The sequence below is a fragment of the Corvus hawaiiensis genome, chromosome 18 (assembly GCF_020740725.1).
Source record: "Corvus hawaiiensis isolate bCorHaw1 chromosome 18, bCorHaw1.pri.cur, whole genome shotgun sequence".
Classification (NCBI taxonomy): Eukaryota; Metazoa; Chordata; class Aves; order Passeriformes; family Corvidae; genus Corvus; species Corvus hawaiiensis.
In genome coordinates, this window is record NC_063230.1 from 610024 (window position 1) to 751675 (window position 141652).

At 51.4% G+C, this 141652-nt stretch overlaps 1 protein-coding gene and 1 long non-coding RNA gene across 4 annotated transcripts; one reads left to right on the forward strand and one right to left on the reverse strand.

Moving 5' to 3' along the window:
* Window positions 1-27135: 27135 nt before the first annotated feature.
* On the reverse strand, window positions 27136-71286 carry TBX5 (T-box transcription factor 5). 3 transcript variants are annotated; one of them, XM_048323192.1, is made up of 9 exons: window positions 71215-71286; window positions 63550-63725; window positions 61932-62026; window positions 59259-59378; window positions 58391-58538; window positions 56235-56387; window positions 47997-48088; window positions 37300-37526; window positions 27136-28881 (listed from the first exon to the last, which is right to left on the reverse strand). In XM_048323192.1, exons 2-9 carry the CDS (start codon window positions 63694-63696, stop codon window positions 28304-28306), a joined length of 1560 nt encoding a protein of 519 aa, XP_048179149.1. In that variant the 5' UTR covers window positions 63697-63725; window positions 71215-71286; the 3' UTR covers window positions 27136-28303. The 3 variants fall into 3 exon arrangements, with proteins under 3 accessions (XP_048179149.1, XP_048179147.1, XP_048179148.1); XM_048323190.1 differs by lacking the exon at window positions 71215-71286 and adding an exon at window positions 66107-66706; XM_048323191.1 differs by lacking the exon at window positions 71215-71286 and adding an exon at window positions 63871-63896.
* On the forward strand, window positions 67682-74697 carry LOC125335517. Its single transcript, XR_007207468.1, has 4 exons — window positions 67682-67837; window positions 69857-69948; window positions 70726-70847; window positions 72825-74697. It is a non-coding gene; the product is annotated as an uncharacterized LOC125335517 (long non-coding RNA).
* Window positions 74698-141652: the final 66955 nt, after the last annotated feature.

Sequence of the window (141652 nt, forward strand, 5' to 3'; positions counted from 1 at the left end):
AATTGACTTGTTTACAATCACTTTTTATAATGAACTTAATTGTCCTAATTAACATTGATTGTTTCTATTTAAGTGGTCATTATCTAAATTGTCATCTGAACTACAGGCAGGTTAGGCTGGGCTTAAAACGTCTGTGTCTTTGCAACTGATTTCTGCTTTTAAATATAGGAGTATTTATTAAAACTTCCATAAATCAGAGAAAAAAAAAAAGTTCAGTATTTCAAACATGCTGGTTTGCCTTCAGAAGTAATTTTTCTGCCTTTGATTTTTTTCCAGCTCCATAAAAATACCTTGTTGCTGGCTTCCCTCTGGAATAACGAATCAGTGCACGTGGCCCACAATTCCCAAAAAAACCCTGTTTATCATTAACCCAGGCTTTGCAAAGTGAAAGCCAAGCATGAAAACAAAGTGTGTTCATCACAGAAGGCAAGAAAATTCATGAGGAAGCAGATGGAAAATCAGGCTTTCTATACACTCCAGCAAATAATCAATGAAGGAATAATAACTTGAAAAATGCTGGGGCCAAGCTCCACCCTGGCACAGCTCCCCCAAAGCCAGTGGGGATGGGCCAGCAGCGGATGTTCCCTGGATCTGAGGAGTTTATTTTCCAAGCCACCCCTCCTCTCCCTCCAATTCCCTGTCAAGGATCCATGGGTGTCCCAAAGACGCTGAGCGGGGGAATCCGGTGCTCGCAGAGCCGGGGCTTCGCTGGGTGAAAGCAGAAGGGCTGGAAATGGCCAAGGGACTGCTGCAAGGGCTGCCAAAAGGAGGGGGAAAAGAGATAAAAGAAAAAAATATAAGCTGGAGGCTGTGCTTTCTGAGGCCACTGCCGATTTTTCCGAAGGATAATCCCAGCAGATAGAGCATTAGATGACAAAAGTCCCGTTGTGGAAACACTGCCAAGTTTTGGAACATTGGCATTCAATCTCTTGGTGATAATGCTGGTCCAGCTATGATTTATCTTTGTTTTTTTATATGCACCAACCACATATTTGCATAAATTTTAGCATCTTCAGGTCTGAAGAGGGTTCATTTGCTCTGCAATTCATGGTGGCATTAAAACTTGCACACGGACTGAACCAAGAGCCAGAAATCCACTGATGTTGGAGCTGGAATATGGAGAGGAAAGGAATATTTGCCAAGCACCTCACTCTGTTTCAACCTGATTTTCTTCCCAGAGCAGCACGAAGGCAGCAACAGGTTAAATCCAGCTCTGTCCAGGCAAAACTCCTCCTGGTCGTTTCACAGATGAAATTTTCTAGGCTTTGTGAAGAGGATTTAAGGAGCCGGCACCCAAAAAGGGCTTAGGGCAGGGCTTTCCAGGGAGCAGAGCACGAAGCCAAGATCCTCATGGCACCCAGCAGTGGGAGCAAGGATGAGCTGTAAAGAGGCTGAGTGGGAAGAAGCCAAGGTGGAATGGCAGTGGAACCACTGAGCTCTGAGCAAGGAAAGAAACCCCTTGGAATTATTATTTACATGCAAAACATCCAAATTTTGGCAATATAGAGAGAGATACAGCATTATTGCAGCACCATGACAGCACAGAGTGACTGTGTGTAGCTGTGGATGTTTTTATCTGCATTATATCTACAAAGGACATAAAACCAAGCCTAGGTTTAGCTCAGCTCAGCTGGCACTGCTGTCTCTCTCTTCCCAAGACAGGAATCCCGGCTGCTCATCCCTGAATCCCAGGCCCAGGCAGGAGCTGTTGCGTGACACTGTTGTCCTGTCACTTGATTTTGCTGCAAGTCCTTTTCGGAGCAGGTGGGGATGGGTTCAGAGAGCCGGGCCCCCTGTGGAGGGAGGGAGGGAGGGATCAAATCCTTCCCCTCCGCACATCAAAAAGCAGCAGGAGCCGGGGAGGAAACGAGCAGAAGGTCACTGAGTTTTGGAGAGGAGGATTCTGCTCTCAGAGGGAGGAGGAACATCTCTGCCCTGCCCAGCTGCAGCATCTCCTGGCTCTTTCAGAATCACGTGGTCAACCAGAATTATTCATCATTAACGAATCAGTTCATGTCTGGCTCACTGCTCATCTTGGAAAGCTGTGGAGCTGCCCCTGCCTCGCTGCCCTTGCTCTGGGGATGGGTCTTTTCCACCTTGGCTAAAGGGAAATGAGTTAGGTTGGGTTTGTACTGCCAGCCACTCTCCAGGTGAGGCAAGGGGGCCCCAAGGATGTCCATAAAGGCAAAGCTCAGTAGAATTTTGAAGAAAAGAAAGAAAGGCTCCTTCAGAGCCAGGCAGACCCTGGAAAAAAAAAAAACTAACCCCGTGCCTTTCCTGAACCTGGTGACAGCAAATTTGTTTGCATTTCCTCAAGCCCTAGCTCCTGGAGTTGTGTAATTACAGCACAACTCAACTTTAAATAGAAAAGAAATAGAAGAAAGGGGAAATGGCTCCCACAGCACTGTTTGGGGAGGCTGGAACAACGGGAACCTACAAAAATCAGCAAAAAGAACCCCAAACCTCCCACACTTTCTGATACTTTCCTGATGCATCCCAAGCTGTAAATTTTGAACGCTCAAATTCATGCTCTAGCACCGGCTGCCCAGTTTGGCTGCAGGGGAAGGACAGGCTGCTCCAGAGGGTTGGGAGCCCTGGGAATGACCTTCCAGAGTCCCTTCCACCCTAACTGTGCTGAGATTCCCTAATTCCCATGGGCTGGTGATGGCAGCAAAGCTCTGGATGGGAGCTCGGAGCTTGGTCAGGAACCCAGAGCTGAGCCTTACCTGAGCTGAGCCTTTCCAGGAGGGAACCAAAGCAGGATGATTCCCCCAAATGCAGCTTCCATCACTTTAAAGGATTCCCTGTGTGGATTCTCCGCAGCTTTGGAAGGGCCAGGGGGGATGGACAGCAGGAGCAGCACAATCTGCTGCCTTCTAGGGAGGGGAGCAGATCCCACAGGGAGCACATCCGCTGCAAACAGGAGTCTCCGTGGAGATGGCTCCTCTTCCATGCTCCTGTGTCTCTCTGAGGTGAAGGGGATGAGCAGCTCCCCTTCAGTCAGGCTGAATTCCGAGCACAGCGATTTGCTGGACGTTTGACACGAGGCAGAAGATGTGATATCTGATGAGAATTGCTTCGTTTCGTATCCTGGCCTGACAAGCACCGAGCTGTGCATCTCCTGGAGAATTCACCGGAGCAGCTGATTTCACTCAGCTGGAAGATTCAGATCCCCCCTTCCTCCCCCCCCCCCAAAAAAAAAAACCCTCACAGCAGAAATCACAGGAATCTGTGGGACTCTCCTCAGAGACATTCTGAGGAGCTGGTGGTGCCAAGGTGACCAGCACTGAGGAAAAACAGAAGGTTGGGGTTTTCCCAACCAGAAAACATTGCAGAATTATGTGGGGTTTGCCACTGTCAACCTCCCAAAAAATCAGTCTTGGGAAAAAGAGTAAAGATGTCAGGAGGAAGAACAGATCTAGCTCTCAGAGCTGGTTTTGGGCCATATTCCACTTCTGAATGAAAGTCAAACTTTGCTCTGATAGATGGGAAAACCTTCTGGGAGCCATCTACAGGATGGGAAAGCAGAGGAACATCTCAGTCTCCATGCCTTAGCTGAATAAATCTGGGATCATCCCAGCTTCCCCAGAATTTCCTCTTCCAGCAGCCCTTGTTAGTCCAGGTCTGCACAGCCACAAACGGACGGGGACTGAGCTTGTTCCTCCCAGCAGGTGCAAGCTCCCCCTTCCCTTGCAGGCAGGGCCTATCCAGGAATTAATTTCCCAGCAGAGCCAGGCTTTCCTGCATGGCCACGAGGAATAAGCCCGAAGTTTTCCCAAGGAAACTCTTCCAGGCTGAGCAGACCCTGGCAAGGCACAGGCCAGGAGGCAGCTGGGAGCTGAAGGCTCCTGAGTTACCAGGATCTCCAAGATCTTGCCATAAACTCATTTTATGTATTGGCCCTGCTGCAGGATGAGGCTCCCACTGCTGTGGATAAAACCCAGGGATGTGATTAAGGAACTTTACCCCTGCTGGCAATGTGATCCAAACCCAAGGCTTTGATTAGAACTGAGGGCTATTCTGATTTATGGTGCTGGGTTTAGTTCAGTGGTAGAAGTCGCTGTCAGAGGAGGCTGTGGGAGCCAAGAGCATAAATGGGTTCAAATAACAATTAAAAACATGGAGAGATCCATCCTGGGCCATCAATTCCACACAAGGATGTGGCTACGACCCCTGGCTCAGGAAGTCCTTCAGCTGCAAGCTGCCAGCAGGTGGAAGGCCCACAGGAAGCGTCACGAGGGACTTGCTGTGGGTTTGCCCTGAACATTTGCTGCTGGCACCGTCAGAGCCAGGATCTGGGGAGATGTGTGTCTTTGATCTGAGCCATCCCAAAGTCTCCAAAACATGGCCTTTAACAGGTTTGCTCTTTCCAAAAGAGTGTGGTTTAGGGCTGCAAGATACAGACCTGTCTCAAAAGCTGTGTCTTCTCCATCTGGAAGATTGAGCCAGAGCCTCAGGTCAGGAGTTTGGGATATCTTCCAAGCTTCAGCCTCAGCAGGTCCTTCACAAGTGAGTGTTCATTAAAGGAATTTTCTATGGTAGAAAACCTTGATAAACAAATGTTGCAATGTTTGGTAGGGATTTCTGATTGCTTAAGTTGGCAGTGCTTTAAAAAAAAATAAATATCTGGGGACAGCATGAACATTATCCCATACGGATGAATTTTCTTGCTGCCTCCTTGGCATGGCACAAACCCAGTGCTGAACACTGAACTGCAGAACACACCTGGAATTTCCCAGACCTCAGCTCAGGGACTTCTTCAGCTGCTCCAGGTCCTCTCTTAGTAATAAAAACAGGCTGAAGGGAAGCAAACCGTGTTTATGTTTATGCATCCAACTTCAAAATCTTTGACAGAATCTGCTCGTCCACCCAGAGGCTCTGTGGGAAAACTGAGCATATTTACAGGAATTTTTCCGAGCTGTAAATGATGGCAAAAAATAAAACACAAAGGAGAATCTGGCCCTATAATTCATGCTCAGACCTTTCAGTGGGAGGGTGTTTTGCAAGGACAGAGATGTCATAACCAGAGCTCGCTCTTTAACTTGTTTTTAAGTGGAAATCAAAGGGACCATCATCTGAGAAGTCTCAGCATTTCATCCCTGAAGTTCTCTCACCCACTGAATTTTTGGCCAGCCCAGGCCTAGAGAGGACATCCCTACAATGTCTTGGGCTGGCTCAAGAAATCCTCAGCAAATAATAAATGCCAGGCTTGAGGGCATGGGGGAGTGGGATTGCACAGCACCTCCCTGCCATGAGCCTGGGACAGTGAACAGCACACTGGGCAACACGAAGGGGAGGGAGGGGACAGTGCTGGAAAAGCCACAGCGGGGTCACAGGGGAGACTGGGCTGGAGGGTGGGCAACAGCCAAAGTGAAGCTTCTTGCCAGAGCTCAGGTGCCTCCTTCTGTCTGAGCCTTCTCCAGCAGATAAATCCCCCTTATTCATAAATCCAGGGGTAACCTGGGTGTCCCCAGGCACCACCACAATGACCCAGCTGCCCTGGAGCCACACACGAAATACAGGAAATTCTCATTTCCCTTTTGCCAGGGAAATTCCGAGCGTCCAGTTTTGTCAGCAGCTGCAAGACAGAAGCACAGACCAGAGAGCAAATACTTTGGCAAGTGACTAACGTGGCACACAGCTGGAAAATAAAGTATTCTAGGAAAAGCAGTATTTTAGGCAAAGAAGTATTTTAGGCTCCCAAGAAGGCAGGAATCCTTTCAACTTTCCAGACAGATTATAGTGGCCAGTTCACGTAGCATTTATCTCCTTGCCCAGCAATTTACAACCTGCAGGGTTTGCTCTTTTTGTTGCTCTTTTTAGCCCAACAAAACACTCTTGGCCTGGGAGAAGTCAGCGAGCTGGTACAGGTGACCCTGCTGAAGTCCTGGTGTAACAGAAAAACCTCATCACAACTAATTTGCTTAGGCAAACGAGCCAGCTAAGACTTCCTATGGCAGGGAACCTCAGTGCTTCTACAGTCCCAGCTTGAAAGCAGCTCCTGGATTTAAAACATCCCTGTTTGGAGAAGAAATGGGAGGGGATTTTGTTTGTATGGTTGATTTCCTCCTCTATTTCTGATTTAACACGGGAGTGTGCTCGGCTGGAGGAGGTGACTCTCTTAACAATCTTTTCTTGGGCTTTTCCAAAGGCACAGCCTTCCCTCCAGGCAGCCAAGCTGCGGATTTGCCCACTCCTCTCCAGAAATCCATGGCACAGCCAGATCCCTTCAGCCAGGAATGCAGCCCTGGCAAATCTCAGGCCCCGAGCAGGAGACGCCCGAGCTGCCCTGACCCTCTGCTCCCTCCCAGCTCGGCCGGGCTCTCCCTGATCCCTGACCCCGGTGCCAGACGGTGCCACTGCAGCTGGCCTGAGCACCCATTCCTGGTGCTGGGGGTGGTCGCAGTCCTGGGGAGCAGTTGGGAATCTGCACCCGCTGCTGGAGGGTGCCCAGGTGCTTCTCTGTCCCTCCAGCTTTTCCCTCCTTGCTGCCTGACCAAGCACAGCACTGCCTTCCATGTCAATGTTGGAGAAATCCGAGAGCGCTCTGCCTTTGAGCGCTTCCATCCTGGCCTGCACAGAGTATCCCAGAAGAATGCAGCTGTCTCAGGCCAGGATCATTTCTGTAAAGCAGGAGATAGACTCTTTTCTGATTTATTTATTCATTGCCTATGACGGCTTGTCCACAAACATCCCAGCTTGGTTAAATCTTTGACATGTAAAACATTTCCAGAAATACTTGCTGCCATCCCACAAGACAAATGGGAAGACTTGGCTTTATTTTTTTTTTAAAGACTCCTCACTTTTCTTCTGTTTTCTCCTTTCTAGTGTGACTTTGTCTCTGGCTTTCCCAAAGCAAGGCACTCATTTATCAGGCTTGCAAGTTCTTAGGGATTGGCAGACTCGGCGGCTTTTCCGCTTGGCTCGGGCCTTGCAGCCACCATATGGAACGAGTTGCACATTTTCATTCCTTATCGGAGTTTAAGATGGAAATATCTCCTTGGTTCTTCTCGGGGCATTTCTGCAATTGCACACACGCTGGGAGTGTTTAACCCTGCCATTGCTGATGAGTGGCTGTCCTGTTAAAATGCCATCCGAGACTGAACTGGGAATCTTTTACGGGGAGCTCCGCCAGCAGTTGGATTCTGTTGCTGGTTACAAATAGCTCCTTTAATAGCTCTGGAGTTCCGGGCACAGAGCAGAGGAGAAGCTGGCTCGCTGTCTATTTGTCTGGCTGCTTGTCTCTCTGAAGAGACAACTTTCTCTCCCCCTCTGCATGCTGAGCCAGCTTTGCTGTAGTGCTGCTGCAGCAGTGACGGTCTGTGAAGGTAAGGAAGCAATTCCCTCTCCATCCTGCCTTTGTTCAAGTGGATGACAGCTGCAGACAGACAATTTTTCAGGCACAGATCTTCCATGCCTGCGTCTCCCACTGCTCTGCATCTACTGAGGAATTTTCTCCCTGTTCCCTGTGAAGTCCCACATCACACTCAGGGTTTGTTCCAGCCCTTCTCTTCAGCACAGGCCACCAGCCAGCCCAGTCGTGGTGAGTGGCGGGTGAGCCCGTCCAAGCCAGGCTCTCTGGATCCATGGAGTCCTCCAGGTTCAGCACTGTCCTGGGAAGTCCAGAAGAAGGTGAGGCAGGGTTGAATTCCAGCTCCAGCTTCCCCAATCCTCTCACATCCACAAACCAGCAACAACATCAAAGGCAACTTCCTTCCACTGCCAGGATGGTGTTCCAAGACACTTCAGGAGACGCTGCAGCCAAACCCAGCCCTGGGGCAGAGACCAGGAATGGTTGCACCAAGTCCTGGTTCACAAACCCACAGCTCTGCTGAGGAGCCCCAGGGAACAGGAGCAAGGGCTCTCCTGATCTTGCCTGTGTCCTCTCTCCTTTTTCTGCAGCAGCTCCTTTTTCTGTTGAACTGTTGCTCCCAGCTCCACATCCAAGGCACAGATCTTTCCTCATTGGACATGCAAGCCTAGAAACCCTTGGATAATATCAGTGGTGATGGACGTGTGCACTTCCCTTCACAGGTTCAGCTGTACACCAACTTACACATTTAAAGCGAGCTGAAAATGAAGGATAAGTTCCCTAAATCCACAGAGAAGAATCACAGCAAGAATGAAAGACCAAATATGATGCAAGATCTTAAACCTCAGCATCTCTTCCTTCACGGAGGTGAGGAACTTCCACATCTTCCACAACAGAGGCCTGGAGCTGGATCAGTTCAGTCCTTGTTGCATTTGACAACTTGCTGCAGCTCAAATACCTCACTGGGCTCTGAAAACCCCGATTTTTATGCTTGTCAGTTCTGCTTTTCCCATCCTATGTGGCTCCTGGCCACGTCCAGCCCAGTCCCCTGCTATCCCAGAACAGCCCACAGGGGTGGAATACACAGGCCTTCAGCGGGAAGGGAACTGAGCACCGCTTTTAGGCTCAGGAATGCTGCCAGGAGGCTGTAAAGCAATATTCTAAACAGCAAGCAGGCTCTGGTGCCCATAGATCTGAGACTGGTTATTCTTGGCCAAGTTTCTTCATTATTATTATTATTATTATTATTATTATTATTATTATTATTTTACCTGATTTGCTTGTCTGGCCTGAGTATCTCACTGTGAGCCCCATGTTTTTCCAGCAGGCTCAACATTAGTCCCACGTTGATTTCTGTGTTCGATCCAGTGGTTTCAGCACCAGCTCAGCTGCCAGAACATCACCTTCAGTGAACATACATCACCATCAGTCTCCAGAGTTGTTAAAAACCCCAGGTTTCCATGGAAATCCCTGCTGATCCTTGTCTAGATGTCTGGTTTTCCTTTTTCTGTGCCCACAGTTAATGGAGTAGAAAAAACCCGACGTGAATCCCTGGGTTTTTTTAAAAATTTCTCTCTGTGCAATGGAAAAACAACGATGTCTGAAAAACTGAGAAGAGGGATGGAGTCTGATTTCCACATCCAGGGCCCACAGCAGCTGAAGCCACAGTGCTGAGGTGATCCTGCACCTCCTGTGTGAGATGGGACAGCAAGTGCAGAGTTTTCCTTTATCCATCTATATCGGCCAAGGAATTTTCCTTGCTTTTGCCCCCAGCTCCTGAACCTGGGAGAGCACTCAATCTCAGATCTCCTCGGACACTTGGGCAAAGCCATAGGGAAAAAACCACCAAAGCACAGGCAGCTTTAGGCTCCAGTAGAGGAAGGCCGAATATTTTAAAGCCTCATTCAACTTCCCACATGCTGTCCCCTCCCACTACAGCCTCTCACACAGAGGCAGCTGACCCCAGGGAGATTTTGGGTTGAGTTCCTTGCAGGCAAATGCCATTTCTCCACCTCTGGAAGCCTGGAAAGGCACTGGGAGCACTGTCCAAGACAATTTTTTCCTCAAGTTCAAAGGATTGTTTTCTAAATCACTTTCCAGCCCTTTCAGCAAGCAGGAGGCTCTGCAAACACTCAGAAAGATTCTCTTCATCTTGGTGCATCTGTTCTATTTCTCCTCCATCTGGACAGAGCACAGGTACGCAGCCCAGACCCTGGCCTTTGGCCGACGTGGTCTTTCCAAGGAATTTTTTGGACACTCAGTGAAAAATCCATCCAAAGCTCGCTCCACAAAGGGCTTTTATTTCCATTTGAGTCCACTTCAAGGGGCTGTGGCGGGCTTAGTGATGTTGTTTTTGTTCCCCTTTCCAGAAGAATAGCCGAGCGATCCAAAGCTTGGATTTAGGGAATTATTGGGCTGTTGCTGAAAAGGAAAACAGCAGGAGCTGCCTCTCTTCCCTTGTATCTCAGGAGCTGAGCCTTGACCACTGATTGTACACCAGATTAAGTTCTCTCTGTCATTCCCTAAGTCCAGATCAGACTCCTGGCCTGACTCCACACAGTTGGATGAGGCAGGAATGGGAGCTGGCGGAGCCAAGTGGTGCCGTTCTTCATCCAGCAGGAAGAGCAGAGCTCTGGGAGTGACACTGGGACGTCCTAGAAGCAAGATGGGAATGCTGGCTGGGAGCCAGGACAGAGGGCACAAACTGGCACATCTGAGATGGTTCCTGAAGCAGAGTGCCAGGTGCTGCAGGAGCGACAGGAGGAATCCTATCTACCTGCAACTTAAAAACAAAATCATCATTCCAGTGCAGGAAGGACATCTCTGCCAACTTTCCTCCAGGATCCAAGTTCACAGAGCAGGTGTTCTGGCTTCCCGCAAAGCACTTTGGAAACCCAGGGAAGGAGTGGATGAGCTGAAGTGTGGGAAACTGAAGAAGCCAAGGTTTTCCAGCAGGGAAGCTCCACAATGAGGTCGGGAAGAGGAAAGCAGCCTCCAGCTTCACCCTCCTGTGCCAGGAGCTTTGCTGCCGGCAGGGACAGAGTGACACCGTGCCCTGGGGTTGGGGACAGGGCCACCAGGAGAGCTGGCAGCACCCAGGCAGGAAAGGCACAAAGGAGGAGGAGAAGGAGGTGAAGCACGTCCATGTGCTGCAGATGAGGAACCTGGAGCTCGCTTTTCCAAAATAAACGCTTGGCCCTCCGAGGCTGACATCCTGCCTCCCCAAGAGCCACCCTTTCCATGCACACAAACACTCCTCTTTTTCTCCCTCTCTGGGGCCAGAGGGGAGGAAGTCTTTAGTTCTAGATTCAAAACTGCCAATGGCTTTTCCAGGCCTGGAAGATGCTCTCATCTCCCCAGGCAGAACACACAGCCTCTGCCACGACCTGGAATTAGACAAGAATTTCCTCTTTCAAGACCATTTCAACCACTTCCTTTTATTTCAATCGCCTGTCTTTGATCCTGGGAGGGGCACAAGAGGAAGAACAAGGCTTGGATTTTAGCAGAGATTCAGCAAGCTCAGCTCCAGGCTGAAGTCATTCTGATCAAACAGCAGCTGCCTCTCTGCTGCCCCATCCAACAGGGAGTTTTACCTACAGAACCCCTTCCACGTCCCACATTTTTATGTTTTGCAGAGGAGCTGATCGTGCCTGACTCTTGGTGACATCCAGGTTGTGAACCAGCAGCTCATCCAAGCACAGCAGGATTGGAGCCAGGTCCTAGAAAGCTTTTTTGTGGTTTCTACAGCAGCCATTCCCTTTTCCCTCATGAATTGCCTTTCCTGTTCATCTTTGAACACAAGAAAAACCAAAACCATTTCAGTTTTAACTCTGGAGCAATGTTTTTCTTTCTCTCAACTCACTTGGGCCAGCGAGAAAGTTTCCACAGATTTTCCCAGGTCTCTTCTTTGAAAACAGAGCAAAACAATTCATGGAAAGCAGTGCTTGTGTTGCCTGCTGCTGTTTGCTTTGGAGGGCAGGAGCACATGTGGGAGCAGGGTGGGAAAAGGGGATTAGATATCCTCATGCAGCTACTGAGCTCCTGGATCCACCTTTGGAAAACAGCTGAGCAGGTGCAGAACTAAATTCACTGCTGAAAAATGGAAAAGCACGGGGAGCACGAGCTACGGCCAGCACAGGAGCGGCTCTGGGGAAGGCATCTCTCAGAACACCAAGCTAAATGTGATGCTCAGCGCATGGCCAGCAGCAGAGATGGTTTGAAATTTGTTGCAGACAAACACCCTGCTCTCATCCTGTCTCATGGCCAAGGTCTGGATGTTCCTGTGAGGTCAAAGCAAATGTTTGATGTTCAGTATTACGGGGTTTTGCTGGGCAAAGGTTTTGGCTTCTCAGAGGCTTTTTCCCTCTCCTGAGTACCTCACCAAGTGCAGGGAGAGCAGTGTCTGGAAAGCCACCTCTGCTGGAAAAGGTCCCTGCTCCAACATCCAGCTGGCCCGCCAGTCTCTCTAGGTGCTGGCTTGGAAGGGGTTTATCATCTGAAATGAACAGTAAGAAAAAGCAACAGAGCCCAAGAAGGGCCACATGTGATGACCCCAAAGCCACCCAAAGCTCCTGCTTTACAAACAGAAAGAGGAGTTTGTCTTTATCCTCATACCTGGATAATCCATGGAATGGTTCGGGTTGGGAAGGACCTTAAATCTCATCCCATTCCACCCCCTGCCATGGGCAGGGACAGCTTCCACTGTCCCAGGCTGCTCCCAGCCCCAATGTCCAGCCTGGCCTTGGGCGCTGCCAGGGATCCAGGGGCAGCCCCAGCTGCTCTGGGCATCCTGTGCCAGGGCCTGCCCACCCTCCCAGGGAACAATTCTTTCTGTATATTCCGTATATAACCCACCATTTTTCTAACACTGCTAAGTCCAGCGCTTCCTTACCCCTAAAGTGAGAGGGAGGCCTGGCCCAAAGGGCTCCAAAGCCTGGCAGTGCCAAGGGTCCCTGAGCTGTTCACTCCCTGAGGCCTCACTCACAGCGAGCTGGGTGAAAGCAGAGCCGCTGTGGTTTGGAGGAGCAGATTGATCCCCATCCCTCCAAGAGAACAGAGAATTGGCTCTCAATTTGCTCCAGGGGCTCCCGGGTGCTGAACCCCCCAGCCAGGCCTGCTGGGGTTCCTTCTGTGCAGCTCTATCTCTGGTTCTATTTCCAGTGCACTCTCAAGTGCAGGAGCTCGTGTCTCCTTATCGCTTCCCAGCAGCGCTGGGAGCCGGCAGCACACAGCCCCTGCCAGAGCAGGCTTTAGGGAACAGGCCGAGCAGACACGCTTCTTATTGTTGCTGTGATTATTATTGTCTTGTTGTTGACTTGCTCTGTGCTTTGAAGGAATGCAACCAGCCCCAAGAGCAAATATCAGAGGAGAAGCTGCATTTGTGTCGCTCCAGCCACTGTTTCCCATTGCTGTTTATCTTTCTGTCTCGGCCTGCGAGAGGCTCTGAGCAGAAATCTGAGTCTGTGCCAGCTCCCTGTCCTCACCCAGAGCCAGAGCATTGTTTTGCACTGCTGGGGCATCCCTACAGCCGCCACATGCTCCCTCGGTATTTTCTGCTGACCTGTGGAGCCTCCAGGAGCTGAAGGACGTGTGTTTGTTAAAAAAGCCTGCATGAGGAGCTTAAATTTGAGGTCTAAATTTTAAGTAGCTGAAATTAGATGCCAAGGACTCCCACAGCCCTGAGTGCAAGAACACCAGATCTCTCAGAGGCAGAGTTCTCCCCCTGGGCTCTTTTTGGCTTGGATAAAGTTAATTTTCAAGGAGAGCATCTGTGGGGGCGGGGTCACACTGCAGCCATCCCGTTCTGTCCTGGGAGAGCACTGCACATCCTGGGACACGCCAGGTAAAGGCTCCCAGGGGTATTTTGTGGGTTTAGAATCTTCTTTTTTCAGGTTAATTACTATGAGGCTTGTAGGAAAATACAAAAGCTGGATGCAAGCACAGGATGCAGCTCCCAGGGACATTCCCCAGAACCGCTTTTGGCCTCTGCTCCATTTGGGCCTGCTCTTCCCAGGAACTGATTCAAGGCAGCTTCATATGGACCAAGCCAGGGTGGGAATTTGCTGGAAAAGCCCCTTTCAGGCTGGAATTAAGAAGGTCATGACACAGATCACAGACAATAGCCCTAAAGACAGTTCTCAAAAAGAGCTGTGAGCTCCAAACCACATCCCTGTTCCCACTCACTGCACCTCATTCCCCTCCCCACTCACTTCCACGCCTTTCCCTCAAAGTTTTCCACACAAAGTTATTTTCCTATAAAAAGGTCCAACTGGGTCTTAAAAGCACATGAGACCTTTGTGGCCCTCTTGGCAACCGCCTCCATCCTCTGACTGTGCTGCCAGGGAAGAGTTTTGTCTGGAATTCCCTTTTTTTCTGGTGGTCCCACTGGCTTTGGACCTCCCCAATATGAGTATGGGCCGCTGACCATGTGGAGTCTCTTCCTAAGTTGAAAAACCTCAGTTTAGGGGCTCAGGTATCCCCATCAGAGAGAACACTTTGGAAGTGTTACCCCAGTTGCCCCAGTTCACAGGGCAGTAAAATCCTCCCTCACAGCCACAAGCCAAGGCAGGCTTTTTTGGCGTCCCAAGGTGATGCCATGACTGTATCTGGCCTAAGTTCCCAGCTGATTCCTTGCTCCAGGGAAGCAATGTCCCATATTCTTCTGCTAGCTGTGGTTTTTATCCCATTGTAGCTTTAGAGCTGAAGGCATCAAAAGATTTCTGGGATTTATGAGGCAGCTTTAGGCCTTCCTCCTTTCTCTTTTGTCCTACAGCCTGGCTTTTCAATATGACCTAAAAACCATTCTGATGTCCCACTGGATGGCTTCAGAAGAGCCCATTTTCATGCCAGAAAGAGGGATTATTGATTGGGAATGGAAGAGATCTCATTGTTTGGGCCCTGGGGAGCAGAGCAGGAGGAAGCAGCTGGGTACCTGGTGTGGAGTAGGAGCACAAGCAGAGTCCATAAAGCTGCCGGTCTCTGCCTCACTCCCTTCTGGACACATCTTTCAAACCTCCACCTCCAAAAGTGAAATTCCAAAAGATACAACCTTATCAAAGGACAGGGAACTCAGCCCAGCCATTCTGATTTCCCAGAGAATTCCAAATGGCACGAAAACAAATAAAGCCAGAGGTTACAGAAATCTCCACTGATCCATATGAAAGGCAGTGGATACAGGGCTGCGCATTCCAGACCCTGCAAGCTCCAGGGATGCTCCAAATCTTTCATTTTGCCAACATTAATAAGGCCTACCTTGAGGCCATTGATCACTCCCAAAAGCCAAAGTTATCAACTTCTCTTATCTGCTCCCTGTCTTTATCCAGCTGGAAAACACTGTGTGCTCATTTAGCCATCCTTCAGGCACGGTCTGGTTATTCATCACATCTTAAAAAGGGGAATTCGGTGCCTTGGCCACAATGAAAGGAGCAGGGATGGATCTCTGCATCTCCAAACACCACCCCTGATCCCAGCTCCACCATCCAGCCCACAGGGGAGCGAAAAAACCTCTCAAAACTCAAGTTCGAAGGGGCATCCTGGGAGTGGATCCCTAAAAAAAAATCTCCCAGCGGAAGCAGGCAGGATTCAGCCACACTGAATTGCCCCCAGCTGCCAGGAAGGAGGAGCAGGAGTGACTGTTTTAGGTAGATAATTAGATGGACAGACAGATGGAGATATATATATATATATATTTATATTTTTACAGACACACTTCCATTGAGTTGCATGCACAGAGAGAATTCTCCAAGCAGGTTTCTGCCACACAGCTGCTTTGACCTGCTGCTCTGTTTCCCCCTCTCTGAGTGAATAATCTCACTCGTGGAACCTTATCAAGTGATGTTTGACAGTCTGGGAGCTCTATTGCATCCAGGAGCTTTCTGTCCTGCACCATAGCAGCAATATCTCCCCAAAACTCCTACTAAAGCCAGGCCCACTCCTCATAAATCACAGGCACACATTGGCTGTCTCTTAATCAATCTTCCCCAGGTGTTCCCTCGCTCAGCCTCACCACGAGCATCTTGAGGCTTTTCCTGGAAATTCTATTTTTTTTTTTTCCTAAAGCAACTGCCTGGCCATGCTCAGGGTTTTTGGATTTTCTCTTCTCTCCCTGGTAATGTCCTGCTATCAATTTTATCTCTGCAGAAGTCTCTGGGGTCCACAGATACCTTCTACAAATGTCTGATGAGGCAGAAACTCCCCCCAAAAATATCATGCTGGTGTCTCTACCTCTGTGTTTGGTTGCCCACCAATCAAGCAGATTAAAAATATTTTATAGACGCCTTAAAATATTTTATATAAATGCATAAAATCAGCTCCCTTCACTTCTTTTCCCTGTCTCCACAACATCTCCAGGAGCACTTCCCTGGTACCCAGAGAAAGCTTTTCTTTTTGAAACATTTTTTTTCCCCAGGGAAAAAAAGTGATTTTTCAACAGAATGATAATTTTTTAACTTCAATTACCTGGTCTATTTGAAGACAGTTGATAAATCACTAAAGAAGTAAAACACTTCTCTGCATTGAATCATCTTGTAATGAAAAAGATTCATTTTGTCATAGCTTCAGTTTTGGACAGTTTGGGGCTTTTTTGGCTTTTAAGTCTCTCATGAAAAACGCGGTGTTTGCAAAACCCCTGCTCCATTTCGGCTTGTAAAAAAATAATTTAAAAAAATCAATGAATGCATTTTTAATTTCTATTTTTGGGAAGAGCTCAGGCTCAGCAGCAGCCTGACAAAGCCATACAGGGCTGGCTGAGCTCCAGCCAGCTGAGGGGACGGCATTGAAGGTCATGGGTGCTTGGAAAACTTCCCAGAGACATCCCCCAAAATTCCCTGGGCTTCTCTGCCCAAATGCACAAGGTGGTACCAAAAAGACCCCATCCCTGAGAGAGCTTTGATGGTCTCGCAAAAACAAGCTGAGATCTAATCCGAGGATGCTCCTTGTCCATCCTCCCTGGCTTTTCCCTGTCTCCACAGGCTCCTGGAGGATGCTCGCAGCACTGGGATGTGCTGGGACATCCCTGTGGCAGCACCTGAGCTGTCCCAGCCAGGGTCACAGAGCCCTGTGGGCACAGAGGCCATTTCCCAGTGGCATTTGAGGTGCTTGAACACAGCCAGGGACCTTCTCCAGGGCTGCACGTGGTCCCCAGGCAGAGCCAGGAGCTTCCCAAATTCCTGTGCCCAGCTGGGAGCAGCCACGTCCCTCCTCAGCCGTGTAGAACCCGGTGAGCGTCACAAATCAGGGGGGCAAAAAAAACCTTTTCCATGTTGTGCCTATTGAAGGCCAAATGTTTGGGTCAAAAGCCAGAAAATTGGCATTTCTCAACGTGATTATTCTGTTTTCTGGCTGATAATAAAACCCTGCTGTGCACAGAGTCACATCCCACTCCCCTTCTCTCACGTGAGACCCCTGCTCTGAGCCATCGCTGGAGCTGCCTGAAACCCCAGCGACCTGAGCCCATTTGGGATGTTTGAACAAAGTGGATTTCCCAGAGGAAAAAACCCCTATAAATCCTGTTTCTAAGCAGCTTTGATTGAGAGCCCAGCTCCTCTGCAGTCGAGCCTGTTGTGTCTGAAGTATCAGGCACTTGAGATAGCCCAGGGAAGTCGTGGTCCCTGCCCTTTTTATATCTATTGCCTGGTTCTGGAAAGCATCCTGTGAGGAGCCACTTGGACTTTAATGGGATGAATCATTGTTCAAACCAGCCTGTGCTTCTCCGTGTTTACATGAGGGGGCCTGAAACGGAGATACCGTGAGGGGAAAAAAAATAAATTCAGCTGAAAGCTGCGGTCAGAGCTTGAGAGACACTCGTGTGTGGAAGGTTTAGGATCTGCTGGTTCCTTGTTTGAAGTCAAAGTGCCACCTCGGGTGGAGAATTACTAAACCCAGCATTTGGGGTGTCTCCAGAAGTTCTTTCCCCTGCTGACCCCAGGATCAGCAGTGCCTGATGCAGAGGGAAATAGTTCAAAAGAATCAACATCCCCTGGCACTGGGAGCCACGGGATTATTCACCTGTTGGGAATGGCTCCTGGAAGGGGTTCAACCTGCAGTATGAAGCCCCCAGAAATCACTCAAAAGCAGCAAAGAGCACAAAAAGAGCAGCCTGGCGTGCCTCTCCCCTGAAGAGCATCCAAAGCACAGCTGCGACACAAATTTCACTCCAGCGAGTGATGTGTTCCTCTGCCACCCACCTTTGGGAGAAATTCCCATCATCCCAGTCATTCATCCACGTCTTTCTTGCTTTCTCTTTCATTCAAGGTGTCACACTGGGTGTCTGAGATCAATTCTAGCCTTGGGCCGAAGTTTAGGGAACACTTTGAAGTGGAACACTTTCTTGGAGCCGCACGTGTTACTTTTGAACACCGCGTGCAGCCAGGGAACTGCCAGATAGGCTGAGGATGTTTGAGGGCATGGTAAAAAAAGCTCCTGAGGGCTGGGGGTGAGATTCCCACCAACTCCAGCAGCTTTCTGATCAAACCCTCCAGGAGATAAACCTTAGGCCCCTCGCAGGCTGCTCTGGGATCTGGGAGTTTTGCCCTTGGCTTTGAGACTTTGAGCCAGGGCCAAGCGATTGCAGCTCCTGGTTTAGGGGAAAAGGAAACAGAAAGGAACTACAGGCTTAAGGGATTAGAAGGAAGAGCTAAAAATAAAGTACCAGCAATGCCAGACCCCCAAATTTACTGCTTCCCTGTGAAGAGGATGGGTTTTCCTGTTGTTGAAGCGAGGGGAATCAGCTTTGTGCGTGCCTTGGAAGGGCAGGACACCGACGGAAAGCGGAGCGCTGTTACTCTCCAGGAGCACAGTTGTTCCTGCTGCTCTTCCTTCTTCCTGGAACTCATCCTCTGGCTAAACATGAAGAGCAAATGGTTCTTGGGGAGTGTTTCTCAGCTGCTTCAGCTGATTCCAGTGAAGGGTTGCAGCCCATGGATGCCAAAAGATGCCACAGTTAAAGATTCGGGCACTTCGGCGTGTGCAGCCTGGGTTGGGGGGGGCCAAAACCAGGGGAATATCCCTGCCTTGACTGTTCCTGCAGTGCTGTCCATCTCCTCCCGCCTTTCCCTTCAGCTCCACATCGTCCTTCCAATCTGCTTGGTCCTGTCTTGGGCCCTGGATGACCTTTTTGGGGTCCTCCAGATCCTATCTCCCACCCAGTCCTTTTCCAGGGCACACGGCTCAAGGAGAAGGAGCAGGTGCCACCAGGACAGGCAATTGAGGCTCAACAAGGGATTTTTCTGGGAATGAAAGGAAAAGTTTGGGTGTGGCTCTCTGCTGCTCTGAGCAGCCGGTTGGCTCTTGAGAGGAAGCCCAACACTCAGCCCTACAAAACTAAACACACAGAGATATGTTACATATTTATCCGAGGCAGAAATTGGCCAGGAAATGGCTATAAAGCACACATTTTGAATAAAAGCAGGGAGATTTATGACTCTTTTGTGAATCTGAGTCATATCTTTCTGCATCCCCCAGGCAGGAATACTCTAATCACTAACATACCCCAAACATGGACGCACAGTGGGCCGGGAATTGCTTCCTTCTGGCCACAGCTCCAGCTAAAGACGTGATAGGGATTGAGCTACTTTATCTGACAGTTGGTAAATGAATTGCCAATTCATTCTGAGCTCGGAGGGGGAGTTTTTCCCCTTGAAAAAAAAGGGTCCTTTTATATATGTCTTTGATCAGGCAGGGCCTTGACAAATTATTTTCCAAGGAATTTCTTGAGCCTTAATGCCACAAGAAGGAGAAGGGGGGGTGGAAAATAAAAAAAAAGTATTTGCTCTCAAAGAGGAGCTTTTATGTCTCCAAAAATCCCAGCGATGGAAGGGATTTTCTGCCATTTCCCCTCATGCCCTCGGCTTCGAGGAAGGGAGGCAGGTAGCCTGAGGGTTGTTGCATCCCGTGGGAAGCCGGGAGGCAGATGGGGAGGAGGCAGTGCCACGTCTCCCAGCCCGATTCCTCCCCGTGAGGGGGAGCCCGGTGAACTCCGGCACAGACGGAACATAAAGGTCAGGGCCATCAGTGACACTGAGAAAGAGCCCCTTCAGCACCAGCACGAGCCAGGGGAGCAGGGGCAGCTCAGGGTCATGGCACCAAGGAGCTGCTCCTTGCCACGAGGGCTTTGGAAAGGTTGGGATTCAAGGGAGCATCTCCTGCCGGGGTCACTCCGAGGTGTGAGGAGAGAGCAGCATTTGCTTGTCTTTTACTGGAGTCTGGCGGCTTTTGCCAGTTTGTTCCCTTTATCCTACCATTGGATCCCTCTCCTCCAGGCAGGGATCATGTCCTGGATGGACTCCCAGGTGAGGTGCACGAGCCAGCTCTGGGCAATGGCTGTGCTTTCTATGATCCCTAATGTACAGATAACTTATTCCCATTATCCCACTCCTCTGTCCTGAAGGAGAACGGATCCCACCAGCACAGGATTCCAGTAACACATTTCTGCTACACTGAACTCCATCAGGATGGATTAAGCAAAAAAAAAAAATTAGAAAACCCCCACAAGACCTTTTTCTCCAACCTAAGCCTGCATGGGCCCATCAATAACCTGTCTAAAGGAATATTCCTGTAGGAATTCCCAGTCGCAGCCCCGCTATGGACAAGAGTGATGGATAAAGCCTGCGGGTTAAGGGATGGTTGGTCCAGAGGGTTAGGAGTAGCTTAATTTCCTAAAGAAATGGGCCACTGCCGTTGCCTTTTGGGACCTTCATGAGCAAAATTCAACCACCTTCAACAAAAAACCCAGAAGAATTTCAGGCTGAGTGTTGCGGGTCCTCAGTTAAGTGACATTGAGCTTGGAGAGTTTCTCCAGCCAATTCGCTCTTTAAATAGTGCCTGTTCAACTTTTCCTGGCTCCCAAACCCTCCGGCTTTGGCTCCAGATGAAGCCCTGATTCAGGTTATGTTTAGCGACTGTCCCATCCCAGCCTGCGCCTCTCAGGCAGAGGGTTACCTGTCCTGAAATTCTCCTGTAATTCTGTCCTCCTGGAAAGAGCAGGATTCACCTACAGATCCAAGGGGTTCTTCCCCTATCCATCAACATCTGATCAAATTGTTAAAAAAAACCCAAAACTGGCATGACCAGGTGAGAAAGGACATCTGCCACACAGCTTTCCTGAGCTTTATTACCAGCTGTGTCAACAGAATTAAAATCCAAGTAAACCAACCTTAAAAACAATCCCAGATCAGGCTCAGCAATACCCTGGGGTGGTGCTAATCCTGCTCAGACCCAGAGCTCCCTTCCTGATGGGTAAGGACCTTCAAGGACTGGCATAGACTGAACCACAGTGTCTGGAAGGCAGTGGGGAAGTACTTGCGATTTCTTTTTTATTATTATTTAAGGCTATAACAGAGCTAGGAATGGGCTGAGCCTTTTGCTTCCTGACTTTCCCGTGTTTCATTTCTTCTTTGAATACTGTTGACAGCTGAGCACCAAGTTGGGATGCTGGGGTGGCCAGCAGCAATATTTTATGCCCAAAATTAAGCAGCTCTGATGCTTCCTCTTCTAGGAGAGGCTTTACATAAAGAACAGTTCATGGTTTCAGGTGATTGGGTTAAAGAGGGTGGGGAAAGTACAACTGCTCCTCTGTAAGGTGAGCAAATGACGTCATCCAAGCCTAAAAGCAGTGTTTGGTGCTGGTTAAACACACCCAAAAAGCACAGATACCCCCACGGGTCCAACACTGGGATTTACTCTCCTTTGCAAGTGTTTTTGAGGCTTTGAAGGTCACCCAGCAGTGCAAGGTTGCCTCAACCTGGAGCTGCGAGGTGCTGCTGCCTCCCTGCTTTGCGGCACAACCCCAGCGCAGGACCCTTGGAAATGTCCCGGGCCAGAGTTTTGTGACTTGCTGCCCGCACAGGCAGGGGCTGCAGTCACTGCCAGCCTGGCTTTGTCACCATCACCTCGACCGGCACCACCCCAGCATCAATATTGGTGCTGTCACTCGCTCTGGCTCTCAGAGTGTCTGTGCAGAGCCACCCTCTGTCCTGACTCCCTGAGCAACTCCAGACTGTCCCAGCAGCACAGACCATCCACAGGACCCCCTGCTTTCAGTTAAAAGCTCTCCAAGTCTGGAATTCCCTCTCCTTCCCTGCCCAGGCAGCAGCAAGCTCAGGCAGGGGAGCCAGCACTGCTGGAACAGCCCCAAATTCATCATTCTACTCAGCTTTCCAACCAGGCTTCAGCTGGCCTTGCTTTCTCCAGGTTGTGCCCCACAGAAGCCATCCTGGGCATTTGTGGGGCACTTTTTCTCTCATTAAAAGCTCTGATGAAGAACTTGCACCCCGACATCTCAGGTTTGCAGTGATCCAGAGATGGGAAATGCTGGGGCACTGCCCACCCTGAGTTTCTGAGGAACATCAGGACCCGAAACTGCCTCTAGCAGTGATCTCCAAGTCCAGATTGATGAGTCAGGGACTGGGTAAACAAACAACAGAGTGGGTGGAAAGTTGGCTGGGCCATCAGATGCCAAGGGGGATCTTTAGCAGCCACAATCCCAGGGGATGTTTGGCAACAGGCAGCATCCCTCAAGGATCGGTGCTGGCACCAATGGTCTGGAGAAACTTCATATATTAAAGACTGGGATGATGGGACAGGACCCCCAGCTCAAGGAGCAGCACACTGGGAGGCAGAGATGCTGCTCAGATGGATCCCAAAAAACTGGAGAACTCCCCAAAATTCAAAGGCAAAGCCCTCCCTCTGGCACAGCCAATCCCATGGAACAGCTCATGGTGGGGCTGGAAAGGAGCTCTGCAGAACAGGACCTGGGGCCTGGTGAATGAGCGGAGCAGGAGCCAACCGTGGAGCAAAGATCAGCTGCACCCTGAGCTGGAGGAGCACAAACCCAGGCAGGAATGGGGTCGTAAAGGAGGCCTTAGAATTCCACACCCCAAGAGCAGGAAAAGAGGAACCAGCATTCCATCATGAATGCCTCATTGCTTTTACAGGGGCATGGGAAGACCCGGGAGCAGCAAACAAATTCCTCATTCATAGCAGAGCAGGTCTGAGTAAAAGCTGAAGTGAAATATCGATGGATTTAGGGTCCCTGGAGTTGGTGACAGGGGTGTCACCGCAGCACAGAGCGCCGGGGGACACAGCCACACAGTGGTAAAGGCATTCTGCACGTGCCAGCTCCCACAAAACAGAGGAGCAGCAGCAGATGATCACAATACAGCAGTAATAATAATAATAATAATAATAATAATAATAATAATAATAATAATACTCTGGTTTGACCTTACACAACAAAAGCACGTTTATGGATATAGGCACCCCCAGAGCCCTCGGCCCCTCGCTGTTAAAGGGCTCGCTGTGCACTGCTGCAGGTGTTTGCTGCTTCCCCCCTCCCAGTTTAGGGCTGTACTTTCTATTCACAATTCAGGCAACATTTCTTGCCCTGAGGCAGATTTCAGCTCAGTTCTTCAGTCTCTGGCAGAGCCAAGCTGAGTGAGAGCAGGGCACAGGTTCCATCTGCAGTGACCACTTCCCGTATTCCACCACATCCCCTGCTTTTGTTTTACTCACTTGTGCTCCCAGCAGAGTCACTGCAAGGGGTTGAAGCAAAACCTCCTCAAAGCCCAGCCCTCCTCTTTCCTCTGCCTCTAATCCCTGTGATGGGAGGGCTCGTCCAGGTGCAAATGGTGCTGGGGGAAGCATTGGGATTGCTCCGAGGCAGTGATGGGCTTTTCCCAGGTGTTCCCAGGAGAAGCTGGAGCCAGGATGTTCAAAGCAGCCCTTCTCATGGGCTGTGGAAGCTGTTGAACCTTCATTTGTCGCCTTTATTTGTGTCATGAACACTTTTAAATCCACTTTTCTGTAGCTGAGTCCTCACAGGTGCAGGGCAGAACCTCCAAACCCCACAGGCAGAACCAGGCACTGAGTCTGAGGGATTTGTTTCAGCCGAAAAAAGGAAGGAGGAGATACTGGAGCCCCTGGGTGTGGTGGGTCCCAAATGAAACACCCCCCTCTGAAAGGACTTCAGGTTGAAAAAGTTCCTTTGAAATTTTGAAGGAGGAAAATCAAAATGTGAACAAAGTATCGCTCCCCTTTGGGGGTGGGAATTAATTCAAGCCACTCTCTGAACATTTGCCATCCACTTCAAACTTTGTCATTTTCATTACTCAAAAATAGTGCAGCAAAGGCTTTGACTTTAACAGAGAAAAATAAAAAAAACAAGCAAACAAATTTTAAAAATACCCAAAATTTTGTCCCATGATGAGTTCTGGTCCCACCTTCCCCAGTCGTGTTTTCTCTGCCTCATTTTCCTCTCCAGTAAAACTTCCAACTTTACAGTATGTTCTAAAATCAAACAAAAAATCAAAAACAGGGCAGTGGGGAAAAGACTCAGAATCCTTTGAGAGCCTCATATATTCACTGATCTCCAGAAACTGGAAATTTTAAGAGAAAAAACTAAACCACACTTTTGCAAATCACATGAGACCCATCATAAAATTGTCAGAGCTGGCAGTGCTGTAAAATCTATGATATCGTGGGCTGGATTTATGGACAAGAATCCTGAGGCTTTGGGATGTTTTTCTCCCTCAGCCCTCGAGGCACAACAGCAATTTTGGGGAGGTTGGCTCTGCCCTGGGAGCAGCCTGAGCAGCACAGGGGTGACTGTGCCCCTTCCAAGCATCCGTGCCTGAAGGAAAAACTCCACCAGTGCAGGTCTGGGGGCTGCTGGTGGGGAAAAATCTCCCAAACCCACCCAGCGTCGTGGCTGGTGAAACCTGAAATGTGGAGTGGCTGATAGGGGCAGACAAAGAGCTCTCTGTGCCTCTCAGGGCATCAAAATCCTCCCTAGGTACCAGCAGGGAGTGTTCCAGCCCAGGGAGGCAGCTGGAAAAACAGCATTGTGACCACAGCCCGGGGCTTGCTGCTCGCTCTTTAAAGGTGTTCTCAGCAGAGCTTGGCTTTCCTCCTCCGAGGAATTGCTCAGCCTGCTCCTATTTACTCTGCTTCATCCCTAAAGGCCAGTTTGCCTTCTGCCTGGTGACGTTCCACGTCTCCTTGCCTCACCAAATTCCCTGCCCGTGAGGAGGAAGGGCCTCCAGTGCCTTCTCCACCCGGCTCACCAGCCCTGCTCCTCCTCCTCCGGAGCTCCCTTTGGAGCCCAGCTCCCTCCTCGCCCCGGGATACGGCTCTGCTGGGCTCTCCTTCCATCATCCCGGGAGCAGCCCAGGCCCAGCCCATCCCCAGCACCCTCAGCAGGGTTTATGGAAACCACCAGAGGATGTTTGGGGTGGTCGTCCTCGAGTTTCAATGCTTCTCATTATAGAATCATGGAATGGGTTGGGTTGGGAAGGACCTTAAAACCCACCCAGTGCCACCTCCTGCCATGGCAGGGACACCTCCCACTGTCCCAGGCTGCTCCCAGCCCCAATGTCCAGCCTGGCCTTGGACACCGCCAGGGATCCAGGGGCAGCCCCAGCTGCTCTGGGCACCCTGTGCCAGGGCCTGCCCACCCTCCCAGGGAAGAATTGCCAGTTCAGCTCTGAATAGGCTGAATTTTGCAACTTCTTTTGTCCAATTCCTCTTCCACTGACAAAGGTAATTTCTCTCCTACTTTTGCTGTTTATTGTTATCGTCAGCATTATTATTCTTGGCTAAGAAATAAATCCATAAGCAAAGAAATCAAACAAATCACATCAGGCTCCCTGGAACATAAAATCACAATCAGAGGGAGAGGAGAACCGTCTTCTTGACAGCTGCTGGTGTTGTTTTGGACCACCTGGGAAAAAGTAGAAGCTCGAGGTAGAACAGGCACATCCACATCCACGCTGGGGGCCGCCTTTTCCTTTCACATCCTACCTGACGCCTCCCAGTCCTGCCCACTGCAATGGAATCGCCATATGGAAATGCCAGATTGACAAACTCCTTCAAAAGAGGAGGAAAAGGCTGTGTGGGATCCTCCCCACCACCTTTCCTTCGCCTTCATCCCAGATTTTGCTTCTGTGACAAGAGGTGATTCTGCCACTGATGGCCTCCCTGCTCCCATGCCAGTATGGCTCCAGCAGGCTGTATCCTCAGGGATCTTCCTGGTTTTCCCGCACCAAAACCCATCACAGAATCTCAGCAAAACCCCAAAGAGCCGAAAACCAAACCTGAGGAGCTCCGAGGAAATGAGTGGAGTTGGAAGCTTGAGCCTTTTCTCCCGAAGCTTAAGAAGTAATTTTCCATGGGAGTTTAGTTCTCCCTAATCCTCTCTGAGAAGGCTGGCAGGCATTTCTGGGGAGACTTCTTTACTTACGGGGTAGCCACTGCCCGTGTAATTGCACGGGAATCGCCAGCTAGGGATTAGGTGATTACACGATCAGCAGTGGGATAAGGAAGCCGGGAAAGCACTGCGGGGATGACGGCTGAATGCAGCATCATTGCTGCATCCCTCAACTCCACATGCAGTTTCCTCACCAACCTCGGAGCTGTGCATGTTCTGGAGGCGCCCTGTGGGATTTAACGCAATGTTTGGGTGATTCCCTGCCGGTGGCTCCATGCAGACAAAAAGCTTTGCAAGAACCGAGGTCCCAGCCATGCCCCACACGCGGTGCCTGCGTCTCCTTCTGCCCACAAACCTTGTGGATACCCAGAGCGAGCTCCAGCAGCACATTTTGGCTGTGTCACACCCAACAACTGTGAAATGTTCTGCAAGCACGAGGCAGTAAAAGCAGAGACATCTGAAAGAAGGAAGTTTTATTGGAGCCAGAAGACCCTGTCCCACAGGTCCTTGGGACAGCAGGGTGGGAATATCACCGTGGAGTGACCCTGCTGCTCCTGCTGCCTTTCTGTGCCTTTGCAGGGCGGCCCTCGGTGTCCCTGCCATGTGGGACAGGCTGGGGACACCTCCTCAGCTCCTTCCATGCTCTTCCTGAGGTGGTCCTGGCTCAGCAGCCCCACAGAGCCACCCTTCCCGCCGGGCTTCCCAGCTGCCATCTCCTCATTCCCCTGGAGCCCATTTTCCCACCTGGCTTCCGCTTCCCAAAGCATCTCCCATCCTTTGCCAAGGCTGGGACACAACCCCACACCTCCCCTGGGCCAAACCCTTCCCACCAACCCCACTTCCATGGGAACAGGGCGGAGTTCCACCTCACTGGGGCTTCCCAGTGCCACCCCAGCACCCACGAAGGTCACTTCTAAATCTTCCTTGATGGGAAGGTGACCCCAGGAGAGCACGGCCCTGGGAGACCCAGGCAGGTCTGGAGCAGCCAAGGCCACAGCCCCAAGCTCAGCCCAAGCTCAGCCCATCCCTTCCTTCTCCCCTGGGATGTTGCACCTCCTGTGCTACGGCAGAAAAGAGTGAAAATTAAATTAAAGGCATCAAGTAGGAAAAAAATCAAGTAAAACCACCCCAAACCCAAAAATGCATTAAAAAATAGGTGGGTGCTCCCTTGCCCTTGGGAGTGTGTAGTGTTTGTCAGCCATAAATTGGCACACAAAAACGGGAGAGCGTAGCTAGGTAGGGATTGTTTTGTCTCCTCAGCTCCATGGCTTTGGATGCCCATCTCGATTCCCTCCTACATCAGCATTTCCACACATTCCCACCCCTTTCCCAGCGGCTGACACGCAGGTATACCTCTTTAGTTAATTAGAATTACTTTTAATTAAAAATATATGTAAATTATATAGAGTGTGCACAGCTTGGAGAGAAAAAAAAAAAAGAAGAAAAGAAAGCAAACTTCCATTTCGATAAAAATTTGAACCTCTTGGAATCAGCTGCTTTTGTGACATCCTCGGAGTTATTGGAACTCCCACGTATAAATAAATAGGACCAGGAAATTTTACACCTGAAATACTCTGCAGTAGACATTTTTCCTTGCACATATTTGCTTTTCCTTCTCTTTTTGCCTCCACCACTCCCAGCCTCTCAGGATCATTTTCTGCCCCTTTTAAGCACATTTATTTAATATCTTGCTTCACATACCCACACTGATATCCTTCTTTGTTTCCTTTCCTTTTGGAGAGGAAGCAAAGGAACACGGGAGAAAATGAAAGCCCTGGATCGCAAACAAGCGTCATCATCGTCATTTTTGTGAGCAAACTTTTTCCTCTCAGTGTCTGCACCCTCTCCCCCTCTCTCCCCGTGGCAGCTGGCTCAGAGCCTGGCTGTCCACACGACACTAAAAATCCAGCAGGAGTCGAGCTGTGGATGTTTGCAAGCTTGGAAATAACCCCACGCTTCTGTCAGAGACAGCTGAGGGACCAGGAAAGACCAGGAGAGGGGAAAGGAAGAGGAGTGAGAGAATTACAAGTGGGAAAGGAGATGGGGGGATGGTTTATGGGATGGATCCCGGAGAGAATTTTGCAGGAATTTGCAAGGACACAGCTCCCTGTGGGAGCAATTTCACTCTTGGCACAATGCCTGGGCAAGGCAGGTACTGGATTTCTTTATTTGGGGGTTCTCAGTACCTCTTTCTGTTGAAAAGGAACAAAGATAACACTAATGAAAAAAAAAAAGAGAAACACCACTCTAAAATCCACCCTTGGTAAAAAGGGCTGGTGTCTTTTTCTTTTTTTTTTTTTTTTTCTGAGAAAATGGAAAGAAAAAAAATATATATTATTATTTATTATATAACATTGTCAACATCAACACCACAAAAAAAAAAAAAAGTAACATCCTAATTGTTCTCGTTCAAGCATTCTGACCGTGGTGAGGAAGGCAGCAGGACTTTGGTGTCCCTTGGAGAACAAAAAGAGCAGAAGGGCAGGGGGGGACGAGGGTGGTGGCAGCAACACAAACTGGGTGGGACCGAGGAGGGGAAGAAGTGTGCTGGGCTGTTGGCTTTTCTTTTGAAACAAAAGAAAACAAAAGGGGGGTGGGGGCAAGTCACACGGAGGCCGATGGCTTCCAGCCGCGGTTTCAGTCAATGTCCGTCCCCCTCGAGTGCTAGCGGTGAACATTCCCCTCAAGGAGTCTTGCAGAATGCTTTGTTATCAACAGGGGGATCCTTTTCCTCTTCCCTCTCCCGTTTTCTCGGATTCTCCCGTGGCTCCGGCGCTTCCCTGCCCCCCTGGTTAGCTGTTCTCGCTCCACTCTGGCACCATCCCCACGCCGTGCACCGAGTGGTACTGGTGGGGCGACAGGGTTCGAGGCACGCCGTGGGAATACAGGAATTCCGCCGGCTGGAGGCTGCTGGGAGGGGACTGGATGCCCGTTTGAGGTCCACACTGCCTCACGATGGGCTGGTGAGAGCTTTGGTGCTGGAACATGCTGTGGGTGTCGGCGATTTGGGGCGACGTGTGGTTGGCCACGCTGCCCAGGCGGGGCATGAGCGGCCCCGAGGTGAAGTGGGCAGAGAAATGCTGGTAGGGTAACCTGTCCATGGGCTGCATGGCAGACACTGTGCAACTGCTGTACGAGGGCACGCTGGGCCACGTGTTACAGCTGATGTCCTCCAGGCTGGGCACGGGCTCCGTGGGCGGCGCCGAGCTGGCGTACATGCAGGCCTGGCGCTGCGCCGACTCAGTCCTGTACGACGTGTTCAGTCCCTGCTGCTGCGGGTAGCTGGACCTGTAGAAAGGGTCCTCATCTGCTGGAGAGGTTTCCATGTAGGGCTTCTTGTAGGGATGCTCGGTGGTGGAACATTCCTCATCTGCTGGGAGAGAAAAGTCCTGGTAGCCACCAAGGATAACGTGCCCGCAGCTGAGCTGTCCTGGTTTTACCAAGGACAGCCGGACACAGCCCTCAGTGTAAATCCCCACCAATTCCTCGGAACAGATCTCAACCTATCCTGTGGAAAACAAGCCTTGCACTTGGCCCTCTCTGCTGGAGTGGGGAAGGGATTAGCCAGGAGCTCTGGGAGGAAAATTGAGATGCTGGAGGGATCCTGAGGTTTATCTTGCCTGGTGATCCCACCACACACTCCCCATCTCCTTCCCGCTGCCACTTTGACCCGAGGAATAACATCTGCCTGTGACCTCGGCACCTTCCAGGGTCCCCACTCCCAGCCAGGAGGCTCAGAGCTGGTGCTGGCAACTCAAATCCTTTACAACAAAACACTTCCACGAGAAAAAGAGACAAAAAAGGAGATCACAATAAAAACCCTCCCAGGAGAGCACCAGCGATGGCACGGTTGGGACAATCAGATTTGGAGTTTGACAGTCCCAGCCTTCAGCTGTGCCAAGGCAGCTGGGCACACAAATCCGCACGGGGCTGTGGGCACATAAATCCACACAGGGCCGTGTGCTGGAGCCAAGGGGAACAAAGGAGAAAAGTAAATTTCACAGCTAGAAACAACAAGGCCCATCTTGCAGAGCCCTTTGTTTCCTGCAGCATCCCCAGGCCAGCAGAGGGAAGAAGATAAATAATTTAGGTGAAATCTCCAGGGTGAAGCCAAATGACTAAATGAACGTGCACTTATTTATTCATTCGCAGGGTCATCAAATGAAATCCAGCTCCGCTGGAATGGATGGCAACATTCCCAGGGACGAGCACTTCGCTAAGAGATTTTAAGGACAGCGTGGCAAGGGAAGGGGAGCTTGTTCTGACACGGATTAACTTTGCTGCTGCTTCAAAAGCAAGATTTCTGGTGCAGGCAGGAAAACATCCCACTTGGTTAGAGCCCTCCTGGCTGCACCCTTTTAGCAGGGTCAGATTTGAAAGAAATTTGGAACAAATTACCCTTTACAATTTTTTGAGCTGTAATTTTTTTCACCCCCGAAATACAAAGGAGATAAAAAAACCCCAGGTTCACAGAGAGGAGGATTGAGAGCAGCTGCCCCACAAGATGTTGCTGCCAGGCTGCTCGGAGGGGAATGCTTATCTCACACCTTCAGGAGGGGCAGGTGGGCAGCGTGGGCACCTTTTGTTTCTTCTGAACACACGCCTGAACATAACCCTTATTGCTCTGACCAGCACCGAGGGCACCCCTGGAAGCTGCACCCTCTCTGCATGCAAAATAACCCATTATTCCCACCCAGGGCTCTTCCAAGTCCATCTGGACCAGCTGCTGCTGTTCATCTTGGTCCGACAGTCCCCCAAAGAGCAGGTACTGAGGGACAGCGTGGGGACATTCCCCCCAGTGGCCTTTGGCTTGGTAATACCATAAACTCAGCTGCAAAGGCACAGTCCCATTCCTTTCCTCCTGACAACGTCAAAGCCTGGCTCCTTCACCTCAGCAACACAGACCCTGATAATCGAGTTCCTCCTCTGCCTTCCCTGTAAAAGCAGGATGGGATAAATGAGCAATTCCATCCCGTTTTTAAAACCAGCTGGGACAGTAAGCAGGGGGATGCAGGAACGTGTCACCCTCCTTAGCCCTGCTCAGGTCCATGGTGTGTAGGAGCAGGGGAGAGGATGGAGCCCCCCGAAAGCCAAAAGCTGGAGACACAGGTCCAACCTTCCCCTGATCTCAGCTCCATGACAGGAGGGACATCTGGAAGAACAGCCTGAGCCGGAGCTTTTATGGACAGTGTAAAAAGTTTGGATTCCTAACCCACCGCTGAGTAATAAGAGCACTGGGGTGGAAAAACAATGTCTTGTAAAATGCAGCATTGTTCTGCTAATAAAGTTTTCAGCATTAAACCGCATCACTCTGCTGGCACCAGAAATCATTGGCTTGGGGTTTGACTGTTTATTTTATTTTGATTTTTTTAAATATACAACACAAACCAGTCAAACTCTGTTTTTCCGTTGTGTAAAACTGCCTGACTTACAACCTGAGCTTGCTGATTTTTCCATTTAGCCCAGACATTTCTCTGCCTGCCGCAGCCCAGCCGGGCAGAGCCACAGCGTCATGGAACCGCTTCCAGAATCCAGCACAGGTGAAGAGGGGAAAAACAAAGCCAGCCAGGATTTCAGTGCAAACCCCATGGGTGCCCTCTGTCCTTCTGTAAGCTCTCAGGACCGCTCTGCTGGCCCCTCTAGAACCAAGCTCACTGATGTTTTGCGTGGAAAGGGATTTTAAGGTGTGTAAGGACCTTGTTCCCATCTCCAAACAGGACCTAGGCACTAACAAAGGATCACAGCCTGCCCTAACAGCTTCTGCCTGTCCTCCTGCCCCCCTTCCCGGTGATTTTCCCGTATATGGAGCCTCAAAGTGCTGGAGAGGGGAGAGAATGGTCCACGTGCATCCTGAGGTGGGATGGTGCAGACCAGAGAGCCTCAGCTGGTGCTGGCTGAGGGATTTACACCGGGCCAGGCCCTCTGGTCCTGTCCCACCGCTCCTCACGGAGGAGACCAGAGCCAGCACAGAGCAGCTGAAGAGCTTCCCCAGGGGGTGTGGAGCAGGTCAAGGGGTGGAAAAGGGACATCGTCAGTGACAAAAGGAGCACAAGACAAACAAATCTCTCATGCAATGCCAAATGTTGCAGTTTCAACTCATCCCACGGGCTCTGGAGCCTGGACAGTGCAGCTCAAGGCCATAATCCTGTCCCTCAAGGTCCTCTTGCCTCCTCCTATCAACACAAGCAGGACACAGGAGACACTGAACTGCCTGCTCAGGGTTTGATTCCCTGATGCTCTTTGTCCTTTTCCAGGTGCTCCTGAGCCCTCACGGGAGTTTTGGCCATCCTGGGAGCTGTCCTGACCATCCCCCACTGTTGTGGCTATTCTTGGAAGCCAAGGGTGATGATCAGCTCGGGGAGCAGCCCCTCGATCCTGCACAAGCCTCAGGAAGCGGGAGGTGCTGCCAAGCAGGGGAAGCTGCCAGTGCCGGGGAGAAGCTGCTCCGAAGCGAATCCAAGGAAAACGGAGCCTGAAGAATGGGGTGGAAACTGGCTCCCTCACAAGGAATTTGATGATCTATCGAATGAAGGAGCCTGAGCGAGAGCGCTTCCAAGATTTCCGGTATTTACTGCTTCCAGCTGGGCTGTAAATACCACACAAATGGCTTTTTAAATGGAATTTTCCCAATTCCGAGATCGGGGCCGTGTAGAATGAAATGCAAACATGGAAAGTCTGTGGACTTCAGGGTGCACTGGGCCCTCCTGTCCCCCTGGTGTAAATCAGGAGAGCTCCTTTTCACCCACGGCACTCAGCTCCCCAGGATGGAAAACAATGAAGAACGGGACACGACTGCTTTGGTTTTCAGAGCTCCCCCACACTTCCAGGGCATTACGGGAGGGAGGCTCATCCCAACTTTGTGAGGGAGACACGATGGGTGATTGTCACTAACTCTGTTGTTTTACCCAGTCTGGATTCCAGCATGGATCTGGCACGAGCCTGAAGAGCCAATACCAGGGTGCAAGAGCGACAAAGGTGGTCCAAGAAGGAAAGAACAAGTAAAATTCAGTCAAAATGAACATCTCTAAAGGGCAAACAAGTCCTAAATCCTAGGGCATGGAACCTAAGGCACGCCAGTCATTCCAGCTATTGCGCTGTTTGTGATGTGGCCGTGTTGTACTGGAACACGACAGGGTTGTGGGGCAGGGACCATCCAACCCCCAAAAGCTGGAATCTTTTCCACAGGCAGCACGGTGCCAGCACTGCCTGCAGAGGCACCTCTGGCAGCAGAGTGGATCACAGGATGGGGCAGGCTGAAGGGAGCACAGTGGGTTATCTGGCCCAAGCTCCCTGCTCCAGCAGGGCCATCCCAGAGCACCGGGCACCGGACTGTGTCCAGAAAACTCTGGAATATCTCCAGTGAGGAGACTCCACACCCTCCTGGGCAGCCTGACTGGTGCTTGGTGACAGGAAAGTTCTTCCTCATGGTCAGGTGGAAGCTCCCAGGCAGCAGTTCCTGCCCGTTGTCCTGTGGCTGGACACCACAGAGCCTGCTCCATCCGCTGCACCTCCCTGCAGGCACTGACACACACTGATGGGGTCCCCTCTCTGTCACGGCTGGCCCAGCTCCCTCAGCCTTTCCTCCTCAGGGATATGAAGCAGCTGAAACCACAGTGCCACAGGAGTGTGGCTGCCCAGCAAATCCTGGGTGCATCCCAGCCCCCTGAACATCTCCTCCCCGCACAGGGAGTCCCTTCCTCACCCTCGGTGTCCCGCAGCCACCCTGCTCTGCGCTCCACTGCATCTCTCCAGCTGCAGAGCAGCTCGAGCCTTGGCCAACTCATTGCGTCGCCAACCGTCGGCAGGATGAGCAGCGTGTCCTCCAAGGAGACACCCCACGCCTGAATTTTGTCCTGCAGACTCTTTGAGTGAAAAACAAAGCTGGGTGGGATGTGGGAGAAGTCAGTTCAACAAAGAGGTGCCTGTTCTTGAGGAGGAGGTGGAAGGGCATCCCTGTAGCTGCACCGAGCTCATCAGAGCAGGAAGGAGATGGAAGATAAATCCTTCCCCAGGGTTATGTCCAAGTTAGGGGCCTGAAGGACACGGTCCTCGCTGGTTGGAGCCAGTGGATTCTGCCACGTCCTTCTTCTCCCTCAGAGTGCCAACTTGACAACTTTTATGACCTCCCCAGGGAGAGGCTGTTCCAGTTGCCTCCTGTTCAGCATCGCAAGCATCCCAGAAATCTGCCAAGTGGTTGGGATTGTGTAAGGCTGGGAGGGAGCAGAGGTTTAGAGGGATGGCTGTGTAGTCCACAGGATGTCTGAGAGACAGGATAATACAAGGGAAAACAAGCCCCAGTATCCTAACTGGGATGTGGGGCTAAATGAAAGACACAAGGCAAGCTGCCTGCTGCTGAGGCCTTCTGGGCTTCTCCAAGCACAACAATGGGACAGGGAGAGGTGGAGAACAACCAGAAAAAAGACAAAGCTCCAGCTGCTCTTTGTGTCAGCCTAAAAGTCCACATCAAGAACTGCAGCCACTCCTCGGTGAGATACAGGGTGGGAGGGTCCTCTCAGGACCAGTGACTGCCACATGCCATCAGCAATCCCAGTGTGAGGCTGGGATACAAGGCAGGACAATCCCTGCCATTCCCCACGCCTGGAGCAGCGATCCCATTGCAGCACACTGGGGTCATTCCCAATGCTGTGACCCCGTCCTCCCACCTGCACACTGGGAATTACCAGATTGGGAGCTCTGGGATGTGTCCTTCCTTCCCTCCTCAGCCAGGAGAGCATCACCTCCCTGAAGCCTTCAGAGATAACAACCCCTGGCAGCCCTGCTGCTCTCCCCTAATGTGATTCCATATCAGATCTCCACACTGAATCCATCTTGCCTTGACAGCTAAGAACAACACTGCCAACCACAGAGAATAATCCTTGTCTTAGGTCACCAGGGAAGCAGAAGTTGAGCAAGGTTCCTTTGAGTTGGGTGAACACAGAGCTGCTCCTAGCTGAGCCTAACCCAAGGCTTGGCCCTGATTGAAAAGGATGCAGAGAAACATCAGGAGATGTCAAAGCTCCTGAAGGAGACTGGCTTGGAAAACAGTGGTGGAATTCATCCCAGAAGATGCAGACAGCAGCTGGTCTGAAACCCAGCTGAAGTGCCCTCTGCCCCCGAGGGCACTTATCCATAACCACAGCCCTGGGAAAGGAAATAATCTGCTTGAGATAAATCCTGAACTGCCTGAGGAGGAGTCAATGCTTGGGGAGTGGATAATCCAACACAATCAATGAGATTTCCAGTGCAGAAAATGGACAGAGGGGCAATAGGAGCAAACACACTCCTGCTTTAGGGTTTTCTGAGGTGGTGAGGCTTGGTAACTGTTCAGCAGAAATGTAGGAAAGCAGGAGAACTGTGAGGGAAAACGCAGAAATGAGAGGCTGGAACAGCAAAAAAAGAGGAATACTATACAGAGGATTCTTTTCCTGTGTCCAACAAAGATCCTTGCTGGTGCTGGAAGGAGGTTCCGTGCTCAGTGACATGAAACCTTGGATCACGCTCTGATTTATCCCAACCAAATTGCTTGTCTCTAGCAAATTGATTTTTTTTCCTTTTAATTAATTTCACTTTGCAAAGGGCTGCTCAGCAGCTCGGGCTGGCTCTCTGGATCCCATTAACTTTGTGCTTCTTTCCTGTAAGCCCTGCTGGCTGTTTTCGATTTACCCAAGGCACGGGGAGGGGAGAGCAAAAGGCGCAGGGAGGGAAGCAGAGGCTCGGGGACACCCAACCCGCGGAAGAAGCCGGTGCTATCGGGCAGGACACTGCTCCTCTTTGATTAAAGCATTTGGCGGCTTTGATAAAAGGCCCTTAACTGCTTGTGCCACTGCAGCCATGGCTGAGATAATGAGGGGCCATCGGCCCTGCAGACAAGGCTCCCTCGGCCGTCCCTGCGCTGTCGCGAGGGCCGCGCAGGCCAAAGGGGCCGGGGAGCTTTAGTCCAGGGCAGATAGTCGTGCCTTTTGTGACAATAAGAGGAAGTGAGATAATTGGGAGATTGAGGGAAACCACCCATGGAGACACCACTTAGCGGGAATCCCAAAACTGGAAGGAAAGCTCTGCTGATTCCTTATCGCGGTACAATGCGGAGGCGAATGATGAATTGCCCCGCGGGGCAGGGACACGCAGCAGTCAGGGATCGTCCCAAGGGCTGGCTGCCATTTGGACCAGCTTGGTTTGGTTAGTTTTGGCAAAAGGGGGAAGAGGAGAGGGGAAAGCTCAGCTCCCAGGACAGAGGAGCTGAGGAAGGACTCCCAGGAGCTGCAGCTCCCAGCACCAAGCAGGGATCACAGGCTGGGACCTTCCGTCACCAGTAATGGGACTTTGCGGCACCCCAGCACCTCACACCCACAGCAGCCCAGGGGTAAAAGAGGCCACACGCCCCACCCCTGACCTGGGGGACACTTTGGGATGCCACAATCTCCTTATTCCCTGCCATACAGCCAGCTCGAGGCCAGCATCCCCATTTCCAGTCCCAGCTCTGGCACATTCTATGTGAACACAGTCACCTGGTCAGCTGCAGGGGACAGAAGATGCCACCTGTTTTCCACTGATCACCTCAGTCTCAGGAAAATATTGAGATTCCTCAGCTTTTTTCACTTTGCATACCTGTACACGATACACGTGCTCCTACAATGTCCAGGGATTCGCCAAGGAGTGGGAGAGAATTCCAGTGCCCTCCCGCCTCCTTTGCCAGCACTTCCCAGTGTTCCCCACCTTCGACTGTCTGTACATCCCAGTGCTCCAGGGGTTATGTTGCTAAAAATAATGACGTATCTGACTGACAGGGCCGTGCAGGGAAGTGGGAAGGGATCTGCTGTGGGAACAAATTCCTGGTGCACTCAACGCCACCGTGTTTGCTGCCTTCTGGTAGCTTTTCCACGGAGTAAATCCTGACAAAGGGAACGGGGTCGGCACAAACCAGCTCCTGCCCACCCCTTGTTGCATCCAGCCCTGGAAATCCCCTATTTTTTTCCAAGTAGAACTGACCTAAAGCTTTTGCTATCTCAGTCCTACAAGTGGTGCTGCATCTAAGCGTTCCCACTGTTTTGGGAGAGGAAGGCAGAGAGCAGGAGCCACTTGCTCCTGCCCAGAACAATTATCCCATCACTATCAGGGGCTCTTCACGCCAGGACGAGCTGAGCAGTCAGTGGAAAGCCCTCCCAGTTTGATCCCTGCAGCTCTGTCAGAGCAGGTCAGTCGCAGCAGAAGGGAAGGAAAGTGGATATCCTGGTTTCCAACCCCAGGCCCCCTTCATCAGCCCGAACATTTCTGCAGACAGAAAACTGCCTCCCAGCTGTGAGACAGCCCTGAGCCAAAAACTGGGCAAAATGCAAACTGTCAGGGTATCTCCAGCTGGAGATTAACCCTGTCTGAGGGTGCAGATAAGTCATCTTTATCTCCAGCACCAGCTATCTTTCCAAATGTGGATTCACCCTGGGTGAAAGGCACTGCCCGCTCCCAAGCAGCTCATTCCCAGCCTGCCAGAAATGGGATTGTAGGTGAGAGGAGTCTCACTCAGCCTGGGGGAGCTGCCCACAAGCCTCATCCCTCTCTCATCCTCCAGCAGCACTTTTTGAGTGCTGTTTTTGCCAAAAAAATCAACTATTGGAGGCAGGAGATGAAGGAAAGTATTTTCTCACTAAATACCTAAAATATTCCCTTTCTTTCACATTGATGTTTTTCCATCCACAAAGACAGTTGTCCCTGGGGCTGTCCGAGGGGAAACATTGGGAAACAAGGCTGACAGTCACGTTAGGAGGGGGCAAACAGGGAGCAGCCAAGCTCTGACCTTTTCTCTTGGTGCAGTGGTAGATCTGGCCGTGCTCCTGGGAGATGGGGTAGGGGTTGGCAGGCGGCAGCAGGTCCTGGGAGGTGCTGGACACCCCGTTCTCACACTGGTACTGGGAGCCCAGGTTGGAGGAGGCAGAAAGGACCCTGGTCTCGCCGCTGAAGGGGCTGTGATTCGAGGACACCTTTTGTCTCACTGTGCTCCTGGGAACAACCGGGTACTCTTTACTACAGGCAAAGAAACAACAAAAAACAAAATGAAAAACAAGTCAGCAAAGCAATCAATTAATAAATAGATCAGAGGATTCATAAATGAGGGCAGCACATTAGTGTCACGGAGTTTGTTTAGGCTTTCAGGGAAACGCAGACATCCCTCCCAGGAGGCTGCAGCCCCGTCACACTTCATCCATGCACTTGTTACTCCCTTTCCTTTAGTCCCCTTAAAGTCATGCCTTTTCCACCACTGCTGTTTTATACCCACACATGAAATAGATAAATGCAGTTTTAGCAAAATAAAGAAGATTTATATTTCCACATTGTAGCAGTTATAAGCTATATACTATTTATAATGGATCTGCAATATGCACACACATGTAAATAAAAACCTCATTTCTGCCAAGCTCACTTGGAAGTGAATTAAATATTTAGGTCTACTTTTTTTCCCTTATGGTGGTTGTTCCCATTCCTTTTCCCTGGAGTCTGTCAGCCTGGTTGTCGTGGATGGGGGATCCCTGCACTACAGAGCAAGCCCAGAAAAGAGAAACAAATAAATCACCGAGATTTGATACACACCAGAGCCTCAGCAGAGCCAGGATGGGAGGGAAGGCCTGGACTGTTCCCTTGCTCCCAGATCTGGTTGGAAGTTGGGATGCTTTCCCAACACAGGCTGGAAATCCTCTCTCCTCAAAGACCCTACAATGTTTTTTGGAGGCGTTTCTCCAAACACATCGGCAATGTGGCAACCCCGAAGATGATTCCTGCTCTGCAGGGAGAACTGAAGCTGAATAGGGGAGCTCAGACACTTCAGGTGAGGCACAAGTCTCCTCCTGAACCCAAAGACTTGCTAAAATGCACAAAGATCAGGTAGTACAGCACCCCAAAGTGTCACCCGGCTCAGAGCAGCCACAAAGTGCTGATTGCAGCACAGGTTTTCTCCTCTGAGGCTGCAACCATTGGACCAAGCTGGCTTTGAGGTGCCCCCCTCAAGTGTCCAAAATCATCGTGCTGGAGCAAGGACAGCTCCTTAAATCCCATCCACAGGCTCACCTGGCCACTTCCATGCAGAGGAGGAGCCTGAAGCTCCAGTTACACCCCTCAGACAGGACCCATTGCCGTAGAACTCAGAACTTATTTATGAAATTTAACAATAACAATTACATAAACCTGCCCCAGCAGGGAGCTTTCATCCAAACCACTGCAGTGGTGGCTGCCAGAAACACCAGCAACTGAGCTGGAATGGATGGGAAATTCACCCAGGAGCTCAAACCCAAAGAAATGTGACTCTGGCTGGGCTCTGAAAGCTTTCCAAACCCCGGGCACTGGGGGCTTGCCAAGGAGAGCCTGTTCCAAAGGTGGGGTTTCAGCCCCTGAAGCAGCATTTTCTCAGAACTAAAATCCAGGCTGTGCACGAGGAACAAGAGAGAGATGGACCAGAGGAAGCAGAGGTTTATCCCCTGGATGTTGAAGGCAGCAGCGGCTGTCAGGATGCGTGGTGGGATTCAGAGCACCTGCCTGACATCCAGCGCTTCATCCCATCGGGGTCTCTTGCTGGAGGGCAGCTTGGGTGCCTTCTGGGGAAGGTCAGGAGCTGGGGCCATCAAACCTCAGGGATGACCCTCAGATCTCCTGGGTTCTAAGGGATCTCCCAGCCCTCCCAGGCCATGGTTTTGATCTGCCTGCTCCACCTTCCCCCCGTGGTCCTCGAGGAAATGGTACCAACACCACAGCCCTAAGCTGCAGCCCCACCTTGCTTCCCTTCCAGGGAGACATCCACGAGGGGGCCACGCCTGGATGTGCCCTGAGCTCTCCTTCCTGGGGAGAGGCTGCCTGGATGGGCTGGGTTCATCTCTCTCAGCCCCACACGGCCAACATCCAATTCCCAAAAAACCACAGAGCCTCATTTTGTTTCCAGTGGGTACCCAGAGCTGGGGTGGAGGAGAAGGAGGGACGTGCCATGGCATGGTGCCAGGCCGTGTGACACTTAAGGACAGTTGTTACTGGTAGATTTGGCCACGGTGGAGAAACCTTGCGATTCTATGACCATTTTCAGGGGATGTCTCTGGAGCATGGGATGAGATCTCTGTGGGGGTTTCTGACCATAAATTCTCAGAGGAACCCCATAAAGGTCAGACTCTCGCTGTGCCAAGCCCCACACAAACGCTGAGGAGCCATCCCCACCCCAGGTACTTCTCACCCAAACCAGCATTTTCTCTCTTTCAATGGAGAGCTGAGAGCAGGAAAAAATTAACAACCCAATTAGGGATTTTTTTCCTTGATTAAAGAATATTTTCAATGGTGAAGGTCAAAAGAGACCTCCAAGGTTTTTGACCAACACATTGTCAAGTGAACCAGAGCACTGAGTGCCATGTCCAGTCATTCCTTGGACAGCTCCAGGGTGGGGATTCCACCACCTCCATGGGCAGCCCCTTCCAATGCCTGGCCACCCTTTCAGTGAAGGAGCTCCTGCTGATGTCCGAGGTGAAGCTCAGCTCCTCTCTCGCCACGAAGGAGCTCTTTGTCTGTATTTTTACCCCAAGTGCCGGATCATGGGGGGGTGTCGGGTGCCCAGTTCCTTCCAGGCTGCATTTCCCAGGGAATAGGACAATCTCCCTGGAGGTAAGAGAGGGCTGTGGTGCTCTGTGGGACACAGCAGGAGCTGGGAGTTCTGCAGGAGAGGGAACAGGTTGGAGTCACCAGGTTTGCAAACAGCAATTCCCAGGAGCTATCGCAGTAACAGCTCTCCAGACTGAAGCGTTTCCATTTCAGTCAAAACACGTTGGGTGCTGTTTTTTCCAAAAAATCAGCTATTGGAGGAGGGAGACGAAGGAAAGTATTTTCTCACTAAATATCTCAAATATTCCCTTTCTTTCACTTTGACGTTTTTCAACTCACAAAGGCCGTTACCTCCATAATTTGACATATTCCTCCTTAGAGGAGCTGAGCTGAAATCAATCTTTGGTATCTTCTAAAGCAACAATCACCTCAAATTATTTATATTTTTTCCTCAGCCCACTCAATATGTAGAGCGCACAACTATCATTTTTAAAGCCTGAAGGACAAACTAAAAGGGATCAAATTCTTTTTTTTTCTCCTAAAAATCACTATTCCCAAAAGAGTGGTTGTAATCCTGAGCTACAGTTTAACAGAATGAAAGGTTTCTGTCATGTCCAGAAATTTTGGTGTCCAAAAAAAACCTGTAGCAAAGTAAAAAGGGGGGGGAAAAAAGCATTAAAGCTCGACTTAAGCAATGTAGGAAATTGTCCACACAGCAAGGAGGAGGTCATTGCTCCTGGGCCACAACATGAGTTACCCTATTAACACCCCCATGTAAAACTTTCTTTTTTTGCATTGAAATTTGCAAAATTAGAAGAAGTTTTTAAAAAAAGTTGTTTGGGAAAAGAGTTTACAAGGAGAAACCTGTCATTGGTCTATTTAAAATCTGTTGGAGGCTAATAATGAATATTTAGTTGCTGTATTAAAATAGCAGAAGGGAGCAGGGAGGAGTCACACACGGGGCTCTGCAATATTTTGATTTTTTTTGTTTTGTTAAACAAAAAGGTTTGGTTTAAAGTTTTGTTGAAACTTTGGGAGAGAAATCAGGGATGAGGCCCAAGACCATCGGTGCTGAAGTCGGGACTCTGTTCTTATCTCCCACCTGGCCAGGGGGTTTCCCAAACCCACAGGGTCAGACACCAGCTCTGCAGAGCCTTCCCAATAGCACCCCCATTCCACTTAAAATTCATCATAAAACCCCAATCCTACAGATGGGCCCTGACAAGTGAATCCCTCCTGCAGTTCCAAATCCCAAATCCCACCTCTGCCAGGTGGAATTAGGAGCTCAGTCTCATTTTCTCTCCTGACAACTTCCCCTTTCCCTGGCCAAGCGATGCTCTCACCACGACAGCCTCCAGAGTTTTGTAAGGTCACTTTTGCCACAAACTCGTGGCCAGCAAAGAGCCCAAAGGAGCAAATTCAAGATGATTTTGCAATCTCAGAACCGGAAACCTTGTTGCCCACTGCGGACTAATAATAGCTGAAAAAATGATGAATACAGACCTTCCCAGAGCAACACCCAGTTCACTTTCTTGCTTACTACTACACTCTAATCATTTTCCGTGTATTTTCATGTGCAGACCTGAAGTTTCCTGATGTACCAGCCAAGGCAGAGCAAATGCAGCTGCCAGACAAAAGCCTGGTTAAAAACCTCTGCAAAAATCCACAGTTTAGAGCCAGGAAGCTCCTGCATTGGAGCATCCAACCCCTACCGGCCCTAAACAAGTTATTTTAGAAGATGTTCTTGATATTTCTGCAACAAAACCCTGCATACCTCGAGGCTTTCCAGGGCTGCTCTAGCTCACCATAACAAGGCTTCAAAAGGCTTATTAAATATCAGATCCCAAGGATCTGTTGGAGGTCAAGGTGAAGCATGGCATGGAAAAGGATTTCCTTCCCATGTTTTTACAGCACCCTTGGAAGCCCCTGAGCTGCCTAAATCCTGCAATATCAAATCTTAGTCTAAAACCTGACCCAAGGTTGAACACAGGGATTCCCCTCCACTCTTCCCAAATTTCCAGGAAGTTTTAACTCCTCCTCCTCGGGCAGTCACAACAAAAGCACAAATGTTTGTCACCCTATCCGTGCTGTCCCCTCTATCCAGCACAGAATCAACCCCCAAGTCCAGATGTGCAAACACAACTCAATGGCTTTGGGGTTTATATTTCCCATACCACCAATTGTTGTCCTTCCTGCTGAGGCTCAGGAGGAGGGAAGAAGTGGAAGTCAGCCATAACAGGCACAGCAAAAGGAAGAAGCGGGGGAAAAAAAGTGGCTGGAATAAACAGCCCATCTCCCAGGAAAAAAAAACAAACCAAAACCAATTGTCAGCGTGCATTCATTTCAGCTGATTTCCAGCACACTGAAATAAAATCGAGCCACTCTCAAGAGGCTGTCTGGAAGTGGATAAACTACAGCAGGAAAGGACGTGGTAGGAGAGGAATTGCTGAGTGCTTCCTGCAGTCTCAGCCTCTGATGAAACATGGCCCCTGTCTGCGTGGGGAGCGCGGAGCAGCCCCGCAGAGAAGGATATCCCAGTAACACAAGTCCAAGTGGCCACCGAGGAATACGGGGCTCTGTTCTCTGCCCCACCCTCCTCCAACGCAGCAAATGCCCTGAGCTTCCTGCCAGGACCCGAGGGGTCCCACAGCCCCGCACGGGAATCTCGGGCAGTTTAACAAGGCCAGGTGCTGGTGCTGCACCGGGGTTGGGGCAATCTTGGGATCAACCCAGGCTGGGGGTGAACAGATGGAGCAGCCCTGGGGAGAAGGGCTTGGGGCTGCTGTGGGGGAGAGCTGGACATGCCCCAGCACCCAAAAAACCTCCCACATCCTGGGCTGCATCCCCAGCACCGTGGGCAGCAGGAAGGGGGGGATTCTGCCCCTGTGCCCCCTCAGGTGAGATCCCAACTGCAGAGCTGCCCCAGCCCTGAGCCCAGCACAGGAAGGACCTGGAGCTGCTGGAGTGAGGCCAGAGGAGGCACCAGGATGGTCAGAGGGATGGAGCAGCTCTGCTGGGAGGAAAGGCTGCGAAAGCTGGGATTGGAATTTCTCTCTGGAAAAGAGAAGGTTTCAGGGTGACCCACAAGAAAGTTGGAGGAAGAATGTTTACAAGGGCCTGGAGTGACGGGCGAAGGGGAAATGGCTTCACACAGACAGAGAATAGGTTTAGATTGGATATTAGAAAAAAATCCATCCCTGGGAGGGTGGGCAGGCCCTGGCACAGGGTGCCCAGAGCAGCTGGGGCTGCCCCTGGATCCCTGGCAGTGCCCAAGGCCAGGTTGGATGGGGCTGGGAGCAGCCTGGGACAGTGGGAGGTGTCCCTGCCCATGGCAGGGGTGGGATGGGATGAGCTTTAAGGCACCTTCAGCACAACCCATTCCACGATGATCCTGTGGTCTGTTACCAACTCCTCTGAGCAGCGCAGCCCAAAATCACTGCAACAAACCCAAGAACCAGCAAGGAAAAGAACCAGGCAGAGATCAAGAGCTCTCATCAGCAGGCAAATAAAAAGGTAAAATTCTCCAGAAAAATATGCTGGAGTAAGAGGAACGCAAGAGGAGCTGGAGGATGGATGTGGGCTGGAGGCAGCACCTGCATCCCTTCATGCTGGGCTGAGCTTCTGCTGATCAAATCCTGCTGGGCAGATCCCCCAAAGGAGGGGCAGTGACAGAAACTGCAGCTACCCTGTGTTTCCTGAGTGGCTTTCTCACTTCAAAAGAGGTGTGAACAAGTGAGGTCTGCACAGCTTCCTTTTGGATTTCATCTGAATTCCATCAAGTTCTACTGAAGACATCTCAAGCCTGCAGGTTCCACTGGGGCTTTGAGCAGGAAGATTTCCTGGGGGTGTGTGCTGGAGGAAAGCATCCGCTCCCCAGCAGATGTAACAGCTCCAAGCCTCACACTGAAAACGCTTCAGACAGAGGGAGACTCTTGGGAGGTCTCAGTGACAGAACCTGGGAAATGGAAGTGGATTAAAGATGCAATGAGAAGACACGAGAAGGATGAGGCCGTTTGCAGCAGTCCGAGACCGAGGCGCACAGGTCAGCCTGGTGCCTGAGTGCAGCATTCGAACTGAATTCCCTGGCATTCCCAGGCTGGAATGCTGGGGAACACAATCCCTTCGGAGCCCAGAGGCTCACCCATTTCTCATTTGGCACCCCAAAACGCGCTGTCACCTCTGTCACGCCAGCTCTGACTCATGGCACTGATTTTGTGTCCTCTGTGCTGGCCCTGTTTCTGTTCCCAATGACACATGGGAATCTTTGGAATAATTCCTTTGGAGCCAAGAAGATTGCTGTGGATTAGTGCCAAAGGCAGAAAACTGTGGCTCGTGATCTTTGACGGAGAAAACGCAGCCCCAGCGTCAGACTCTGCTGTCACTCCTCCCTGTCACGTGGATCGTTCTGGACTTTTTTATCACTTTTCAAGTGGCTCAGAGAGCCCATCGAGGGAGCCAAGAGCATCATTCCATGGCATCAGCATCCCCCTAAAAGCCTTCCCAATAAGAAGCTTCAAGGGCTAAACTGCATTAATTTGAGCACAAAATAACCAGGCCCTGACACTCCAGAAGCACCTCAGTCCCCATAAGAACCACCACAGACAATGGGAGCTGCAGATGGGCAGTAAGAATTGGTTTCAGGGTTGACCAGAATTGCTCCCTTCGTGCTCCAGATCCACAAACTCTTCTCCCCCGCTGTTCTCTGGCAGTCGCAGATGACAGAAATTGATGTAATGGAAGCTGTGAGTTGCATGCAAGCCCCAATCACCCCATGATTTATCAGCACAGCTCTATTTGGACTCTCACGGGTGGAGAATTTGGAGGGCAGAGCCCTACACTGCAGATCTTGTCTCTGCACGAGCGTCACCCTCTGTGGGTTCGCACCACGTGTTTTGCTCCTGCACTCCACACCAAATTCCCCTCAGCACAGGCAGAAGCCCCAAGAGAAGACAAAAGATTTTTTACAGCACAGAAGGGCAAGAGATCCAAAAGGAACACCTCACCCAAAATTCCCAGCACTACAAACACCTCAGATTTACCTGATTTCTCCTTTTCCACTGCAGCGTGACCACAGGGCCATGCAGTAAAGCTCGTATCCCTCTATGCCTCTTCCTTTCTTTTCAATGTTTTTAGGGTTTTTTCCCTAATCAAGAAAATCCCAAACTCAATCTCATGCTCAGGAACTTGAAAACTTTGACAAAGCTCTTCTTGCCAGAGGGCCCATCCTACCCAAGAAGCTGCTGAAGGCACTTTGTGCTTCAGGAGAGAAAGGCAGCGGGAAGAAAGGTGAAAATGAACATTCACTGGAACCTGGATCTCTCTGGAGCTCGTGGCTCCTCTTTTCCAGTGGAATCATCTGCTGCTGAAAGGCTGAACACCACTCCTGAGTGAATTTCTACCTGGACAGCCTTATTATTTTTTTTTCTGGGAAATAAGAGGGGAAAAACCAATATGGGAGGCCTGGGAAAGGAGAAAGCCGTGGAGAGGGAGGGACTCGAAGCCGTGGTGAATGTCAGGTCAGCAGTTTCGGGTACAAAAGGCTCTGCACGGTTATGAAAATGGGGGGTTTTTCCAGCTACTTTTCCCATCGTGAGCCAACAGCACTAAAAATCCATCCCACCATGTTCTCCAAGGGCATAAATGGACATCATTCCCCTAAAACTGGGATGGACTGACTGGTCCATCCCTGGGAAACAACATCATAAACGTACATTTATATATTAAAATATATAATATGTCAATTTAGTGACGTTTTAATATGTATTTATATGTTAAATCTATAGAAACCCACAAAAGGCAGGGCATAGTTCTGCAACATTCTCGATCCTGAATGGTTCTTTATCTCATAGACACAACCTATTTTTTATAGCTACAATTTATTTATACATATAACTGATTTTATACACGGGTTTATATATTTTCATATATAATTTTGGATATATTCATACATCTACATAAAAAACCCACAAAGGTGGGTCCATATTTGCAACCTTGAATGGGTCTTTATTTTACTATAATCATCTTATCCTGCCCTCCCTTAAAAAAATGCCATCTTTGTAAAGGCACACAGCCATTCCTCTGCTGAGTTATTAACATGAACATCACAAATTATCCTGTAAAGGCAACGATTTTTAACCCTTCCAGCCCTGCCAGGCCTGAGTGGGTGCATTTATATATTCCAAGTGTTTCTGCTCCCCGGATCATCGACCGCAGCCCCTGCATAAAAATGCCAAGCGGTTTTTAGCGCGGGCTCAGCGTGGCTCGATGCCGTGCTCTTCGCGTGGCACTGAGCCCTTCCTAGGGGTCCTCCCTGTTCCACCTCCTCCCTCCTGCTCCAAAAAATGAATCCAAACCGTCAAATCTTTCCAGGGACTGGAATGAAAGAGTGGTTTGGCAGCAAAAAGAATGGGGGGGGGGGGGGGGGGGGCGGGACGGGGACATCATCACTCAAGTTCCAGCAGAAGTCGGGAGACTGGCACGGGGTGGGGGGAGCTATTTCAAGTGGTAGCGCTGCCATAAATAAATAAATATTGGCAGATCGTGCCAGGATCTGTTGGAAAGGGCAGGCGGGGAACACAGGGCACATTCAGGAGCCCACGGAGATGATTTAGGCAGAGCAGATGAAGCGTCACATGTACCTTTTTTACACGTATCTCTTGGCTTTCCTGGGGCTGAGCCTCAACATGTTTGTACATAGGAGGACATCTGCCCAGCTTGAGGAGGGTTCTGGGCTTGTTTGCAGGGTTGCAGGAGTTATTTGGTGCCTGACAGCACCATTTTCCTGGCTACGGAGAGCCACGCTCAGGTCTGCAGCTACAGCCACCAGAAGTGACCACCTACATCTGGCTCCTGGGTGGGCAGTGGGAAAAACCCTCCCATCAGAAGGTCCCAAAGCAGGTCCCTCCAGCAGGAGCCAGAGAAAAAAGGATCCCAGTGGCTCCTCCCCTTCTGGAAAATGCTGTGTTGAGAATTTCCATCTGTCCTAGTGAGAATCGTGGGTATGGCACCATTCCTGCAAAACATTTGCACCAGGAAGCCTCTTGACACACAGACAAAGTTCCAAGGGAAGGGAAAAGCATGAAGTTAATTCCAGCAGGACCTGACATTTAGAAGAGGACGTTAAACAGGATCTCCAAACAAGATTTAGGCTTGGTTTTCAGCTTAAGTACTTGCAGCCAAACCTGAGATTCGAAAAGGTCTCCTCAGCCACCCGGCCCTGGAGATCCCAACAGTTTCTAACGTTTCCTTCTTCAACCTGAAACCACCACACCTCTGCTCCTGCTCTGCACATCCAGAACCGAGCAGGCAAACAATCCCCTCCTGCCAAAGCCCCTCCAGAGCCAGCAACAACACATCACAGGAGGCTCCACCACCATCTCCAGAGGCAGCTGGAGCATCCTTAAAAAACCTACTCCCAAAACAAGGCTGGGAGCTTTGTCATTAAAGCACCTGGGAGAAAGGAACACTCAGGGATTCTTCCACAGTAGCCCGGTGGCCAGAGCTGCTCCCAGCTAATCCAAGTTTTTAACATGGCCGAAGCTTCTCCCAGCTAATCCAAGTTTTTAACGGGTCTAAGTCCACGTGCAGCCTCAGAGACGAGAGTTTAGCACAACGCTAAAGGTTGTTCTGGATAGGGACGTGTCTAAAAGAAACGCAAAGTCCCTGTGGCCAGGACAGCATCCCACAGGTGAGGTCCTACCTCTGCCACCCAGCAATTAAGGAATTCCCCTGGGAGCAGAAGGTGCAGGATTTTGGCCCCCTGTGCTGGGATGTGAACACCAAGCTGATGTAAAACCCCCACGCAGACACCAAGGCAGGGAGTGGCACCATGTCCTGGCTCAGGCCAAGCCACGAGGGACACGCCAAGCAAAGGCCAGGTGGCTCTGGGGGCCCTGGGAGGGTCCCCACGAGGGTGACAGGCGTTACCTCTGCATCCTGGACATCCTGTGCAGCTCCATGTCGTCGCTGCCGCGGAAGCCTTTGGCAAAGGGGTTGTTCTCGATCTTCAGCTGCGTGATCTGAAAGGGAGGAAACACAACGGGGTCACCACGAGTCCAAGGCACGGCCTGGGAGAGAGGGGATAGTGGTTATTAAACCCAAGGCAGGCGGGAAGGGGGGGAAAATCGAGCTTGCAGGAACTCCAGTCGTCCCTCAGTTCACTGACCACTCCAGATGGGCCTTTCCCTAGAACGCTCCACGAGAAAAATATCTCCTGTCAACAACCTCTCGCTTCTCCCAGGCTTGTCCCAGAACCAACACGTGGGACTGCACACACACATTTTTCTCTGGAGAAAATCTGCTTTCTGAGATTTCCTACTTTCATTTTGCTGTTGGAACAGAGAGGGCTCCACTTCTCAGAGGACCAGGGATGGAAGTCTGAACAAATCCCAACAAGTATTTTCTCATCAATGCACAGGCAAAACCAAAACCTCACCTCTCAGAGCCTGCACTCTCTCTCCCAGACCAGAGAACTTCACCCTTTGGGTGTTTCAGACCAGCTAAATGTGCTCCAGGTGCTCTACATCTGCCACCCTTCCCCACACCTGCCAGCACTGCAGGGACTAATTACCTGAGTTACCTGGAGGGTGACTGACTTCACCTGTAACCTTCAATCCCAGGAGAATTTTTTGTCTCCCCGTTTATTCCAGTTTGCTCACTAAGTGAGCTACCTTGAGAATCTAAAGTTTAGTGGGATTAATCCACTGAGACTCAACTCCTCTTAAAACATCGGCATTGAACACTTAAAGCAGCTGCTGGACAGAACAGGGGCTCTGCTGCTCCAAGAGCTCCCATCCCCTCCTGCTCTACTTCTCCTGAGGGTTTTGGTGAGCAGGGGTCATCATTTAAGCCAGTATTAACTGGGGACCAGCAACACCCTCAGCTGCCCCGTGGGTCTTGTGAAAATTCACTCTGCCGTGCCAAATCTGATGCAAATGCTTTGGTGCCTTGGCAGAACAGGACAGAGCCTAGATCGGGTGTGATATTGCTGCAAAGCCCTAAAAGTTGGGCAGAAGAGAGAAAAGTTCCCTTTTTTTCTCTTTTCTCCATCACTGCCTGGCAGTCTGAGCCCTCAACAAGGAATCGGGAGAGACACTTGCCCAGGAGGAGAGACAGGCCCATGTTTGCCACTGGAGGAACTTGATGCTCTCACCACGTTTTGTGGAAACCCCGTCCTTCCTTCCTATTGAAAGTTGGCCAGGGGGAAGGAAGGAGCTCGGGATTCATGGAGGGAGAACAGAGAGAGGTTCATGTTCACCTAGTCAAGCACAAACAACCGGGCCCACCTCCCTGCCAAAATCCAGAGAGCAAAATCTGGCTCGCCCAGAGTCAATAGCAAACCTCGCCAGGTGTATGCACAACCAGATTCTTTTGCTCTTTTCTTGTCTTTTTGCATATTTTTTTCCAAGGGCCATTTGTTTATTTGCCATTTTTGCCTCATTCAGCCCCGAATCTCTCCCAGAGCCCCCCACCACCCTTATACTTATCCCAGGGGCATTCCCATTAAATCAGGACCATACTCAGCACATAAACAAGCCCTTTGCACGGTTTTTTTTGTCCCTCATTTCAGATTTCAAAGAGAAGGGTAAACAAACAATCTTTTGGGGTCAATCTGCCAGCTGAGCCATTCTCCAGCAATAAAACAGAGGCGCATTCTGTAATTAAAAGCCCCGAACTCTGACACAACCAGCTGTGTATTTTGCAAAGCCTATCGGTTTGGAGGTGGTGACTCTTCTAGAATGAATAATAGGCATTATTCAACATTTTGAATGCTCCTGAAGCCCTGTAAATGTAGGAGTTGTCCTCCCTCGCCGACCCCAATGGCAATATTTGCTCACATAAGTGAAGTCCTTCAGTGAGCGAGGATTTACAGGATTGGCACCGGCGCACAAAGGCACAAAGGGCCGGATTCATCCCAACCCGACCGAAGGCATTTTAACCAAGGCGCCTGCCCTGGGAGCCTCAGCTCGCTGCTGGAATCCAGGAGGGAGACGGGGACTGCCAGAGGGCACTGGGGCTCTGGGCTGGCTGGCAGTGCCCCCACAGCTCCCCAGTGCTCTCTGGTCACTGCAGGAGGAGCCAGCAATGCTCCAGCCCCTCGTGTAAGCGCCGCAGTTGAATGCCCTGTTTGACTCTTCAGCCTTTTAATCACCCACAAAACATCAGCCAGAATATCAAAATGGGACCTCAATATTGCAGATCTGTTGATTTAGAAACAGAGAAGTCCCCTAAGCCACGTGAGGAACAAGCAAAGGTGTTGATGCTGGTGGCCAAAAGTCCCAAGAGAATCACGGCCAACTTCAGCCTCATTAAAACCAGGGACTGCAGGTTTAGAATTCACTCTCAGACCTCTGGTGTACTTCAGATGGATTGGAGCTTCCAGAGCAAAGTTTCCCTGGGTGACGACTCATGCCATCAGGCACCACAAAGCCAGGAGAGCCCGAGCCAGATTTAACAGAACTGCACACAACAAACTAGAAAATAGAGAAAAAGTTGGTGAATCCCTGCTTTAGCAAACAACCTGAGGAAGATATTTTGTTTGGCCACTTTCTGCCCGACTTCCAAACTATTTCAGAGGTGGAAAAGCAAACACAGGGGTGGAAAAAACCTTCTTCTGGATCAGCTTTGCCACAGCGAAACTGAGTTTGACTATAACTCATGGGGGGGGACAGGGGGAAGAAAAGCTGTCAGAAAGTCAAATGACAATTACCTCATGAAAAATAAACCAAAACACAACGTCCTGCGAGGTCATTAAGACGGAGTGCCCAGGGCTGAGTTGTACAGCACGGGTTCAATAAAACTGAAGGGCTTTGTTTGCGTGTTTGCTACTGAGGGAAACCGGTGGCAAAGCCCCCTCCTGACCACTGACTCCCTTGGGGATGAGAGCTTTGCAGGGGGAAGCCTCCCAGGTCTCCACTTTGCAGGGCTTGTCTGACCTGTGGGTTCAGCTGGACTTTAACGGGAAGCGACAGCTCCCGGTGCAATCCCTGGGCTGCTCTCCTTTCTCTGGGCTAATTGGCCACAAAGCTCTTCTGCTGAGACCTTTCCAACAGTCTTTAGCTCCAGCATGAGAAAATTTAGCTTTGCATTGAGTTAGGCCGAGGAAAGATGCTTTAATTTTCTTCCCTTTTCCACAGACATGTATTTATGTGGGATTTGTGCCTGAGGGCTCATGTGTATCGTTATGGCCAAAATCAAAACTACCCTTTTGTATTCTTTTTTGTCAAGAACTGGCCGTGATAAGATTGCTCTCAGTTCTCACTTTAGAAGTTGGAACAAAGTTACAACTTTGTTGGGGATGATGTGCTCCACACCAGGTGCACTGGGTTCTGCTTTATTTACTTACTTTGCTAACTACTTCTTTGTTTTTTAAGCACTGAAGCTGAGGGAAAACACTTCACCCTGCTCTCTTTGGGCTCTTCTGAAACTGAGAAAGGCTGGGCATTCTGGAAAAGGACTGCAAGGGACAGGGATCCTTAATTTGTGAGTTCTCTCGGGTCTGTGCCACTTTGAGAGCTTAAAACTGATTGGGAGGGAAAAAACATCAGCGTTCGGTGATGAAGAGGTGCAGGTGATCACCCTCGAGCACAGCACTCCGTGGGGATCTGTGTTCTCCCCGCCCTGCAGGTGGCCGTGGTCCTGCTCAGGGTGGCAGAGGGGGACCAGGAGCACCCGTGCCACCCTGGAGCTGGCAGTGCTGGGAGCCACGGGAGGCTGGAGAGCACAGAGCCCTTTTCTTTCACCCTCTCACGTAGCCCAGATGGAAACCAAGTCAGGATGGAGGAGAAGCCAAACCAGAGGAGTGGGAAGGAGAGAATGAGATGAAGACAAGGTGCCTGCTGAGCCCACGGACATCTGGGCCAAGCAGAGCAGCTGGATGGGGAGCTGGGACTCGGAGCCCGAGGCAAAGGCCAGGAGAAGGGAGGAGAGGGGGGAGCTGCTGGCAGAGGGGAGAAGATGCCGAACCTAAAGCCAGTGAAGGAAATGGGAGGGACTGGAGGCTGCTTGGAGGTACTGGGGTGAGACAGAGGGGCTCATTGAGGAGGCTGCTGGCTGGCCTGGGACACGAGGATGAAGGATGGGAAGAGACAGACCTGGCCTGGTGTTTTGGGGGAAGGAGGTGAGGCTGCAGGTGGGGATGGCACTGGACGCAGAGGGTGTCTTTGCCAGGCTTGAGGAGAGGGGCTGCTTTAGGCCCAAAAGGGTCCAGGGGCTCGGGGCTGGCCGAGCACCTCATCGCAGGGCTGGCAGGGAGCAGGGACAAGGCTGGGCACCGAGGGAGACAGGGCTGGTTCGGCCACAGGCTGTGAGGGACACGAGGCCTCTGGAAGGAAGCTCTGTCCCCCCGAGGCCTGGAGCAGCACCAAGATTTGAGAGCAGAGATGTGAGGAGCCCCAGAGAGGGTCGGAGAGAGAGAAGCGGCTCCCTGCCCTCCTCAGGTGCCCGAGGGCTGCACAGAAGCCACCAGGCCTGGTGAGGAAGAAGAGCTACATGGCCTCACTTAACCCCAGGGCGCCCTGTCTCTCTCAGCACGTGGGGGATCAGAGTCTGCCCTGGGTAAGGAGAGGGGCTGTCTCCTCTTGCCAAAGAGATGGAGGGACACGGGGGCAGTGACCCCAGGCTGGGCAGGGAGAGCTTGGGGGCTGGACAGAGGAGCCCCACGAGATGCCAGCCAGGCCACCACAGTGGTGGCACCTGCCAGCAAAGACGAGGAAAATGGAGCTCTCAGGAGAAAACACCCCGAGCCCAAGGACTGCCCGCGTCCAGCCCTCAAACACGGTGACAAGAAGCCCCATGCTCAGAGGGGACCTGCACAGGCAGCTCCCCAGCACCCCCAGGACGAAGCACCAGCTGGCCTGGCCAACGCACCGGCATGATTTTAGTGCTGGGTCTTTGCAGGGGAAGGAAGGATGACCCTCTCCACTCAGAAATCCCACCTGACATCATGACAGACCATGCCCGGCCCTGCCCCTCTGCTCCACACAGCATTTTGGGGTGCCTGTAGCATCCAACCTGGGACTAACGTTTCCCTACAAGAACTTTGGCTACCAAGAATGTTAAATAACTTAGGGTGGGGGGAAAAAAATCAGCATAAAACCGGATATCCTGAGGGGGGGAACCAATATAAAGCCCGAGTCCAGCTAAGGGGGAAAGTAGGTTGTAAAAATTAATGAGAATAATTGTTGTGAATTCTTGCTTTTGAAAGAACCCTCGTGAGGGCAGAACCTTAATTATTTCTGTCTATTAGGGTTCATTTCCTGGTCCTAAGCAGAGAGCTTGTACCTAATAAATACGGGCCAGGAACACAATGATTTAAGCTACAGCAAAACGGTGCCTGACTGCAGGGGAAGTTAATATTTGGGAATCAGCCCGATTGCAAGCACCCATTGTGTAAATGGCGAGGAAATGAAATGTGCATGTGACCTTTTTTAACACCTCGATATTTCTGGGGTATTTCTAAGGGGAGGGGGAAGGTGCTCAATGGAGCTGCTGACAACCGCCCTGAAAACTTCACCAAAACTCTCTTCATAGCTTAAGCCTCTCTTTGGGGAGTCGGGCTGAGGAGAGGGAGATCCCAGGGTGCTTAAATATCTTTTCAGGCTGTCTAAAATACCAGGGGAAATAAGCACAAGCCCTACATTGGGATTGCAGCTGTGCTCTTGGAATAAATTGAGCTATCTGGAAGCAGGCAGGTATTTCTGTAAGCTGGGTAAGCATGGACTCAAATGCATTTTGGGGTGAGTCACACAATTAATTCTGTAATAGAATTCAGCTATAACAGAGCTCTTGAAACCTGAACCACGTGCAGGGATGAATTTGTGTGTGTAAAATACAGGGGTGTATGAAACTACATGTAAAACATGTCGGAGGCTGGATGGGAAAGTTGGCTTTAGGTGAGGGGTGGAGGTGAGAGAGAAAAACGGGGAAAAAATAAGCAGTGCCCTGACAGCAAGAGCTGGGGATGCCCCACGGATCAGGGGCTGGCATCCTTTGTGGCAGGGGGAATGCAGCCTGTGTTGCAAGAGGAAAATCTCATTTTCCAAGCAACCTCTCAGCTGTGAAAGCTGAGCTCAGGCTTCTGCTGGTGGCAAAGACCCCACTTGTCACCCAGCTCAGCTGGAGGCTGTTCCTCCTCAGCGTCTCCATCAACCCCAATATCGCTCCCCATCTGCACTGGGCCAGCCTACAGGCTTTCTTCCCTTCCCTGCAGGGAGATGCCATTTAGGGACGATCATCCCCTGGTTTGTATTTTTGTCTCTGTCTTTCCCAGTTGGGATTTTATCTCGGGGCTACAGCCACTCTTCCTCAGTGCCCCCCCGATTCCACCAGCCCAGGGAGGAACGTGTGTGTCGGGGGGGAGAGGGCTGCCAGAGCCTGTAAAACGTGTGTGGGGTGTGTAAAATGTGTCGTGGTGGGTGCGAGTGTCTGCTGGGCCGGGAGCGTGTGTGTCTGTGGGGATCCCCGCCTCTGCCAGCGCCGCTGCTCTCACAGAGACGTCATTTCTTATCACACAGATGTTGCTGATTTACAATCAAATATTCCTGCTCCTCCTAACGTGGCACTTTTCCCAAACTACTGTACTCACATGTTCCTGCTTCGCTTTTGTTTTCTTTGCACGATCATTTCTTCTCCTATAAACCAGCCCCATTTTCCTTCAAAGGGGAGCAGTTCCATTCTCGTCTGTTCTCTCCTCGGGAAATGCCTTTAAAGCAGGCAGTGTGTCCTGTTTTATTAACTCCCACTTCTATTAATATTATATTCTTTCTCCAAATCCATCAAGCAGAAGTTAAACTTGATTTTATAGCATCCACAGCGGAGTTATAATTTAAGGCATAATTTGGCAAGGACTCAATTTGGATTCGGCTTGCTTGTCCGGGCCGTGCCAGCAGCTCCTATTTTAAAGGGCAGGGAAGTATTTTCCTTTCTCCCTAGTTATGGTGGAACACTCTTTCTTCCCCAGCCCAGCTCTGCTCTCTGCAACTTGCTGGTCAGCTGATGGAGGGAGGAGATGCAATTTTTTCACACAGGTTTAGGAACCCGCATTTCCAGGAAAGCATCCAGGATTTCTTTGGGGTGCTAAATGACTTTTCTCTGTTTGAAAAGCAATTATTATATCGGCTACAAAAGAGCCATCCTACCTGCCTGTGAGTACAAGTTTACATGTGATTAAGAGAGGAATTTGCTTATTTGCTGAAAAAAATTGAGTTTTCATGGTGCTGTGGCCTAGAGAGGGCCAGTGGGCAGTGGCGAGGGACAGTTGGCGAAAGACATCCCTAATTCATCTGTGGAGAACCACCCTGCCCTCAGCCCTCTGCCTTCCTCCTCCTCCTCCTTCCCTGCTGGGTGAGGAAGCCCAAAACCAAGCAGGGAAGGAGAGGGAGCAGCGGGCTCCTCACAGAGGGGCAGCAACAGCATGCCGAGAAAACCCTCATTCCACCCGACCCTTTTCTGTTCCAGCAGAGGACAAACCTATCCCGTGGTTTTCGTGCTTTGTTTGCCTGATCTCGGGAGCTGAGCCTCCCTTTCCTGCCCGGGCCTCTCGGCTGCCGAGCCCGCAGCCCCCCGTGGGCAGCCGGGTTATCAGCGCCCGGCCGCGGAGGGGAGCGCCCGGCTCCCTCCTCCAGATTAGGAGCCTTTGACCCACGGGGAGGGGGGAAGATAAAGCCAGCTTCCTCGGTTGGTCGTCTCCGTGCGAGCAAAGCGTCCTGGTGAGCTCATTCCCCCTCCCCGGCTCGCCCCGAGCCCTGGCTTTGGATGCTTTGTGTGGCCAGGAATAACAGAGGGGATGGGATGGGGATGGGAGGAGAGGAAAGGAAAGGGGAAGGGAGAAGAGGGAGAAGGGAGGAAGGAAAAGGACAAGGGAGGGGAAAGGAGAAGAAGAAAGGACAAGGGGAAAAGGAGAAGAAAAGGAAGGTGACAAGAAGAAGAAAAAGAAGGGGGAAAGGAAGAGGAGAAGGGGAAAGGAGAAGAAAAAGAATGGGGAAAGGAGAGGAGAAGGAAGGAAAGAAAAAGAAGGAAGGAGTGGAAAGAAAAAGGGGGAAGAGAAAGAAGGGCTGAAAGAAGAAGTAGGGCGGGAAGGGGAGCTGAGGCCCTCAGGAAGAGCAGCGGGAAGAGGGAAGGAGCGGGATGCGGTTTGCCGGGGCGGGGGCCGGCCCAGCCCCTCACCTTGTGGTTTTGGTAGGAGGTGACGGCGATGAAGGCGGTCTCCGGGAAGACGTGGGTGCAGAAGGCGGTGTTCTTGGAGCCGAAGCCGTTGTTCTCGTCCGCTTTCACGATATGAAGCCGGGGCTGGTATTTGTGCATGGAGTTCAGGATGATCTGGGCACGGGGAGAAGGAGAGGACATCCCGTGGGAATGGAGGGGGCACAGCACGGCGCGGCCCCTCCCTTCCCCGGGGAGAAGGACAGGGACCAGCAGGAACCCGCAACCCCTTTCCCCAAAATCTTCTCCCTCTTCAGACGAAGGGCACACACTGAGGTGCTGGGGCGGGGGGGACGTGTGTCTCCAGAAACTCCCTCACCCAGGAGCCCAGCAGGGCCCGGAGTTGCTGTCAAAGGTGGTTCCTCACCTGCTGCCCCCAGCCCAGCCCTGCTCTTCCCTCACAAACCCCCGGGGCCGCAGCTGCTCCCCCCACACGTACTGGAGGAGCAGGGCATCTCAACCCCCCCATCCCATCCCATCCCAGGGGAGTAAAGAGGGAAGAAAGAGCGAGGGAAGAGAGCTGGAGGGATTTGGGGATTTATGGATTCAGGGACATTTCTCCCCACCAGCCACCCGCAGAGGATGGGAAGCAGAGGAGGGTGGCGGAGCCGGGAGGGGAGGACGCGCTGTGCTCCAGATAAAAAGCGGGCCCTGCTCGGTACCGGGTTAATCTCGGGGGAGGACGGGGGGCGGCGGCGGGGGGCCCTCGGGCCCGATAATGACTGCCGGACCCTGGCGACAGCGAGACGCAGCGCGTCCCGCCGCCGCCTCCCCCGTCCCGGGGGTTTAAGCAAATTGCTTTGACATCCAGGAAAGTCATAGACATCAACGGTGAACGATCTAATGGTTTTTAATTTCATTACAGCGACTCTAATTGAGAGGCTCCTGGCGCAGCTCCTCCTCTGAAGTCCCTTATTGTCCCCTCAGCGTCTTCGGTTTGTTTAGAGGGACTTTTTCCCCAGAGCCGCCTGTTCCCAGCGGGGGTGCCTGGCCCCGTCCCGCCGGGCCGGATCCCCCCCTTCTCCCCAAAAGCACCCCGGGGGTGGGACGGGTTCCCCTGGCTGCACTGCTGCCCTCCCTCTTCCCGCAGGAAAGGTCCTGATCCCTGGGAAGCGCCCCTCGCAAACCCCTTTGCCAGCAGGTCAGGGTAGAATTCAAATAAAATTAGAATTACAAAAAGAAAAAGGAAATCAACCCCCGCAGCTGGAGGTGCAAAGGAGCGCTTGGGAAAGGATGCTCGGCATTGGGGTGGGCTGGGGACTCTGCTGGCTCCTCTCTCCTAAACCCCTCTCACTTCTTGGCGACCACGTGGGCGAGGATTTAATAGCACAAAATTTATCATTAAAAAGCGAAAGGGGGAAAAAAAAACCAGCTTGGGGAAAAAATGAAACTGAAGTGTTGAAACGAGACTGGAGAAAAAGCCACCCTTGGAAAGGGCTGGCGGGATCTGGATCCACATATTCGTTCAATTATATGTATATATACATTTTTATAGATTATATATATACGTATATTATTCATACACGCACGTATATGCTCAGAGGAACTCGCATCTTTGGAGACCTTCGAAGGAGGGCTGTTCCTGGCTGCAGAATTCACACAAATTTTCACGGCCCCGCGAGTCTCGCAAAGACCTTTTTATGCTCAAGAAGTTCTAGCGGGATTTCAATTTTTCTAATTGTCTTTAATTATTGTTAGTTTTCCTTTTTTTTTTTTTTTCTCCTCTTTTTCCTGATCGAGGGATCCGCGTGGTTTTAGCTCCTATTGCCTCCGCTAATTATGCCTGATTGATTTTACCTGTTAGGCAAATTCCCGGAGGCAGGGGCGGATTTTAACAATCCGGGACTCGCCACGCGATTAAAATCGGGTACCAAACACTCAGGCCAGGAGAGTTTCACCCACTCGCGAACTCCAGGCCCCGGGGGTCTGTAACCAATTCCCACGAAATAAACCCGGGTTTAAGGTTTATGCTTCTGGTTTTGGGGGGGGTCCTCATTGGGGTCCATCCCGCTCTCTCAGGGGAGGAAATACCACCCCAGCAACCCTGGATCTGGGGGTGGGGGACACCCCACGTGGGTGCTGGGCACGCCCGATGCCCCCGCCCCAGCCCTGGTACTCACATGTCCGAAGGGATCGAGGTGGTTGTTGGTGAGTTTGAGCTTCTGGAAGGAAACCAGCTGCCTCATCCAGTGGGCACCGGTGGCCGGGGAATCGGGGTGCACGTACAGCCTGCCGGGCATGGCCGGCTCTGCCTTGCCCGTCACCGACCTGCGTGGGGACACGGGGCTGAGCTCCGGCCACGGGGGGACGGTCCCGTGGGCTCCTGCTCCCCGTCCATCCCATCCCATCCCATCCCATCCCATCCCCTCCCGTGGGCTCCTGCTCCCCGTCCATGCCATCCCATCCCCTCCCGTGGGCTCCTGCTCCCCGTCCATCCCATCCCATCCCCTCCCGTGGGCTCCAGCTCCTCATCCGTCCCCTCCCGCGGGATCCCTCCCACTCAGGTGCCCAGTGCCTGGGGAACAGGCATTTCCAGCCCCGCTGGCTCGGGGAATTCCTGAGCTCTTTGGCACCTTTCCCGTCGGAGATGGCTCTCGCTGCTTGCCCGTTTAACCCCATCCTTCCTCCTTTCCCTAAGTCACGGCACTCGAGCCAGGGGCAAAGAACAAATCCTTAAAGATTCTTCCTGCCCGGAGATATTCCCTTCCTTAATACCATGAAGCCATCAGCTCCACAATAGCAAATAATCTCATCGTCAAACAGGATTCGTTATCCTTCACTAATTGCGACACAATTTCTCCGGTTTTTTCTTTTTTTTGGATGCATTTCTCTCCCAGGGACTGTGCTGCGCTCAGGTGAGGCTCCTGCAGCCCAGAATTTTGCATGGAAAAAGAAGGACGAGCCGCTGATTGAGGGAAACCTCCCACCCGGGCAGCCCAGAGGTCTCGTCCCTCCCCTCTCTCTCTGTCTCTCCCCACGCGTGCCTACCATTTATTATCTGCGAATTTGTATCTGTGGTCATCCGCTGGTACGATATCCATCAACAGGATGTACTTGGTTTTTGGATTGAGTCCAGTGACCTTCACTTTGTAACTGGGGAACATTCGCCTGTTAAAAATAAATAAATAAATGGATAAATAAATCAATAAAAGCGGAGTAGCAGAGAACATCGAGTTTGCCGAGGTGGTTCCGTGTGCGTTTGGGAGGAGGAGACGCCGGGGGGGGGTCATTTAACAAAAGGGCGACGCCGCCTTCCCAGATGGATCTTCCCGAAAGGCTCGGGTGCACCCTCCCCTCGGGATGCGGGACATGGTTGGGTGCTGCTGGGTCCCGCTCCGGGTCCCAGCCGAGGCGAACCGGGTGATTTCTCAAAGCAAAATGCGAATTTCGAGGCTGGCGGGTTTGTTTATTCACCTCCTCGTCTATTCGCATTTTTACTAATCATCTGTTTCACCAAAGTTTTGCATCTCCGTTCTTTGAACAAATCCAAGCGTGAGAACTTTTGGAAGCCAGTTACTTCCCTCCGTCCATAAACCGCTGGAACAGGAGAGGAAATTTGCCAAAAAAAGTTTTAAAATAAAAGGCATAATATAGATACTACTATTAAAAATTGTATTTATATATCTTCCTACAACTGTGTATATTTATAAAAATACGTTCTCATATATCGCATCTACAGAAATATAAACACTTCAAAATGCGTTTATATGAACACCTTGATGTTCTAGGGACAGATACAGAGGAAAAAACCCTCCACGCACTCAGGTGTAAGAGAAAATCCGTGAGCAGCCGTGTGACCACCCCGAGACGCAGCAAAGACACCTGACCAATCCTTGGAAACCCTCGGATACACACAGGGCAGGGGCTTTTCGAAATATTTTCCATTACTGCAAGGCAGGCACTTAAACCGCCGCTGTTATTTTAGTTCGAGCTTTCCAAATATTTAAAAATAAAGCAGATGAAAATGTAGCCCTGGACTTAAAACACGCATAAACAACAAAAAAAAATCCGAGAAAAAAAAGGGCCCCACACCTCTAAAAATACCGCGCTCTTCTCCGAGGCTCGGGGTCTTATCGCTGCCGTGGGGCACCTGGGCCGGGCTTTAGCTCGGCTGTAAAAAGCTGAAGGGAGGCGAAAAGCGCCCAACGAAGGAAGCGGGCGCTGGACTTTAGGCTTTAAGGGAGAGGACACCAAATCCCACCTGGAGATTCACTTGGAACTCCACCGAGAACACCTGAGCGGCAGGAGCAGGGACTTCTCCACCAATAAACACGGGGAATGAGATAAATAAGGAAACCTATCCCGCATCTCCCCTCGAGCCCTTGCCCTGTAAATGTCTGCTTTATTGCTCTCCAGATGAGATCTCTGTCCGCGGCAATGTTTATTTGAAATTCCTGCAAGGTGGTTTCTGTCTCCCTTCGAGAGTTGGAATTTTTTTTTTTTTTTTGGCCCTGTGGACCGGGTTTTTTTTCGAGAGATCCCAACTTCAGCCCCCCCACACCATCCCACGTCCCCTTGGCCACAAACCCCTTTCAAACCCATTTTTGCAGCAGCGAGGTTCAAGGGGAAGGCGAGATCTATTCGCTAAAACTTTATCCAACCAGCTCGATATTTATTTTTCCCCTCCCTCCTCAGGCAAATTTTCGAAGACCACAACAAATACCAGATGACAGAGCAAAATGAAAGTTTGACGCTATGTTGTTGATCGTGTCCCTACAACCTAAAACTATTCCTACACGTGGAGGGTTCCCCCCCTTTCCTCTAAGGATTCTAATTGAAAATCCCAACGAAAAATCCTCCCTCGGGCTGCCCCCGATTTGTCGATAGGACTGGAGAGACTTTTTTACTGCGTTTCTCTGGCCGCTCTTCAATTTAACAACCCTCCACCACATTAATATCAAGGATACTGTTAAATCCCCTCAAAAATACCCACGTCCACATATAAATATCTGCGGATCAGGTTTACTGAGCCGGTCATGGAATCGATTAGAACTCCAATAAAGTTGGATTTGCGAGGCTGTGTATGTTTCCGCACACCCACGCAGATAAACACCCGCATAGAAATGCCCCCACATGATATTTATTTGCGGACGCATCTATCTCCGCATCTAAACAGCTTTGTTATCTCTCTATAAACAGTGGCTTAAGACCGCATAGACTTTTAAAAGGGGTGAAGTGGCTGTGCTGGGAATATTCGCCCCAGAGGGAGAGAAAATAATTTTAAAACTCTGTAAAATGGCATAAAACTTCGGGGGGGGAAAAAAAAAAAAAAAGCGGAAGGGCCGAGGGGCTCTTTAAATAATAATAATAATAACAATAATAATAACAATAATAATAATAATGGCCCAGCGAGTTGCTCTAAACAAAGTTGGCTTTTTGGCCAAGTGGTTGCAACTCGCGTTTGCCTGGAAACTTTCCAAAGGCCTGAAGTCGGAATTAATGATCCAACTGCTCTGGTTAAGAAAGAAGCCAGAAGAAACAGTTTCTGCCGCGTCTCTCCGGGCTCTCCACGGCCGGGCAGTGGCACACACACGGAGGGGCTCGGACAGGCGAGATGTGACCGTGCCCGTGCCAGGGAGGTGCCCAGTGCCCCCATCCAGGCGGGTGTGTCCCCGCCGTCGCCGCAAACACGAAGGGCACCGCGGAGCCCCCCGCTCTTACCTCCCGGCCTTCGTTATGATCATCTCCGTGCCCACTTCGTGGAACTTCAGCCACAGCTCGCGTTCGTGCAAAAACACCTTGATGCCCTCCATGCCCTGCGGAGCGGGGAGGCACAGAGCGTCAGCCCCGGGAGGAGAGGGGGCAGCCCCGGGAGGAGAGGGGGCAGCCCCGGGAGGAGAGGGGGCAGCCCCGCCGGAGCGGCCGGGCCCCGCACCGCCCCGCCGGGAAAAGGCCGGGCTCTGCGGGCCGGGGCTCGGGGCATTCCCGGGAAAACCCTGCCGCAAAGGCGGCCGGCAGAGGATTCCAGGCCGGAGTGCGGGGATGCCGCTCAGGGCGGGCCTGGAGCGGGGTCCTGCGGGCCGCGGGGCTCGTGGGGCGGGGAGGCGATGGGAGGGAGCCCCCGGAGCCGGCTCCAACTGCATCCTCCCAGAGAAATCTCCCGGCGCTCCGGCCCAGCTGCTCCCAGAGGCAGCCGGAGGAGATTTACACCCTCTCACGAGTGATTACACTCCCGGCTGCGCTCTGCAGGCTGGAGCGGAGTAGGGTGTCACCCTGCTCCCCTCGCCCCCTTCCTTGCTCCTTCCCACCCAAGAGCTGCGATCCCCACGGTTGGGGCAGATGCCACCGTGGGGACAACACCTCCCTGCCCCGGGCTGGGAGGCACAGGGGACACCCCCAGCCAAATCAAGCACTTCTTCCCGTCACTAAAAACGCAGCCGAAGCGCCCCGTCAAACTTCGGGGTCGCTTTCCAAACGCCCCCGGTGGCCCCGAGCCCGCGGTGCCGGTCCCAGTGCCCACCCCGGCCCTGCCAGAGCAGGGGGTTCATCGGGGGGTACCTGCCGGAGACAGGGGGGCTCTACCCGGGACCCCACAGTGGGGATCACGGTGGAAAATCCCCTCTCCCCGCATTTCCCCCGCTCCACTCCCAGCGCTGCCGGAGCCGGCGGGGGCCGAGGCCGGCTCCCAGCCCGGGAGCTCCCGGCACGGGAAGCAGAGGCCGAGGGATGGCTCGGAGCGCAGAGGTCCCGCACGGGAGCCCACGCGTGTCCCGGCACACGAGGGCTGAGGGAGGGGATCCCAAGACCCCCGTGGCACTATGGGGGTGCCCACGCGGGACAGCCACTGCCCGCCCTGAGTGCCCGCTGCGGGTGTGGGGCGTAGCTGCGCCCGCCTGGGTGTGCGAGGGGCGCAGATGGGTTTGTGTATATATATAAATATAAAATATATACATTTCTATCTTAGATACGCCCAGCAGGAATCTCCCCTCCTTGTGTGTTCTCCCGTGCCTTTGCACGCTCAGGCGAGGACACCCGTGGGTGTGTGGGTGCTGCTGCGGGGCGGCTTCCCCTCGCTCTTATTTCGGGTCCTATTCCCTGCCTGCCCCTCCGCACCCCCCAGATCTCACACGGGCACATCCCCGCAGGTTCAGCGCCTGAGCACGACCTTAAATAACACTAAAGCAGGATGAGGCCCACGGCCAGGTGAGGCTTCGCCCTCGCGTGGGGCCTAACGTAACCCAGCCACCCAGCTGGGGTGGGGAAAAACGCGGAGAAAAGGGGAAAATACCAACAAAATTAAACAGTGACGGGGTTGAAGGAGAGGAGCATGGGTGCTTACCTGCTGGGTGAAGGCTGCTTGGGGTGAGGTGGGCGACTTGCTGGTGGCCCCGAGCTGCGTGTCCTGCTTGGCTTCAGCCTGGAGCTCCTTGGCCTCCGAATCCGCGGGCGTGCTGGGGAGCCCGAAGCCTTCCTCGCTATCCGCCATGTTACGAGCTTCCTTCGCCGAATCCCCCACTGCAGGCACACATCGGGAGAGAGCAGAGATAAGAGACGCACAAGTCAATGCTGACGTTTAATAAAATATAGATATTTCTACAGCGGGCTGGCTCCGAGCGAGCGCAGCGCCGGCCGGGGCTGCCCCGACCATGCCGCCACTCACTTCGGCTGCCCAGGCAGGGAGCGAGGCCCTTTAACTTCGGGAGAGGGAGAAATAAAGACTTTTATTTATTATCGCAGCCCGCAAGGGATGATAGGATTTGGGGGGGGGCTCGGGGGGGGTGGGGAGGGAGGGGAAGGGGGAGGCGGTATTATTGAATGCATCTTTTGGAGAAGGTAAACAGCGCGTTTTAGGGCTGCCTGGCAGCACGCGGGGAGCGAGGCACCCGAGGGGCTGTGGGACAAGCAGCTCATCGCACAAATGGCTCTGGAGGTCGGGGGCTTCAAGGTGGGGGCTCCAGAGCCTCCCCGAGGCTTGGCCACCTCCAATTCCTTCGGGCTCGCTGCGGCCCAGGAGGGTTTAAAGTCCCCACTTTGCTCCCAGGGAAGTGGAAGCTTTCGCCCCACAGGAAAACACCAATGACACACGAGGCCACTTCTCGCACCCAATTCCCAAGGAAAACTCAACTTCTTGCACGTCTTATAAAAAATGAAACATTTAAAAAGCCTGTTCTTCCCTTACCCCGGGCAGTTACAAGAAAAGCAAAGGGTGGACGAGGAAATGAAAATATAAAAGTGCAAATAAATCAACCGGACAAACACTGTGCAAGGTAATGAGGACTCGGGCTGGTGAACGGGGAGTGGAATTGGGGCTGGAGTGAACTAAGCCACAACATTTGGGATAAAACTGCACCAGCAGAGAAAGCGAGCTTTAAAAAATACATGGTTTATATCTGATGCGAGTAACCGCAGTGAGTTTTAAAAGCTGTATTTTGAATTAGCTTTAAAGGCTCTATCAGGAATGGTAAAAGTTTCATAGCAACACAAAAAAACCCCCCAAAAAGATAAAAGCAATTGAATTATCTGCTAGGTTTTTATTGTTCTTAAGGAGTTCAGAGTTTTAAGAGCTTAAAAAAATATATTTCTTGCGTGTTTCAAAGAAGGGGATTCAGTTTTGAAAGGCCAACCATATGGAGGCAATATTGGGTTTAAATACATGAGAATGTTTTTTAAATGAGTTCTTCGCCCTGCAACGATATTTGAAAGCTGTTAAAAATCAAGCAGAGAGCGCGAAAAAAAGGCAATTCTCCTTTAAAAGCGAAGGAAATTTGGGAGTGGGAAGGAGGGGGGAGAAAATGCTCTTCCCCGCTAGTGGTGGGTAACCCGCACACGCACGGATCTGTGATTTAAAAGGACAAAAAGCCAAGGGACTCCAGGTCCGCACCTCTGGAGCTGCAGCTCGTGCCCGGGCACGGCCCGCGCCCAATCCCTGCCTCCTTCCCTCCCTTCCCAAAGTCTCTTTTCCCAGCGCGCACCAGCCAGAGACCCACGGGCGAAGCGAAAGCGCTGCGAGCGCGGAAAGTGCGCGGAGCGCTGCGGGAGCCGCTGCCCCGGGCCCGGGCCCAGCCCGCGGGGCAGAGCCGCAGCTCCAGGGACCTTTTAAGGCTTTTCTCTTCCCCTCCTCCTCCTCTTTTTTTTTTTCCCCCCGGGCTGTTTGGTGTCTTGTTTGTTTGGGTTTTTTTTCCTCGGGAAGCGCCGCTTATGCATTTTTTAATCGATTTCCCTCCAGCTTGGAGCTGTGACTCCCCCAGAGTTGGCAAGGTTAGGGGGTAGAGCGAGGGAAAATAGTAATAACAACCCCTAAAGCGTGTTTATTAAAACAAAGAGGGACCCAGCCATGGCAGCGCAGCCCAGCCCAGCGAAGCCTCCCCGATGCTCTCCGCGCCCAGACATAATTAAGCAGACATAAAAATAATCATAATTTTAAAAACAGAGGGTGTGACGACAAAAAAAGAACCCCACAGCTGAGAGCATTTGGCGATCCGTGGCTTCTAATTTTTTTTTTTTTTCCCCTTAAAAGAGCTTCTGAGAAGAAATGGAGCTTGACAGAACCAGGCCGCGGTGGCTGGATGAAAAATGCATCTCTCTTTGCTAAAGTAGCGCCAAGTGGGTTTGCGGGAGGAAGAAACACAAGGGGGGAAATGGAAAAAAAAAAAATAAAATCAGCACCCTCTGCTTTTGTTCCGGCCTCGCCCCGGGCCCCCCCAGCCCCACGGAGAGAGCAGCCCCCTCTCCTTCCCCTGCTCCCCGCGGCTCCCGAGGCCTCGCAGCTCCTCGGCAGCGGCGATTTGTGGCTCCCGATGCCCCCGGGCAGCCGCTCTCGCTCTGCCTCGCTCACGCACCCGCACACACAGAGGACAGACCCCGACGGACAGACATGGCAATGGAAGAGCCGTTACCTTGCTTGTTGAATTCCATGCACTCAATGCATCTCCACATAAATAATGTGTGGGTCTATTTCCCCCGTTTGCAATGGAAATTACAATGGGATCAGGCTTCTCGTGTGCATATTTCCTTTTATTTATTTATTTGCGGATCAGCATGTGAAAACCCAGCCTGGAAGAAAAAATTCTATCCAACGCAAGCCTGCTTCTCTCTCTCTCTCTCTCTCTCTCTCCCCTGCTCTCTCCAAACACTTCCAGGTTGTCAGACGCACTAGAAAGGATCCTGAGACCAAGATAAAGCCCCCACCCCCACCCTTTTCTCAGCCTGATCTGATGCAGTTCTCCCCAGCCCGCTCTTGCTGCTGCCCACCTAAAAATAATTTAAAAATTTAAAATAGGAATTAAAAAAAAAAAATAAAAAAGAGAGCGAGAGAGCAGAAAAAAGAAAACAGCACCCTCTTGGGAAAAAAAGAAGAAGAAGGAAAAAAAGTTTCGGCCGGCTGGTAACCCCCGCTCCTCCGGGCAGGGTCGCGGCGCTGCCGCTGTGGCTGCGCGGAGCCGGGCGCGGAGCGCGGAGGAGCCGAGCGGAGCGCGGAGGTGACGTGGGCTCGTCCAGCTCCGTTCGCCAAGTGCCGGGACCCGCTGCCCAACCAGCTGGGATCCTGCTCCGGAGAGACTCCCTCTCCCACAGCCCTCCCTCCCGCCCCCTCCCCCCCAAACCTCCTTTTCCAGCCTATTTTTCTGGCCGGCAAACAAGAACAAGGCACAATCATCAAACTCCCCAGCAACCCTCCCCCTCTCCTTTACCTCCTTCCCCGCTCCCTCCCTCCTTCCCTCCCTCCCTCCTCCATCCATCTCTCCCAACCAAAGAGAAAATTCAGCGTCTGGGAATATCCTGCCCCCCCCACCCCCCAAAAATAAATCGCTGGCTCCGCTAACCTCGTACCACCCCCAGTTCCCCCCTCCCGCCCTCAAAGGCAGCCCAGAGGTGTGGATTTAAACCCAGCTCTAAATTTGCTGGTGCTCACAGAGGCCTTTTATTGGGGGGTGTTCCCCCAAAATAGCTTTCCCTAACGGGTACAATCCCCCCCCCAAAAAACGCGTCGGAGTGGGACCGAGACCCAGCGAAGGTGGCCCCGGGGTGTGCGCGGGGCTGTGGCCCCTGTCCCCGCTTGTGGCCGCGTCCAGGCTCCTTCCCCTGCCCTTTCCCATCCTCTTCCTCACCCCTCGCCGCGCTGCCACGGCCGAGGGCCGCAGCCCCCCGGAGCTCAAATAATCAACCCGTCAGCGAGGAGCGGCGCTGGGGGTTTATCTGCATCTTCCTTCGCTCCCTCTTTTTTTTTTTTTTTTTAAATGTATTATTGGGAGGGTAAAGTTGAATAGGTCAGCGCAGGGTAAACAGCCTCCCTGTCGCATTCTGCAGCCTGAAGAGAACCAGATTGGCGAGGCGGATTTTTGATAAGACTCGGAATAAATGGCATGGTTCAGATCTGCTCTGCCCACCCTCCTCCTCCTCCTCCTGCTGCTGCTGCCCCCCACCCTCTGCTCGCCGCTCTGTCCCGTCCCCCCACCCATCCAAAAAAAAAAAAAAAAAAAAAAGAATCCCTCACTCTTTGCTGCCTCTCCATCAATTTTTTTTTTTTTTTTTTTTTTTTTTTTTGCGTTTCGAGGAAGTTTTCAGCAAATCCACCCTCGCTCCCAGCTCCCGCAGGGCGCGATAACACCGGAGCCCTCTGAAAGTTTGAGGTGAGGAAGGGGAAAGTCTGGGGGCGAGCGGCTCTTGGGGAGGGGGGTGCGTCTGTGGGTGTAGTTTGGCATCTCCCAAACCCTCTCCATGTGCGCGCCAGTCCCAACAGCTACTTGAGGAGAAACAGCCAACAGTAAACCGTTGCAAATAAGAATAATAAAATAACTGCACTTGTAGCCGCAGAGAATAAGCCAGAGAATGCTACTTAAACAAACAGAGCGAAGCTTGTCCCATATTTCATTATTTTTCGAGGGGAAAGGAGCGGTGGAGCCCTTCCAAACACAAATAAACCACGCAGCAAAGCGGGCGCTCCTTCCCCCGCGGGGAAGGCGGCGGCCGCAGCAGCGGCCCCAGCCCCGGCCTGGGGCGAGCGGGCAGCGGCGGCTCCGCACAGCCCTTCCCCTGGCCTTGGCTGTGCTCCGAACGGTGCAAACTTGGGGGGAAAAGTGGGAAAGAGGGAATTAAGCAGGCGGGCGCGGCGGTGCGGGGAAGCCGCGGAAGCACGCGGTGAGTGCGGCCGGCCCCGCGCCGCACGTGTGCTGCGAGCATCCCCCAAATGCTCATCCTCCAAAGGAGAGGGGGATTTTCCTTAAAAAAGAAGCAAAAGCAACGAGGAGAAAGGTTTCTCGCAGCTGCAAGCGAGAGAGAGCACGAGCTTCCCTCCCCTCGGCGGAAAGAAAGGGAAAAGTGAAAATCCCTGAAGTTCGGAAGAGCGAACCCGAGCACGGCCGCTGCCTAGAAAAGCACTCACCTCTCCAGTGCCAAACTAGCTCTCAAACACCTTGAAGACAAGTTGAAAACGATGCAAATAAATCGTATTTATTTCCGTCTGCAGGTTGGGGGGGGAGGAGTGGACAAGGAGGGAAAGAGAAAAAAAAAAAGCAGCTGGGGAAAAAAGGACGGCAAATCCAGGCTCCCCCAGGACTGGAATGGCAGGGCGAGGAGCCTTCCAGCTCGAAGCCGGTTTGTGGTCTCCGACAAATTAAATATTACTGTTTATTACCAGCCATACTCCGATAAAATAAAGAGAGTTCAAGGCGATAGCTGCTATCTCACGAGCTTTGCTCCTATAGGACACGGAGACGTCACCAGCCACGCAACTGGCCTGTTCTGTCATGGTTGACTGCAGCAGTAATGGAAGGTTAATTTGTATTATTCTCCTCTTTTTAAAGCTCTATCAGGGAGATTCCTGCCTTTATTTTTTTTTTTCCCCCAAAAGAAATCCACTCAGTGAAGTGCAAAATACACCGTGGCTGGGTGTGTGCCGCTTGTGTATGATGGATGTATATATAAATACATATATTCACAAGGCAGACTCACATATGCGGCTGTGAGGGGTTTATATCATAGACGAGCGTGTATCACCCAAGCGGGCTGGAAACTTCAGGAAAACTCACTGATCCTTGGAGCAGAAGCAGGGGAAAGCAGGAGCAGAGCTCCCGCTTCACCAGAGGGTTAAATTAATCCAACGGGATTGGCATTATTCAGCCTAATTTCTCTTTCTAAACAAATAATGCTGTCAGGGTGAGCAGGAAACTTGTCCAGTGACTGCTCAGGCGCCTCTGGAAGCAAGCACGCTGGGCTATATATAGCAAATGATAACCTGGTTATTTGCACGGATTCAAGCGTGCTTCAGGAGCCAATTATTTGCTCTGATTAAATTTAAAAAAACATAGGGAAAAGAAAGAGAAAGAAAAAAAAGTAGTAAATCCAGGCGATTATTTGCCAAATGAGATTGACAAGGGAAAAAAAAATCAAAACCCTCCAGATCCCTCCAAGTGCAGCCAGTGACTGCAGAGATGCCGCTGGCGCTGCCCCGTGTCCCAGCTCTCCCTCAATCTGGAGGGATTTTGGGATGCACTCGCGGTCGCAGCAGGAAGATTTCACACCCCCTTCCCCCCCCCCCCCCCCCCCAAAAAAAAAAAAAAAAGTTGAATAAAGAAAAAAGTAAAGTAAGAAAAGTATACACAGAGAGAGAGGGAGAGAAAATGATACTAAAGCGTTTTTTCATCCAACAGAAAAAGAGAGGAGGAGAAACGGGGAGCGAGGAAATAAAGAGCAACACCTGAGGAAGAGCGAGAAGATGGTGCGGGAGCTGGAGGCTGCCAAGGTGAGTGTTCCCAGCGGGCACCTCAGCCCGGCTCGGGCAGCATCCCCCGCACCCCGGCAAGCCCTGCCCGCACTTCCCCGGGCTGAGCTCTGCAGGCGCCCAGGAAAGCCAGGCCCGTAGGAAAAGCACCGGCAAGGATGGCGGAAAAAAATGAAAGGAAGGGGGTCACGGAGGAAAAGCCCCCCCTTGCCCTGATGCGCCCCATTTGCCGGATCTGGCCGCGCTCCTCAGCTCAGAGTCCTCCCAAATGTCCGGGATGGAGGGAAAAAACTCACCGAGAGGAGGGAAAAAAATCCCCGAGGAGGATTCTGCAGCTGGCACCGAGCGCCCAAAGGTGCTGCTGCTGCCAGAGCAGGATAGGGCCTCACCCAAAACGGGAAATAAAATCCTCTCCCCCGCAGCCGGCATCATCTCCTGGTGTCCCCTGAGGTCCCCCCGGGGCCCTTGAGGCCTCTACAGCCGAGGGACGGGAATCGCTTCCCACTGCCCGCCCGGGGACCGCTCGCTCTCGGCCTCCTGCAACAGCCTGGATCCCGCTGCTGCCGGGGAACGCGGGACCCACGCGGGAGCGGGGAGACTTGAGGGGTGAGAGAGGCAGCACACGCAAGAAGGCAGATGGGTATGTCCGTAAATAAGGATATTTAAGCACGGTTGTGCATCTGTGAGTGCGGACACCCCGCTTGCACACACGCTCCACGCACGGTGCCTCTGCGCTCAAGCCTTTAACCAAATTTCATATCCCGTGTGTCCTAAATATAATTTATTTTATATCTTTAGACTAAACGTGCGGTGGAACCGCACGGGTGAGATCCGAGAGATGCACGTGAATAAACGTGGCTGTTCGTACACGTAAATATCCGCAGGCACACCACAAAAACCGCGTGTGCGTGGATGCGCAGGTGATGAGATCTTCACAAACACTTGCACAGCAGCGTTTCTGCCAGCTTAGGCCACCCCTGCCCCACCCGCCATAGGGTTTCTATAGATATTTACATCTTACCCGGGGTTTAAAGGCGGATTTTTGGGTGCACACCAGCCTTAATCAGCCCCCACCTTCCGCACATCTCAGTGGGAGTGGGCGCAAATCTGCGCACCCGCAGAAGGCGGGCGAGTGTATCAGCGTGGATGCACCGCCTATGCACCACACTCTCTCCCTATATATATATATATTTATATATTTATATATTCTATAGAAATAGAAATCCCCCCCCCCCCTCCCCACGCATTCTCCAGCAGCCACGGCCCCAAGCACCGTGGAGCACTTACCTCCGTGGGGTGGCGGGTGCGTGGCTGGGCCCCCCCGAGCTCTGTGCAGCCCTGCCAGGCTCGATCCCGGTTTTTCAGCTCCTCCCCGCCGGCTCCGGGAGCGCAGGATCCGGCCCGAGCAGCCCCGGCCCCACCGCCCGGCCCCGGCGCCTCGGGCCGCGGGGAGCCCCGGCTTTAGGGCCCCGCATCCCGGAGCCCCGCACGGCCCCTCTGCCCTCCTTTGCAGGGTGTCCCTCGCCCTGGAGGTTTCTCCTTGCGGGATTTCCCCGGGAGAGGTGGAGGGAGGGGACGGCCAGGGTGCTGGCTCGCAGTGGGGTCGAGGTGTCAGCAGTAAGAAATAGTGCCGAGCATGAACTCACTCCCCCCGCCCGCCCTCCACACCCCTTTAAAATCACTTTTTGGGTCGGCTTCACCAAATCGAAGAGGCTTTTGCATTCACTCCTCTCGCCGCTCCTCGGCAGCCACCCTGCCCAGGGACGGGGCAGCGCCGATGCCTCGGCGCTTTTGGCCTCCCAACGCTTTTTTTTTTCTCCTTCCCATATTTTCAGAGAGAATCAGCTCCCTCCTAGCAGGGATTATTATTTTTCCTTCCCATTTTTAGATAATTTACTTCCCCTCTCCGACCAGTTCTCTCTTTGCTTTTTTTTCCCTTTTGTTGGCCGCTTTTCGCTCTGGTGAAAAACGCACCTGGGAGCAAACAAGGGTTTAAAACAATCCTCCTCTCTGGAAGCATTTTTTGTCCATTCACTCGTTGGGGCTTTTTTCTGTGTGTTGGGTTTTTCCGCCCAATTATTTCCTTCTTTTTAAATTTTCTCGCAATCCTGGGGGCAGGGACAGACTGCATTGACCGGAGAGCTGATATCAACAAAATATTTGTATGGAAGTCCCGCCAATACAGTTCTCTCATGTCATTATTTCCATTACAAAATCCTGCATTTAGTGCTGCAGAGTTGCTTTAGACGAGCCTTCGGGGGTAGATACCTGGGTCGAGGGCTTTTTTTAATTACAGGTGAATAACGTTTTTCTTTTAAAGATTGTGGTTTCAAGTAGTTTGGATTCTTTTTTTTTCCCGCCCTTCTGGCTACTTTAAGAAAAAAAAAAAAGTTTGCAATTAAAACCCTTTCCCCTCCCTGCAGCCCATTAATTTCCCAGGCGAACTGCGGGCTTTAAAATAGTGACGAAAATGAAAAATAAGGAGCCGGGCAGAGGCAGGGCTTGGCGTGGCGCGGGCACGGCGCTGCCCTTCCGCACCTCCCACGCGTGGGGTGAAGACCCCTTTTCCTCCTGGATGTCAAGCAGAGCGAGGGGATCCCAAAATTAATCTAGAAACACCCCTGGAGCAAAAGGGATCCATTCTCTTTTCCCTGTCTCCCTCCAAAAAGGCATCTCTCGGGGAGGGGACTCCAGGGAGACAGGGCGCGACCTCCTCCCCAATTTTTCCCCAAGGAAAAATCCTGCCCAGGAAAAGAGGGAATTCGGCTCATTCCTCTTTCCCCCCATTATCAGCGGGTGATGTTTTGGTGCCCATGGGATCCCCCTTCCATTCCCGATCAGTGCCCGATGCTCCCAGCGCGTTATCAATGCCGGGCTAAACTGCTCTTCGCAAACAGGGTGTCCATCAGGGCCTTATCTCGGCCCCAAGGAGAAAAGAAAAGCAGATAAGACCTTCGCTCTCTGCCTGGGAAGAAACTAATGGGGGCAAGAGAGGGGAAAAGTCCTCAGCGCCCCGCGCCTCTCCCCGAGAGCGATCTTGCCATGACCTTGAAGGGGAGGCGGAGGGGGGCAGAAGGAGCCCGATCCCGAAGGTTTGGACTCAGGCACTGATAAAAGGCCTCACAAGCAACACCTGTAAATGCCCTTCCCTTCCCTTCCCTTCCCTTCCCTTCCCTTCCCTTCCCTTCCCTTCCCTTCCCTTCCCTTCCCTTCCCTTCCCTTCCCTTCCCTCGCCCTCCCGCTGGAGCCCCGGGCGGGGGGACACCCCGGCCATCCCCACAGTTCCCTCATTTCTTCCTCCCTTTCTCTCCAACTCATTTTCCCCCCCTCTTTCCTCCTTCCCAAGCCGTCTCGCCTCCTTTCTTCCCCTTTTTTCGTTTCTCCCCCCCTTTTCTCGCTCCGGCCGAGCGACAGCGCAGCCCGGCCGCTCTGTTACAACCATATTATCCTTTGTATTCCCGGCCATCCACAAATTTCGGGAGCAGGGGACGGGAGCTGTGGGCCCCCGGCACGGGAACTGCGTTAACCCGGCTTTGGACGGGTGTCACGGGCGTCCTAAAACCCACTTTTATCCACGAGGGAAAAATACAGATTACACCAATAACCCAAACACTTCTTGAAATTTTTGTGTGTGTGCACGTCTTCAGAAAACGTTAAATACCAAAAAATATTCACAGGACGAATAGGAAAGGAAAAAAAAGAGCATTTTCTCTCCTGTTCCAGGGCTAGATGAGGTCCCAAACTGTAACTTCAGGGCCCTGAGCTACCCGAGTGCTGACGAGAAATCGGTTTTGAAGGGGCAAAGCCCCGCGGGTGTGTGGGGGAAGCACCAGCAGTATTTGGGAGCAGTGGGATGCCGTATGCGGCTTCCTGAAGTGTCAGGGATTTAATTTTGAGGGTAGCAGGTATCTTCCCTGGAGAGCTTTTCCACACCAACAGAGGTGGGGGTCGGGGCTGAATATCTGGGTGGTGTCGGTACTCGGGGTGCTAACCCTGATTTTTTAATGAGCCCACATGTGCCTCCACCCACACAATCCTATGGATTTGTACCTGTTCCACGGGTATCAACGTTCCACATTGGATACGTGCTTCTCTGTCCTGTGGTTGCGGGCACAAAAATTCCTGCTTTCACCCCTTGAAGAAATTTTAGGAGCTCGTTTCGTTCCTGCCCGGGATTTCTGGGGCGCAGCCAGGGGTGGTTACCTGCCCCGTGTGTGTCTGTCAGGCTGCCCCCGCAGGTGAATGCTTTTGCCAGCTCATTTTGGGTTGAAAATGGTTCATTTCTAACGAAAAACTCTTTTGAGGGGTAAAGAGCGCTCGAATCTCTGCGCAAAAAAGCTCCCTCGGAGGCCGGGTGGGACCTGCGGAGCCGAGCCCGCGTCCCCCCGCCCAGGCTGCGGGCACGGGAGCCACCAACCTCCCCACTCCGGGGGCCCGGGGAGCCGCCGTTCGAGACAATGTCTATTTTCTGTCATTAATAACTCGTTTCTTCCTTAAAAAAAAAAAAAAATCTCGTTTGGATCCAAGATTGTTTTTATGATTCAGTCGGACAAGACGGAACACATGTTAGTTTAAGCAGGTTCATGAAATAGCTGTAAATCAAATAAAGTTTACGAGTTTAGCAGGAAATACTGAAAAGATGAGGGGGGGAGGAAAAAAAACTCCGCCGAGGCAGAGAGCAGCAGGCTGGAATAGTCGGTGGAGTTTTGTCCTGCTCTGTGTTTCTCTCTGTTCTCTTGTGCATCTTGCCGATTAAAGGCCTCGAGACCCCGTGTTGGCGCCAAGTGGCATGTTATTAATCAGTTATCCCGAGGTTCAGTCCGCAGAAGAGAGAAATTTAATCACCAGAAACCAGACCCGACATAAAAGAGAAATCTAAAATCAATTCCCGCCCGTCGTCCCGTCTCCCCCTCCCCTTCCCCACCTCCGAAGCGAACAGAACGAGCAGAAGCAATCAAGATTGCGCTCCCTCTCCCTCTTAATTGCGGCGGGAGAACCGCAAATTTCTCCGAGCTTTAGCCCGAACAGCATTTGAAAAAAAACCTAAAAATTTTAAAAAACTACAGAAAAAAGCCCCAAAGCCCCGCACCAAGTCTGTCCTTGATCTCGCTATAAAAACGTGATGGGGGAGAAATATCCCGAGCGGAGCCTTTTATAGTGGAAACAGGGGGTGTGGGACGGGGGGGTGCGGGTGGAAATCCCATTTATCGCTGGGAAAATGATCTTTGAAGGCTCCCAGGCCTGGCGGGGAGGGGTCCCCTCACCCCAGATGCCCCCCAGCCTCTGCCTCCTTCCCCCAGCCCAGGTTTTGCTCCAGCACGGGAATTCTGAGGGAAGGTGTCTCTCCCAAAAGCTGCGTGTCCGCCCTCGGGAGCTGAGCGCCGGCGTTCTCCCCACAGACACCTTCCTGCCAGGGCGTCTGGGGTGGGAATCCCAGGTTTGGGAGAGGGCAGGAAAAGAAATCCTCGTCCCTCATTGCTGCAGGGGGGACGGTGCCATCCTCGGGGAAGGGACCGCAGGTGACAGCAGGGCAGAAGGGTCCAAAAAAACCCCTTCGCTCCCCCCAAAATAACCCTGCTTGGAGTCCAGGGGAAACGGGGAGCGATGGGGATCGGCTCCGCAGCTTCCACGCGTGTTTCCCATGGGAATCACCCCGTCCCTGTTTCCTCCCGGCTGCGCTTGTCCCCCTGGGCTGCGTGAAGGGCACACGGAGGAGCTGCGAGCCGGGCGGCCGCCCCGGGGCTATATTTGGAAAAGAATTTGGAAGCCCTCCCAGCAAATCTGTGCGAGAGGTACCAGGCCCCTTCCCCGACCCGCTCCGAGGGTCTCCCCACTCCCCGTGGCAGCGCTGCTGGCAGCGTCCCGCTCCTCTCCATCCGCGTGTTTATTCCTCGAAAGAGAAACGGCTCCAGAAAAACTCCAGCGCGAAGTTTTGCCTGCCCGAGCCCCAAGAGAGGCGACTGCGCCCCGCGCCAGCCAAGGCTCGCACTTTGTGCCAGCCGGATTTGCTTGTTCTGCCCTAAAAAAATAATAGCAGGAGAGAGTCCTGTGGGCCTGGACCTGGGGGGGATGAAGGGCGAGGGGGGAGCAGCTGCCTCTCTGCCCTCTTTCCAGCCCAGAGAAGCTGCTTGGCGTGTTTTTTAACGAAAACCATATTTCCCCGCATTTTTGTCTTCCCAGCACCCTCTCAAAAAAACCTAGAAAGCAGCGCTGTGAGCTGGGTTGCCTGATGGGTTTCTTTCCTCCCCTCCACGCTCTATCTGCTCGTTTTCCTACAGCCCAAACAGCCTGGAAACCACAGAAAAAATAATCAAAGTGCAGCATGTTTTCCCACAGTAGGAATTCATGTTAGCACTCTCTCCACGTCTTGATCCTCTGTTTGCGTGTGGGTATCCGGGCTGAGATGCCTTCAGAGGCACACGCACGGATGCAGAAGGAGATTTTGGGGTGTCCGGAAAACACCCAGCCCCACGCACGTGTCCGCCCACGGCCTCGGGGCCGGATGGATCCCCGTGGATCTGAGGATTTCCGTGTAAATACGGGAATATCCGTGTACAAGTGGGAGTGGAGCCAGCTCCAGCCCGCCCAGCAGCCTGGGGGTTCCTCCGTGCCCGTGGTGCCCCTTCCCCACTCGGCGTTTGCCCCAATAACTCTTCGGCTTCTCTGCCACCTGGCCGAGCCCCCCCCGCGGCATCACGCCGGGGGAAAAAAGGGTGGAAAATAAGAGGAAAAGGGAAAATTTGGATTCCCCACCGGGCGGACTGCGGCCAGGAGAGCTGGTGGGCTCCGGGGGGAAGAGAGGTGGGCGGAGATGGCTCGTTTTCCAGCAGAAAAAGGTTTTCCAACCCCCCACCCCCCCCCCCCCACCCCCGGCTGTCAAGCCCATCCGAAACTCCTCCTCTGTCTGCGGAGCGGCTCCGCTCCCCCCTCCCGGCTCCCGCAGCTGGGCGGCGTAGGTAGCTCCAGATAAGTGAAAGTGGTATTTTTATAGGCTGATAAAAGGGACTTATCTCGGCTTTCCCGAATCTGACAAAGATTCCCTAATTGGTCATTTGCCCACAGCAGCCTTCCCCAGCCCAGGGCCCGGCTGACGCTATTTTCAGCCTCCAACGGGGGTGTCACGCCTCCGGGACCCCCTCGGCTGCTGCTTCCCGGCCTCTCCCCTTCCCAAATCCACGGCGACGATTTCTCCTCACTCCCACTCACCCGCACGCGCTGGGGAAGCCGGGGAAGTGCTGCATCCCAAGGAAGAGCAGGGCCCATCCTTCCCTAGGGCCTGCCCGCCGGGGCTGGCTCGTCCCGCTGGGCCACCCCGCGCGTCTCGGCTCAGACACCCACACTGATCATTCAGTCTTTTAGCCACACCAAATACACTTTATCAGCCGGGAAAAAACCAAACCCTATCACATCCAGAGGCACATGCAAGCAGAGCAAAGCTCTGTATGGACAGAAAACGGGTGGTGATGCTCAGTTATGCACCAAACCTTCCTCCTCCAACCTCCAGCTGCCGAGATTAGATGGAAATGTAATTCCTGGGATTAAATGCAAACGGCAAAGCAGAGAGAGCTTCCTTCTGCCGCAGCTTCCCCGGCAGCCCAGCTCCCCCTGGAACAGGCTACAACCACCTCACCACCAGACTCTGCTCCATACATGAGCTGGGAGATTTTTTTCCTTCCAATGCATTTTAGTCACCAGACTACTAAAAAAAAAACCCCAAAAAACCCCGACAAAAACTTCCCAAAAAACCAAAATGAGGAGGAGGAAATGCATTTCTGAGCACCCAGAGCTTGCAGCCAGCTGGCACCACAAGCCTTGGAGCGAGCCGGGAAGTCGCCCACTACACTTATTTCTCATTTTCCTTTTTTTTTCCTCCCCTGTGGAAGGGGGGAAGGGACTCTGGGATTAACGGCCATCTGACCTACCAGCGGTGTAGGGACATGAATCAAACACAATCAAAGGCCCCAGTGTCAGCATTAGCCTGACCCCTACAACTGGCTCGGGCTCGGGGCTCGGTGAGGCCTGGTTCTGGCCAGAGCAGAGTGAACCTGGCCCAGGGTTATTGGTGCCTGCCCAGGGCTCTGCCCAGCCCAGCCCCTGGCGCTGGGGGTGCAGGGCCCGTGGGGATGGACCCAGCTCTGCCCCACCAGAGCACTGAGTGAAAACAGATCTCCCCCCCAAATCCGTCCACTCCAATCCAGGGAGAAGAGGAAGGGAGGTGTGGGCTTGGAGGCTTTTCTGTGATTTTTTGGGGGTTTTTTGTTTCTTTGTCTTTCTTCTCACACCTTTTTCCTTTCCGTGGCTTTTTGGGTCTGATTTCCTCGAGTGGGTTTGGAAGGAGCAGCTTGGCAAGGCCCAGCCCCATGGAAAAGGCCAAATCCCAGTCCCACCATGGGGACTTGGGACTCACAGCCCAGACAACGTCTCCAGAGCCGGCCCTGAGGCTCAGCAGGTGCTGAAAAATGCAGGAACTGAGCTTTGTTAAAGTCCAAATGGCCCAAGTCATCTTCAGACACAGCATGGCACCCGAGCACGCCCTTCAACACCATTTTCCCATCACAGAAGGGAGAAAGAGGAGCACATCAGTTGTTATTCCTAAACAAGATCTCCAGCAGGAGAGTGCTTTGTCTGTAGGAGCTGATTTTGATAGGGATATTTCAGGAAAAAAATCCAGTTCTTTTTCTCTTCAGTGAACCTTCCCCACACTCAAAAGGGACACAAAAATCAGCCGGGTATCATCAGCAGGGAAATCCGTGCTGCCATGGCTCTGCAGGAGCAGGCTCCAAAGGGGATAGACGTGGTCCTGTCAAAGTTTCAAGCTCACCTTCCATTTAAATGTCATTTTTAATGGAAATGCTGCAACCTCCCCTTCTCTCCACTAAGCCCAACACGGGCTATTTTTATTTCCTCTATGCACGCTTTAACTGAACACTGACTGGTGCTTTTAACCTGCTCTTCCCAAATATATAGAAACGAAATCCTCCTGTTAGAAAGAAATAGATGCCAACACTCTGTCAACAACACTTGGCTCTTGAGCTTTACCAGGTGAGCTGGCACCAGATCTGGTTGGGCATTTTCTGCAGCTACTGAGTGAGGGAATCTCATGTGGGAATCCCCAGAGAGAGCTGGCTCTGTGGGATCTGCTGACGCTCCTCCTGGCTCTCTCCAGGCACAAGAAGGGAGCCTGCAGCAAGGCTCCCATCAAAACCAAGATGCCAGAGGGTTCAGCATGCTCAGAAATCAGCCTGAGCTTCCTGAGAGGGAATTCAGAGTGGGGACATCCACCCAGAGCAGATTCGGGGCCAGGCAGAACTGTGAAGCTGCTGGACAGCCAGGGACGCTGGGAGCAGCGTGCTGGTCACAGCCCTCCCTCTGCCAAAGCTTTCCTGCCTCCAGGTTTCCGTGGAGATTGGATTCCAGAGCGCAGGCACTGCCCTGCTGCCTGTGAGACACCTCCCATGGCCAGAGAGGCTCCTCAGCTCAGCCTCAGAGCAGAGCCCAAGGTCCCTGGGATGGGGCGGGAGGGACAGATCTACCCGTGGCAAACACCTCGGCTGCGGGGCCCAGACCTCACCCTAAGGAAGTCTCCAGACAGGATCATCCCACCCCAAATTTTTTTCCACAGCTTCACCTACTGGAACCATCAGCTCCTTGCACGCGTCACCAGCGTCACGACACAATCGTGAGAAAACATCACGGAGATTTGGTGTCCACTTCTGTTTCAGTGGGATAAAAATTCCCACATTTCTGACAGTGTGGGGAGTCCTGGGAGAAAGAGCTGCTGCTCATCCCGGTCAGTGGATTCCCGAATGGATCGGGGGTGCCTGTGCAGTCCCTAGTGCACGAGGATCCTTATCACACGGGTGCTCTCAGGGCCAGCAGCACGTCCCACACTCCCAGAATTTCCCAAATCAGTATCTAGTCATGTAAGCCCCGATTCCCTTCCTAGGAAAGGCAGAATTTCAGGGCCTCTGACAGAAAATTCCATCGCCTCCGTGTGATTTTGACGCATTTTTTGAACAATTGTGAACCCATCTGTAAAATGACAGAGTAGCCTGATGTGTCTTGGGATGCTTTTTGGGTAGGACAAGCGCTATGAGATGTCATGGTGGGCTCACCCTCTATGAAAACAAGGGACTTCAGCATCACACAGCTCTGCAAGAGGATGGGAAGAGAGCAAAACCACCTCCATTCATTCCCTCCCAGCCCCTCTTAATTCTATCCAGAGCACAGAGCTGGCTGGAAGCTCTAATTTGGATAAGTCTTTCTGGCAACTGCTCTAAACCCATCTGCTTCCACAGACACGGTTAAAGTGCAGCGTGAGCCAGCTCTGACTGTGACTGCTGCCTGAACCGAGAGCAGAGAGCGCAATCAGAGGGAACAGAGATGGGAAAGAGAGGAACGGGGTTGGGACTGCAGGGAACAGGAGCAAATTTGCCTCAAGAACAAGTCCTTCGGTCTCGTTAGTCAGGCTGAAGTGGTGCTTGGGCCTTTTACAAGCCCTGTGCATCAGAGAGAACTTCCTGGGAGGCACAGAGTGGCTGCTTGCGCTCAACCAGCTCAATGGATGCTCCAACCCTGAGCAAGGTTCCTCAGGCCAGGAAACCCTCCACAAAGCTTCGTCTCGCTTTCAGAAGCCTGACATTGGTTCTAAGCCATCGACCCAATGCACCACAGCTGCCTGAGGACTCCTGCAAGAAAAAAAACAAGCAGCTCCAGGGAAGTCAAGGCTCATTTCCCGAGAAATCCGGGGTGTTACGGGGGGTTCCCGCTCTAGCACCAGCCAGGCTGTGTGGGGTGGAGGCACCTCTCTCATCCCAGCGTCTCTGCGAAGCTCCGCAGCCTTCCCGTTTCTCCTTCCACAGAAAGTCCTCAGCACGCATTTGGCGCACTTTACAGGATGATGATGACAATGTGTTTCTCCTAAATAAAATCCATTTTTAAAGAGTACATATGCAATTACTTTGGGTTTTTGGCCTGTATTCAGGAAAGAATTTCCCCTCGGGTCAGATTTGGCAGAGGCTGGTGGGGTTTTCTCGCTTTTCCTCTGTAGGGTGGGCCATGGTCCACTTCCTAAGATCGTCTGGACATTTTCACCTAACAATTTCCCTGCTACTGCTGGGACCCAGGACACTGGCAATGCCCTTGATCTCTCCTGCGTGTTCAGGGTTTTGTGGCTTTTGGTCTTTTGTACTGAGGGTCTTAAATTTGTTATAGGGTGTCGGGAAGTGTTTTACGGCCTGCAGCATGCGCTGGATGTGCTGGGGACCCCTCTGGATTAAGCAGCTCTTCCATGGTCACCTGTAATTGGGAGAGCCTGTGCTCCATGAGGCAGGTGGTCCCTTCCCAGGTTCTGTCAGCCCTCCCTGGTCTTGCGGTAGCAGGGCTCTGACATCCAACGGGCAGGAATTACACCCCCAGCAGGGTCAGGTGGGACATCTCCCCTTGCTCTCATTTGAGGTGTGATGCTTATAAACCGAGGTGATGGGGCGTATTGGGATCATAAACAAGGTGGAAGTCCTGGGACTGGGAAATTACGGAACCTGGGCTCTGTTCCTGTCGTGCAGGACCCTTCCCTCTCCACTCCTCCACCACCAGACCACACTGGTTACTCCAGGCTCACCTGAAGTCAGAAGGAAGGGGTTTTATCTACTTCTGTAACAGAGAATCCTGCACAGCTCAGTTCTAAATCACCGAATTTCGGCCCAGGCAAAACCAATACCTGTGGATCAGGGATACCTTACGGATGAGGCACCGTTCCAAAGCTCATATCTGCCTGATCCGAATCCTTCTGGTGGTCATGTCTCATTTACATCTCACCACCAGCAGCAATTTTGTTTAAAGCTCCTTCAGACCCCTGCAATCCCCCACCTAGAGAAGCTACAGCTTCAAGATCACCTCCAAAACCACAAAATTCCCGATGGATTTCAGACAGGATTGCTCCTGGGTCTGCTTGGGATCCAAGGGTGCGTGCTCGAGACCTTGGCCATGTCCTGAGCTCAAACAGGCTCTGCACAGCCAGGAAATCTGCTCCAAACCTGGCACCAGAAACGCCCCCCCCGCTACCAGACCCAACGTGCAGCACAGATCCATTCCCCCAATCCTCCAAAGAGAAAAACAAACAAGCACACAAATGCCAAAACATTAACTACTCCCCACGTTACTCAGCCTTCTGCTAATTAGTAGAAATTTACAGCAGCTGCACTACTGGAAGTGAGCTCAGCCTTTAGCCCTGGAAATTCCTGGGGAGAATAATTTTCTGCAGTTTTTCTGGACTTACAGAAATCTCCAGGAATGTTCCAATATACTACCTAACTTCAGCAGCATTTCTAAGCCTTCTTTATTCTGCTCCTGCTGGGGTGACCGTGAAGCTCACAGGCATGAAATCCACAACTGCCTTCCCTCTCAAAGGCTCCTGTACAAGGCAAATCCAGGGATGCGTGTCCGGAGAACCACAGAGGAGAGGGAGTGGAGCCCTCTGGCCTGGTGTCTTCCACCTCGTCCATCAGCTCTTCCTGACCAGCACAGACCAATGCTGAGAGCCCTGCGAGGGGTTCCTCACGTTTGGGTTTCGTGTCCCAGTTTCCTGGTGGAACTGGCGAGCGGTGATTTTCTGTGTGCGTGATGAAGGCTGGGTCTCGACAGAAGCAATGTGGTTTGTTTTTTTTTTTTGGCAGGATGAGGTCTAGATCTGTTTGTCAGTGCTCTTTGTAAAGCTGGAAAGGTGGTCTGGATAATCCAAGCCTGGATAATCCAATAATTCACCAGGCTGAGTGTGCAGCACCCATCAGGGTTTGCTATCACCCACCTGCCCGATGGGTCTCAGCAAGACCACAGGGCTTCTGTAAATAAAACAGAAATAAAATATATCCACCCACCTCCCACCTAAAATGGCATTGCCCAGCAGATCATTTTGCCACACTGAGTCCCCAGCTATTACATTCTAACAGACCTTCCTCCCTGAGCAATCCTCGCCCATTCAGACCCCACTTTCTGCTCCAGAGTGGGAGAGAAGGTCAGAAATAGCTCATGTGTGCTCCCAGACTGGATGCTGCAGGACCAGCAGGTAGGCAGCCAGGTAGACAGGCAGACAGACACGATGATAAGCCATACATCTGGCATGTGAGGATCATGGCAGTGGAATTACCATTCCCCAGCCAAGTTTCACGCTTTGGGGAGTTGTTTTGACATGCTGTCAATGCCGCACCAGAATAACCTGATTTATTTCCCTCCTTCTCTTTGAAAAGGTCTATTTGGTGCCATTTATTTTGCACTCACTTACTCGCCATCCTATCAGGAGGCGGGAGGTCAGCAGGGTCACTCCTGAGAGAGTATCACGTTCTGTACAGGATAGAGAAAACGCTCCAAGTTAGTGGGAAGGGAAGAATTCATGCTGGGGCCTCCTTTCAGCCTCTGCTCTCCCACAGTGGGCTCGTAGACCTCTTCCCTTCCCACATCCTTGCTCTTCCTTTCAGATGGACAAGCCAGTTCCACTGTCACTGATATCCCACCAGTATCAATCCCTCCTCTGCTTCAGTTTTGCTTCATTTTCACCTCTGCTGATCCTTGGCTGGGAATTCTCAATCCGTCCTTCGTGTATCACACAATAAAATCCTTCAGTCTTTTCTGTCTTTGCATCTGAAATGGATGTTGGGTCCCAAAGTGGCTGCGAGAGGAGCTGGAGGCACAGCAGCAGACAGGAGAGGTGCATTGCTCATTTCCACAGAGATCAGGATCACTGCAACAGGCTGAGGCATTTTTAGGGATAAAATATGTGGTGAATACCCATACTGGTGTGTAAACACAGCACTCACACCGGTGCCCAGTTTGTGTCAGTGGCCGCACTGGTTTTGCTCTGGGATGGCAAATCCCACATCCCTCCAGGCCCACCTCAACCAGGCAGGAGCCATGGAAGCAAAAAACTGTTGTGGCAACAGATTTGGGGCTGAGACACCCTGAACCCACCGACCACCGCAGCAAAAGCGAACACCGAGGTCACAATGCAGCAGCTTCAAAGGCAGGTGAGAGAAGAGAGAAACCACCCATGAGTTATGGGACCTTTTTCTGACGTGGATGGGCCAGGAGTGGAAATAGCCAGAGCCTGATGCATCCTTCTGCAGCAGAAGGAGCAGCTGGGGAAGCAGAGAGCACAGGCAACAGTCCAAGGCACTTGAGCTCAGCAGCAGCAGCTCAGAGCTGCTCGGTAGCAAGGCAGGATCTCCCTCCCTCTGGATAAATCCTGTTTTATCTCTGCCTCCCGCACACAACCTGCCTTTTGCACCCTTGCCATCAGTCAGGAAGGTTCCCTGCACGAGTGCAGTTAAGGCTCTCACAGGACAATTTTAACTGGAGACTTCAGCTGGCACCTTTGCTTTGTTTAGTTCATGGGCTGGGGGACATCGAAGCTGAGCGCGAGGGGGTGACCGGGCATTAGATCATGGAATAACACGAGCTCCACGCACAGCTGAGAGCCAGCACTTGACACTTGTCTTCTTCCATCCTCACAGCCCTGCACTCGTGCTGCTCCAGCCGGGAGGCCTCCATCCAGTTAATCACCCTCACACTTGATAGCTCCTGCCTGCCCAGCTGTCCTGGTGTTTCCAAACACATGGACCTGGTCCTCCCCACCGAGGAGTGAGTGGCTCACAAATCAGTGGAGCACTGGGAGAGTTATGTGTGGTTGAGATAAGCACGGAGGCAAAGTACAGGCATTTATGCAAAGGTCTCCTTCCCCTCAGCAAAGGAGAAAATGTGACCTAATTGGCTCAATAGAAACCCCCTCTGTCACTAAAAACCAGAAGCCAATGGTCAAAAATAGAAAGAAAATACTGCTAGGAATAGAATTTTCTTTCTGTTTTTAGAAAGAATAGCACCCCAGAAGAAGCAATCCAAGAACCCAGCATCATGATCCAAGGTAACATAAAAATAGCCACGGAGTCCAAGGGAAAAGAGGGAGATATTTCCAGCCTGCACACTGCAGAATTCCCTCTGGAAACGCAGCGGGTTTGCTTCATTTCCTCTTCAGCTTTTGCTGAAATATCGAGCAGCACAAAAGCCCCCTCTTTGCACTGAGAACACAACTGCTGAGTGCATAAGCTCTCCCCACATCACATCAGGCACTTTTCCATTCAGCGACCAGCCTCTTTTGACTCCCATCCCTCTTTCCGAGAGGAGGCAAAGCTGAACTGAAGAGCTGATTTTGACAGTCCTTTATTTGCAAACCTGCTTGTCTTTCAAAGGCATTTCAGCCACGGAAATCCACTGAATGGGAGAAGAAACCCCTCACCAATTCCTGCATCTGTCCAAGCAAGGACTTCCCCAGAGGAGGAATGGAGCTCACGGAGGAGGTTTCTCCTCCTGCTCCCTGCTGACACGGCCTCTTTCCCCGTTCCCACTATTCAGTCTGAGCTCTTCCACATCCTTATGTAAAATCCAGCTGCTCTTCCAGTCTCTCCTACCCAGACCTGTCTCAGCTTCCATTCACAGAGGGCTGCTCCCAAAGCTGCCTGAGGATCATTTCCTAGTCCGTGTGCTCCTCTTAAATTAATGAAGTGGCTACAAACAAACAAAAAACAAATCCCAAAAAAAAAAAAAAAAAAAAAAAAAAGGGAGGGAGGGAGGGAGGGAGGAAAAATGACAGCGGAGCTTCTGGATGAGTTTGCAGGGCATAAATTGAGAGCCGGGACTGATAACCAGCGCTGTAAAACCAGGAGAGGCTTGGTTTTACAGGGGAGGGTGGTGCAGGCAGCCTTCCTCCCCGTTTCACAGCCCGGGAGCAGGAGAGGCTGTCGGCCCCGCTGCGGTGAAACAGCCAGGCTGGCTGAGATCCCCAAACCGATCTCGTGAAGACGAGAGTTGAATGGACACTTCGGTACCCTCCTAATCACTCCTTTATGACGGTGTTTTAGCTACCTCGGATGGAGGCTGCGAGGAGATCAGTAAATAAGGGTTTTTCCTTTGTTAACCTCCCTGACTGCTTTGGGCTGCTTTGACACCCTCCAAAACGAACAGAAAACACGCGGGTAAATAAAGGCTTCGTCAGCTGCACGACGTGCGAAACAAGAGCGGTGGGAGAACACCCCCAGGATTCCCTTTACGGGATCTCTTCCCAGCAGGTCCCCCGCTGACAGGAGAAGGGACCGCTGGATGTTTGTCCTTCCTCTGGCAGGGTGACAACAGCTCCTGAGAGGTGCAGGACGCGTCTCTGCCCTGCCGAGGAGAAGACATCCATCCTCCACCTGACCTCAGGGGAAGCTGGAGAGGCTCCTGCCATGATCCCTCACCCTCCCGGTGTGATCTCAGCCTGCTCTATCCACCCCCGTGTGCCAGGATGAGCCCCTGCTGCAGGCTGTGAGCCAGGGCAGCACCAAACCACCTCATCCAGGGCTTTTTTCTCCATTCCCCACTCTGTATCCACATCCCAGCCCTGTTTCTTGCCAGTTTGCTCTTCCCTGTAGCGAGGGAAAGAGGGAAAAGGGAGTTTCAGTGCCCAAACCTCAAGGTCCTTCTGAGAGCTCTCGCCTGCCGCAGAAAGTCCCTTCATCATCCCTGAGATTCACATAAAAGCAGCTGAGGTTAATATTGGAGAAGCCAAACTATAAACTGAGAATTACGCTTTAGCCTAAATAAATCATCACCTCTGAGGCCGGCTCTGTGGCTGAGTGGGGAGGGAAGGGGGGAAGCCCCTCGGACTTCCCGGGACTGGGAGAGATGGGATGCGGCATTTAGGGGCTGAACACTCAGAGGCCTCATCCAGTTTACTGGAATCAACCTCCTCGCTGTTTGCCGGGGGAATCTGTCCTGGTTTTAGGGGGCTCCTGGAGGGAGAGCCTCCCCCCGGCACCCCGGGGCCGCTTCCTCCCTCCCTGCGGGAAATGTCCCTCTAATGATTCCCCTGCCCCGCTGCTCTGCAGTTTGTCAGGCTGCCTGACTTCGAGCCATCCTGCATCTGTTTCGCCTAGAGAGCCACGCTCGCCTACATTTTAATAAACCCTATAATTTACACATTTCCCTCGTACCCTGTAATTTCACCACCCCGAGACGCAGCGAAGGGAGAAAGCGCAGAGCTGGGAGCAGCTCGCAGAGAGCGCTGCCAGAGAATCAAGAAATAAGTAGAAGGGCTTAAATCTGCAGCAGTAAAATAATCCAGGGGAGGGAGCCAACAATGACTGCAAAATAAACATCTCCCCCTGCGAAAGCCCGCAGCCAGCCCCGCTCCTCGCAGCCCGGCGCTGCCAAGAGATCGGCTGCGCTGGGAAACGCGCCTGAGGACTCCAGGAAAAAAAATGGATGTGGGTTATATGGACCCCTTTTATAAGGCAACTGTTAGCGGTAACTAAGTTTAAATTTATATGTTCAATAAAGTCTCTTTCCCCCCCCCCCCCACCCCTTTCCAAGTGCCAGAACCACTCAAGGAAGCCGACACACGCTTCCCATTTGAAAATGTGTTATTTGAGCATTTTTATTCTCCGCTTTTGTTCTCGGGGCTGCAGCCCCTGCGAAGGCGAAGGGGGGCATTTCTGCGCCGAGATCAAAGCGGCTCTGTGTATACACACACTCGTGCAAATTATGTATTTGTGATCAAGTAACGCAGCATCAGGAAAAGCCAGGCGGGCATGTGGGAGAGTGAGATATTTACACAGGCCTGGCCAGAGGCAGAGGCATTATTTTAAGTGTTTTTCGCCGGTGCCAAGTCATCTGTTCACATATCCGTGTGTGCGCGTAAAGATGATGGAGAGAGCAGCTCGCCAGAGCCAGGAAATCCAGCGCTAACCCCCCCCAACTCCCAAGTGTGTCTTGCCGGGACTCCTGACACCCTCCAAATCTGGGTGTCCCCGTTCAGAGTCCCTGTCACAGCGAGCGACGGTCACGCAGGACCCGGGACAGCAGGAGGTCGCTCTCCCTTCCCCAGCGCAGCTTTACAGCTCACATAAATGGATATATATATTTCCCCTATAAAGACACGATTTAACCAAAGGATCTCGGGTTCTTCGGCATCAGGGAGAACAAAAATTAATAAAAGAAGAAAAAAACGCATTAAAAAAAAAAAAAGGCAAAAAAAGAAAATAAATTTGCCCTGTGCCGCGTTCCCCAAACGGGAAATGAAACCCTGTCACCCGAGTCCTGGGGCTGGAAGGGTAGAAAGCAGAAGGTGAGAAGGGAGCACCGCGGGATCTCACGGGCCCGGCTCTCCCTGCCTGCCAGGGATCGTTCCCTCCTGTCTTTGCCAGCTGGACAAGGAGAAAAGCTCCCCCCACCCGCCCCGGGGGCCGGGAGCGCCCGGGCCGTCCCCGGGCAGCGCCCTGGGGTGCGGCGAGCGAAGCCCGTGGCGGGGCAGCCCAGGAAAACCGGCATCGGAGAGAGGAGCAAGGGAGAAGCCAAATCCGGCAGCGTGTTTACGACGTAAAATGCCGATAAAACTTGCACTGAAATGATTTCGAACTCAAGTCCGGGCGGGAGGGGCTCGAATCGATTGGAAATGTCCTTTCCAGATGGGTGGCTGCCGGAGGAGCCGGCGGAGGCTGGGTGGGGAGAGCTCCCCCGGGGACTGTGAAGCAGAAATCTCTGCTCTGAGCCAGCACCAAGCCTGGGAGGCGCAAACACAGCGGAGCAGCTCCAAAATGGGGCGCAAAAGCGTGGAGAAACGGGGAGACCCTCTGAGGGGAGGGAGGCCCTGGGGCGGGGAAGGGGACCCCGGGGACCCCGACCCGCAGCCTGGGACAGGGACACGCAGCCCCGCGGAGCATCCCCGGCCCGGCTTCTCCCCCCGCTTCCCCCTGCTCCTTCCACTCAATCTGCATTATTATTAGCAGTATTTTATCCCAGGAAAAACAAACGTCTCCCTCCCTTCCCAGCACACGCCGGGGGGGTAAAGGGGTGGCAGGCCCAGATAACAAAGCAGCTGGTGTGGGACGAAGTTGTAAGGAAATAATTGATATGTAATAAGGCTGAGTGAATCTATCCCAAAGAAAATATTGCGTAAGTGGTTATGATTAAACATGCCCGGGCGAAAGGCGCTCTCATAAAGGAGTAATGGAGCTAAGGAAACAAATGATCATTGGGAATGTTAAACACAGAGGGGCATTTCATCACACAAACATAAATTCAGCTTGAAAGAGACTTAAGGGGAAAAAAAACCAAAAAAGAAGAAAGGCCCATCCCCCCCGGCCCGTTACCCTCAGGTTGTGCGACGGACGCTGTTTGAAGATGCTGGAAGTGAGGGGCGGGGGGGGGAGGGAGGTTGGAGATCCCGCTGCAGAAGAAGGACCCGATCCTGCCTCGTGGGTTTAGACCCGGAGCGAACCCAAATCTTCATCCACGCAGCCCCTCCGTTCCCCGGACGTGTGACCAGCCCGTCCTTCCTTTGGGTCACCCCCCACCCCCGATGCTCTCCCGGGTCGGGGCCGGATCCTTCCTCCATCCCCCGACCACCCCGTTTTCCCCTCCCCACCAAGGGATATCCCTGACCAGGCAGCGCATCCCCTACCGAACTCCGGGTCTTTCCCCATTTTTATTAAAAAGCGAGAAATAAATTAAAAAAAAAAAAAAAAATTGTTACCCCAGAGAAACGAAAAGAAAAATTTAAAAACAAATAAAAGAGGAAAAAAACAAATTGCCAGAGCCTCGCTCCCTTTTCCCAGCGCTCTCCCGTCCGGCTCAGTCCCGTTTCCAAAGCCAAGGAGCGCGGCCGCACGGTGGGAAAGTCGCAGAGTTTATTCCAGGGCCAAACCTCCGCCTCTGGAGCTGGCGCCTTTACAGGCGGCAACGTGCGCTTGGCTGCGGCCCTGGGCAGGCACAGCGAGCCGGGCTCGCAAATTCGTTAGCAGAGAAATAATTCGCTGTCCCGACTGCTTTTGGGGGGTTTTGGCTCAGGGGAAAGCAAGCACAGCTCAGCTCCCACCTGGCTGCAACATCAGGCGCTGTGCCGGCTTGTTATTGAGCATTTTAACCAATTTAAATCGCCATTCTCGGCTTTTTCCCCTTTTCTAAGCCCAGCTGAGGTGGGTGTTTGCACACACGCGGGGCTGCAGGAGCGGCCCTGCCGTTGCCCCACGCCCGAGCTGGGTTTTGGGGCTGCAGGAACTTGTTTTCGTTCGAATTAAACCCGGGGAAGGAGCGGGGGGAAAGGAGAGAGGCGGGAGATATTTGTGTAACAACTTGAAATAATTTCCCCGAGAAGAAGGAAATCTGGGCAAGAGTTTATCAGGCAGTTCCCTCTGCCAGCATGTTTAAAATGTATAAGTAATTTTAAAGTGTGTCTTCACTCAATATATTTTCCCCTTTCTCCTTCAGATGACAAGGAAGACCAGTGATTGCAAGATGTCTACAGATAGCGCCCTTTAAGAGTTTCCACATTGTATGGTTGGGGGGAAAAAATGTGTTTGCGGTTCCTCCGTCCCCGCCGACAACTTTCTTAGAGCCTGGGTTTACGGCTCCTATTGTTCGGGCTGGAGGACGGATTTAAATTACACCAAAAGCAGGAGGGGGGGGGGAAATTCAGGAGGGTTCTGACGGGAGAGAAAAAGATTTACTCTGAAAAGATGGGGGGGGGGGGGGGGGGTGTGGAGAAAAGGAACAAATTGCCCCAAACTGCGTCCGAAGGGACTCCCCCTAAATCCAGGTTTAACGGTGGGGCTGGGTTGGTTTTAACGAGATATTTTGGGGGGGAATTAGAGAGAATCACTGGAAGTTTGGGGGGGTTTGGGGGGGAATAGAGCGCTTTGTAGGGAATACGAGCGAGGCACCCCTGATCTCGGAAGAAGAGGGTTGCGCGGGGAAGGAGCTGCCTGGCCTCGGGCAAAGCCCGGCTCCCGTTAGGCTCGGGATTAAAAACCAGCGATCGCCACCAAATTAGAACCGCTTGTGAGAGAAATTACAAGAGAAAAAAAAAAAAAAGACCCCAAACCCACAACTTTTTCTTTTTCCCTCCCCTTTAGAAAAGGAGGCGAATTCAGTTTCCCGCACAGAAAACGTTTCTCTTTTCCTCTCTACCTAATCCGAGTCACGAATCTCTCTCGCACTGCACTTGCTGGGACAAACCTTTGGCCAGGGAGAGCTCCCGGGCGGGACTGAGTGTCTGGAGAGTTTTCACAGGGCTTTCTCCACCTCGGAGAGAAGATGTTTCATTTCTGATTTCCCCTTTGGCTTCCCAAAAGGGGGATGCGGGCAGCGCCCTCCGACCACCCTGAGCTCAAATCAAAGCTTTGAAACAACCTTTAAAGCCAAAGGAGGAAACGGGCCGGCTCATTCCTTCGGCTTCGTGGTGAATATTAAGATTATCTGAGGAAATGAGCCGGGGTTTCTGCAGGACGGAGCAGCCTTGCAAAGAGAAGGACGGAGAAAATTACCTTGCGCTCCAAGAAAATCAATTTTCTTGGAGCAGGCAGCAGCGGCAGGCAGGAATTTGCTTGGGCACAAGCACCTACAGCGGGATCAGGCAGGGGAAATCGAATTTCGGAGAGATGCATCTACCCACGGCTTTCCCCCAGCAGCAGCCCAAGCCTTGAAACTGAGAGCAAAACGGGGTTCTTGACCTGCCAAATATTTGGTTAATTTGATTGAGTTTAGGCGCGAACATCATTTAGGTTCCTGAATTCATTTTATCCTCACACTGACGAACGTAAACCAGAAGTTACTCCCGTTTTAGGCTTATTTAAAAGCCTGTCCTAAAACCAGCCCCCCAAAAACGGCGTGGCACTTGTTCCCCTCGCTTCACAAACTCGACCTGAGTTCTCCAGTCCCCGTTTTACTCCAAATCACCCCAGTGCAAAGACTTTTTTCCCCCAGTGTAACGATTTACCTCATTCCTACCACTGCTTTTCACGTTCGGGAATCTGGGGAGACGAGCAGGGAGGATCCTTGGAGCTCTGGGGGCAACGGGAAAATCATGGAAATACATTTTTTTTTTTTCTGATGGATAATATTTAATAAAATGGAAAAAAAGAAAACAACAACCCAAATATTTCGTTCATCCCCGTGTCCCCGAGTTGTTTCTGGGGGCTGGGGATGCGCAGCCATCGGGGCCATGCAGAGACCCCACTCCCCTCTGCCACCCTCACAAGATCCAGACACATTTTGTGTCACCCGATGGACGCACGGAGCCCCCGGGCCGTGGTTTGTGCGGTTCTGTGGGGTTTTTATTATTTACGGGATAGGAGAGAAGCAGAAATAGCAAAGAAATAGTATTTATATATTTATATATTTATATATTTATATATTTATATATTTATATATTTATATATTTATATATTTATATTGAGCCGCTTCTCGGGCACGAGCAGCGCTGGAGTTGCGGGGCAGATCCCGGGAAGGGCCGCGGGCAGCTCTCCAAACCCACGTGTGTTCCCATCCCTGCTCCCGGAGGGAATGGTGTGGGAATGGTGCGGGAACGGTGCGGGAACGGTGCGGGAACGGTGCGGGAATGGTGCGGGAACGGTGCGGGAAAGCCGCCCCCCGCACCCGGGCTGGATCTCCCTGCTCGCCCCATCCCTCGCAGCCCACGGCAGGCAAGAGCCAGCCCCTCTCATTCCGTGCCAAGTTCCCAGCTCCCAGCGCCAAACAGCGCATTAGAAAACAAAACCAACTTAAATAAATAAATTAATGAATAATAATCGGGAAAATTAAAAAAACAAAAAATCAAACGCCAAAGCTTTGTGCCATCTCCAGTCAGGGGGTGCTGGATCCCACCGACGGCTCAGGGAAGGGGAGGCAGGGAAAGGGGATGGGGTTTTCTTTGATGAATTCCGAAACAATCCCTATTATTAATTTCCTCACCAACCAAGGGTGAATAGAGGCTCCAAATGGCAAGATTTGCCTTTCAAAGAGGAACGTGAAATCAAAACACCTGTTCTACATTAGCCCTCTCTCGCTTCCACCTCCCCTGTAAATGAAATTATTTAAATAATGAAAAAAAAAATCTATATATGAGAGAGAATAGGCGTATTGTTTTTCTCTCCTGACATATGGGATCGGAGCTGGCAAACCGGGTATCGCTTCAGGTGAATAAATTAAAAACCGAGCATTTAAGAAGTGACATGGCGAGTTCTACCAGAGCATCTTCAGGCACATTCGGACCCAAAACCTGGCACCCAAACCTACCCCGGAATCTCCCCCCAGACTCCTCTGGTGGGGATGGACAGCGAGTCCAGAAGCAGCGGTCAGACACTCCCAGCCCACGCACCCCGAATTTCCCGCACCCACGGGCGGGGCCCAAACCCTCCCCGCACCCACGGAAGGACCCCAAACCCTCCCCGCACCCACGGGCGGGGCCCCGCACCCTCCCCGCTGCAGGATCCGCCCCGCCGGGCCCGCCCCACGCCCGCCAGGCCGTGCCCAGCCCCGGGTCCCCCCGGGCGCCAGCGCCGGGCAGGGCGGCCGCGGGGCGCAGGGAGCCCCGTTACCTTGGCGGGGGGCTCGGCAGAGCTCTCATGGATGCCGAGGGCCCTGGCAGAGGGCTCGGCTGGCTCCCGGCCCTATTTCCGCTTGTAACTACGAGGGGACACTGCCTGGCCCGATAAGGTATCACAGAGTCGCGGCAGTCGCGGTCAGCACCTCGCTCCGAGCTCCCCGGCCCCGGGCCGGGCCAGCGGGGAGATGTCGAGGCATTTCTGGGAATAATCACATCACACAAGTGCTTACATTCCGGCTTCCTTTCTCTTTATCCCTACCACCAAGTTTGAAGTCACACCTTCTACCGGATTGTTTAAGGTCTCGGGGTTGCAGGGGGGTGGGTGGCAGGGAAGGGGGGGAGCTGGGGGTTGTTAATCTCTAGGGTTCCTCCAGGCCAATAAAAGTAGCGTGGTCAGAAATTTCTCCTTTTCCACAGAAACCTCTCCTTCTCCCCCCCAAGTCCAACCCCGAACCCTTTCTGTTTGTTTTTTTGCCTGGACTTCAGGGTCTGCAAAGAGCACTGGGAAGTCCTGAAAGCTGCTCCAACTAAGTTGCAAAGTAACAAAAAAGACTTTGTTTGCCCCATAAAGTCGCAGAGGGGTCCTGGTATACACACAGACATTGTGCAAAGCGCACCTGGAAAGGAGAATATATGAAAATATCTCATCCACGTGCACCGGAATAGGCTTCCCAAAATGCAACGGAAGGCCTTAAACCTGCACCATCCTGGAGGGCTGATAAATGCACTGACGTGAAAGTAGTTGTCAGTAAACATCTGGGTGTGTGCACGCAAATACTTCTTTAAACATCTGATACAAACACTTTACATATCCAGGCATTGATCTTAATTAACTCGAGATCCTAAAAGCCTGAACAGCGGGACTGTGACTGGGAGATGGGGATTCCAGGGCCGTAAGCAGCTCTGGAAATTCACGTTTTCTTGCAGAAAAGCACCCACCAGAATCTCTTTCACCGGGCTCTGGTCCCCCTCTGCTCTCTGTCCAGATTGCTGTGGCTTTGTGCCGCCACCCACTGTGCTCGGGGCTCACCTCATCATCCCCTTCTTTGGGATCTACTTGGGATTCTTAAAAATCAACCTGATCCCCTCTGCTCACGTCCCCTGCCAGGCACTCAGCGTGTCCAGCGAGCAGACACAGAATGGTTTCTGTATTTTCTTTCCTCCCGTGCCCCTTAAGCCTGGGGTTTGCTGTTTCACAGAAAGGGTAATCTGGGGCTGCTGCTGAAGCATCCAGCGCTGACACGCTTTGAAAAGGCAGAATCAAGCAGATGGAGACAAGTGATTTCTGTCAGAGGGCAAACCTTTGGCAGTGCCCTTGATCCCGCTGTCACCCTCCCCATCCTTCATTTAGGGCACTCTTTTCACACTGCCACCACCCCGGGCCTGCCTCTTCTTCGTGCAGCTCTCGGACCAAATCAGCCCCTCCATCGCAGAGCCACTCTGCTGTTTTCTCATAAATAACCAGAGCATGTGTGCACCATGCCTATGGCCACAAAAACCCGCCTTTGGCTGGGATTTCTGGTTGTCACCTCGTGCCAATAATAATAACAATAATAATAACAATAATAAGAACGTTGCTTTGTGGATTCAGACCTGCCAGGAAGGCACCAAGCCAAGTGTTACACTTGTGGGAGGTATCTTGCAGAGTACTCCAAGGATCTTTTGTTAGGTCTGGCCTTATTTAATATTTTCATTAATGACCCTGTAAATGGATTACACAGCCCATTAATAAAATTGGCAGATGCTACCCAGTTAAGGGAATTCATGAAAGGCAAGAGAAGATTAAAAAGGGAAGGGAAAATGACAGAGAAAAGCAGGAAGAAAGGACGGAGAAAGAGCTCAAAATTATTTGTGATGATGAAATTCAGGGAAAGGTGGCTGGAGGATTATTCAAAACCCAGATTCTTTAATTGTGGTTTTATCCACAATCCAGTAAAAATGAATTATGAGTCCCAGAGAGAGATGGGGCAGAAGGTGAGGCTGGAGTTTGTGGGGAGGGGTGGCAGGAGGGCAGAGACCACAGCAGGAGCCCTGCTCACACACGGAGCGGGAATATGGGGACGTGCACCCGATGGCTGAGCAGTGCCAAAAACCCCAGAGGAACACTGGAAAAAACAAAAAGAACTTTCAGCTTGTGCTGAAAAGGGTAGGAGAGACCCTTAATTTTGAGGGTAGGATTCAAGAGCCAGTGCAGGGCAGCCCCCACACGTTTTGGGGTTCCCTGTGCTTCTGGCAGGTGCCATCAAATGGATCTGGATCTGTATTATGAGATAAATCTGATAATCTTGGAGCCTGACTGCCCACATTTCTCTCTCAGCTCCTCCAGGGGCATCTGGTGGAGCTCTGAAAATAACATCAGCCATGAGGGGTCTGTGAGGGGCTGCAGGCAGAGGAAAAGCACCTCATCAAAAATCTGGGATTCCACAACTGGATCCCTTGGGTCATTCTCCAGAGCAGTGACAGCTGGTGGGGACCTGCTGGGTGAACAAGAATCTGGCTCAGGAAAGAGGAGAAGACACAATAGAACATGGGCAAATTAAAAAATAAGCACAAATTCTGCTGGCCTGAGAAGGGTGGGAGGTGCTGCAACTCCCTGCTGACCAGAGACTCAAAATTATGAAAAAAACTCCCCAAACTGATCAGGTGTAAAGTGGAAATAGGGCCAAAAGAGGATGAAGAATGTGGCCTAAATGGGTGTTTCTACCTCCCTCACATCCCATAGGAGTTCCAGGAGGTACAGCTGGAGGTGCAGAGGAGCAGTGTGGGTTTTCCCAGTGGTTACACAGAGCAGTTCGGACCCCAAACAAACGCAGAGGGTTTGGGAGCCCCTCTTCTAGAGCAGGGCTGTGGATTTCAGCTGAGCCAGGGACATGACCACAAAGCGCCAGATGTTCCACTGATTGAAATCAGAGCGGATCCAAGGGCACCAGGAAAGCTCTCACGGCCGGCTGGGCTGAGGGTTTGATGCATTGAATACTCCAAGGCTGTGGATTTAAGTGTGTCCCCTTCTTAGCAGTTTTACACAGATAAAATCCTCGGGCCTTAAGCTTTTTCAGGTTATTTGGCTTATTTTTTGAGGGTCTGTTGTGCTAAGGATTGCAGCTTGACCCGAATTGTCACCCTTTTTTCCTAAATAATTATGATACCACTACTTCCAAAGGGAAAGAAGGAATTAAAAACCCAACTCTGGGCCCAGTCTACCTCTGCATTACACCTGTTTGACATCACAAACCTACCTGCTTCAAAGAATCAAACCTCTGTTCTACCCCTGCCTGTTCCATTCAGACACAAATCCCTAAAACCTGAGTATTTCAGTGTTTTCTCTTTTCTTTCAGCACTTGCTGTTCACCTATTTGCTTTTTTCTCTTTACACTGGGTCACCACTACAAACATCTTGGCCAGACTCTGTGAAGCCATGAATATGATTGTGGCCTGCTAATGTAAACAGGCAGGAAGGGGTAAAATAGGTTGGTTTTGTGTGTGTGTGTGAGAGAGAGAAAGAGAGCGAGAAGGAGAAGGATCCAGATCCAGTTTATAAACATCCATCTCCAGTAATGAGTCCTCTAGGAAGAAATGAAAAATAGCCCAGGCCTGGTAAAGTCAATTAAGTTGCTTTTAAATAAGGGGTTACCCAGAGAGGCCAAGAGTTAACATGTAAAGGCTTATTGCCAGTGCTGTAAAAAATAAAAGGAGGCTTGAATATTTGAAGACATTTGGTTGCTATTATAAACAAGTGGATCTAATAGTGTGGGTACATTCATAGACTAACTGTAGAAGTTGGGCATCTTATAAGGACACATTGAAGGGGAAAAAACTCCAAGGTTCCCTGGCTAAATAATTCCAAATGGGTCATTATAAAAGCACTGATACAACACGTGTGGTTGGGACCCAGGGCATTTATAAGGCAAGCTTTTCAAGCCCCCCAGTAACGAGCAGCTAACAACAAGAGCACAGCCAAAGGTGTGTGTAATCTGCAGGGAACACATGGCAAAGCTTTACCCTGCAAATTCTTATAACGACCTGCAGAGCAGATGGCCCTGACACCACTTCCAGCCCTTCGGAAAACCCGACTGAGCTTCACCGCAGTGTGGGGACTCGGAGCTGGGGAAGCGCGTGGCGTGACAGCACCTTCCAGGGAGGGAAGGGCTGTTCTTAAAGAGATGAGAAAAGGACTTGAAGACAAAAGGAGAACAAAGATGCTCCTCTTTTCTGCTCCAAAGCCCAATTTTTTCTCCTTGGGGAAAAACCCCGTTTTTGGGGGGGTTTCAGGGAGGTTACAGAGGGCTGCTAACACAATCTGGGAGCAGACCTGTAATTCCTGCGAGGACAAATAACCCGGAGGAGGCACCCAGGCACCTAAGTCACCTTCTCGCAGAGGCCGGTGCTGACCCACACAGAAGAGATTTCCAAGATAGCTCAGGCTATCAACTCTTGCCTTTGGAAGCAGTGGGAATGCTGCTCTGTGCTCCAACTCCCTCAGGAACAATCCATTCCCACAGCATCCCACGGTGTGTAACACATCCCTCCGCTCCCAGGGAGCTGTGTCCACAAATCCTGCTGCTTTTCCAAGGGCAGACATCACGATTTGAGTGACAGACTTGACAAAGCCACAGCACCCCTTCCCAAAGGCAGACTCAAGACATGGAGCAGAAGTTTTGACCACCAGAGACCCTTCCTGTCACAGCTCAGAGCTGGCCACTGCCCCGAGCCCTTCATCCCCTCGCATCACACATTTCAGTATCTGAGCCTCTTCTCACGCTCCTCTTCGGATCACACCATTAGAGACTGTAGGTGGAAAAGCGAGGTCCAAGGAAACATGAAGGACCACGTTTTAGGATCCTAAAGAGGCAGAACAACCCTCAGTGAGGACGTTTTCAGAAGCATTAATATAAATTTTAGTTAAATATTAAGCTGCTCCCGACTATCCGACAGCAGCAGGCTCTGCCCCCGTCAGACCCAGAGGCGAGGCTCAACTTTGAATTCCCAGGAGACACAGCATCCCACGCAGGATCCGGGATCAGAATTCCTCATTTTGAAACGAAATTTTGAACAAAGTATCCCTCAGCACGGATCCGTGAGTGGCTGCTCAGGCTCTGGAGTGCAGCACTGATTTCCTGCGGGCTCAGCAAGCAGCAGGACAGCGGGATCAGGGAGTTCTCTGCCTTTCCCGAGCCTCCTGCCCGCCTCCCTCGCTCCCTGTCAGCTGCGAGGGAACGGGAGAGCAGCAAACACAGGGTCAGGCGAATTAACGTCACCAGAAAGGAAGTGGGGTCAGAGTTAAGCGGCGTTTCGGAGCATGGATGGGGACAGTTAACTCAGCAGCTTGATGAGGAGACTCCTCAGCCGCATTTCCTCTCAGGGGGAGGGGGATTCCAGCAGGATTCATCGCTACATCACAGCACCCACCTGAAGGACCATCCAGGGACACCAGACCTGGGCAGAGCCCCGGGAATCCTGTCCTGGCTGCTCTCTGGAGTGTGGGGTGGCAGAGGAGGAGGCAGGAGTGCAAATCTGCCTCTATTTGTTTAAGCCACCAGCAAATTAATGCTGCAAATCTGCCAGGCTGACCCTGTGGTTTCGGGGAGATTTTTCTGGCTTCCTGGTCTGGGGTATTGTACACACAGGTTTCCTTTCCAGCCCTTGATAAACACTTCTGGCCAGCTACTCAGGAGGAACAGGGTGGGGGGAATATTCTGTCTTGGGGTGACCTTATGATGTGTATCCCATATCGCTGCCTACGCAGCGATATGGGATACACATCATAAGGTCACCCCAAGACATTTCCCAAACCCCAGTGTGGAAACCCCAAAGCCTCTCCTCTCATGTAAACAGTGCCCTTGTCACAGGAGTCCTGCTCCCAGCATGGGGACAAGCTCTCCCAGACACGGCGCCTGTGTTCTGGGGGGGTCACCTCACCTCACCTGCCAGCAGCAGGGAGGGTGGCCTGGGTGCCAGCAAGTCTGCACCACATCAGGGAATCCCTGGAATTATTTGTTAATATTTATTTATTTATTATTTAAAAAAAAATAATTCTTTATTGCTTATTTATTATAAAGGGGAGAGCAGCAAGAGCCAGGAGATGGCGGAGAGAAAGAAATGAGAGCCTGGAGACACTGGGGTGAAGAAGAGCCCAGTTTGCAGCGATGCCAATAAAGAACGTCCATAAGGTCCCTAAAATCTGGGTCCAGATTTTAAAATCCAGAGCCCCACTGCCCCCATCCCTAAAATCCAGAGCCCCACTGCCACCCTCCAGTGACCCCAGCAGCACCTCAAGGCAGCAGGAACAGCCCGGAGCTGGCGTGGCCTGGGCACTGCTCCACATCCAAAGCTGTGGTGAAGGGGTCCACGCTGGAGCAAACTCGGGGAATAAGGAACTAAACAAACCCTTCTGGAATCCATTTTGTAGGTGAAAATCACCCTCACTTAGGGATGTGCTCAGTGTCACAGTGTACAGGTCAGAAATTTGGGGTCATTCCTGAAGATGCCAGCTTGGCGTAGAGCAAGTGCTCAGCCTGCTTCCCTAAGGGAAGGGGCTGAGTCCTGCACGCCCGTACCTGCCTCCAGAAACTGATTTGTTTCCATTCTCAGCTGGGGGGGGGGGTCTGATTTAATTTCCATCACGTTTAGCAGCCTGCTGTCACTTCCAGAAACAGAGTTCCTGTGCCACATGGAATAGGAAAAATCAGGGTCCGCAGTGAGCCGTGGACTTCAGGGAAGCCACAGCTGGGCATCACTAGGAAAGCTGCACACGCGGCAAGAGATCTCTGGACTGGACACCAGAAAATCTCTCTCGAGAATGAGTTTGACAACCGCATTTCTTCAGTTTCACCACTCGTTGGTCCTTTCCAAAGACCCTTTTGAGGCCTGCTGGGGCAGAGGGGGTCACTAAGGAGAGGGGCTCACTCTGTGGAAGGGCTGCTCCACCCCTGCCCGTGCTGAGAGCGGCCAGAGAGGGACCACAGGGCAAAGCTGTTCTGCAGGAACACGGAGTAACGACAGCTTACACAGCACAACAGGGCCACTGGGAGCTGAGATCTCACCAGTGGGGCAGGGAATGCTCTTGGACTGATGGCAAAGAGTGGGGAAAAAACCTCAGAAACATCAGCATGGAGTCATTGCAGAGGGCTGACACAAGCCAGGAGTGCCTTGGCAGCCCCACAGCCAAGGAGCTGTCCCTCCATGCCAGCAGCAAGGCAAGCTCTGCTAGATTCCTTGCCAGCTCCTTCTCCCCTTTCCCATGGAAGCCAGCCTCTCCGGGGTGGCTGGGAATTATTTTGTCCTGGTATGGCTGTGCTGATCCCAGGGGATCTCTGTCACACCGTAAAACTCCTTCCGTGCACCTCATCCCTTCTTTGTGCGCACACAGCATCCCTCCTACATCCCCCCTGTAAAATCCCAGAGCAGGGAAGAGAAGAGAGAGATGTGTGACTGAGTTCCAGTTTGGCTGCTGGGTTGGGCTAAGTCAGGTCCCACAGCTGGAAGGAACTGGATGGGCTCCTAAAATCCTTGGATTTTTGAGGACAGCAACTCTCTGCTTGATTTCACTCCAACCCAGTGGCTGGGAAGCTCTGCATGGGTAGGAGGAAGGACCAGGAATTTATCCGTGCCTGTGGGAGCATCGTCCCTGGGCTGTGCCTTGGTTTCACGCCCAGGTGCTGCACAGGGACATCGGCTGCTCGGCCTCAGGGACAGGCTGGCTCTTAAAACCCCTTTTCTGAGCCTCCTTTTTCCCCTCTGTAAAAGGAACACCATACCACGACTGTTCGCAGAGGGGGAAAAAAAACTCCTCTTGTATCAGCCAGGAGACAAAATCCACTTAGTATGGCATCAGAAAAAGGAAAAGTGCCCCTAGAGGGAGATCAGTCAGCGAGGGGGTGTCCCCGTGCTCCAGCTTCGATTAGATCCTCCAGCAGGGAATAAACAACTTTCACCTTGCCGTGACCCCAGGGAGTCCTCAGCCCGCCTCGGCAACCCTGCCAGCGTCCCACGTGGAGCTGCTGGAGCCTGGAGCCCCAACTGCTCGGGATAACCGGGAATCCCGGCCCTGCCCAGCCCGGCAGGGACCTGCGGCTGTGTGGCCGCTGCCTTTTGCTGAAACAACGCCCGTGCAAAAGGCAGAATTTTATTGCGCTTCACAGAGAGATAAATAAAATAATTTTGAGTCTTGGGCATGAAATGTACATTAAATATATGGCATCCTGTGCTTCATAGCCGAGATACACGGATCCAGTCTGCCCGTATTTTACTTCCATGCTGCTCGTCAGGCATCCTCCCCCAAGCCAAGGGGGAGGGATCCATCTGAGCCTCCGATTAAAGCCCAGCTCTCCTTAAAGGCACCATTGTAGGCAAAGGGGAAAAAAAGAAAAAAAAAAGAAGAAAAAAGATAATTCTGTCAGCACAGATGTCTCCTACGCTGAGGGGTTTGCAAAGAAGTAAAACCTGAGCCTCTATTAGGCCATTTGCAAAGTTATGGACTGTAAATAAACAGAGCAGAGCTGTTCCTCCACCTAGGAGATACCACAAGTCAGTGGAGAGCACTGACAAGCCCAAGTCTTGCTGTAACTGCCTTATCTTTCTAATCCTCTGGATTATTAATAGTAGTGGGGCTGTGATAGAGTCCAGAGGCCACCCCGTGACAGACACCGCCGTGTGAAGCATCCCACAGACACACAGGGAGAGGCCGGCCCTGTCTCTCCAGAGCTCCTGTGGCAGGAGGATGGGACAAGGCAGGCACAGGAAGACGAGGCGAAGTGCCCAAACCACAGGGCACATCAGTAGCAGAGGAGAAAACAAATCTGCTTCCTCCCAAACTCTTTGTCTATCCCAAGCTCAGAGCAGGATTCTTGCTGATGCTGCTGCCCATTTTCCCCTCCACAGTCCTGTGGAAACAAAGGGAAGGTTGGAAGCCACCTCCCTTGTCTTGATCATACCAAAGCCACTCCAAGACAGAGGAAGGATCAGAACCATGTGGGATCCAGCCATAAAGTGGTCAGCTTAGCACCTGATCTGACAGAAAATCCAGTTTCTTTGCCATGTTTTTATGGGGTTAATCCACCCTCAGCTCTACTGAACCTGCTCACCCCACAGCCAGACCCTGCCAGGCCCGGTGCAAGGGGTACGCGAGGAATCAGCAGCTGTGGAGATGGAGCGAGCAGAGGCAGGGATCAGCCCACCCCTCTCCACAGGGGCTGGCACCAGAGCCGAGCTGGGACATCAAAGCAGGCCCAAAGCTAAGAGAAAACAACAAACCCAGTTCCATTCGACTGCTGCTACTCAGGGTGTGGGATGGGAGTCACTGCTCCACCCCGGGGCCTTCTGACATCTTTCCTCCAAAGCACCTGAAGCTTGTGGGGATTTGCCTGGTGGGATGTAGGGGGGTGGGCAGCACCACACAGCCTCTGCCGGGACACCAGCTCTGGGGGTTCTGTGAGCAGGGCTGGGGAGCCACCAGCCCATGGCACGGCCCAGCCTGTCCCTCAGGCTGACCCTGGGGAAGGGCCGCAGCAGCTCATGGCTGAACTCGGAGACCAGAAGGAAATGGGTCAGGAAGGACAGATGCCCTCTAGGACGGGCTGTCCAGATCTTTCATTCAAGTTGGATGTCCAAACAGAAAGGCTGAAGTTCAGCAGGAGCTCCCAGCACTACCAAGCTCATTGTCTCTGCCTGTCTCGTGCCCACCGTAGTCCCACCCCCGGGTTTAGAGGGAACCCTCCTGCTCCAAGCTCTGCCCAGACCTCTGGAACCACAGGATCCTGGGGAATAGGACAGCTCTTCCCACGGACAGATCTAAGCTGCCCACAGGTGTGTCACTGCCCTGAGAGCTGGTGTGACCCCACACGCTCTGGACACTCCTCTCCCATCGAGGTGATGGCTAAAATTCCACATTTCTCTCTTCCTGCGTTCTCCCACCCAAAGCCAAACCCTGCTCTGAATCTGCTGTCCCTGAGAGCGTTTCCCTTTGCCTCCTGCTCATTTCATTTGGCTCCTGCCTGGATGCCCACAAAGCCTTGACTTTCCTGCTGCCTCAGGGCTGCTCGAGCAGTTTCCTCCAGAGGCAAATGGGTGCATTCAACAGAGCCATAAAATCCCAGCGACTTTCTGGGCACGGGGCCTAATCCAACTCCCAGGGAAAAGGAGCAGGAGGAGGAGGAGGAGGAGGGTTATTCTCTCCAATCGAGGGGGGCTGAGGGAAAAGGCAGGAGGATGGTCTGGGACAGTGACACTGCCGTGCTGGTGGACCTCTTCCGAGGTCAGCGCTGGGAAGGCAGCAAGTGGTAAATGCCTTTTCCGCTGCGTGGATGCCCCCTTGTTCCCTTTCATGTTTCCTCAGTGCTACCTTGTGCTTCCTAAGCAAGCCATAAATTCAGTCATATGGGTTTTCTCTGTCCTCCTTTTTTTTTTTTTTTTTTGACATCCATTTAATGACTTTTCTCTTTAATATATGGCAGGCATTTTCCTTCTAAAATATCTGAGGTTTAGGACAGGTAGTAAATGGAGACCTCTCACAGAACCACTGGCCCAGAACCCAGTCTTATTGGCACTCAGAAAAGGAGATCCATTTTTCTCTCTCTGCTCTTCAATTAGCTGCAATGTTTGCCTTTAAAACATAAAATTAGAAGCCTTTTTTGGAGGCACAAAGCAATATTATACTGCAAAGCACATTTTTATTCTCCCCTCCCTGCTACCAGTTCAGCACAGCAGATATATGAGACAGCTGGTTCCTAGGCACCGCTCTCTTCTGAAGATTTAGGGTCCAACTCGCAGTTCCTGTGAAAATAATGACCTCCCTTGCTCTTTGTAGGCCTGTGCTTGATCCTGCCCGTATTAGCAGGACCTTTCAGGTCGAGTTCTACAGGATTTAGTGCTGGAGAGCAGGCAAATGTCTCAGAGTCCGTGCAGCTGAGCCCTTCAGTGAGAATACAGGTCAGGAGCTGCTGCTCGGTACTGCCAGGACTTCTCACGTATCCCAGAGCTGCTTTCCTGAGGATAAAGCTTCACACAGTCACTCCCACCCACCCAGATGTCTTTTCACTGAAGAACCAAAAAACAGGGGTGGGGGAGACTCTGGGCATGAGTGACACAGGGACTGAGATCTCAGGGATGCAGGCTGGGTGTGATGCCAGCCCCTTCAGCCCTGACTCGTGCCCAGACCAAAGCAAGGGTAGCCTCAGCCCTCACCATGACAAATCCCTGCGTCAGGAGCCACATCCCGAGCTCGCAGCCCCCAGATCACAGGGTGGCCCCTCCTGGTTATAAAGACCAGAGCACAACTTCCTGCTCCTGCTGAACTCGAACACACAAAACCCTTCCCACTCTGGTCCCCACTTTTCCACCCCCAGCCCAAAGAGCTCTGAACCCATCCCTACTCCAGGCAGGCAGCTTCAACTCAAGCTGATGCTGTTGGCTCTGGAGATCTGTGCTTTGACTGCTGGGAGGCTGCAGAGCCCAGCCACGGCCACCCAGACTTTTGTAAATCTCCAGTCATGTGCTGTTACAGAGGTGAAGCCAGCCCAGCTCAGAGGAGCAACTCGACTGGTTGTACTCGTGATATCCAGCTGGTCCATGCCATTCTCCTCCTGGCATCGGCCTTGCTGTCACAAATTCATAAATAAACACGATCTAAGACAAAAAGCAGCTAACATCCATATTTTCTTAAAGTGGTTCAAATCAGCCACAGCATAGGAGAGTGAAAAATACCCCAGCATGGCAGCTATTGATCTCAAGAGGCAGTGAATTGTGCTCCATGTTGGATCAAAGGGGAGCACGGAGCAGGGAAGAGCCACTTTCTCCACCACACACTGATGATTTTCCAGATGTCTCTTGTGGGAAATAATGGCACTCAGCACTGTTAACAAAAAGCAGCCAAATCACAGGAAAGGGAGGTTTGACTCTTTTATCTCACTGGTGTTACTCATCCATCTCTAGAGCAAGCTGATAGCAGAATGACTGATTCCAAAATTACAGGAAAGAGAAAAAAAGTCAACGAAACCACTAAGACAGAGCAGCAGATGTACCTGCCCCAATAATCCTGTCCCCGCCCTGAGTGCCCATCCGCCTTCCCGATCTGCTGGGACACTGGACGGAGAGCAGCACGGACAGGGCGGCAGAGCTGCAGCTGCTGGAGCAGGACCCCAGTGCTCCTGGAGAGCCCCCACGAGAAAAGATGACCTTACTTTGATATTCACCAGCTTCAAGTAACCGAAAGAATCCCTTTCCCTTCCTAGAAGAATGTCCCAGGATACAAAAAAAAGAAGCTGGTTTTCCTTAGTTTTTCTTTATTTTTACTGCATTTCGAGTGCTGTCGCCTCTCTAGCCTGAAGTGGCAGGAGGGGACACGTCTGACAGACAACACACCAAACCAAAAGGCAGGAACACCTGGGGGTGTTTGACACGGCAGAGCCTGAGGTTTGCAGCAACGCGAACCCTTCAAGTCCCCTGCCAAGCTTGCCCTGGTCCTGGGCTCCTCCACCACTTGCTCTCTTCCACTAGCACCTGAATATTTGTTCCCAGGTAGCGGGAGGTGTTTTGTGGTGTGGATGCTCCTGGAACCCTTCTGGAGGCCGGGAATTGGGGCTGGGTTGCCAGGGGATGCTGGGCTGGGGGGCTGAGGCGGCTCCTCTCTGCCCTTCTCCACATCCAACACAAAGCAGGTGTGCTGCCCTGCCCCTCCCGAGCCGCTTGAAGCTCCACCAAGGGCTTCGAGCCCCTGACTTTGCTGGATACAGAGGAGCTTTTCCTTGATCCTCCAGCTCTTCTCTGGGAGGAAATGATAAAGGCAGCTGAGCTCAGCCCGAGTGGCTCAAGTCACATGCGGGCAGCAAGAGAAAAAGAGAGCCGATTTTAGGGGCGATGAAGCAGAGCTGTCCTCCTCGTCTTCACCCAGATTTGTGAGGGTCCAGCACTTCTTCGTTTCTATTTAGGAGCCTCAGACTGGCTGCAGAGGCGTAAATTTAGGTTTCTCCCTCCAAAGCCTCAGTGAGGAGCTCGACATTCAAGAGCTCGTTGAAAAAACATGGGATTTCTGTGCGTGTGTGTGAACGCTGCTCACTGACATGCCTGAGGAGCTCCAAGGTTTCCACTCCCTCTGAGTTGTTTCAAAACTATGCGTTTTCCCCAAAACCATTCACCCAAACCAAAACAAAACAAGCGGGCTGTTTTCTGTCAAAGTCTCAAAAACACCAACCCCGCTGCAAGACACGTCTTAAGAATCCCTCAATTAATGAAAATGTGAAATCCGAGGGAAAAAGAAAAATCTTCAGGAAAACCGAGGAGCAGTTAAAAACAACTCGTTCAGGAAAGAGAATTTTAATTAAAAATAATATCCCGGTGGATAATTTATGTTTCTACCTAAAGATTTAAATTGCAGAAGCAGCAAAATGGATTTTTTTTTAGCGCCATCAGCATCCGAGAGTGGAAAACACCAGATTTCAAATTCATGTATTCTATATTTGAACATCTTGTTTCTATTTAACAGAATAGGCCTTTTTTTTCCTCCGGATTTTTCTCCTTTTTTTGCTGTTTTTTTCCCCTTCCTTTATTTTTTTTTTTTTAACCCAACATATAATTCATCCTAATATATTACAAATGGCACACTGAAAGAGCATGCCCGGAAAATATTAATAATTGAATTCAAATGAGTTTTCCCTAAGAGTCTCGAATCGAGGGGAGAAATTCTTAAATGTATTTGTGAAGGGAAAACGAGGAGAAAAAAAAATAATAATCGAGACAGCGATTTTTCCAGGCGCTCTGAGAAACGAAGTGGGCTGTGTGGAGTCTCCCCGAGCATGACAGAAAAGGGATTAAAGCAGGTGACACTTTGAACTTAGCTTAGATAAGTGACCCTCAAAATCAACAGTCCAAAAGTTTAGTACACAGATTCCCTGGACACGTCTAGTCGGGTCTGCGTCAAAACCTTCCCGACTTCAGTAAGCCAAATTAAAACAAAGAGGACAAGTTGCTCGGGTTATCTCCTCCTATTGTTTTAGCCACTTATTAGCGCTAATGGACAATTAGCGGCCGGCGCAGATATTTTCTGCAATACGAGGCAAAGGGGAGAGTTCTTTGTTTGCTTCTGTGTGCGGGGAAAGCTCATCTGCGGTCGAATGTATAAAAATAGCAGCCAGCAAAGAAGTGTGAAAGACACCAGTTAAACAGTCCGATTTCCAATTTCCAGAGAGGAATATAGTTGAAAACAGATCCATCGACGGAGTTTTAAGAAATCCTCCCGATGCACTTGAAGCACAAGGAAGTCTGCACTTTATAAACAACCAAATATATGCTCAGGATAAAAGGCGAGGCTTTTTGAACTCCTAGCTGGCGTGTTAGGAAGACCTTTAATGACATTAGCAGTTCTTCAAACCCAGAAAGGCCACGTTATTTCTGATCCTATATGGTCACCACATGTAGCTTTATAAAGAGGGGGAGAGAGAGAGAGAGAGAAAAAAAAAAAAAATCCTCTCTTCATGCCAATAAATAACTTGCCAGAAGAGAAAATATTTACCGCTGCTTTTCAAAATTCTTTACGCGTGCAGTAAAATCCTCCTCGGAGAAAATGAGCCCGTAAAGAAACCCAAGGCGTTTCCCCCGAGCACTACCGGGGCCGCCCCGCGCCCCTCCGCGCCCCGCTCCGCAGCCCTTTTGTCCCCCCCTCGTTAACACCTCGGGCTTGGGGCGCTTCCCAGCGCCAGGGAGGGATCGGGGATGCGCCGAGAGGAGCCGACACGGCGGATGCAATAAAAATAACCATCAGAGTAAGAACAATAACAATAAGGGTGATACCTGGCACTAAGCTGCGCGCTTTGCCTCCGCCGCCCGGCGCGCAGGCAGGGCCGGCTCCTGCTCCGCGGAGGCGCTGCTGGCCGTGAGCAGGAGATATTAATGAAGTTATAATTGAGGGATAACAGACCCGGCTGCACCTTCCGTGCTCGGGCGGGCTCGCTCGCTTCCTTAAGCGGCGAAATTAAGCCGGGGTTAAAGCGAGAGGAGCGTTCCTCCCCCGCCAAGCCGAGGTTCGGGCGGAAAAGCTGATATTCCCTGGCTCCGAGCAGCGGGACGAAACATCCCAGCCCATCCCCGCGCAGCATCCGCGGAGCGAGCGCCGGCTCCGCGCCGCAGGGCCGGGGCTTTGAGCCTTTCAGGGAGATCAATGGTTTGTTTCTGTTTGGGGGGAACGCTTTCAAACAAACACACAATAAATCACCTCCAGCTCCCGGCCCGGCTGCTCTCGGCCCGCGGAACCGCGGCGGCAGCTCCGCTCCCTCTCCATTCCTGTGTCCCTACGAGGGGGTTTTAACATTCAGAAAGCGGGGTTTGATGCTTTCCCCAAAGCTCTCGCCGCTCTGTTTTCCCTTCTTGCTCCAAAAATGCATTTTCTAATCACGCTGCGGGTTTCTTCCTACATTTTCCCTCTCCTAAACGGGTGAGATAAGTTTTTTTTGTGTGTGTGTGTGAGCGCGTGTAGTTCAGGGGTTTTAATTATTATTATAAAGAATAAAACCCCTCGAAGGACCCCAGCCTAAACGCAGCCGTATTTTAGCCCCGGACTGCATCTTTCCCAAGCGGTAAAATCCGGTGGGGAATTCACTCGCTGCCGCCCCACGGGCAGCTCGAGAAATTGGATTCTGCGAGAAAAAAACCCCAACAAACAAACCCCTGATCCGGCAGAAAACTTTATCCTGGCACCCAGACTGTTTTCCGTCGAGTTAGTCACCAAGTCGTCTTGGAACAAACGAGGGAAAAAAAAGTAAATATACATAACGAATTAAACAAAAAAATTAGGTAACCTGGGGAATTTTTGACCGTGCAAATAAACGGCGAGGGCGATGGTGTGGCAGAGGGGCCTGTTTTCCCTACGAGGTCACAAACAGCTGCAGTTTCCCCCTTTTCCCCCCATATCCAGCCCTAAAGTCTCTGCTCCAGGCAGGGATTTGGGAGGGGACGGCGGCTCTGGAGAGGAGAGACCCCGGCACGCTCGGTGGGTGACAGCACCCAGGCGCACACCACGAAGAACTTCTTTATTTTCCAGTTCCTCTTTGGCCATTTTATTTTTATTCGCCCTGAACTCCAACCCTGTCATTTGGAGCTGCTCTCCCCACGGTTGGCTGGACACAGATTTGCTTTTGGACTCTGTGCTCTTGGCTCCTATAAAGTACTTACATTCCTATAAAATAATAATAGTTGTTATTATTATTATTCTCATTATTATTCTTTCCTCGACAGAGGAACGGCACAGTCCGTGTGTCCATCCTGCCGAGGCAGGAGCGCCCTGCTCCATCCCCGGCAGCTTCCCATGGCGGAATCCGCTTTTCCTAAGGAATTTACAAACTCAAGCTATCCCGTACAAGGCTTTTTTGGGTTAATATCGCACAAGCCTAAAGAGGGGGATGCCCCAAAACTTGGCACTTCGAACGCTCTAAGAGTTAAGAGTCTCTAAAGTTCTTTGCAGAAGCATTAATTATCCAAATAATAAATATTCCATTTATCCTCACGGTCTCCTACGTTTAATTTTGTTTGGGGGTTGTTCCTGTTCGTTCTCCTCTTGGGTGAAAGGGATCCAGCCCCAGCCCGGAGCGCTGAGGTGATCGACCCGAGGGCTGGGAAGCCTTCACGGGCAGAGCGCCCTGTTCCTTCCCAAATCCCAGTTCAGCCTAGCAAAGTCTCCAGCTCCTCTCCAGGAACAGGAAAAAGGGAGAAAAGCTCTTTGCCAAACTATTCGCAAGCACACTTCAGAATAAATGAGTTGCCTACTAAAACTTAATGTTATACAAGATGTCTATTTGTCTATATTAGATTTTAAGCAGCTGTTCGCATGCTCAGATCTGCTCCCCCTCCCGCGAATTTCGCCGAAGAGGGGGAAAGCGAAGAGATAAAACAGAGCGTTGTTTATTTTCCCGGCTGCTCGGGGCTCCCCTCTCGGCACTGCGCTGGAGCGGAGCCTCCGCGCTCAGCCTGCGCCGAGCGGGCTCTGCGCACAGCCAGCGCTTTGCCCGGAGCCGCCTTTAAATCGGTTCTTTGTTCGCTGAAGGAAAAAAAAAAAAGAAAGAAAAACCGACCGAGAGCCGGGAGATGGGGGAAAACCAGACAAAAGAGGAGAGCGGGGGTCCGCGCCCCCCCGGCCCGGCCGCCTCTGTCTGGCCTTATCGAAAAGCAGCGCTAAGAGGAGATAATTTGGGCCGTGAGAGTGGGGTGGTTTGGGTTGGATTGGTTTTTTTCCCCCCCTCCCGCCCGGCAGTCGCTGCCCGCACCGCCGGGGTGGCTGCGGGGACCGCCCGCCCCACGGCCGCGCTCCCGTCACTGCTCTCCCCAGCTCAGCAGGGCGGTAAAAAAGGGAAAAACCCGAAATTTCCTCTCTGAGAAACGAGTTTTACTGCTGGAAACGGCGCGGTTTGCCGGGGAGCCGCGGGTCGTGGAAAGCGACTCCCCCCTCCAAAACCCATCCCTAAAATCTCGCCCCATTCCTCATCACAACGCTCCTTTCTCAGTCTGTCCTTTTCCTCATTCCCTTTCCATGTCTGTGGGACAAATCCGCTGGGAATCCCAGCTCCCAAACTCCAGCATCTCGCTCCCAGGATCAGCACGAGCTGCACATACCCCACACTACACCCACACCCTGTACACACACATTTCCTGCCGTGTCCAGCTATTCCACCCCGATTTTCTCCGCGCTTTCTCCATCCCTCATTAATCTCGCTTGCCAATTTAAACCGTTTCCCTTCTGCTGCACGGATTTGTTTTAATTTTTGGGTGTTTTTTTCTGAAGGACAGAGGTATTTTCCAAGCTGCTTGCAGACAGCGCCCGATCTCGGCCCTTCACATCCCCTCCAGTTTTTCGCTTGGCAGGATGGGACCCCTAAAATTCTTCCCCCTCATTGTTCGCTAATTAGAGAGCCGAGGTCTGTCGGGAGTGGTAATAGGGGATTTTTTATTAAACCAGCTGACATATCAAGGCGGGGGGCTGGCGAGGGGAAGATAAACTTGCCGACACACAAGCCCTTCTTCGAGGTTTTAAATATGTTTGCTCGAAGCCAAAATCCGTTGCTTTTTACTCGGGGAAAAAAAAGAAAAAACACCAACAAACCAAACAACTACAAGCGGGAGGTTAATAGCTTAAATGAGAAGCTCGGGCAAGGAATGCAGGATCGACTCCCTCCCCCCATTAATAGCCCTAAACGACTTTACATTTTTTATACCCCGAGCCGAGTACTCAAGAACTCTGAGACTGTTTGTAAGACTAGAAAGATCTATTGAGAGACTTTTTTTTTTTTTTTTTTTTTTAATAGCGCATTAATGTTTCCCAAGACTTCATATTAACTCGAGAATCACCGAAGGTCGATTTGTAAGTGTCTGGACACTATAAAAGTGTTTGTAAAGCAGAGTCAGTTGCATGCATTAAAATAAGGAGGTTCCTTTGTGAGATTTCATGCTAGGCCAGGAGCCCTTTTAAATGCTATTCAACTGCCTCATTAGAAGGAGCTAACAGGAGTCAGGCCTCCTCTTTAACCCCCCTCCCCCCGTGTCCTCCCCTCAAATCAGCCCTTTAATACATAGGCTGGCAGATTAGGGGCTTTTAAAAGCTGGCTCTGTCCCGGATAGCCGGTTTCCTATCCTGCTATTGTGACAGCTCTTCCCTGCCATCAATTACATCCCACCCCAACTGCCCACCCCTCCCGCCCTCCGCAGAGCCCCTCCAGCGGCTCCCCGAGGGGCTGAGCCCCCGCTGCCCCGCGCCTCTCCCCGGGCATCGCTCCTGCCCTCCTCCCTCCGGCCCCGAGCAGCGAGCTGAACATCCCATCCCTTCCCTTCCCCTCTCAGGCCCGCCAAAAAAATTAAAAATAGTATGGCCGGTCCCGAAAATCCGTTTCCGAATAGATTAACAACCCCTCCTGTGTTAACACCAGCTCTGTTCTTTTTCTTATTAGATCGAGGAGATGAAGGAGGCGATGGGGGGGAAGGTTGGTCACCATTATCTGCGCTCCACATGTTCTCTGTGGGTATATATAAAATATAGGAATGGAGTCCCCTTTAAGTAGTCCTTTTATGACTTGTTTTAACAGAAAACACAGAAGAAGCCAATGTTTGATATTACAATATAAAACACATTTGTGGTATGCTAGGGGCTGGTTTGTTCCTCCCTCCTTCCCCCAGTTCTGTTCCTCACCCAAATCTGCTCCAGACCCCACCCCTCTCAGTCAAGTGGGCACAAACCTTCCACCTGAGATAGGGTCCTGCCTGGTCCGGAGCCACGCAGAGCTTCAGTCTCTTGAAAGAGAAGCTGGGCTTGCCTCTCACACAAATATGAGCCTCCAGTTCTTTATTATTATTATTATTATTGCTACTAGGCATGATGTTGGAATCATAATTCTCCATTTCTGTGAGACTCTGGATTCAAAAAACCTATTGGAGCCTCAGAGAACAGAGCTACCTATAAATCTGAAACCAAAGACAAACACGTCCTAAATAAAAACCAACCCAATGCAAAAATCTGGTGGGGAAACAGCAAACCCATTCTCGCTCCTGTGCACCAAAGCCCCGGTCCATCGTGACATAATGATTAAGGAAAACCCCAGGCTGGCCACAAATCCAGCCTGAAAATTGCGTGCGCAGCCTTGGATGTGTGGGCAGAAGTGTCAAGAGAAAGAAGCCCAGATGAGAACTCGCTTGGGGCACTCGGTTTTGCGAAGGCTCCCAGGGCTGGGACTCAAGAGTGACATTTCATGGAGGGTGAGGGTTCTTCTCTGCTCTAAACCTGACCTCAGCCTCCCTAGGAAAGGATCAGAATCCTGAGGTCTCTTCCTCTCACACCAGGACAAGGCTTTGAGGATGGAAATGAGCCAGTTGCAAGCCCTGCCGTGTCATTGAAAGGAAATAGGTTTGGTGGCACTGGGGGTTAGAGCAAAGTCCCTTTTCACCCAAGGGAGGAGGATCCCTGTCCCTGAGGAAGCCCCAAGAAGTTCAGACACCACAGAGCAGCGTTTGCACTGATTCACCCTCAGAGCTGGGCTATTCCTGCAGCGGGAAGGGCTCCTGGCGCAGCTCAGGTGTTACAGGGATGACAAATAACCATCACCTGGGGTTTACGCCGGCCCTGAAGAAGAGCAGCCCCTCCTTACAGCCCCCCTGCACCCACAGAGAAACACAATTCCCGGTTTTCAGGGCCAAATATTCCTTTGTATTCCTGTGAGCCCGGCCACCGAGCCCTGCTGACAGTCGTGTCCTAGCCTGGAAGGCCCCAGCTCAGCAGTGCACCCCCTCAGCAAAGCACTTCAGCACCTGCTTCACTTTGGGGCTGGATTAAAACAGCCTCCAGAACATGCTTTCAATTTATTAATAGTTTAAAGCAGCAGGAACACATTGCAGGGGGTGGAATTTAAAAACCAGGCTGCACCGGGATCGGTATGGGGGGAAAAGTAACACAATAATCAAAAAGATAATTATTTAGGTGGGAAAAAAAAAAGATGAAAAAGTAAAAAGTATTAAAAAGTCCCCTGAAATAGATTATTTTAAAAGAAATGCCTCTGCCTGCCCCCTCCCCCAGCAGCATATTTCAAGCACTTTGGATGTTTGTGTCTGTCTTCCTTTCAAGGAGCCCTGAGCACATGAATGGGCAGAGCAGCAGAATGAATGGGGCACTTCAAAGAAAATGAAAACCATTACTGGGAAATCTGTTTATAGAGAGAATGAATGATTATGAGAGAAGATGCCAGGAGAGAGAGAACACAAGCGAGGGTGCTCTCTGCACAGTGCACAACACAACTCAGGGGCGTTCAGACACCCCCTTAGCAGCACACCCTTGGAGCAGTTTTGGGTTAAAGGCCCCCCCTCTCCAGTCTTCCCAGCAAGCCCAGAGCCCCCTCCAACACCACAGGGAATGGGAGCATTCCCAAGCCCCCCATGCACCTGCTCCTGAGCCCCCAGTGGGGTGATCCCCCCTCCCTCCCCATGTCAAGATAGGATATTAAAAGAAATTATTTCCATGGCCTGGTGTAGATGAGAAATGGATAAACAACAAGTCACTCACGTCCCAAGTGGGTAAACTCCATTTAGCCTCGACACCACCACACCGAGACCCTGCCCCAAGAACTGCAGATTTTATCTGAACCTCACAGCGCTCTCCCAGAGTCTCATCCATCTCCTCTGCTGCCTCGTGCTCAGCTTGCAGAGCTCTCTCCATTGCACGTGCACTGCCGGCACTGGTTTGGCACTGGTTTGGCACTGGTTCCTTTGGACCCAGCTGCTGGCAGGATAACCAGCAGCTGGGCATCTTCTCTGGGGAAATTAGGAATGAAAAGGGCTGGCTTTTCCCATCTTGGCACTGATGGTACAACCAGTGCAATCTTCCCCGCAGACTTGCACGTCTCCATTCAGCATCCAAAGGCAGAACAAACATTAAAGCCCCATTTAGAACCAGAGCCTTGCCCTAGAGCGAGGAGGTGGCAGGAGAAAACAGCCCTCAACCACCCCTGTTGTTCTTGGCACGGAGAGGCAGAAAATATTTGTCCTTCTTGGAATGCTAAGAATATTTGTACCATGAGCAGCGTGGTTTTCACAGTGCTCTCAGGAGATGAGCGCCAGCATCCCTGGGGCTGGGGCAGAAGCAGGAGAGGTGCAGACATCAGATCTCCAGGAGCTCCAGGAGTGATGCTAACACAGCATGATGGAGCCACCAGTTCCTTCCAGTTTCTGCAGGAGAAAAATCCTTGCTAGACATACCCAGGATAACAGAAGACCCCACGGGAGATTGGTGCCTTCACACCAGAACCACGTTCCTTAGGGTCACTTTGGAAAGGCAAGGGCAGAGCTGGGACTCCAGGACCGCCAAGCAGCACCAAGCTCAAAGAAAAGCAACAACTGGTGTGCCCCTGGTAAATGCAGCTGGGAAGCTGCCTGGAGACTTCCCTCGGAGCCTCTCCTGCCTTGGCATCCCGCTGTTCCTGCCCTCTCCATGGGATCCCCTCTTCAGCAGCGGCTCAGAGCTGCTGCCCACCCAGCGCTTTTGCCCACAGCGGTGGGCACCGTCACCGCCTGCCACTCAATCATCCCCCATTAGAGTTTGGGCTCAGATAATCCAAAGTGAAGCCTGAAACGGGCTGAGCTCCAGCAGGGTGTGAAGGCAGCAGCAGCAGCTGTGCCAGCCAGCTTTCAGTGCCTCCTTGCAGCTGCTCCTCTCAAGGGAAGGACGGAGCACAAGGCACCGATGGATTGGCTCAGGGGTGCGTTCCCCCTTGCAGGGCTCATTTCTCACACATAATGCCCCAGCCTCCTGCCAGAGCTGAAATAGCTTGCTCTGTGTAGGTATGTACCTACAAAGAGATTCTTGCCTATTCTTACCCATTTAAATACTTGATTTAAACTCTCTGTTTTACAGATCAAAATAAAAATGTCCTTTCTATATCTGTGCCAAATACACACGGGCACAAGGCATTAAAAAAACCCCAAACCCTTGAAACAGCACCATTGTCCCACTTCCTCTTCTGAGTTTGGGTGCTGACTGCCAAAATCCTCAATTCCCGTCCCAAGAAACATCTCCAGCTCTTTTTAAAGAGCCCCTTTGGGTGACCTGACCATCAGCTGGTGCCATAACAGCACTGGCAGTCTGATGGAAAAAAGGGAGCAGGGAACACAAACAGTTCCCTCTTTATTCCAGGACAATCTCCCACCGGAATCATCCAACAGGAATGACCACACAAGTGCGGGGAAAGCTGCCAGACAAAGCCACACAATCCCAAAGTCCTCAGCCTTCACTCCCTTGGTTTACCGTGATGTCACCAAAGCCCCCGGCCGTGTGTTTATCTAACAGGAATAAATGATTGGGAACCACAAACTGCAAAATTATAAATATGTCTGGAGAGGTGACATCCTAACAAATGAGATGAGAGCAGAGCTCTGGTGACTCCTGTCGTCATCACAATTCCTGCATGGATGCAGAACCTCCGATACAACTCCACAGCTTTTGTTGAGGGTGATTGTGTGGCTCTTTAAAAATTTTAAGTGAAGAATAAAAGGCACCATGTCTCATTTCTCTCCATCACACTTGCCCTGGAATTGGTCAGCTCCCAATTTTATTTACTTTCTTCTCTGTGTTTCAGAAGTATCAAGTCTTACCCTAAGATTATACTCTCAAAAGAAAGGAATAACAGTTGAAGCTAATTAAGTAAACTTTTTATGCATGAAAACCATAAAAGGATATGAGCAAATTATTCGGTTTGTTCCTAAGCAGTTTCTGAAGAGCATCAAAGAATGAGGAAGAAGGAAAGAAATCAGATTTTACATTAATTCAGTATTTTAGTTTGAACCTGACTCAGAGGGAGGCTGAGCATCTCCAGGTTCCATAAATTCGGGGGAAATACTGGAGGGCTCAGGATTGCAGGCCACCCTTAAAGAAGTAAGGAACGAAGGAAAAATTTCCAGAAAGCCCAAAGCTGTAGCATAGATGCCAAAGCACAACCAAAGGAAAAAATCAGTGAAATCCAGGGTTGGAAGTCACTTTAATCCCTGTGAGTTTTACATTTGCATCCAAAGTCGCTGAGGCATGTGACTGATGCTGAGGTCGCGTGTGCTACTGCCAGAAGGTCTCAGAACAGCACAGAAATCCACACTGCAAAGTTCAGCAGGACTTGGGATGCCAAAACTTGTTCATCTTCCTTGGAAATCCCAATCTGAAGCTGGGGAGGCAGCACTGGAAGGCAGAGCTTCTCCTGCCATAAACAGGAACATCCCCAAGTGAAAACAACTTCACCCCTCTCCCTCAAAGCTGGAGAGAGGGACTGGCGTGGGAGGCAGAACTGGGTACAGCCCAGGGCTGGAAGCCTTTGCTCCAAGTCCCAAAAACACAGCTGGGTCCACATCCATGCAGGAAAGTGAATTTACTGACAACAGCTTTCCTTTTCTTACGAGGTCTGGGTTTTTGGTTTTGGTTTTTTTTCAGTCCACAGAGCCAGTTCTGCAAGCCACATGCTGGCCTGAGTCTTGGGAGGCCAAAGCAGTATTTCCTTCCTGCCACACAGACTTCCTAGAGGAGACAGGAATGTCCGACAGCACCTCTGGCCAGGTAGGGAGCTCTGGCACAAGGAAAACAGGGATTAGAGTGACACAGGTTTGAGACCAAGCATGAAAACCTGGGAATCTACAGCTGAAATGGTGCAGGGGCTTCCTATTCCTACAGCCAGACAGCACCAAACTTCACCTCAAACCTCACAAAGGGGTTTGCTTTTTTTTTTTTTTTGGTTTTCCAGACACCCAAGCCCATCACTGCTTTTGATACAAGCCAAAGGTTCAAACCCCTCCAAACCTGAGCAAAGCTTTGCTCCAAGATGCAAGCTCTGAGGCTGGGCTTTTAATGGTGTATTTACTGATGAGGTGAAATATGAATCTGGTTTTGACTTTAAAAAGCCAATTGTATTTTGGGGGTGGAGGGAGGGGGGAAGGGGTGCTCTGACCTGACCCGCTAATCTCTTTTTCTTCCTTTAAAGTTGTCTTCTAAATCTGAACATTAAAGGTGATTAGATACCTAAGGGACTTCCCATGTCATTAGTTAATACTTTAGAGCTTGTTTTGGTTCCAGCTCGCAGTAACGCAGAGCCCTTTTGATAATACATCACCCTGCTCAAATACGCCTGCACAGTCTCCAGATGAAATACCCCACCCGTGTCTGCCTCGGCACAGCTCGCAGATTGGAGGGGTCGGAGACGAGTTTAATTTAAAGATGAGCCGCCCCTGGGCTGCCAAAGGAAATGGCATGTCAGCTACGTCAAAAATAGATACTGTTGTGCAGATATATGGGGGGAGAGATGGACGCTGCCAGTGCTATCAATTACCTGGATTGCCTTTAAATGTCAAAGCAAATCCTTACCCATTCCTTCTCTAAAACCTAAATCACTGGGAGAGACAAGGTCAGCCGGAGCGGGCTGGAATGCTGGGAGAGGAGAACACGGCCACAGCGCCGCGTGTGCGAGGGGATAATTTGTGTGCACGCCCGCACTGGGGGAACACTGGAAGCAGAGCGGCTCAGGGGTTCACATCCTGGGACAGCAGGGATGGGTTTTCAGGCATCACCGAAAACATCAGTCCCCAAAAGAAAGATCCTTTCCAAGTCAGCAAAAGTGGCCTCCTGGGCTAAAGGTACTGAAAATTCTCCTGCTGCTCCTATTTTTGCATTGCTGAAGGTTTTTTCCCTGTGGGCACCAGAGGTGCCTCTGACAGATTCAAAAGCAACCCCACAAATCTGAAGTGCTTTTGGGGAAGGCCAGAGCAGACTCTCTCTCTCTGTATCCTTTTCCCTCTTGCTGCTGAGCAAATAATGAGATGCAGCATATGTGCACCTACAGATCCGCATCCTTGAGGGCAGACCGCCTGGGGAACAGCCTGAAACCATCCCTTGGGAAGGGCCCCAGCCCTTTCGGGAACAGGATATGGGGAATTGAGGACCGGGGGGGAAAGGGGGAAATCATCAAATCCTACAGGTGGGTAAATAAAAGGAGACACGGTTTATTACAATAGAGAGGCAAAACATAAGGTTTCAGCTCAGTCTCTTAAGAAATGAGGTTTCTGCCGTCAGTCTGCACGTGGGATACATATATAAAATATAAATAAAACAAACATACTCATCTCCCCCGTCTCCAATAACTTCCAAATTTGTTGGCCAATTCCAGCCCAGCTCGGTGGAGGGGGCAGAGGTCTTACAGTTCCTACAAGTTTTATGAAAATAGGGCCCTCTCTCGTGCCCTGAGACCTATTAATGCCCCACACTGAAAGAAATTGTTGAGCTCACGTTGCAGCTTATTAGGAATATTATTGGACACTGGAGAATCCACAGGGGAGGGAGGAATATTAAGAACGCTCCAACGGCAGGAAAAGCTTCAGTTGGAGTTTGCACCTTCTCAGACACCAGAGGATCCAACCACAAGACACCGACTGGTTGAAACCCCCGTTTCACTGCATCCCCTGCTAAGAACCACTTCTTTTACATAAAGATATTTTGTGTATTCCCAGCCCGGCCTCCTGTACCTGAGCCAGCCAATTAAGCCAAGCTGTAATTTACAGCTCCCTGCTTCCCTCTCCTTCTTCCTAGGAGGGATTCGTGAGCGATGCCGGGACGCAGAGAGCAGGAATGCGCTCACAGGGCGCCTTTATCACCTGCATTTTCATCGGGAGCACTGATTTCTGTGCTCTTCCTCCCTCAGCAGGATCATCTCCTCTAGATAACTCTGCACACCAGACGTACATTAAGCACTGATTCCAGCATCCGAGGGCCCAGTCGCTTCCCAGGCAGGGGATGGAGGGTAAAAATGTAAAGAATTCCAGATAAACACATTTGGAAAGCCACTTAAAGCTACTGGACAGCTGAAGGCGAGGAAGGCAGGGGAATGTTTTTGCAGTGAGCAGACAAAGAGGGACATGGCTCATCTCTCGGAGCGTGTGAGCTGCTCTCCAGCTCCAGACACTGAGTGAGTTTTGGAGACCCTCAAGCACCACAGAGTAAGAAAAGGAGCCCTGAAAAGAGCAGGGAGGCCACAGGGGAGCTGGAGGACAGGGATCAGCCCTACATTAAGGTTTGCCTGACAGCTGTCACTGGTTTAATCCCCTCGGTTTGACAGATTCTGGGGAATACTCAGCATGAGTGGGAGTAAGGTTCCCAAATCTGGGACTGCACAGATGAAGGAGCACTTTTAGTACCACACGGCCAAGAATGTCCCAAGACAAAGACAATCCACCTGGAAGGTTTCCCTCCCTTCCCAAAGGGAGATAAAATAGCTCACCATAGATAAACCACAGCCCTGAGCCGCTCCCAATCCTATAAACCCATCTCCAGCATCACTGGGCATCTGCTCCGAGCATTTGAGCCTGATTGTCTCCTTTTCTACCCCTTCCCACAGCACTATGGGTGCAGCTCCCTCCTCCAGGGGCTCTTTGTCCACTTCCATCAAGCTGGGCCCCACTGGGTGGTTTCAGGGGAAAGCAGGAGATAATCTTGGGTTTCACTGTAGCTCAGCCAGCAGTCAGGATGATGGAGGCGGCCGGAGGGATAAGCCAAGGAGTCAGCAGTGGCCTGAAGCTGAGCCAAGAGAAGGCAGGAGCTGCCCAAGAGCTCTTTGACAAAAACCTCCCCTTTCCCCAAAGTGGAGGATCAAAAGGTCACTCTGGGAAGCAGCAGCTCATTACTGCACCACAGCATCGGGGTGGGTGACCCCATGGGAAGGAGATCCTGCTGATTTCTGCAGGGCTGGCATCCCATCCTTCCTTTTCTCACCAAATTCCCCTGACAAGCCTGGAAGCCACCCCAGCCCACCAGCTTTGCAAAGTGCAGCAAAAGCTGGGCAAAGCCACCTGCCCTGAGTGCCGTGGGCTCCGTTCCAGCCTCCAGAAACCATTTTTGGGGTCAGTGGGAAGTTCATCTCGGCCCTCAGGAGAGGGGAACTTACCCATCCAATTAACAGCTCAAACACTGCTGCTTCTCATACGTGCAGCTCCCAGTGGTGGGGGGGTCTCTATGAATAATTGATGGCCAGCTGGGGCTGTGGTTGTCAGGATGACCGACATATTGTGCTGGGAAGAAACGCCCAATCCATGAGGAACAGCAAATTCCTCCTTCCCTCCTCACACAGGAGCATTCTGAGCCCCTATCTCGCTCCTGCAGCTCCTTGCAGCCTGGACACGGACTCCCAGGATGGTCTACAAGCATTGCACGGGCTCAGCCCTGCAGTGGAGAAGTTGCAATTTCCCCAAGAATGCCTGGAATTTCCCCCTTTATGCAGCGCACGTTTGCAGGTTCCCGCTTTGATGAGGGAATACCTTCATTCTCCAGGGGAGTATTCCCAGACCCGTGCTGCCCCTTTGAACAACCCAAGCCACCACGCTAAACCCACGGCAGATGAACTGCCCTTCCTCCTTCTCAGGGCCTATAAAACCCTGAGAGATATATATATATATTTTTTTACATGTGCATGTTTTGATTTAAACCCCAAAGCTCAGAGCAGGCTCTGTCTTTTCTTCAGTTGCTTATTTGCCACTTTGCAGGAAGTGCCAACTGGAAAAAAACCCCCCAAAACTATTTTTCGTTGTTATAATTAAATTATCAAAACTTCATCTTATTTTGCAAGCAAAACTCCCATTTCTTGGTTTATTACCAGAGGTGGGCATTGCTTTGTTACACAACTTGATAAATGACAGTATAAGGAGGGAGACATTTCAGGCTTGGAACTGAAGATCCATGATTTGGGGGGGGGGGGGGGGGGGAAATCTCTCCAGAGGTTACTTGTACTTTCAGTTTTAGACAAATTGAGCAGCTTGAGGAAACTTCTCCAGCCTGAGTGCTGGGTTTGTGCTGGAATACACTCAGTGCATTCAAAGATGAATAAAGGGATGGCCAGAAGTCATTTCTCTCCTGTGGCACCCGCCTAGGAAGAGTACAACATCCTGCAGGGATTGCCTTCCCCGGAGCACCTACTGCTGCCCTGCTGGTTGTTGATCTCCAGGAGTTTCTCCTGGAAGATTCTGAGGATCGCACTGGTCACCAAGGGAAATCTCCAGGCCAGATGCCAGACCCATGTGCCAGGCTGCAGCCAGGGACGAACCCTCAGCTTGGGTGGAAAAATGAGGAAGGGAAGAACTTTTGAGCCCAGGGCTTGGAGCAGCCACTTCCAAAGCTCAGCCTGCCAGCACGCTGCCCACGCAGATCATTTCTCCGCTTTAAAAGGCTCCTCCTGGGCAGTATCCGAGCCCCTGAGCGCGCCGAGGTCCCTCAGCACAGCGGGATTAGGAGTCAGAGCACTGCCATCAGCAGGGGAAGGAGCAGAACTGCCGGCACCGGGAAGGGATTTAGGCCCCCACGGCTCCGGGGTCTGCTCTTTAGCACCGTCTCAGCTCCGATTTTGCCTGAAGAACCGCACAGTTCAGTGCAGCTCTCAATGTACTTAATACTTGAAGGTCAGAAACGTTGTCTCGCTCTACCTACAAATTCTCATCAGCGTCCCTGCTCCACCCCCAGCTCAGGGGCTCTCATTCCAAGACAGAAATCTTCTGCCAGATATAATATTTCTTGAGACTTCCCATCTGCCGATCTCAAAGGGTGGATCAGTGTTCAAAAACTGCATCGAGGTTTGCCTTGGCCTCAGCATGAAATGTCAGGCAGAGGATGAAGTGAGAGACTTCCTAGGAACACATTCCAGCCCAGCCAAGCCATCATCCCAGTTCAGCACACCAGCACCATCAGAAAGCCAGTGTCAGGAAGAGATCAGAAAACAGGATTCTCTCTCCAAAAGAGATGCCACGGGGTTGATTTCATTTCCTTCTGATTTCGGGTTGAAAGGAAAAAATTAAAGTCGAGATCTTGAGATATTTTACAGAATGGAAATTCCGAGATGTTCCAAGACAGAATTATTTGCTTTAATGTGCAGCCCAAAAACCAGAACCAAACTGAGTTAGGATAAGTACAAGGTCGAAGTGAAAGGGTGAAATAAGCATTTTAACTTCAAAGTGTTTCTGAATTTCCTCTGACACTCAGTTGAAGGAAGAGATGTTCCTGCAGCAACTTCCTCCACAGGCAAGACAGTAACTACTAATTCTTAGGGAAACCTCTCCCTGTCACCCTTTGGGACCAGGAAACCAAGTATTCCCTGCTCGAAAGAAATTCAGGGAAACGAGACAGAAATTGTAACCTCTCAACCAGGACAAAATACACAAAATACAGATTTGAAATTAACTCCCGTGTGCATCCCTTTTGGCTTAGCTCAGGGCGTGTGTCCGGAATTCAGGCTACGGAAACCAGATCGTTCCCCGGAAGACCTGGGGCTCTTGAGGAACTGAAGGAAGATGAGCAAAATTCAACAGAACTGTGAAAGCTGCGGGAGGAAAAAGTCTCCTGGTAGGGAAGAAAATCAGCATAAAGCAGTGATGCTGAGGGTGCGCCATTCCGGCCTTGTTTCAAGCTCCAGGAGGCTGATTCGCGATGAAAATGGAGGGGGAGAGCAGAAGCAGCTCACTTTCCCGCTGGCTCCGGCCCTGGCATGGTTTGGGACCAGCCGCGGCAGGGCCCGAAATCCGCATCCTTCCAGCGCCCTCTCGTGGCCGCCGCTGGCGCTGCAGCCCCGGGGCGCCGGCAGGACCCGCGTCTGGCTTGGGGACGGCGGGAGAGCGGCCTGCATTCTGCATCTTCACCTGCACCATTTCTCCTCTCTGAGCAGACTCATCTCTTTTCAGGCCAGCCTGGGGCCTCACCTCGTGCAGCGGGGACTTTTGGCACCTCGTTAAATCTCGCCTTGAAGCCTCTTTTCCACCTGCTCTCTGACAGAGCCACCAAGGACCCAAACCTCGTAGGATTAATCCCTTCCCGAGCAGCATAATTACATTTTTTACCACACACCAGGTACAAAGCAGGATCCTCACGGTAGGAAAAGTGAGCCAACCCCTTCCAAACCATCATCCCGGCCCGTGTCTTTTCCAAACCATCTTCCCAAGGCCATGTCCCTTCAGCCTCAAACAGTGCCACAATGGGGATGACATCTATAGGAGCATCAGATCTCCAAGAGGGAGGGGAGCTGGAATGATGCTGGAGGCCGGGAATGTGCCTTCACAGGATTCCCACCTTTCCCTCTGCACTCTGTGGGCTCACCAAGGAGGTCAGTGGCTGAGGACCACAAAGCACAGGAGGTTCTGTGAGCACAGCCAGGTGTTGCCTTGGCTGAAGGGAGAGGCTGGGAGGGATCCAGGGGTGAAAATCTCTCCCCCCGGCCTGCCAGGTCTGGTAGCTCGATCAGAAGTACAGCTTGTACGTGCAGGGAGATGAAATAATAATATACAAAGGGTTTTCTCTGGGCAGAAAGATGGCAGGAAGGACCCTCAGGATCTGCTTGTCTGTGCAAGGACATTTTCTAGGACCCAGAGATCCCTTCACCATTGTACCACGTTCAAGTAATGATCCAGGTATGGGTTGCTTTTAAACACCTTGGGTGCTGACCTACAGCACAACCTGGTTCTTCTCCCAGGGACTATAGCAGCATCCAAAGCCTTTCACGTGCATGATTTTGCCTGTTCTTTCAGCCTGCTTTGATGACTTGCTCTATTTCCACAGCAGGCAGGTCTGAAAAGATACCCTGCCTCTGAATTTCTATTTAATTCTAGTAATATCTGCATTACATGATTCCCAGTGAACTCTAAATGGTCCCTTTGTTCCTCCAGATTCATGGCAGAGTAACTCCAGACTCAATGTTAAGAGCACAGATTAAGTTTGGATTTAATCCCATTCTGTTGGAAGTGTTTGACTCGAGATTTACCCCCAGAAATAGCAGAGCCCTGTCCTCACCCAGCAGGAGTTCCCACACTGAAAACCATCCCAGGCCATCTCTCCTGGACATGGCTTTTCCATGCGAATACAGATCAAAACTTCTCCCTGCAGTTCAAGTGTTGTATTCTCAAATATTGTCTACAGTCATGACAACCTCAATTTACTCTTTGAAATAATCCACATTATTATAGTGCCAAGGGACTAAAAATGGGGGAAGAGAGTGGGAGTCACCCCAGGCAAAGCTGCTTTCCTGTCCAAAGACCCCAAGGAAACTCAGGAGAGCCAAAAAACCCTTCAGTTCCTTTAGGTTGCCCCCATTCTTGGCTCCTCTAGAAAGGGTCAGGGTGAATTTGGTTCTATTGTAGCACTTTTCTGACATCCTTCCCTGCAGTGTGGAACAGCTCAGCTTTGCTTTGGGTCCTGCTCAATGGCAAAATTCTGCACAAGGGAAAGCAGGGACAAAGGATTAGGGTTTGGGTTTGTGCCTGTCATCTCGTGCTCCGCTCCTGTAAGGCTGCAGAAAGGAGTGAATCTCTGGGATTTCACTGTTTTAAAGATTATTTTTAGCTTCCCTCTCCTGTACCCCTGACTCTAAGCAAGAAAAGGGAAAGGATCACATCCTTGTCTTTCTTCTGCCAGCTGGAAACCCCTTGGCATCCCAAAATCTTCCACATTTTCCCTGAAATGTGTAATTCCCTGTTAGGCTTGGTCAATGACCTTGTTCGGCTGACATGAATGCAGGACAAGACTCAGAACCTGTGTGTGAGTGTAAAATCCGGGCTCTTCACCCCCTCAGCCAGCTCTGGAGATCCACACAAGCCCAAGCTCCAAGCACAGGTTTGCTTGAGCGACAAGAGGAAAACACTCCCTGACATGAGCCCGTTTGCAGCCAGCAGAAATTCCAGCCAGGAGGAGCAGGAGTGAGAGCAAGAGCTCTGCAGAACCAGACCTGTAAGGCCAGTTGTGCAGCACCCATGCACAGAGCTGAGCCTAAGGCTACACTGTCACTGCTCCCCAGATCTCCCTGTTTTATGCATTTCTTCCAAGCTTTGATGAAGTATCTATTCCTCAGATCCAAATCCCTGCCTGAGGCAGCACAGGACAGAGTGAAAGTTCCTTTCTGAGGCTGTTTGTGCTCTCCCACCCACTTCCCAGCCCCTGCCAGGAGCATGGGCTTCTGCAAGCTTGTTCTTGTGTGAGGCAGAGCCCTGCAAAGGGCAGAAAATGCACTTTGTTCCCAAGTTCTGCCTCGGCGAAGGTCGGAGGTGGAGTGAGAGGACATGCCCAGGGAAACCTGGCTTCAAACAGCCCTGCTTGTCACTGCCACCTTCCCTGAGCCTTTTCCAGCCATGCAAAACCACCAGGGAGGAGACGAGGCGCTCCCAGGCACTGCTGGAAGCCACTGACCTGCCAGGGAAACGCCGGGGGCAGGAGGAATGAGAGGCTTTATTTGCAACCCTGTCCCCCGCTGGGCCCCCACGCAGGTTCCCCTCCTCTGCCACAGAACCAGCTATGTGACCTCAGCCGAGGCCCTGTTGTGCCTCCAGACTCTCCAGAGGGTGAGAAAAGACCAAACCCTTCAGGACAGGGACTGTCTCACACTGAATTCCATCCAGACTTCAAACCTGCCAATGCCTGGCCCAAACGACCTGGGATCACTTGTGAGGTAAAACCGTGCTGTTCACAAAGCTCTGCTGCCAGGCAGCTGGTGAAGACCTTTGGGAAGGAGGAGGAGGAACATCTTTTAGCTGCCTGGTGAGGCTGGAATGAAGGGGAACAAGGGGCAGATGAGCCCTGGCACTGCACAGAGCACAGCTCTGGCAGCTCCCAGCAGTTTGCCAGACCTGCAGCTGGCACAGACAGGCCAAGGGGTTTTCCTCTCCCTCCTCCCAAAGCTGGCAGGGAGCAGACACTTCCTTGCAGGCAGCCCAGGGCCCCAGGCAGGTGTGCCAAGCCCAAGCTCACCCACAGCCCTCCCATCTGCCCTGCCAGCACAGAATTCCCACGTGATAGATGAAAAGCAATTGCCTCAAACCAGCTTGGAGTCGGAGTCCTGTGAAAGCAGAGCTCCCAAAAGGGAATTTCTATTGAAAGAGAGGCTTTAAACGAGAGCCTTGAGACCAGACCTGCTGCTAGGGACACCAGCACTCCCTTGGCTTCTTTCCATTCCAGCTGCCCTGGGGGCATCTGTGCCATCCCTGCAGATTGAACACACGATGGTGACAAGAAACCAGTCCCAGGGATAAATCGCATCCATGGAAGAGGGAATCAGAGTGGCCATGGACAGAGCACAATGAGCACAAATAACAGGACACTGTGGCTGGATTCTCTCACCCAGCTTCTTTGAACATCTCTGCTTTTAATTACACATTTTCAATACCCCTCTGTTCTCCCCACCCCATTCTGTGACTCAAGGCTTGGACTGCTGAGCAGACCAGGGGTTCCCAGGATTGCTGCAGCTGGAGGAAACACCACCAGTGTCAGGCTCCAGGTGCACTCCACACAAAAAGGAGGACAGATGCCCCTGGCTGCCCAGCAAAGGTACCAACACAGGGAGAGGTCCCATTTGAAGAGGTGGCTTCAGAACAAGCAGCATCACAATTCATCTCAAGGCTCTACTCTAACGTCACTTGAGAAAATTCAACTCTCAAAGGTCTAAAAAGTTTCTTATTCAGACTCAGAGCTGGTTGAACACCCCACTTTGGCAGGGTGTTCCCAAAATGATACTGTACCAGAGAATACTCAAAAAAGCACATTTCTCCCCGTTCTCACACCCACAGCTGCTCTTGCAGCACATTCCCATCTCCTGCAGCTCTCCAGACAGAGATACAGGACCCACTGATTAAACTTTGGACAGCTTTCCCTAAGCACACGGCTTCAAAATCAGCTAAGAGGCAGCAATCGAAGTTATTTTCATTTCTAGCTTCAAAGAGGATACTCCAAACAAAAGGAAACACTTCAGTAAAGCGTGTATAAACAGGGAGCACCTGGTCTTTGCGCAGCAGCACTGAGCCTTGAGACGGAAACGCAAGAAAAAAGCTCCCAATGAAGTCAGGTAACAAATGAAATGTCTTGTGTGGGTACAGCTCTTCCTTAGAGCCCCTTGAGTGTTTCTGTGCTTCTTCTACAGAGGCAAAGCCCCGTGGAGAGCAGCACACACCTGGCTCAGCCCCTTGTGTTTGTCTCAGCTCTTTGTTCTCTGGATCAGGCACTGGAGGAGGCAGGAACCATCTGCTTCTCCAGGGATATAGATCCTGCAACTTAATGGAAATGCTCCTCTGGGTCAAGTGGCAGAGCTAACTGCTCTCTTAATGCAACCATCTTCATTTCGGGGAGGGAGGGGAATCAATTAAGAGCCCCTGAGCAGGGCAGGCTCCTGGTGAGCAGTCACCTGTCAGAGCTCACACCCAGCTTTTAGTGCGCCCGGGCCAGGCCTCCACCCCACTGCCTGCAACAGCTCTGCTGCAACCTCTGCCTTCATCTGGAGGGGCCAGAAAGCTTAGGGGGAGGCTGCAGCCCCACAGCAGCATTTGCTAAGCCAGCAGGAAAAGATAAATCCACTGACAGGGACAAAACACGTCTGTGAATAAGACAAATACGGGCAACAGAGCACAGCACAAGAAAGAAACGTCTCTCTGGACAGAGACACTCTCCCACCCGTGATATCCTGGGTGAGTCTTTTTTTTTGGTTAAAACATTGACATCACAGAAGCTTCACAGCTTAATTTCTCCAGCTCTCTCCCTATCAATTAGTGAAGAGATCCCTCTGCCTCTGCGAACTTGGAGAGCTCCTGGACTGCGAGCCAACTCCTTCACCTCCGGAGGGGGAGTTTGGAAGCATCTCTAAAAGTAACTAGCTTTGATTTTTTTCAAACCACCTAGAAATTCCTATGGTGCCCAACCAACCTTGTCACAAACTATAGCAACAAGTCCGAAGAGCACCAGGAGTGCTGCTACCTCCACTCCATCTTAATAACAGCAGTCTGGATGTCCATCTGAAAATTAACCAGCAATTAGCTCATGGATTCGAATTATCTGTGCTTGTAGCCCAACTCCTGAAACCAACCTTATTTTAAAAAAGCTTCCAGCCCAGGTTGTTTCCAAACAGAACAGCAAATCACTGATCTCACCAAGCAGATCTCATTTCGCAATGAATTCTCCCTTTCTGTGGGACAAAGACTCCTTGCTCTAAGTCAGGAGATCAGAATATGGCCTGCAGGGCTGAGAGCTTGGGTAACACCTAGAAAATACCAATATAGCTCTGCCATGAGCCTCATAGATAACAATGAGCATGGCAGAGGTGAGGAGATTTTTACAGACACAGAGAGACTCGGGTGCGTTAAGCACAGCAAAGCTGTGAAGTGTATTAAGGGATTTCAAGGCAAGTAGGGATTGCTGAAATGCAATTATCCAGGCAGAGCAGAGGGCAGCACCTGCCTGAGCAGCGGTAGATGCCAGGCTTTTGGGAGAGAGAATAATCATGGAATGGGTTGGCTTGGAAGGGACCTTAAAGACTCTCCAGCTCCAAGCCCCTGCCATAGGAGGAGGCACCTTCAGGGAAGGTTTCATCCAATTCTTCATCCATGAAGGTTTAATTCAGTTGAAGCCAAAGGGTTATTAAATAAAGCAACAGCAGATTCTCAGGCCAAGGTGTGAAAACTGCTACAGCCTCTTCAGAGTAAATGTCAGGGGGGAGACAGAAGCAGAGAATGTAAAGGCAAAAAATGTCAGCGGAGAAACCAAGCCCTCAATTCTTGTAGAAGTGTGAAGCTCTCCCACCTTTTTCTCCAAGGAAGACCAGCTCAGAAATTGTCTTAATATTTCACAGGCTTTCATACGGAACAAAATCCATTTCTAAGCCAACACAACTGCAGTGTGATCATTCACACCCATCTATATCCCCGTCCCTGTTAAGAAATGCCACGGAATCTGCTTTGTTGCAAAGGTGTTGCAAGAACTGACACCTACGGTGCCTAAGGGATACCCCCAAGCCACATTCAGTACCTCCAGTGAAATTTCTGCTGTAAGATGTGGGGTTATATTATCTTGGTTTGGGATTTTCCCCCTCTTCAAGGAGAGGAGGGATGGGGAGAGCAGTAGAAGACCAGAAATCAAGAAACCCTTCTGTCTGACAAATTAACAATAAAAGAATTGCTGAAGTGTCACAAATTCTACCCAGTTATGAGCCCCTGAAGCAGCTACTGACAGGGAGTCATGGGAGTTCAGTTGAAGAGACTAAACCAGAGCCTAAGACCCCACAATCAAAATTTCTACTAATTTTTTTTACCAAGGCAAGCAACACTGTCCCAATATTTTGGGGGAAGAGATCCTGAGGTAGAAGCTGGCCAGTCTGAAGCTGCGATCCAAAAGAACTCCTGAGCTGACAGAGGAGCTCATGATGCACTCCCTGAAGCCTCTGTAAACATTCCCAGGAGTGTTTTCAGAAGCAGAACAGCTCCTGAACGAGCAGCCCAGACCCACTGGGCTACTACAGAGAAACACAGATGTGCTCCGAGGTCCTGGCCTGAAATCCCAGTTTATCCTGGTGAGCCAGGCCTCCCCCACACTGAACCTTCTGGAATCATTGTAGTACCCTAGCTAGTGACTGGAACATGCATCCAGTGCATGGAAGACTCAAATTCAATCCCTTTCTGAGGGAAATTGTTAAATACTGGCATGGAGCTGCAGCCTCCCTGAGCTTCACGGGGTTTGGGGGGGGGATTTCCCCATCTCTGTCCTTCATTCCCACTGAAGTCAATGAGCTTCCAGGGAAGTTAAAGGCAACAAATTTTAAGCCAACACCATCTTAACAGCAAGTCCTGACTAATGAAACAATAAACATTCCTCAGTCTGCTCTGTTTAAACCTTCCTGCTTTCCCTGCACATCAAAAATAGACTTGAGCTGTCACTCAGGGCTCTGTTGTTTTTACCAGTGCCAGCCAGATATGGGTGAAAGATTGCTCAAGTCCATTTAAGCACCATCTCCCAGCAATTCCCACTGCAAGCCTGCAATGCCATTACACACCCAGCACAATCCATCAGGCTGGTGCTTCCAGCAGATTCATTCCAACTTGCAGAGAGAAGGAGGCTCTGAATTCCCTGGAGCACCTGCAGCTGGCCTCGGCCTCCCAGAGGATTCAATTTCACTAATTGAAATTAAGACAATCATCAGACCGTGGGTTTGATTAGAAATGCTGCTGAGCCTCACTCACTTTCCCTCTCAATTCCCTCCCTCCCATTCACAGAAGAGCAGAAAGTGCCATAGTCCAACTCCTGTTTTTGTTAAAAACAGACATTAGTCTTGTTTTCACTAAAATTTGGAAACCCAGACAGGAGTTTCAGCACCAGGCAGGATGTAAAGAAATCCACTTCTTGCCAGGACTTTGTGCTTCTCTAATAACTTCAAAAAGAGCAAAAAAAACCCTGAATGCAGAGCCAAAACACACCACTTGGTCTCACATGGGATCTGATCAAACATCCAAAAGCATTTGAAATTCCAGGAAGGCAGAGCTTCCTCGTTCTTAAGGAATATACCAAAACGTACAGAAGGAATGAATTTACTTCATTCCACATTCCTCATGATCAGTGTAACCCAAAAGTGCCTCGATATTCCAGGCACCTACCTGCAGTCTGTGGGAGACACAGGACACTGTCCAATTAAAAGATAATAAAACATGCTCAGCATTTGTTTGTTTGAAATTCAAAAGGGGGTTCAGGCCTATCTCCTCCAAAAGCCGTAAATCTCCTCCAGCTAAACCAAACCATGTTCCTACGTTTAAATCCTAGGAGTGAGCTCAAAAAGCAGAGGAATTTGCAAGCACCAGCCCTTTTCCTCCCTCCCAGCATCCCCTGTGGCCTTTGACAAGTCTCAAAGCTCCACCTTTCAGGGGCAGAGGGACTTCTTGTCTTTCATTTGGGAAATGGTTTTTTGAAAGACATCTTGCTGCTGGCCTGCTGGTGTTTGCACAAGAGCATGCTAGGGCTGAAAAGGATCGGACCTGACCCCAAAAATGCTATTAAAAGGCAGGGGTATTCCACGCTTGGCTGGCTGACAGCCAGCACTCCTCTGAAAGTCACCCTGAACACGCAACTGGGTGGAGGAAATCACTGATAAACAACCAGCTGATACCTGAAGCAGACAGCTGAGTAACTGATCATGGCAAGCAGCACTGAGCACAGGAATAGTGAAAAAGGATGGAATTCTGGGCAGCTCAGGCACAAGAAACGAGCAGCACATCAATCCTGGCTGCATCTCCCCCAAGGATCCTAAAATACCATCGCCCACCCTTCCTGAAAAAGCGTCTTCCCAGTGCCAAAGGTGATCCCACAGTATGGGCCTCCATCTAAAGGGGAAAGTCCTCCAAGGAGATGAGGCCTATCAGCTGCAAAAGGCACCAGCTGGGTCCCATGGAACGCCAAGGTGAAATAGGATGCTCAAACCCAGGAAGCTCAGGTGGGGATGAGTCCATGAATCCTCCTTCTGCAAGAGCCTGGGATGTGCCTCATCCCACACTGGGCGCAACTCCGGGCTGGGGCACCAGGGATCCCGCTGTGCCATGAGGATGCTGAATCCAAGGGCTCATCCTGGTGGGCAGGAATTAGCTCTGAGATGCTGGTGGTATCCCCGAGTAGCCTTTCAATCCCAGGTTTTAGAGGAAGGCAGAAATAACCTTCAGCATTTAGACTTTAAAACCTTGGAAGATGCAGCCTCCTCCTGGAGAGCAGGAGGTGCCACCTAAAATGAGAAGGACACTGAAAGGAAGCCACTGGAATTTGTTCCAGGGGAAGGTTTAAACCCTTCCCACCCTGCCACTCCTTAGTGCAGGAAGAGGGAAAGCCAAGAGCAGAAAACTGAGAACAAGGCAAGGAGAGCTCTGGGAATTCAAACCGCTTTCGCAATCCTCAAATACTTTGGCTTCCCTGAGGATCCATCATCCCTCCTCCAGACAAGCAGCAGCGAGGTGGTCTCCCCCTTCAGAAAGCTTTGGATGATAACCAGCAGGAACATTTTGTCTGAGCTTCGAGGACTGAGCATTCCCACAGGATTCATGGATGGCAGTGCTGAGCCAGAAGGATGCATTTAACAGTTGCTTAAGTTCTGGCACCTGCACGTATTTCCCTACGATAAAGTCCAACACAGGCAGCCTTCAGATGTTGTGTAAATATTGTCAGCACTCTGGCAGAGCTCCCCTTTTCTATGATTTGTTTTACACAATCCCCAAGTGGTTCATAAACACTAATTATATCTCCCGATCCCTCTAAATGAGCTGCGAGTGCTCCACGCAGGAGGAAACAAAGGCAGAGTGAGGTTCTGCTTCCCACACATGTGAGCGGGCTGGGGGAGCTTTCCCTCCTCCCACGAATGAGGCCACTACCTGACAGGAGATGATATTTAATGGGATTTAGCACTGTTGCCACCTCAAATGTGATTTAAGGTTTCCAGAGCAGCAGGCTGAGCCCCGAGCCCAGCGTGAGGAGGTGCTCAGTGACAGCTTAATTTCCCCCAACACAGAGGGAGCTTCACTTCCAGCATCTTGTCATGAGCTGTTCCACTCTGCTCCTCACACTGTGGATGGAGTTCCTAGGCCATGGATCCTCTCCCAGATCTTGCAGATATCCTCAAAGCAGGAACAGTACAACCAGTTCTGTCCCAGCACAGAAATTTCTCCTTTGCATTTTGTCCCACAAGGCTGAAGACATTACCTGGGTCCAGATTTTCTTAAAGACTCTTCTGTCAATTCCTGTGAGCTTGCCAGGCCTCTTGGAGTGCCAGCAAATATCAAAAGAACCAAGAGCACCACAAATGAGGTGGGAGCTCAGGAGAACACTCCCAGAATTTCCATGGGAGCACTGGATCTGTGCAAAGCTTTTATTTTATGATTCATGACTGATTTGCAAAAGAGCAGCACTAAATCCCAGTTTCGAGAAGTCACTTTGGTGCAGAGCACTCCTCTGTTTTCCATCACCCACTGCTGAATCTAGAACTGGGTGTTGTTTTTCAGAGTGATGGCTGTTGTGAAGATGAACTGAGATTAAACACAAAAACATTTGAAGAGAAGATAAACGGACACGATATCCTTGGCAAAGAGCAAGGCCTCGAGTCTTAACAATGTTTCTTCATCACCTGGAAAAGGATGCTTCAACAGCTGGACATGAGTGGAACACGACCAGCTAAGCTCCTTTCCTTCCCCTAGAGCCCAGGGAAGCAGCAGGGAGCACTGCAAAACCACATCAGCTCACACCAGACACGCTGCCCACCACGGAAGGCATTTCAGAGCCAGCAGAGCGTGCTGAGGATCTGCATTCTGACATGAAACCAGCCTTAAAGAGACAGCTCTGCTGAAAGGACAACAAAACTATTGATTTTTGCCGAGCTTTGACAATTCCACAGCAGCTCCCCACCCCAGTTTCAGACAATAAACCAGGAACAAGCTGCCACTGCCAGGGAACACAGCCACAGCTCCCAGGTGAGCTCCAGTGCCAGCACTGCCAGGATATTTTAACTCCCAGAAGGAGCTCCTTCCAAACTCCAGCACAATCCAAGCATGGAAGACTCCACGAGCCTGAAGGAAGGCTGGGATGCCATCTAAGCCCTGGGTTTGCAAAAAGCCTCCAAAACACGCTTTAAAGGGAATTAAAGCTCACCCAATGCTCCATATTTGAGCTAATTGCTTTAGCTCTGAGGAAAATGCAACAAGACGCTAAATTTGCTGCTGACTCCCTCAGTCATTTGCACTCCTGATCCCATTTTCCCTCTGATCCTAGTGTTTTGGAAGCAGCCCTAAAACCTCCCAGCAGCTGATGTGGCTGAGGACTCAAAACCAGCCTGTGCCATGAAGGCAGCAGCCCTTTAGCGTTGCCTGGGGACAGGACAAGGAATTTGACAGGAATCACCACAGCATTCCCGTTCTCTCCCGTATTTACCAGTCAGCTGCCCACTGCACTCAGCCAGGGGCAGCAATTCACAGCCTCTGCACCCCGCCAGCCACATTTCCCAGCACCTCCTGCATCCCAGCCCTTCCTCCTCTCCCCACACGATGGGAAGCCCCACGAATGAAGAGGAGGGTTTATCATTTATGGCCCTGCAATGCCTCTTAGGGACAAGAGTCTGCCACAACAGGCAAGTTCTGCACCATTAGCCAGGGCTGTGAGCTCTCTAGAGACACTTGCCCCAAAATGCAGAGGTAGAACACACCTAATTCAGCTGAGAGTGACTTTAAAATAGTCTAAGCCACCAAAGAGTGTTGCATCGGTAACAGAGATATGAAATTCCATATACTACATAATTTGTTCTCTAAAAAAATATGTTTTTGAGGAGGAGGAATTCCTTTTTACAGGAACAGGTTACACCTAAACAAGCTTGAGTAAGAGGAAAAAGGGATATATAAATTCCCCCTCACTGCAAAGCACAGCTGACAGGAGTTAAATACCAGCATTTGGGCATCAAAATCCACAAACATTTACTGTGCTCTGGCATGAAAGCACCAGGACTTAGGGCAGAGGTTATATTTTTATTATGCCCGGCACAAAAAAACCCCCTCCACTCTGCAATTGCATGAGAAAGATGTTTAACAAGAGTAAGAAGCCAGGACAGGCTGCTTGCATCAGATCCATCTCAGGGGCGCACTGAACCGCTGAGGAGAAAATTTGCATCCTGAATTTCTTAATATTCACTTTATGGTCAAACTGAATAAACCCCACAGATTTTCTGCTGCTACCCGCAGTGGTCTGGAACGAAAGGCTGTGCCAGCTCAGCAGGCAGACTCCAGCTGGGTTCAGGGTGAAGCATGTGCACACCAGTTCGCTCTGTAATTGCAGCGGTTTTATGGCATTGCACCTTACACCAGGATTAGACTCCTAAATTCCAAGCTTAGGCTTTGTTAGCAAGCCTTGCCTTACTTGTGGCAACAACCTCCCTTTACTCAGCACAAAGAGGAATTTGGAAAAGGCACCAAGGAGAAGAAAGCAAACCTGAGGAGGTCCAGCTACTGTGGGAAAAGTGAGTTTTCGACTCTTCCAGCCACTCACCTCCAACCTTTCAGTGCCAGCAATGCAAGCTGTGGGCTGAGAAATCCCAGTTCAGCTTTGCTTTCTACCTGCCACTTCCAGACAAAGAATAACACACACTGCGATAGACAAGAAATAGCATCTGCTTGTTTCTGTGTTTGAATCATGAAGCAGAAAAGCTTTAAAGCATCTTGAGAACAAAATCACAATAAACAGAGGGGGTGTGGCAGGAATATTTTCAAGGCACACAGAACTGGGTTTTGTCAACTCTTTTCTGGAAGATATATTGCAAAATCCTTAAAAAATCATGAGCCACGACCTTGCTTTGTCCCTTGAACCCAGCCTGCCTGGAACGTTGAACTCTTAGATTTGGGTCCAGACAGGAACCAGCAGAGCCAAACTGATGGAGAAAAGTTTCGATTGGTGACAAAAAGAGTCTCTAAGCTTTTGCCAATTAATGCAAAGCCTCGGAGGTGGGGCTCTGCTCTGCTGGCATCCCTCAAGAGCAAGGGCTGCATCCTGCACTGGCTGAGTGGAAGCAAAGGCGCTGCTGGCCTGGGGAAATCCTCATTCCTGATTTCTGCTCAGCCCAAGCAGCCGGGACAAAGCAAAGAAACTTCTCAGAGGCAGATACAAGACGCTCCCTTGCTTTCCTTCACTCTTTGCAAAAGGCAATATTTGGTACTCGCTGGTCACACACCAGGCCAGAGCACAGAGTAACCAAGGTGAAACCATGGCCAGGGCTTGGCTCAAACACTGGGAAGAGAATCCTGGCACTGGGGACCCAGACCAGGCTGCAAACACAGCCCAGCTCCACACAGGAGTTTGAAAGCTCTGCATCAACAAGCTGCTTTACACCTGCTATTTTTCCCCTCTCTGGAAATGAAACAACCACCCAGGCTGGGAGGCAAGTCTCCATCTTCAGAGCAATCTGACAGCTTTGTTTTCTCTGCCTTTCCTGCAGGACACAAAGGGACATGTGGCTTGTGGCATCGTGCAGCCTTCAAAAGCTTCCCCACCACGGCAAATTAAGTAATCTCAAGGAAGGAAGAGCACACCAAAACAAAGCAGGCTCTAAGCAGAAATGCTGCCTCCAGGGAAGCTTTGTTGCCTCTTTCGCCTGCCTCCTCCATCTTTCCCTCCATAAAATCCAGCTTCAAGTCCTGACAAGCAGCACTTCTAATGTTCTGAGCTGCACAAAGCAGCAGGGTACACATGCTCCGGAGCCAGAGCTGCCCCATCTCCTCCCAGTCCCTCCCCTGTGCACCTCTGTTCACCCCAGTTTCCAGGACACTAATTTAATGAGGATTAATGAGTACCCTCCAAACACACACACACCATGCGCTGTTTCTGGAGAAGAAGCATCACATCATTTTCATATTAAAGGAGCGTTTTTCCCCACCCTGAGCACATGAAGTTGAAATGCTGCTTAGCACTAGGTGCCTGTTCCATTCAGGCAGGGAAATCACTCCAAGCTCCACTTAAAAAGGGGAACAACTCCAATTTTTCCATGCTTTTTCCCCAGAAACAGCTGCATGTGCAAGACTGCTGTAGGGTGTTAAGAGGCTGCAGAGGTAGGGATAACACTTTAAATACCATCAGATGGTTTACCTTATCAGAATAAAATAAACACACAGCAGCTGATACATTAATATTAATCTTTGCCAAGTGTTTGTTGTTGATCAGTAGTATTACAAGCTGGCTATTCAGATTATGCTCCAAAGTTGACTGAAATTGCCAAAAAATTCATGGATTTCCCAGCATTTAGCACAGGGGAGGGAAAAAAAGAACCAAGACCAGCTTTTTATCAGCCAAGCTGTGTGTAACCACAGGTCTGAAACTCCTCATTGTCCAAGTGAGCTTAAGCCATTCTTGCACTGGTCCCAGATGCAAAGCAGCTTAAGCTGAGCTTTATCAGGGTCTAGAGAAGCTGCTGCACATCAGATCCTCAGCCTTAAATTGGTGGTTACACCACCTTTAGGACTTTCTGTCCACTCCAGCATCATCTGGGGGCTTGCAGGGAGCATAACTTGGCTTTTAGGACATCTAGACCTTCTTCCCCTCACTTTGACTCCATCCCAACTCCAACACTTCCAAAGGCTCCTGCACCTTGCACCGTTACTAAACGGAGGACTAAAGAACAGAAAACTCTCTAGATTTTTCCTCAAATTGCTTGCCTACCCCCTTGCCTTGAAGGTACTTTGCTCTCTAGCCCACAGTCACTGGCCCAGTACTGGGGTTATTGTCCAGGTTTGCCTCTTTCTTCTTGGAGAGGCAGAAATTTGCCCTCTTCCCCCAGTTCTGGGTCAATCCCACACTTAACCACAGGGAAAAAAAAGTCTTTGCAATCTGCAACAACTTCATGATTTAGGACACAAAGCCTTGTTTGACTAAATCATTGCACAGCAGCCCCGAGAGTGCCTGTTGGGAATACGCCAAATTCATATTTCTGTCATTTTGCCCATCCTGCATGTCCATATATCCGTTTATCCTCATTTCATTAGCAAATCGCCCCATCCATTTACTCAGCTATTTGTCAGTGGGGCTGTCACTTTAATTACCTCTCTCTACATGGATTGCTATTATTTATCTGTCTTGTTTGGAGCGCAGCAGCCACCAAAACACATCCCTCCCTGAGCACAGACACTGATGTTATCGGGGAGCCTGACCCAGGGAGCAAAGCTCTTAGGAAGACAAAATGTTTCCAAGCACATTTGTGAATTTTCCCATCTCCTCAAGAACTAACAGCGGTGACACCCCTGGAAAGTCAGCCAGGGCCACCCCCTGAGCAGTGAAAGGGTTTAAACCCCACAGGGCAGACGCTGCAGTGGGGTCTGGCAGGGGTATCCAAGACCGTGGCAATCCATGGACACACACCTGAAGCAGCATGGGCCTCACAAAGCATTGGAACTCTGCAAGATTTGGGTCCATCTCCAGCTGCACAGACCCTCTAGCTGAGTTTTTCTCACATATATCTGTAGGATTTGTTGTGGCACTGCAGGGATGTCCATTGCCCCATGGAATGAAACCCTCTGAAAATGTCCTGCACATTAACTCTACCGTAACTCTTTCCCTACATGTTCTACTCTAGCCCTGTCTCTGGAAGATTTCTGAAGAAATCTGACAGAATTTTTCCTAAAATGAATAGTTTTCTTGGTAGAAACCTGCTGGAAAGGCTTCACAGGGGGTCCTTTGTGCACCTTTGTGTAGGGACTGGCAGCCACACTTGGATTAGGGGGATATGGGGAAACCCAATTTCCTTCTCCAGGGAAGGGACCTTTTTTCCAGCATCTCTGACAGGGTTAATCTGTGTTGGGGTGCCAGGTGGAGGAGCAGCTCCTCATCCACACGGCCTGTTCAGCCAGATTCCCTTCCGAAGGCAGCACCACCATCCCGCTGCCTACCTGGGGTGCTTTTCTGTCTGCTCACCCCACAAATGAGCCCTGGCTCAGACCTGCTGACCAGGACCGCTGGATGAGCGCTGGGAGAGCGCAGCCATTCCCAGCAGCTCCCTGCAGCTGTGGTCACCCACGTGCCTCAGCTCTCGCACCACTTCCAGCCATGGAGCCAGCCCAGCACAGCTGGGGCTGCACACCCCTCCAGGCCTCGCCTAGAAGCCACTGGGAAGCCCACAGGTGTGCACAAACCAGTTCCCCCAACCCTTTAAAGCACAGTTTATAACACAGCCCCCCAAGCCCCGCTGCAGCAGCCTGGCTTGAGCTGGAGCCATGCATGGCCTACGCCTGGCAGGCTCGGCAGGGCCCACACAGCTTTCCCACTGTGTTTTCCCAGCCTCCGGCGCTCTGTGGCTGCTCCTGCAGTGCTCAAGTGCACGCCCAGCCCACACGTTCCCGCACAGATCTCTTGCAGCCCCACAGCTGCTCTGCCTCCCTCTTCCTGGGGTCAGCACCAGCCCTGGCAGTGCCTCACAGCCCCAGGGCCCTGCTGCGGACACGGCCACGTTTTCTAAATGGTCTTTTCTTCTGCAGTTGTCCCCCCTCAGCCAGATTTGGCCCCTGATGTGTCCCACAAAAAACAAGGCTGGTACAAGAAACCTCCAGCTGCTGTTGCTGCTGAGGGTGCAACAACTCTATAAAAAAGAGCGGGAAGTGTCCCTTAAATCTGGTGGGAGTCTAGAAGGTGTCCCTTGGCAAGGGAGCTGGAACTAAATTAGCTCTGAGGTCCCTTCCAACCCAAACAACTCCATGATTCCATCTCGGCAGGCATCAACAGCATGTTTTCTTCTCCCTGTGATCTCTGGGAGGGAAACACTTAAAACAGGAGGACTCCTGGAAATCCCATCCCCTTCACAAGCTCATCCAGCCCCTTAGGACAAGCCTAAGGGCTCGAAGCAGAGACCAAAGGCCACAAGAACGAGTCTGTCACAGGAGCTGCCAAGATCAAGGGCACAGCCAGTGTCTGAGGCCCTTCAGAAGGTGGGAAATCCTCACTGAAAGAAATGCTAAGCATGATCTTTAAGGCATGGAGCAGTGACAAGCTCCTCTCGGAGGAGCAGAAGATTTCACGGGATCTTTTCCCGAGAGATACATGCATGGGTGGAGGCTGAGAAAGAAAACCCTCAGCCCTGGAACAGGGGAGTACTGCCAGTTGTGATGGGTTTGTGATAAGCTAAAAAACATCCATAAGCATTCAACTTCAAAAGCAGGGAAAGGAGGAGGGGAGCTGCACAGAGTCAAATGCCCGGGGCAGCCCATTTTCAGCCAGCGTAAGGAGCCTATTTTTAGAAAACCTGGCTACACCTACGGGAGCACTAAGGCTGGAAAGGAATTCTTCCTTTTAATAGCCCCCTTCTTCACACCACTGTACAGGTGGCTTTTCTACAAGAGCCACTCCAACCTCAGTCCCCAGGGAAAGCTGTCTGCAGCACATACCCCCAAACAAAAAGAAAAATCATCGATAGGCATTATTGACAAAAGGCACTGCTACCAAAAAGCTGTTCCAAATGTGAGATGCAGACAAGGCCTCTGCTTTCCTCTGTACGACAGATTCCTGCCCACTTCCCATCCCCAGTGGTACTTTGCATTAGCCTGTGGGAAAACCAGCCAGAATTCCCAACAGGGACCTCCAGCTATGGTCTGCCATGGAAGACACAGCCCAGGTGGGAAACCTGTTCATGGAAAATAGGCACATGAGACACCTGAACTGCAACTCCTGCACCAGCTGCTCCAGGGGCCCTGCAAGGTGAATGAGGATCAGATCCAAACAGACATTTTCAGACCCTTCTCCTTATAAAAGGCCCACCAGCTGCAAAGGTTACAAGCCAAAAGCACATTCCCTGCTCATTCCAGCCAGTATTCCAGCTCTCTATGGGATGAGGGGTATGGGGAGGGCCATGGCTTGGTTTGGGGGTTAAGGTGCTTGGCTTTGTCTTGCCCCTCTGAGCTGGAAGCAAACACAAGACAAAGCAGTGGTAAAAAAAACTGAGCCAGGTTACCCACCCCAATATTGACCATTTTCAGCTGTTTGAACATAATGAGAATTTGGCCAAAGGGTTGAACTGTAGGACACAGCAGAGATGGTGCCCAGAGTCCCCAGAACCCGAGCCTGGCATCCCCTTCCTCCTGCCCAGACTGCCACCAGCTGAGAGCATGCAGCCAACATCCCTCCACTGGCCAGCAGTGGAAAACAGCCAGGATGCCACAAGTCTTTCCTTCAATAAGGTGTCCCTTCTCATTCCAAAAGCCAATATCTTAATTTAAAAAACCCAAAACATCATGAACCTGCCAGTGATCCCCTTTCCTTGCACCTATCAACTGTTAGCTCAGTGCCAGAGCCCCCAGAACACAAGCACATGCTCCCAGAAATGAGCTGCCTTGAACACTATTTCCAATCCTTCTCTTGGAGCTAACCAGGAGAAATTCCGGTCAGAAAAGCTGCATTTCACACTTCAAAACCCAACCCAAACTGATATTGGCTTTCACCTGTATCCATGAATTTGCCAAATGGCCCTCCCAAAATCCCAGAATCTCCTTAGCAGGAGCAGTCACAGAGAGCTCAGCGAGATTCAGAAACTGTAT

Excerpts from the sequence above, each read along its gene's own strand:
- TBX5 (XM_048323190.1), bottom strand. The coding sequence starts at position 66,146 with ATGTGGAGATGCATTGAGTGCATGGAATTCAACAAGCAAG. Across the intron at positions 62,027-63,549 it reads AAGCAGCCTTCACCCAGCAG|GGCATGGAGGGCATCAAGGT; the intron begins GTAAGCACCCAT and ends CCCGCTCCGCAG. Across the intron at positions 56,388-58,390 it reads ACCTCGATCCCTTCGGACAT|ATCATCCTGAACTCCATGCA; the intron begins GTGAGTACCAGG and ends CCCCGTGCCCAG.